Source organism: Mustela putorius, unplaced genomic scaffold, assembly GCF_011764305.1.
Source record: "Mustela putorius furo isolate JIRA1106 unplaced genomic scaffold, ASM1176430v1.1 tig00003845_pilon_pilon_pilon, whole genome shotgun sequence".
NCBI classification, from domain to species: domain Eukaryota; kingdom Metazoa; phylum Chordata; class Mammalia; order Carnivora; family Mustelidae; genus Mustela; species Mustela putorius.
In genome coordinates this window covers 29,243,656-29,387,834 of record NW_025421998.1, presented here as the reverse complement: position 1 = coordinate 29,387,834, position 144,179 = coordinate 29,243,656, and positions in this window count along the sequence as shown.

Sequence of the window (144,179 nt, the reverse complement as noted above, 5' to 3'; positions counted from 1 at the left end):
GTTTGTCTTAATAAGCTTTCTAGGAGATTTTGATGCACCCTCAAGAGTGAGAACTGTGCTCTCTGTTCCAACAAAACAAGGTTTATCTGTGTTTTCTCCCATTTTCTAAGACCCCTTTACTAGCCTTTATTCTACCTGTTCTTTAAACTAACACAATTTTAGCTTTCTTTCCTCTACTTAAATTGACTTTCATGGCTTTAAAATCCGTCAGGAAGTTGTGACTCCTAAATTCTTGACCCCAGTCTGGCTTCTTTCCACTGTGTTCCAGTCTCACTTTTACAAATGCCTTCAGCATCTCTTCTTGGATTTATAATGGGCATACCAAATTTACCATGGTTAAAATAGAAAGCTTGTTCACCCTTGGCCCCTTGGAAATTCTCCAGACAGTTCTATTTCTGAGAAAATAGTTCCTATCTCAGATGATCACACTACTATCCCATCAGTTATCCAGGTCACAATTCTTGGAGCTCTTGGTAAAACCACTAAATGTTAAATGTTGTTGGTTCTTCCTTTAAAATGGCTAATACAACCTCTATCCATCCCATTCTGTTCCAAGTACAGTTGAAAACACAATCATTTTATCTGGACCAGGTCAGCCATCTCATATTTGGGCCATGGGCCTCCATTCTTAATTCCCATTGAGCAAATTCTCCAGGCAACAGCCAAAGTGCTTATTTTAAAACAAAAATCTGACCATGATACACCCTTGAATACAAAACAAGCAAGGGTGTATCATGGGCAGATTTCTGCAACACCTCCAAAGGTTTTCTACCGTAATGAGAGTAAAAGTAAAATTCCTTATTGCAATACACAAAGACCTCTGTGGTCTTTCACAGGCTTGCCCTCTTATCTCCCTTACTTCTCTACTGCCCTTAGTCACGCATGTTAATTTATCAAAAGTAATTGATAGTCTTTCTAGTTCTCAAAAACAACTTGAGAGCAAAGATTTTTTTCTTATTTTTCAACTATCTCTAATTTAACTTCCTATGAATAAACATGAAATTCTCCTGACACATATTAGATTACTCAAAAAACACTGAATGACTCAATGTGTTCTAGTTGGACAATTTAGTGGAACACTTTTAGAAATGTATGCATAAGAGTGATGTCATGTGTTTACTGCATCAAGAAATAGAAAGTAATGGAGATTTCAGACAGCGCTTGTCCTGTCCACGTCCACACTCTTGGATAGGGGCCTTGCTTGACCAAGGTTCTCGCGGAGTGGCTTGCCATGGTATATGTCCCTATTGGTTGGATCAGTGGCAGACCCCTAATCCAAGAGAGCTCAATCCTAGGCATACCAAAAGCCTGGAATATAGGCAGACATAAGAGCATTTGTCTTTAATAGGAATGTGAAAGTAGTTCAGAAATTTACATAACCTTTTCTGGAAATTTAAACTAAAAATAGAGTAGAAGGTCAGCAATTGCTACCATGTAGAAAAAAAGAAGGCATTTATGCAGGGTATTATATTATTTGTTAAACATGAAACTGAAGATACATAAGCTATTGATCCTAAGAGCTCTAGTGCTCACTTATATCAAGAGCTACCCTTCAGCAATTCTCTGGAACAGATCAGGGTTAATGTAGTTGGTGTTCTTAAATTGTCAAGAGCAGTGTAAGGGAAATGAAAATTAAAACATGAGTGATCTGGCACCTAACAAACAACAAATTATGTAAGCTGCATAGATAGGGAATGAGAAAGAAGGTAGTAAGTAAAAGTGTTTTATTCAAGAAGAGCAGCCAGTACGAAAAACAGAAGCGTGTTTGCACGGAGCAATGCTACTATGATTTCATTGCTTTGGAATAAAATGCAAGGTGAGAGCAGATTTGAGAAAACTGGCTGACCTGTATTTCTAAACAGATGGGACACATAGGAAAGAAGAGGCTAAAAATGAGAGGACAGTTTAAAAAGTTCCTAAGCAGGAGATCCAATATTAGCTAACTGAATAAAAAAGCCATGAGAAAAAAATTCCAAGTCAAAGTTGTGGAAAATAAATAAAACTTGCTTTGAAATAACTAAAAGTCAAGTAAAAGTGAATGAAGATCATTTAGTAAAGTTGACAGGTTCCCCCTCATTTGTTTGCCAAAAAGAGGAACAATTTAGCCTACCAGAGAAAAATCTATCAACATTTTGTCTTTTAATATTTTTCAGTAATAAACTTTGTCTGTTAATAACATTTTGATAGACAGAGTCCAATCTGAACAAGCACTCACTTTTTTTTTTTTTTTTTGGTCTTGTACAAATCACCTAGACACACATATTCTGCAAAGCCCCTTAGAAATGAAAGAATATTCTCATTAGACTTAGGTCCTTCCTTTCTCAGCTATATTGACAATGCTGACTGAGTCTCTGCTACTCTCAAACAGCCACACAATGAAATTCACTTACTTCTGACTATAACATACATTACAAGTGCTTGTAAAGATGTAGACAAAAAGAAATAAACAAAGCTACTTTACATGCACCAATGTTTTTTTAAGAATATCAGCTCACGGGCTATTTCATAAACAAGAGTCACTGAATTTTGTTCAAACAAAGATGTGGCTCAATTCTTTCCACCCAAATTGGTTTACTAATTTCTAGCTGTCATGTGCCCTTGGTTACGGAGCTCCCCACAAACTGCAGCCTGCCTCCATGTGCTTTCAAGTACCATAGCTTTTGGACCTGATTCAAACTCATCTGTAGGTCTGTGGTTTTAAGAAACAGAGAAATAAATTCAAGAATGCTCATCATTATGTGACTTATAAATGAAATAGAAGACTGACTTTTCTCATAGTAATTTGAAGCAGACAAAGTAAATTTACAGAAAAAAATAAGCTCTTTTTCAAAGATATTCCCAAATAAAAATTAAGTTATTAAATTTGTATAACACATTAGTATTAGCACCCACAAACACACATATAAGCAAACATACCAGAATAGATACTTGTCACAAATTAATTTAATTGTAATGTATTTATTCAGTCAGCAAAAACTTACAAAGTAAATCTCTGTGCCAAGGACCATGCTATATATTAGTGACTTATTAAATAGTCTTGCTTACTCTCTCTGAAATCTTTACATAGTGCCCCCATAGACAGAACATGTAGCATAATTCTGATAAGAATAATAGGAGCCATAAATTGTGGTCCCCTTATTTCAAGGAACTTAGTCTAGTTGTACAGATAAAATACTTGCCAAAAAAATGGGTAAATCATAATAATGATATGTGCAACCATGTGATAAGGTGTAACTGAAGTATTACTGGCTGAATTACTCTTGAACATAGGGGAAGAGTGAAACTTCACTATAAATTTGTGTGTAATACAGGAAAGGCATCTGGAGGATTTATCTCCTAATAAATCTGGGTTGAGCTCAGAATGTGAAAGAAAAAAAATGATTAAAAAGAGCATTCTTGGCGCACCTGGATGGCCCAGTCGGTCGTCCCCAACTAAGGTCATGATCTGAGGGTTCTGGAATCCAGGCATGCTCTAGGCTTGACGCTCAGCCAGTAGTCTCCTTAAGATCCTTGTCCTCTCCTCTCCCTCTGCCTCTCCCCTACTCACACTGTGGCACCACTGAGAGAGTCTCACCTCTGGCATTCTAACAATAGACAGAGGGGAATATCTGGACCTGGAACTGGGAGAGATGGAATCCCAAGACTTTTTTTTTTTTTTTTAAGATTTTTATTTATTTATTTCACAGACAGAGATCACAAGTAGGCAGAGAGGCAGGCAGAGAGAGAGGGGGAAGCAGGCCCCCCGCTAAGCAGAGAGCCCAATGCGGGCTCGATTCCAGGATCCTGGGATCATGACCTGAGGCGAAGGCAGACGCTTTAACCCACTGAGCCACCCAGGCACCCCGGAATCCCAAGACTTTTAATGGGATATCTGAGGATCTCCGATGGCTGGGTTTTCTGAATCATATAGGGCCAAAGAAGGAGTCTACTTCTCTTTGTTTGAAAAAAGCTTCCCCTTATTTGAGGACTATTCAGATGTCTCCAGATGGCAAGAGCTTCACAAAACAATGCTTTCTTCGTAGATCTGTTCTTAGTTCCCTTTCTGAACATCACACCTATTCATAGAGTCAAATATCAGCATCATCCAATTGGAAAAGTGCTGTGTGTGCTACAGGCTGAGTGGGATTTACCTCAAAAGAGCTGCTGGATCTAGCTAACATGCATGAGTTGGAGTAAATAAGAGTGGATAATAGGGATGCTGGGTCAAGTGGAGGAGACTGTGAAACTAGATAAGGAACATTAACAATATGGAGCTACTCTCTCGTGACACAGGATTTAACAACCTGGCAGAGGTCCCTGGGAGAAAATTCTAACAGACTAATGGCTTAGCTCTCAGCAGCTAGAATAAAGTAGAAGCCAGATATTTCTGCTTCCACTTAAACTTCAGAAAGTTGGAGAGACTATCACTTCCATCACAGCAAGATATTTTTTGAAGCAATCAAATAGCTGTAGTCACAGTGTCACCAAGTTGGCTGAAATCAAAGGCTTCCTCACCACCCCCACCCCACTTGGGTAGGTAGGGAAGAATCTGATACAACGTTACTAAATTACTAAAGGAGAAGTGTGGCCCGAAAGACTATATATATATAATACCTGGGAGTTCCAGAGACAGGGCTAGTTTTAAATCACTGTCAGTAGCTCTACTGAACTGGAAAGAAAGATCTGGGCAGTCAGGTGTGAGAGCAGCTGACTAAAGTCACCAGACAAAAATGAAAGTAACAGTGAAATCTTGAATCACTTACATTGGTATGAGCAGGAATCTAAAACTCAGAAGTCTATATTCTTCCCTATTTATTCCCCCCCAACAAATAGATAGTAGACATGGGATCTCATCTCACTGTTATGAGAGACCTGAACAGAAGCCTCTGAAGATTGGGTCTGAGAAGAGGGAGAAAGACAAGGGCTAGGAATGGAAAAATACTAAGTCAGAGTGGAGAAAAATTATCTTGTGGTTCCTTGATAGAGAAACCTCCAAATGGAGACACCAGGGTCAGGAACGCAGATATTCATAAAAACATAGCCAATTATGGGGTCCTGGGTTCTTGACCACAACTCTCTTCAGAGACTGTAACGCACTGACTATACCCCAGGACTTGGGTGGAAAAGTCAGCTTTCCCTCCATGAGTCCTGCCAGGTAAAGCTTTTGTGACTGCCTGTGGACTTGAAAGATCGTACATAGTTTTTTTTTAGTACTGAACAATACTACTAATTGAGCTGACTTTTGTGAAATATTTCCCAACAACAACCAAACCTAACAACTCACATTTAATAGTTCACATTGAATATTTACCAAAATAGATCACATTATGGGCCTTAAAACAAACATAACACAAGAAGGAAAATCACACAAAATGTGCCCTCAACATACAGCAGAATCAAATCAGAAATCAATGAAATAAATAAATTGAGAAAGTCCCAAAATATTTGGAAATTAAGTAACAACCTCTTAAATAATTCATGGACAGATAGGAAATCATAAGGAAAATCAGAACACATTTTTAACTGACAAAATGAAACCACAACATTTCATAAGATGTGGAATTTAAACTGCTTATAGAGCCACTTAGAGTATTGCATACATATGTTAGAAAAAAAGAAAGACATTAAATAAATGACCTAATCTTCCAACTCAATAAATGGAAAGAGTGAATTAAATCCAAAGCAAGTGGAAGAGAAGAAAAACTTAAAATAAGGGAATAAATTAATAAAATTAAAATAATATTTTTAAAAGATTTATCAATTGATTTATTGATTGATAAATTTTTAATTTTTATTATATATTTTTTTATTTTAGAAAGAGAGAAAGCAGGAGGGTCAAGGTAAGGGTGAGAGATTTTCAAGCTGACTCCACACTGAGCATGGAGCTGGACGCAGGGCTTGATCTCACAGCCCTGAGATCAGGACCTGAGCCAAAACCAAGAGTCGGATGCTTAACCCACTGCACTACCAAAGTGCCCCAGAAGAGTGGTTTTAAATCAATAAAACCAAAGGTATTTCTTTGAAAATACCAACAAATTGATAAGACTCTAGCCAGACTAACAAAGCGAAAAAGAAACAAGACTTATATTATCAAAATCAGAGATGAAGAGTGTGACATCACTGCAGACTTTAATGGAATATGATGAACACCTTCATGCCCCCAAATTTGATCATTTAGATGAAATGGACAAATTCCTTGAAAGGCACAAACGACTATTGGCTATAGGAGAAGAAGAAAAAATAAACAGTAATATATCTATTAAAGCCTTTGATTACTTCACTGAAAATTTTTATCAAATATTTAGGGGAAAATAATAGAAGTGGAAAGAAGGAGGAAATATTTCTCAAGTCATTTAATGAGGTCTGCATAACAAATGCAGAAAAATTATAAGAAAATAAAATTACAAACCAATATCCATCATGCAAATAGACAAAATCATCATTCTAAAATAATTAGCCAATATAATGCAGATTTTTTAAAAGATGCTAACATCTAATGACCAAATTAGGGCTTTTCCAGGAATTCAAGGCTGGTTCAACATTTCAAAGTCAAACAATTCAATTCATCATGTCACCATACTAAATATGAAATATCATATGACCTTTGCAGAAAATGCAAAAAACATAATTGGAAAATTTCAATTCTCATTCATGATAAAAATTCTAAGCAATCTATGCATTAAGGGAATATATTCAGCCTGATAAAAGCATTCACCAAAGTTCTACACCCAGTATCATACTTGAGTAAAATATTGAATATTTCCTCTTACAATCAGGAACTGACAGGGATGTCCACTTTCAAGAACTTAATGTCAAGAATTTAACATCGTACTGAAGATTGTAGTCAGTTCTGTACAGGGAGAAAAAGGTATAAGATATGTACAGATGAGAAATAAATACATTTAAGGGCACCTGGATGGCTCAGTTGGTTAAACATTCAATTCTCCAATTTAGCTCAGGTCATAATTTCAGAGTCATGAGAATGAGCCCCTCATCAGATTCCACCCTGAGAAGATTTTGCCTAAGATTCTTTCCTTCTCCCTCTGCCCCTTCCCTGTCCCCTCTCAAGTAAATAAATAAATAAATAAATAAGAATAAGTACATTTAGAGCTCTATAATTTGCAAGCAATATTATTGTCAATGGAGAACATTTGAATGTTTGAAAAAGCTATGAAAATGAATAAGTGAGTTTAGAGTAGAGATAGGATGCAAGTTCAATGGAAGACAATGAAATGGATTTCTAATCATTATCACGAATGATTATAAATTAAAAACAAATTACTTTTTACCATGCATCAACTAAATACAAAATGGTTGCTCATCTAAAAAACTGCATGCCAGATCTGTGGCTAAAAGCTATAACACATAAATGAGGGTAAACAAAAACCTAAATAATGGAGAGACATAATGAGTTCATGTATTTTAAGATTCAGTACTGTTAAGACATCATTTATCAATTTGAACTACAGATTCAAAACAATCCCAATGAAAATGCCTAAAATCTCTTAGCTAGATTAGCCAATCCTATTTTCTTAAAAAATAACATATTGGGAGAACACACACTACCTGATTTAAGACTTCTTAGAAACATACAATAATAAATTCAGCATAGTAATGAGAAAGGAAAACATGCATAGATAAATGAAAGAGAATAGGATCCAGAAATATAACCACACAACTCATTCTGACAGACTGAAAAAGCAATCAATGGGAAAAGAATAGTATTATCAATAAGTAATGGAGCAATTTGATAGCCTTAAGTGACACACCTTTCACCACATAAAAATTAAGTGGAGTGAATCATTGATATAAATACAAAATATAAAACTATAAAATTTCTGTTAAAAATATTGAAGACAAGTTTTTCAGCCTTGAATTAGGAAAAGGTGTCTTTGATTGGAAATCCAAACCACAAGCCATAAAAGAAAATATATTAGACTTCACCAAATTAAAAACTTCTGCTCTTTGAAAAACATTAAGAGAAAGATAACTGCAAATTGAGGGAAAAAAACCTTCAAAATGTATTTCTGAGAAAAGACTGTTATCTCAAATATATCAAGAACATTTATGACCCATTAAATAAGAAAAGAAACATCCCAATTTTTTTTAAAAAATGGATAAAACATTTAATGAGATACTTTATCAAAGAAAATGCATGATAAATAACTTCATATAAAGATGTTCAACATCATTACACTTGATCTTAGCCAAAAGGCTGAGAAGCGATAAAGATGTTCAACATCATTAGACATTAAGGAAATGCAGGTGATATCCACTAGGAGTTACCACACACACCTATTAGAAGGATAATATCAACAACAAGATCTGACAATGCCAAGTGCTGGAAAAGATGTAAAACAACTAGAAATCTCATCCACTCTTGATGAAAGAAATATTTTCATTTTATGGTAGAACCATTTTGCATCTATGCTTAAAACTTGGGGCTTATTTTTTTTTTTTAAGTCATCTCTACACCCTGAACCTTGAACTCACCCTGCCTCTGAGATCAAGAGTTGCATGCTCCATTGACAGAGCCAGCCAGGGGCTCCCAGTTGGGCTATTTTTTATAACAATAAACATGTACTTACCATATGTCTCTGCAATCCTACTCTAAAGATTTACCCAAAATAAATAAAACCTGGACACAAATGTGTATGACCATTAGCTCACCAGAATGAGCAAAAATTTGCAAATATCCTTCAAATAGTGAATTAATTAAAAAATTGACATATCCATGCCATAGACCACTAGTCTTCAATATAAAGACAAACAAATGTAACAACATGCTTGAGTCTCAAAAGAATATGCAAAGTAGAAGCCAGACTAAAAAGGCAACATATTAAATGATTCTTGTACCTGAAATTTTGGCAAAAGAAAAACTATAGAAAAGATAATTGACCCACTGTGAGGAGTTGTATGAAAGTTATGAGGCAACTTTTTTGGGGTGATGACAATATTCTATGTCTTGATTATTATGATGCTATACAGCTATTATCATTACAATTTGTAGAAATAAATATTGTTAAGAGCTAGATTTTACCACATATAAATTATACCTCAATAAACCTGTGTTTGAAAAAATTGTGATGCACGACATTAAATGTCTGAGACATGGCCTGACATGGCAGACAGTAGAGGAAGAGAGCAAAAGGCTCACTTATAAGGTAATTATCCACAATAGGTCTGCTGCGAGAATGAAAAACCCAGCCGTTCCCAGGTTTTGTAAGAAGGCTAGGAGAACACTTGGTTTTCAAAGTCATACATAATGTTCAATGAAGGAGGATACAAACATCTTCATCATTGCTCAGTAAAGGAAATAATAAGATTCAAGAGTAGCCTTGGTTAGGTGGTAACCCTTAACCATCAGAAGCCAGTGAGCAGATCTGCTGATGAGAAGTTGGGTCAGAATAGCAGCCAGGAATAGGACCCTCAGAGATCTAAGGAGATGTCTAAAGGACTAGAGTTCTTTGTTGGTTTTATTTTTGTTGTTTGGCAGCAATGCATATGGTGACCCAAAATGTCTGTTCTCCGATAAGTACTCATCAGATTAAACTAATCTTAAATTCTCTTCAGGAAGGACCCTGCAACACTGGGTCAAATGATGTAATGGACATCATCTTGGTCTTCCACCAAAGGGACCTCAGGGAAATTTTATCAGATAATTTTACCCTGGGGAAAGAGGGATACCAGATCACCCAAGTGATGTTAGATTTAGAGTCTCAGTTAATGTTGATAACTGGAAATCTAGAGAAACCAGCATATGGGTGTCATACAATCATGAGTGGTGTCCTAGGCCCATCAACCTCATAGTGGGCCCACTAAATAAATTCGTGGACACTTCCACTATTAATTATCCCCATTGCTAAATATATAATTGAAACTAGCAGTTGGCAGAAACTTCACATTAATTCCTCAATCTCTGGGGAACAAACTAAAGTGTAAGGCAATAAACCTACCCTTGGCCCTCCTCTCCTGGGTAGGAAAATAAACCAAAATTGATATTGCATAGTATGGTGAATGACAGAGGTTAGGGCTACTGTCAAACACTGAAAGGATCCAGGAGCAGATAGAGCATAGGGAGAGATGACCTCCTTTCTGTTTCCATGCATTTCACCATGATCCCTGAAAAACTGAATGGAGAGTGGGGAATGGCAGTGGACTGCTAGGAGCTTATAGAAGTGATGAGAATACCAGCTGCTGGATTTACTAGAGAGGATTAGCCATGGATCCTGGGACATGATACACTGTCCCAGTTTTGGTACATGCCTTGTCTTCAAAAGCCCAATGGGAAGAAGGGTCAGAAGCAGTTTTCTTCTCCAGGAGGTGGAAATCTATATACATTTGATGTCTTGTCTTAGAGATATATTCATTCTGTTGCTATTTCTTACAACATAGATCAGGTGAAAATCCAGCAGAAAATAAAATTGATCCACTGTATTGATGATATTATGTAAATTCACACTGAACAGTAAGAAGTAGTAAGCACTCCTGCAAATCTTCAGTTAAAGTTATTGTCATATGATTTTTTTTCTGGTGTAGATGTGATTTTAACATGAATTATATTTTAATGGACACTTATATAGTAACACATGCATAGCAATAGTATTATAATTGTGTTCATCAAACTTACTGGACTGTCTTCTGAATGCTATAATGTTTCTATTCTTTGATTATTTCTTTTTTTCTATTCAAATCATGGCAACAGTAAGTATTGTCACTTTGCTTCATGCTTCCAATTTGGTATAATTTTTTTTTCTTATTTTGTTCCATAGACCAGAACTCCTAGCACAATGCCGAATAAAAAGTAGCAACAGTTAGAATCCTTCTCTCATCTCTGGTTCCAGAGAAAGTGCCTTTAACATTTACTCATTATGAATGATATTGTAATCTTAATCTTGATATCCTTTCTCAAGTTATGACAATTCTCTTCTTGTCTACATTGGCTGCTTGATGTACCATCTATTTCTCAATATAATGGATTTTTCAAATTGACTTTGCAGTTCTATCAATTTTGGATTTATGTACTTTAAAGCCATATGATTAAGGAATCCACTTATATTTATTAGATAACTGATACATTTGAATTTATTTTTTCCATTTAATGTTGCACATTTGTTGCAACTTCTTTTACTCTTATATTTCTTTTTTGCTTCTTAAAAATTAAAAAAATAACTGCTTTTTCCTCATGCTTTCATCTTTATTGATATTATTTTAATTCTTTGAATTGCTGTTCTTCAAAAGTCTAGCACATACACCTGAAGTTTAAACCTAAGCATTTGCTTGGTACTGATTTCTCTTCAAACTATGACTTCCTAGTTATTAGCTATTAGTATCATTCTGTGTTTCTAATCCCACAGAATAAATATTTTTGTTGGTTTATACAGTTCTATATGTTTAGATTTACCCACATGTTTATGCTTTGAAATTTTGCCGGCTCTTCCTGTTTGCTTCTCTGACCTACTTTCAGGATGTTTTTTCTACTTCCTAAGGTAACATTTTTGAGACTGTATTGATGAAAAATTCTACTTCTATTTATCTAAAGATATTTCAATTTTACTTTGAAACTTAAAGAACAGTTAATTGGATATTCAATTTTAGAACTAGTTATTTTCTACAATAACTGGTTTCTATTATGGGTCCTATGAATTCTATTGTGAATCTTGTACATATCCTTTGTAAATATTTTCAGGGTAAAATTTTAAATACTCACTTTGTCTTGGTATACTGCTATTTCATTAATGTCTTAAGAATCAATTTATTTTTATTTGTCATGACTGAGTTCCATGGTATTTCCTGAATCTGAAAACATATGCCTTTTTAACTCAGGAACAATTTTATATTCTCAAACATGATATTTCATAGTAGTGCCAACTTTCCTTCCCACATTCCTTCTTAATTATTGTCTGAGATCTGTTAAAATATACATTAGTCATTTTTAATCTATCTTCCATGATTTATTCTCACTCATATTTTTTTCCTTTCATGGTCTTTATCAGATTGTGATATATCTTCTTGTCATACGTAACTTTATATCTATATCTGAATCTCTATCTAGCTATCATCTCAAACATTTTGATCTGAAAAACTCTTTTCACACTTAAAAATTATCAAGAGTCCTTTTCTAAGAAAACACATCTGTGTTTCACTTTAACTCACACACTCAAAACAGTTATAACACCAGATGTGGAGGGTTTTTTCCCCCCACACCAAGCAATTCTCTGTGACACCAGCTAGAGGTCCAACAATTCAGTTCAATTTAATTGTAACACCAACCAGTCTTATGATACTGAGTCTTCATCCTAGGCAGGCTCCATTGGTTAAAAACTCAGTCCCATAAAACTGCCACCCCATGTTCACATGTAGGTGGTCCCTTGGTTACCCCCAACCTTTGTCTCATTTTGCTAAAAACCAGAGTTTTCCTATGATCTCACTGGATTGATCATTTGCCAAAACAGTTCACAGAACCCAGGAAAATCCTTACTATGTTTACCAGTTTATTATATAGAGAGCAAAGGATGTAATGAAGGATAGAGGTAAAGAGCCATATTAAAAGATAATTTGATTGAGATCGGCAAGTGTCCGCAGCACAGGGCCTTGTGGATTTGGGTACATGGATGTGTTCTCTCTGTATGTGGATGTGTTCAACAAGTTGGAAGATTCAGAATCCCATACGTTCAGGATTTTTATGAAGACTTTATCACATAGGCATGATTGATCATTAACTCCTCTCTAGCCCTCTCTCCTTCCTGGAGGATAGGGTGAGTGCGACTAAAAGTTCCAGGCTTCTAATTATGGCTTGGTCTTTCTGCTGACTAACCCCCATTCAAGAGTCCAAGAATCATGTCATCAGAACAAAAGATATTTCTATTGCCCCCAAATGCCAAGGGATTTAGGGGTTGCATGTTGGAGATTCCTATCACTCAGAAAATTATGATGTTCTTAGGAGGTCTTTATATCAGAAACCAGAGTCAAAGAGTACATGTTAAAATGAAATATTTTCCTAGCAGCCTTATTGACAAGGGTTTCAGAAGCTCTGTGTAAGAAATCAGAACCAGAGACCAGAATATATATTTCTTATTATTTCACCATCCCCAAAAGATTTTGTTCATCCATATAAATATCTATCAATATTGACTGATTAGAAACTGAAAAAATGTTAAGATACTTACCAACTTAAACATAATGAATTTTAAAATAACAATGATATATCTATTACCTGTTAGCATAAGGAAAAATATTGTTAGAGTCATTATACTTTATTAAATGATTATATTTTATGTAAATAACTGTATTTCCAAAAATTAAGAAATTCAGTAAGAAGTAGAATTTTTTGTACATCTCTTTAATATTTATCTTAATAGAAGACAGCTGTTTATCTTATGCAATCAAATTTTTGCAATATGATGTTTTGGTTGAATAGGAAGAAAACTCAAGCTTACATAAATCTATAACTGGAAAGGGGCAGATAATTTTAATAACCTTTTCAGAAACTAGGGATATTCTATTTTGTCACTACACTAAAGTTTGGCAAGTGGTAGTTTTGTATCGTAAAGTAGACTAGCAGTGAGAAATATGAAACCATGTCCATGAACATCCCATACTCTGTTACTTTAAAATCCAACAAATTATCTTGCATTTTAAGTATATCTTTAGCTAAGCATGATTTCATAACAGCATAAATTGATCACTTGGAAAATACTTGTTCATGGAGTTATGCAGATCTCCCAAATGTTGGCACATTTCATAACACAAACCAAACAATAACTTTTGTTATTAGCACCAAAGATCTTATCAGATACAATTTTTAGAAGTGGGAAACTGTCAAGTTTATGGTCGTGGAGACAAGTTACCCAAAATTCTAACTCTTGCTATAGGGTGCCAATATTATCTTGGCAATAATATCATCGGCTATTGATCATAGGACAGGCTCCCTTTGTTCATTTTCAGGAAGATACCTGCCAAGTACCAGAGTAAGAATAGACATGGTTTGTCTGTTAGTTATTACTTCAAGTAAAAATATTGTGTTTCATGAACAGGCCGCTGGTTCAACTAACAATTCAAATCATCGTGTAGGTTATTTTCCCTGAAACAGTGATCTGCATACCATATGCAGCATGAGGGCTTTGTATAGACTCATGCAATTGCATAAAACACTTTAAAAAGTGTACCCGAGCATACAGCTTACAAATAGTCATTTTTATGGATTCTTTCAGGACACTGTATACACTGAATTTTTTTTTCTACAGCAAATGCATGGTGATTAAAAAACAAAAACAAAAAACAAAACAAAACAAACAAACCAAAAACCTAGTATAGTTTGCTACCACTGCCTCAATCACTCAAAGCTTTCCAGCAGTTTTGTCCCATTTTTATTTTTGCAAATGTCAACATGGTAAAAAAAAAAAATAAAAAGAAGCTATTAACTGCCAATTATTGCTATGAAAATCGTTTTGACTTCATGAGCCCCTTGAAAAGCCTTAAGATTAACATCCACAGAATGTTTCAAGAATGGCACGAGATGGAGAGCAGACAGCTTTTTGCCAGTTTACATCAGTTGTGTACTTTCTGGTTTAATCCTTCAAATGAGTTTTTACTTGTGTATTATTTTTCAAAAAATCATCTTTTGTTGTTTTCACATTTTTCTTTTAATGATCTCATTTCTTATCTGCTCTCAATAGTACATTTTGTATCACATATTTCATCATTTTAATATCTGAATTATTTGTGGGTCTTCTTCTGTGGGTCTCATGCTGCTAGCACTCACTCATTTTTGCCATCTTTCTTTGTGTGTGTGTTTTGCTGTTCTACTCAGAGTTCCTGTGCATCTGAATTCCATAGGTGAGAATGCTGTTTAAGGCCCCTGTCCAAGGCAACCTCCTTCAGAGAGGATTTGCATTAGCTTTTGGGGAGTAATAGGAGCCTTTACAAACCCCAGTCAGCCCGCTTAGATCAGCTATAATTCTTTCATATAAATTTGCTTCATTAGAATGAATGAAACAAGATGGGATCGGGAGGGAGACAAACCATAAGTGACTCTTAATCTCACATAATAAACTGAGGGTTGCTGGGGGGAGGGGGTTTGGGAGAGGGGTGTGGAGTTATGGACATTGGGGAGGGTATGTGCTATGGTGAGTGCTGTGAAGTGTGTAAACCTGGCGATTCACACACCTGTACCCCTGGGGATAAAAATACATTATATGTTTATAAAAAATTTAAAAAATTTTTTTAAAAATTTGCTTCATTAGGGACATTTTGGGGATATGTGGATGATAATGGTATCGTGAATTCAGGCCACAGACCTTTCTGAGCTTCCCCACATGGTTACAAACATTCAAAAGAGAGATTTGGTTCTCTCCATTCAAAGCCAAATTTGAGGAAGGTGACAGTGCATCCTGTCTCCCTTTGCAGAGCGGGTTTTTCTGTGCTTTACCCTTTCATTGGAAGTACAGCTTTTTGAAACCCCAGCTTTATGGGAGTGTCTTTCTCTAGGCTCCTCATCATGGTTAGGACCTGGATTTTCATTTGTGCTCTTACTTGATCTGAGTGTTACCTGACTTTCTTAGCAGTTGGGCAATGCATATAAAGTGATATATTTTTTAATTTTGTATAGTCTTTTCAGCGTTTACAATGGAGGTTTATATGAGATATTTCAACACAGTCTCCGTTCAATCTTCAACTCACTTCAGACTGGCTTCTGCATCTAGTACCTGATTGTTCTTGTCAGTTTGCAAGTTATATATTCTTGTTTCCAGCTCCATTTTGAAAAGCTTCTTGACTGGAATTACACAGTTCCTGTTCCCTCTTTCTTAAACCATCTTCACCTTCTTGATCGTTCATTTACTTTCCATCACAACTGTCAATCTTTCTCAGAACACTTCATTAGTTTCATCTTCTACTTAATTTATGTGTGTGTATGTATATATAGATTCCAAAAAGATGTATGTGGACTTCTAACATTTTTTTTGGAGTTCCAAGACTTTAAATTCCAGATTTTTATTTACTTGACAGACGACTTTTCTTTGTTCCAATTAACATATCCAATTGTCTATTTGATTCAAATACTTGCATATTTTCCCAACTCCAATTTAATATCTGCCTCCAAAATTGACTTCCTCTATTCAAGTTTAAGCAACATTTATTATGTAGTATCTTAAATATGCAAAATAACATATGTAGTCTTTGAAACATACTAACAAAATAAATACCTATTAGCCGACCACCTAACAAAATTACTAGAATTTTACCAATAGCACTGAATCTCTACTTGTGTATTTCTCCTTAGCCTTATCTCCTCTTGGCTATTTTGATTTTGTTTTATTAATCATTCTCCTGTCTTCCTATAGTATTTGAATATATATGTGTGTCTCTAAACAATGTACATTTTGTGATTTATGAAAATATCACAATATGTATGTATACATGAGTTAAGCAGGGAGCCTGCTTCCCCCTCTCTCTCTGCCTGCCTCTGCCTAATTGTGATCTCTATCAGATAAATAAATAAAAACCTTTAAAAAAAAAGAAGTTATGGTCCATATAAACAATGGAGTATTATGCTTCCATTAGAAAGGATGAATACCCAATTTTTGTATCAACATGGACGGGACTGAAAGAGATTATGCTGAGTGAAATAAGTGAAGCAGAGAGAGTCAATTATCATATGGTTTCACTTACTATGGAGCATAAGGAATAACATGGAGGACATTGGGAGATGGAGAGGAGAAGTGAGTTGGGGGAAATTGGAGGGGAAGATGAACCATGAGAGACTATGGACTCTGAGAAACAAACCAAGGGTTTTGGAGGGGTGGGGGGGGGGTGAGCCTGGTGGTGCGTATTAAGAAGGGCACGTATTGCATGGAGTGTGGTACATAAAAAATGAATGCTGGAACACTGAAAAGAAAGAAAAGAAAAGAAAAAAGAAAAGAAAAGAAAAGGAAATGCCTGTTCACATTTTTTACTGTTATTTATTTTATGTTGCGTATCTTAATTTTTTTTTTCTACTGCATAGATACAACTTTTATTTTTAATTCGGTACCACTACTATTCTGGTTATTTTCATTTTTTAAAATATGTAACTTTTTTTTTATACTTTTTTAGTGCTTTATTTTTTATTTTTTTATTTTTTAAAATTTTTTATTTTTTATAAACATATATTTTTATCCCCAGGGGTACAGGTCTGTGAATCACCAGGTTTACACACTTCACAGCACTCACCAAAGCACATACCCTCCCCAATGTCCATAATCTTAATTTTTAAGCAAGTGATCCCAATGAGTATTTCATATATTCTGGATACTGATTATTTGGCATGATATGTATTGTAAATAGCTTCTAGCTTGACTTCTTATTTATATTTTTAAGCTATTTGCTGCTGACATAGGACAAAAAATTCTCTGGGGCCATATTAGTAAATGTTCTAATAATTTTTGCGATTCTTTTGGATGGTTTTTAATTGATTTATTAATTTTTTTCCATTTTTCCAATTAGACTCTAAGCTCATAGACTCTGAACACCATGTTTATGCTGTTCAATGTAGTATCTTAGGTTAATGTCAGAGGTCTCGAAGCAGTCAATAAGTAAGTGCTGATTGACTGGAATGAGTCTTAACATCTGTAGAAAACTAAGGGAAAATTAGCAATCATTGGCTTTTTCAGTCATCAAGTAAAAATGTTTTTGTGCATAGAGTACATACCAGGTGCTTCAGAAAAATAAGAGATACACAAGACGGGGCTTCTACCCTCCAGACATTTTTATAGCCACAGACTCCTTTTTTTTTTTCACAATTGGAACCATAATCCCTTTATTTAGTCTACTTTGAGCAATAGACTATTCTCTTTAGGTATTGTTTTTTAATACATACAGCTGTTTTTAAAACATTTTCAACATTTGTTTCACTGTGTGGTATTTACCATGTAAAACAACTTTAATGTAGCTTGTATCTCCAGGAAATTATTTGAAACACCTGCATTTAACTTTACTGAGCATTAGAAAAATTTGCCACATATTCAGATTTCATAAACCACATACGTTGAATATCTTAAAAAACACTAGTTGTACAAAAACAAAAAATATTACTTTTATTTATAATAACTAAGGTGTAGAAAGTATATCAGCACCATCTGAGTAGAAAATGAATTTTGTTCTTTTAAACACAGGAGGCACCCTCTTCTACCTGAATTTTTTTAAAACTCAATAAATTATTACATATTATATATTCCCAGGGAGAGCTGGGAATAATGCCAAACACTATGAGGTAGAAAGTTAAAGGACTTACAGCAGATGGAGGGTTTTTCCTTATAGGACTTTGAATATTGCCTGGGCAAGATAGACCAAAGCTCAGCAAATGTCGCTCAAAGAACAAAAATAACATACCAGGCATTCTACCCACCAGAATTATCTACTCTCTAGAACTCCTCCTGTACATCACAACTCATAATTATTTCTACCAAACTGAGTGATAGAGATGTATTTTAAGAATATTGTAAGATGCTAGACATTACAAGTGAATTTCTTTTATCATTATCTAAGCACAGGACTTATGGTAATTGTAGTAATCACAAGGCTGCATTTAGCCAGAAACACTCCATCATCTTGCAATGTAAGTTTACCATACCATACAATTTAAATCAGTATTGATATTTATATTTCAGTATTTTTTCATGCAGATGTCCACTACTCACATTTGGAGTTTTGATAAAACTGTTATACATTAAAAATAAGACAAATTTATTTAATTAAACACAGTTTTAATTGATTTGCTATAAAAGTATTATTTAAAGAGGGAATTAATAAAGAGGGTAACAGATGTTTAAAATAGGTTGTTTTTGATGAGTCTAGCGTTTATCAAATCTTTAAACGATTAACATCTTTGTAATTTTTAAGAGATAATGGCAAACACAGTCATTTGGGCAAAGACACAATAGGAGTGCTGATGAGATGAACGATGTTAGATTTATATATAATATTAATTACATGCATACTATATAAAATATATTGCATGCATATGCCTATATATATATATTTGCATGTGTGTATACAATTTCATATATATGTGTGTAAATTTGTATTTGTGTTTCTTTCCCTTCAATTTAAAAAAATTCTTTGCAGTTTTGGGGCACCAAGGTGGCTCAGTCATTTGGCTATCTGACTCTCAATTTTGGCTCTGGTCATGGTCTAGGGTTGTGGGGTCAAGCCCCATGTGGGGCTCTGTGCTCAGTGGGGAGTCTGCATCTCTCCCTCTCCACCCACCCCCATTCCTGCTCCCTCTCTCTAAAATAAATAAATAAATCTTCCTTAAAAATTATTTTCATTTTTTCTTTGTCTCTAACTGAATTCTTTGTTTCTAACTCCTTCCCCAAACCTACTTCTTGTCCCTCATTTTCTTGCCCTCTTTCCTTTCTTTGCCTCTGCAAAACAGAGACCGGACAATTCTGAAATAAAGAAGTGCAAAGATTATAACTCCTACAATAACATATTCTGTCAGGTTATAGTCACCATTATTCTTCCCTAAATTAGCACTTTTCAGGGTTGTTGGTGTTAAACAATCCCACACACACATCTCCACCAGGTGTTAGAGCTGACAATCGGTAGGCTTAGGGCTTGAATCGAAGCCTTCTGGATCAAAACTCCTGCATCTTTACCACTGCATTTTGATTGACATAAAAAGAACCAAGATATATATTTTTTTATGATATTCTATGACTGATAGCTTTTGGAAATCAGTTGAATGTGGAAGAGAAAGAAATGGGAGTAGGTAAAGGAAATGCCAAGAACCAAAGCAGTCAAAGGAAATTTTAACACATCATTATGGTCCTGACACACTGGTCAGGGAAGAGAAACCACAATTTATATTTGAAAACTGATGGAATTTAATATAGGCAATTAGTTACACTGATCTTCTAGGCTGGGAGAGTTTGAGGAAAGACTAAGACTATAATTGCAGGAAGCAGCTACAACCCTAGAGCTCAGGGAACAAAGGGAAGAAGTTGCTATTATCAGAATCTAGAAACTCAGTGGATTTAGGGCTCACATCCCTGAGGAGTGCAGACTGTGGTCAAGGACACAGAAGAGTTGGTTCTGTGTATGCAAAGAGAAGCTGGAGGCTGGAACCAAGTGCTGCTAGAAGATGCTGACAGGAATAGCAAACAAATGGCAACAAATTACATTCTCCCTTCCTCATGCTTGCCAATATCATTGCATCACTACCCATGGGTACTGAAAGAAGCCCAACTGGTAAAGGAGAAAAGCCATTTGCGAATTCTTTAAAGATTCTGGTCTAGTAGATTTCTGAGCTAGAAAATGTAAATAACCAGCACAATTATATTGAGACCACAGATATGGTGAGTAGCTTATAGGTGTTAGTGTTGATGTGCTAAATAATAAATTCAGGATTGAAATAGTTCATTTTGGGAGTGCCTGAGTGACTCAGTTGGTTAAGCATCTGACTCTTGGTTTCCACTCAGGTCATGATCTCAGGCCCTGACATGGAGCTTACCATTGGACTCTGTGCTCAGCGGGGAGCCTGCTTGAAGATTCTCTCCCTCTGCGCCTCGCCCAACTCATGTTCACTCTCTCTCTCCAATAAATAAACAAGTAAGTAAATATTTTTAAAAAAGAAAGTTAAATTGGAGATGTTTGTGAGACATGAAGAGTGAACCCACGTATTTGGATCTTCATGTATATCGATAGCATGGGGATATGTAATTACTGAAGACACAGATATCATTCATTCATTCATTCATTCATTCATTCCTTTGCTCAATATCCCATTGATAAATATGTATTAGTAGAACTGTGGGCTGATTCATAGCATGAAGATAAATAAATACTGAAGAAAGAAAAGAGGGAAGGATGTAAATCCCAGGATATCTATTTGTAAAAAGGCTCAGGATATTTATCAGTCATGAGATGTTTGTCTTTCACTACTTAGCCTCTTTGTACCTCAGTTTTCCTTTTTGTAGGATAAAGAAAATAATATTCACTTCATAAGGAAGTTGTGAGGATTAAGAGAATCAATGACAAATGCTTAGAAACCTGCCAAGGATATTGTAAGTATCCAAACAGTATTAGTTTTTACAATAATTACAGAAAAGCTTAAAAAAAATTCAGTGAGGAAATTATCACTATTATTGTTAAAGGAACAATTGGAATTATGATATATGTATTGAATCTTTACAACACAGATCTTTTTTTCCGTACTACTTTTTGCTCCTGTGTATTGCTGCCCAGATTATGCATTCCACAATCCTATGTAAGCTGTTCACATAATGGCATCATGCAATGAGACAGTCGAGGTAATTTTCTACTTAAGTAAAATATAAAGCTTGTTTTCTGCTTCAGTGCATCTAAATGTTATTCAAAGCTACTAGAATTACAGCAGCTGCTTTCTGATTTATAGGTGAGAGAATCGATTGCAGAATAAATGACAGCAGAAGAATGAGGGAAAATGTATGCATAAGATTTAAACTTAATTTGTAGAGGTTAAAATGGCTAAAGACATGATTTGGGTGTCATTTCAACTTTTTCAAATGAGGTTAAGTATCTTCTAGTTATGTGAACTTTTTTTTTTTTTTAGATATATTTATTTATTTATTTGACACGGAGAGACACAGAGAAGGAACACAGCAGGGGGAGAAGGGGTAGGGAAAGAGCAGGTTCCCTGAAGAGCAGGGAGCCCAGTGCAGAGTTTGATCCCAGAACCGTGGGATTATGACCTGAGCTGAGGCAGATGATTAATGACTGATACACCCAGGCGCCCCTAGTTATGTGAACATTTACGAAGAAAAATGCATATGGAAAAATGCATTATACAATGAGACAGTCACTGACAACCTAGTGAATGAACAGTACCGCAGGTGAAAAATTAGTAGTTGGAAAATGCAAGGTGGGATTACTGAGTTGATAGGGAGTTTCAAAACACCTGATAAGAATTGAGATGTTTTGTAACTTGGTCTATTTTAGACTCTGCATTTTTACAAAAGGAATAACTTGATGCATCTTCATAGTGAAATTCATCTTCTCTTATCTGATTACCAGAACAGAGAGCTACAGTTGTATTACTTAACTTTCAAGTCTTTCAGACTTCTCTACAGAGATATGTATAAAAAATCATCTAAAGAGAGATTGTGGTAATTCAGATATCTTGCACATTGGAGAACTCCGAATGCTTTTACTTATTAGCTTGTTCATTTATGTAGTACAGTCCATTCGCAAATAACTTTCTTCGATCCCCTCTCAAACTCAGATGACATGAATTCCTTCTATCCCAGATATTTGGGAGTGGGGTGTATTAAACTGTTCATATATGTCAACTTACCTAGCAATGTCTGAAAACATGATTTTTGGATGTTTATGTTTGAAAAATGTAAGCTACAACTAACTTTATCTGTGATGATTCTGTCTTTATTCAAATGAAATATAAAAACTGGGTCAGAACACATGAATAAAATTAATGGTTTAAGTTTTATCACTATTTGCCTCAAAAAAGAGAATTTTATAAACACCCGAGGAATAGAATAAGGGTTCAAAATGACAGATGATGCGATCCTCAAAAAGAAGAGAGCCAAGTCAAAGTGCAACTCCTTAAAAAAAAAAAAAAATTCCAGGGGTGGAGGTGGGGGGTGAGCCCACAGATTTCACTTCTTTGAGGCCTCATAGTTGAAGAGATTCTTTTAACAAATGTTTTAAAGCTTGAGCTGTTCTATCGTAATTTAAAAGTCTTAAAATTCATGTTATGCAGAACCTAGAGATAAGGTTAATTTGCCATCTACTATAAGAGGCAAATGGTTACCCGTGTTCTAGTTCACTTACAAGGTTGTATGTGTACACCTTATGACCAAAATCCAGAAACAAATATTCAGTACTACTTGCTGTCCTTATTCTGTCTTTATTTAATATAAACAAAATTCAACTTTGCTACATTTACTAGCAATTGGGATTTTTTTTAACCAAAAAAGCTATGACATATGTTTATGAGAATTTGTTTTAGAAATTAACATAAACACCCATACTTTTGGGTAGGGATAGCTATCTCATAATTTTATATACAGGTTAAGGGATAATTTTGGAGATTAGGGATAATTTTGGAGAAAAAATTATAAAAATGATCAATAAGGTTAGTCTGGGGAATGTCTTTAATGTGTTAACAATAGTCTTCTTTTAAACAATAGTCTGGAAAATATAATTATAATTTGAAACATTAGCTATTTTTTTTTCTATTTACTCACTTTAGATGCTCAGAAATTGACTATCTTTTAGTAAAAGCCAAATACTCAGAATAATAAATGCAGAGCAAACTGGATATGAGTGAGTGGATGAGAGACAAGTGTATTTTGAAATGAATTTTCTGCAAAAGTAATATGAAAATGGCACTAATGTATGTTCTAGTTCCATATCTCTTTTTATAAACATAAATATCAACATACAACATAGTTTTTCTTGCAATTAAGGAAATCCACGCTTTGTTTTTCACTGTATTTTCATAGATAAAGGAGCATTAATAACATTTCATCAACACTAGCTCTAATGTCCTGTGAGAAGAGAGTCTGTAAATGCCGGAAAAAAAGTTAAATAAAATTACTCAAAATTGATATTGTAAGGAAAAAAGGTCGGTTGGCTTTGATTCAACTTGACTCACATGAGGAGATTAAACAATAACACATTTTGAAGGTATAAGTGAAACTTGGTGAAATTCTTATTACAGAATGTCAACTTGATTGGTATAATCGTTATCTATGTATAAATACAGAGTTTCTGAGAGCTACAGGGCTTGGCTTCAGGATCTAAGAATTCAAATTAAAGAGCCTAGACTGCCTGGAGCCACAGGTTTAAATCCTGTCAACCAACCCCTTCCTCTTTTTGAAGCAGATAAACCAGGTTCCTCAAAGCCAGCTCAGCGTCTGGGGTGGGGTGGAGATCTCTCAGTGACACTTTCAAACCCTGGCCTGATTATACATTGGGGACAGGAAAGATTATTTTGTCTGTCTTCTGCAGTAGTACAACTTCATATTTGCCACATTTCTGGGAGCTAGACCAAAATACAAGGTGGGCCAACAGCCACCAGATCCCAATTGGTGGAATTTTAAAATGTTTTTATGTCTTTTATTGCCTTGGATGTATTTTCTAAGGCATTAAGGATAGAAGAAATCATTTTGTACAAACCCCAGGAAGAGGACCTCTGATGATCAGATATTTATAAGCTACTTTGATCATTCAGTTAAGGGTTGAGAAGGAAAAACAAAGCATGAAGCAGAAACCCACAATGGTAACTCCTGGGCCAGAAGGCAGATGCAACTCAAGGAAAAACAAAGGCAATGGAACCCAGGGGACTCAGCACTCAGTCATTTCTTCAGCAGCAAACGGGGCCAGGGACACACACCTCAGTCAAGGCAGTCTTCAGGTATGCAGTGGTCCAAAAATTGTAAGAATTTAACCAGTGGATCTTGATTTATTGTTTTTTTAATATTTTTGAAAATCAGAAGGTGAAAACATGAATGTCACAAAGTCTTTTTCCCAAAAAAGGTAAGAATACCATTAGAGTGAAAAAGTACGTGGTTTATTTCAAGAAGGTAAGTGAAGAGATTCAGAGCCTTTATTTAAAAAGGAATTTTGAGGGGTGCCTGGGTGGCTCAGTGGGTTAATGCCTCTGCCTTCAGCTCAGGTCATGATCTCAGGGTCCTGAGATCGAGCCCCACATCGGGCTTTCTGCTCAGCAGGGAGCCTGCTTCCCCCTCTCTCTCTCTCTCTGCCTGCCTCTCTGCTTCCTTGTGATTTGTCTGTCAAATAAATAAATAAAATCTTTAAAGAAAGAATATTGGCGACTGCATATTACAAGTAAAAGAAGCTCATTTGTTTAAAAAAAAAAAGGAATTTTGATTGTAGGGAAAATGAATAATGAATAAAGAGAACAAGACCAAACAATACACTTCTCAGATGATGTTGATGAAAAGAAATGAAAAATTCCTTGAAGAATTCAACCAATTAAAATAGCAAAGCAGAGAGATGAATGTGTTCTTTTTTGTCAAAATAGAGCATTAAATCGGGATCAAAATCTTTTTCTATATATACTTTTATTATTTATGTTAGCCAAAAAATTAGCAGTATTAAAATTAGTAAGTAAAAGAGATGCTGACTAAATACCAAAGGATTTAGAAGCTTCTCCATTGTCTTTTGATGTACTGAGTTGTATTGAAAACATGGGAATTACAGACCACGCAGAAGCTATTCACCTGCTTTGAAATAACTTACAGACCAATTAAGCAACACTGTATTGAACAAGTTCCATGGAAAATACGTTTTTGTGGACAATGTATCATGTTTAATTCATAGTCATGAAGAATAGCTTCACACCATTCTTAAACTGTGTTCATTAGAGGGTTCTTTGGCTAAGTACAAGCTGCCTCTGGAAAGTAAAAAATTGTGTCTGAACCGTCCTCAGCTATACCTGAGAACAGAACACAAGAACAAGGATACCTTTCAGGAGATTATCTACAAAGGAGGAGCTAATAAATCCTTTCTTGAAGCCTCGCATACCCATCTAATGCCAAAATATTTTTGAAAGAACATGTTTATTTCAGAAATCAATAGCTAGGATAGACAATTACTCTTCTTTTCTCCAGAAAAAGGTTCAAAACACATAGCAAGAACAGCTGCTCTCTCTCTTGAAGGCAGAAAAGTAGCCAGGAATTCAGGCTATAATTATGTATAATGGACATCAATTTGCCCGTCTAAATTTTTCAGTTTACAATATCCTAGGAATTTGCAGGTGTCACAACTTTGCCACATACAGCCCCTGAAAGCGGTATTAACTGTCAAGTCTACTGACTTATTATACAGAAAAGTTTGAATAGGCCTCTGAGGTATATCACTTAACAGATGACTTGTGTTCCCAAAAAGGCAGCCACCAGATCCCTTGGACAATCCTGAATGTCACAGCAACCATGACAGAACTTTCACCAAACAATATATTCCAACAACAGTGCTCAAAAAAATTCTAGTCTATAACAAAGATAATGAGAGGTCATCTGCTTTATCCTTGCTGCTCTAAAAAAACAATTTAGTTGAGAAAGCTATCTGGGATTTACTCCTTTATACAGCTTACCTCCTGTGTTAACTTGCATGGACCTCAAGGCGAACGGGTTAGTTTTTACACTGTGGAGACTATAATTATGAACCAAAAATTAAAATACATAGTCCTGATATAGAGACAAACTATTTTAATTTGGTATGTCTTAGAAAAGTTGGGATGCGTGGTGTCTGGTCTTATACATTTTAAAATTACTCACAAATCCTAGCACCATTATCTTCAATCATAGATGTTATTCAAAAAGCATTACTGGATGAGTAGTTCATTTACAAATTTAAATATATTTAAATTAAATATAAAAAATTAAATATATTTAAAAAGCATAGTGAATGAGTGCTCGAATTATTAAAGCTATAATTAATTTAATTTTAATTAATTTAATGGGAGTTAAAGCTTTCTTCCAGGTTCAGGGCTATATCTTGTGTATTAAATGCAGCAGGTTTTTTTTCTGGATATCTGAGTGTTAAATTAGTGTTGGTAGCATGAAACAGTTTAGTCAGCATTTTTGTGTCATCCTGTCAAAATAAATGAAACTACAAAGATGAAGATATAAATCTCTTTTAACTAAAATTTCAACAGCTGCATGTATATAAAATATTTAAATCACACAATCTCTTTGAAATATTATTATAAATAGCAAAAAGATCCATATTTCAACACAAAAGATAGAATTTTTTTATTTTGCTACAAATGTAGCTTGAATTAAAATCTATCAAGGTGGTTGAGCAAAGAGTGACACAGACTTTTCTAATTTTTGGTTAACTATGAACAGAACGACAGAACTACAGCTACATCTAATGATTGGAAAAAAGTAATTTACAGATATCATTTTTGGTGAAACAAAATAGTTAGTTAAATAGTTATATAAAATTGGAAAAAAAGTAATTTACAGATATCATTTCCTCTACTCAAAAGTAAGCATCATTTGTTTAGCAGTTTCTACTTTAACATTTCTCTTTTATTGATAATTATTTTCACTGAGTATTAGTTATACAATAGATTTTAAATATCAATAAACTTTGTTATGGCACATAGTTCCCAATAACTAATTAACTGAGTCACTTTCATTAATTAGTCAATCAATTTTAGTAGTGAAAAATAATTGGGTATATCAATTAACTAGTCAGTGTAGCTGGAACATTCCAAGTGCTGTACAACAAGGGTGTGTAAATTTTATTGCATTCATAGAGTCACCTCAATTATAAGTAGCTATTTTAGTGGGTTTCTATTACAATAGTTCTTTTCTTTTGACATGAGAAGAGTTCTGTGCTCTGCTTTTGTTTTCATTAAATTGACCATTTATTTTTAAAAGCATTTGCTTTACTGTGTATTTTACGTTTTGAATCTCAAAATAACTTACTGCCATAAAATTTGTAAACTCATGCCCATTAGTTGCGAATATTCCATGATGGAAAATAAAATTAGCAAGTTTGGGAAAACAGTTGTGTGCCCATCTGTATTTGCATGTATATATGTATGTGAGTTCAATGGGGTAAAAAAAAAATGACCTTTATGTAGGGCGTCAGTTTTCATTTAATAAAAAGAGTTGGTAGGTTTTAATTGTTGTTATTTAGCATCTAACTAATAAATAACTCCTTATTCACCATAATGACGAGGTAGTTAAACTTTTTCCTCTATGAGATAAATGTGCTATGATCTGAAAGCCATTTGTAGAAATACAAACCTCAGAAAAATGCTCCCTTTGTTTTTAGCAGTCAGCACAGTTTCTCCCTAGTTTTACTTTTGAATGTTCACTTGTACTCTAAGTCATTGTTCTGAATGACTTTCCATTGTGCTTATTATTAAGTGATTGTTTTTCAGCCTCAAACCCTTCCTTCTGCATTTTGCTCTGTGAAAGCAAGTCTGGGATTTGAGAACCACATTTCTTAATTACCCGCTGGCTCCCCATTAGGTTTACTAGACGGAGAGGGCAGTGTGGTAGACAGAAGAGACTTATTCCTCCCCTCTGCTTCCTAATCCTCCCGGTGGGCACTGCTCCAGTCCAGCCATGGTTCTCCAGAAGCTTCTTCAGCAGAGGCTGGTTTCATTTGTAGCTGCTCTTCCCTGCTCCCAGAATGCACCATATCACGTCCCCTCCGAAATACCCATCTCACATGAAAAGATGCTCATGGTCACTTACCATCAGGGAAATGCAAATCAATTCTTCAATGAGATATCACCTCACAGGTGTCAGAATGGCTAAAATCAACAACACAAGAAACACCAGGTGTTGGCGAGGATGTGGAGAACAACGAAACCGCGTGCACTGTTGGTGGGAATGTGAACTGGGGAAGCCACTGTGGAAAACAGTATGGAGGTTCCTCAGACTGCTAGAAAGAGAATTACGCTATGATCCAGCATTCCGCCACTGGATATTTACGCAAAGTATGCAAAAATAATAATTCAAAGGAATATATGCATGCTGATGTTTATAGCAATATTCTCTCCAATAGCCAAGCTATGGAACCAGTCCAGGTATCCATTGATAGATGAATGGATCAAGAAGATATGAGAGAGATAGATATCTATATTTATGCACACATACATAATGGATAGTATTCAACCATAAAGAAATGAAATCTTGCCATTTACAAGGATATGGATACAAGTAGAAAGTATAATGCAAAGGGAAACAAGTCAATCAGAAGGGACAAATACAGTAAGATTTCATTCATCTGTGGAATTTAAGAAACAAAACAAATGAGCAAAGGGGGGAAAGAGAGCGAGAAATAATCCAAGAAACAGACTCTTTAACTACAAAGAACAGACTGATGGTTACCAGAGTGGAGATGGGTGAAACTGGTGATGGGGATTAAGGGGAACACTTGTGATGAGCATTGGGTGTGGCATGGAAGTGTCGAATCACTAACTTGTACATCGGACACAAGTATTACACTGTATGTTCACTAACTGGAATTAAAATAAAAACTTAAAAAGAATAATAATAAAAACTTAAATAAATACACATCTCTACGGGCTGACATCTTTTCTGGAGAGTCTAAGCCTCAGACGGGCAGGGGCCCTCATCTTTTTTTTTTTTTTAATTTTTTATTTTTTTTATAAACATGTATTTTTATCCCCAGGGGTACAGGTGTGTGAATCGCCAGGTTTACACACTTCACAGCACTCACCAAAGCACATACCCTCCCCAATGTCCATAACCCCACCCCCCCTTCTCCCAACCCCCCTCCCCCCAGCAACCCTCAGTTTGTTTTGTAAGATTAAGAGTCACTTATGGTTTGTCTCCTTCCCAATCCCATCTTGTTTCATTGATTCTTCTACTACCCACTTAAGCCCCCATGTTGCATCACCACTTCCTCATATCAGGGAGATCATATGATAGTTGTCTTTCTCTGCTTGACTTATTTCGCTAAGCATGATACGCTCTAGTTCCATCCATGTTGTCGCAAATGGCAAGATTTCATTTCTTTTGATGGCTCATAGTATTCCATTGTGTATATATACCAAATAATCCAATCAAGAAAGGGGCCCTCCTCTTACTGCCTGCATACCAGCCCAGGTGAACAGTGTCCTCTCTTCAAAGATCTGGGGCCCATCCCTGAGTGCGGGATCCTTTTTTTCAAATTCCAGGCTGATATCTAGTCCTAAGCCCTTCCCTGTGTCTCCTGGCCCCAGCAGTGGTAAGTAAGTGCTTCCTTTGGTTCCTACCGCTGTGATAACTCAGTGTTCTGCAATTGCCTTTCCAGTTTTCCAATACTCACAAAGAATTTCTTAAATTACTTATTTTTTCTCCATTAAAATGACTGCTGTTTCTTTTCTAGGCCAGTCAGGACCCATGGTCATTTAGTTATCATTCTTAGTTGTAAGGCAATGTAAAGAGTAAAATCTAAAATAGACCCTACTTCAAACAGATTTAAACTCAATAATTTAATTTAAATTTTATATCCATGTTTTTTTCATTTGGGCTTTGGCTACATTATATCTGATTTTGAATCAAATAATTGTGTAAATGTAGAGCTGGAATATATTTTAAAGATCATCTGGCCCAGTACTAATATGGAAAAGCACCTGAAGTTAAAATGTTCTTTGGGGATTTTCATACCCATAACAAAAGACCATAAAACACTGACATATTTAATTCTCTCATATGAACTGGAAACACTTACCAGCAGAAATATGACTATATTATAATCATGAAAAATAAATTTTACCCTGAACTACAAAAACGATAAGATGGTGGTATAGTATGATTTACCATTTCTAAATACTTCCATTAGTATTACTTAAATACTGATTTGTATGTGATAATAGTTTGCTAATCTTTATTAGCTGGTAAGTTGTAGCAGAAGTCTAAGAACCACTGTTGAGGGAAAAATACTAAAATTAAGAAAACTATGTGCAAGATTTGACTGTTGTGATGGAATAACCCAATCTAGTCTCTGGAACTGAAGAGTATTTCAGATTTAGTCTACACCCTCAGTTGATAAATGACCTTTGTTTCAAATGATATATATTCTTTATGATATTCTCAAATGATATATGAGATTATAAAGTCAAAATCCACTGATAAAACAAGGTTATTTTTTCTTATGCTGCAAATATTTATTATTAATATGGAATGTGATTATATTATTTATTTTTTCTGATTTTAGATTAATTATAAAAGTAACTTATCAATTTAGAACTAAGTCTGGATAAAAATTGGTCAGTGTGCAGAAAATAGAGCTTTCAATTCATAAATGATTTTTTTAAAAATGTACCTGAATTAAAAGAGAAGTTGGTTTACTTGCAGAATTCTTTTCCAAACACTATCAAAAGCCATGATAAAGTAATGAGAATTTGTTTATAACAATTCATAAAATTTTAACACATAATTCCTGTAGAAATAGTTCTGATTTTCGAAAGACCATATTTAAGAGTTTACCCTTTATTGACTTACAAATAAAATTCAAATTTGCCATCCTAAATTTTGACAAGGGATCAATATAATTCCACATACATTATCTCATTTATCCCCTTGTCCAATCAAGGAAGAACAGGAAGTCACCTTTTCTTCTCATTATGTTTAAGGATCAGAGAGGTCAGCTACCTCCGGTCCTATAACAAGAGAGTCAAGACACTAGTTTGGACTTAAATCAGTCTTGCAGTCAAATTCTCCCTTTTCTTTATCCTGTGGCTTTATCCTTCAAGAAACTTCTAACATAGCATAATCTAAATCATACACAAATACATGATAAACTTCATGTATTTATCATATTGCCTTCTTTAAAAGAAAAAGTGTTATTTTTTCCTCAGGATCTCTTGTTCCTAGAAAACAGTATTGAAAAAGAGAAATATGTTAAGAATGTTACCATGATATATGAAATAAAATACCTTCTGAATGCTATACTCCTTTTAAATAAGTCTTGCCCATTTTGTTCATGAGGCATGACAAGCAATTACCTAATGTGTCATCATGACCAATATAGCCTAAAGTAAATTTTCTATTTTCCCCCTTTGCTCTGATAGAAGCAATATTGAACACAGGAATTAAGAAAGAAGAACCTGTCAATTGTAAGACTTCTATCTCCCTCAAATTTGACAGTTGATGCTTCCAAGGCTTGATTCACATTCTTCATAATCAGATATGCAAGACTGATGATTGCCCTAAAGGTGCATGACTCTCAAGAGATTAACCTAAAAAAAATAGCACTTTAGACTTTTTATTTATAAGTATAAAATAAACATTTACTAAAAGGAGTATCAGGCTTCAGTTACCAGGAAGAAGAGAAACGTAAGAATTGCTAGCGGCTCTGTGCTTCCAAGGCAGTGACCGGCAGGCAATGGCAAAAGGGGCTTTCCTTCTCTCTCCTAATTTGCTGACCATCAGATCCCTGCTCCTCCAAGGAGGTGGAATTCAGACACAGTGTTTTCTGATCTGGGAACTGATGAACAGGGAAATCAGGTATCTGCTCTGTCCAACCCTGAAACCATGGGTTTTTCCTCTCAGTGAAGACCTCCATCTTCAATAAGCCAACTTCTATCTCTGTCTCCCTCAAGTTCAGAGCACTGGTGTTAAATGTTAATCAACACAAATGAACAAAGAAGAAAAGACACACCAAAAACAGACTCTAGAAAAAACTGGTGTTTTCCAGAGGGGAGGTGGGTGCCGGGATGGAAGAAAGAGATGAAAGGGATTAAGAGATACAAACTTTCAGTTATAAAAACAAGTAAGTCAGGGAGATGAAAAGTAAAAAGAAACAAACAAATAAATAAATATAAAAAGGGAAAATATGCTAACACCATTTGTTACTTAAAACACATTTTTGACAACTCTTCATTACCCAGTGTACCAAACCATATTTTTATAACTCCATCTTAATTTTTTCAATCATTTGTTGCATCAGTAAAAGATAGCCTCTTTTTAAATAGGCAATAATGTGCTATTATCAATATCAGTATTTTTCATTTGCTTTTACAAATGTCACCAACCACTTTCAAATGTTTTTAAAAAGCACATTGGATCACTTAGTCAAGTTGATACTAGGTATGAGTGTGTTGTCTAGGTATTAGTACAGCATACTATCATGCTTAAAAAACAAAAGCCAGTTAGATTCATGTGTCCAATATAATAGCTGAACTTTATATTTTGAATAACCTCAGCACAGAATTCAGCACCAAGTATATAAATAAGATGTAACTTCTGTAAACAGAAATTACATCTTTTTAGTGACATCTCTCTGCTTTCATCGATTCCACACATAGTGACCTATAAAGAGTATTTCTCTACCAATATTAATAATGGAATTCAAACATATCAAAATGGAAAAGGCGTATTGGCATGTTGTGGCCTGAAGGAACCAACTAATCTTATCTAAAAGAAGGTGAAGAAAGAGGGAATATTTTCCAGGTACGTTGAGTGTGTGGCAGGTGTGTCAGAGCCTGTGTTTGTGGGTGTGAAAGACACAAAGATTGAGAGGAGAAGGAGATGAAAAATGTAAAAGCCTGTGACAAAATAATACATAGTTCAAAAAAAAAAATAAAGTTTTGTGATCCCCATGCAAAATATGAAGTCTTGCTGAATTAATTATAAAATTATGGATTTTTAATTTCCTTTCCTAGGCTTTCCCACGGGAAGCAATAGTGTGCAAGGGAAACTGGTTCAGTCCTCACTCGGCAACTCTGCCATCAATTCCTGGTCGTCTCTGGTTGCTTTCCAACCCAGATGGAGATGCTGCTGAAGTGCCTGACAAGGAGTCTGTGGTACACTTGTCACGTGGGATGATACCCCACCACGCAGCATGAGGAGCGTGGCAGGCGATAGACATGCTAAATTAAATCAAGATGTTTGTTTCCAGCAAGCACAAGTGCCCCTTGACAGGTTTCCAGATTCAGGTGCCTGTAAAAACAAGTATGAGGGGCAACACTAATTTTAAATCCTACCGAGCTACATACAGCAATTACAAATTATGGAAATATTTCAAACTTTATAGGATTACAAAATGGAAAATGATCAGCGTTCTGGGTGTGGGTCCTTTAGAAGTATTTTCCAAATAGTTCTGCATTGGAAAATAGGATCCATGTGCTCCTATTTACCTGAACACGTTCCAAACAAAATTTAAGTGTTTACATAAGAAAATTCAAAATACAGTGATTTAATGTCGAGCAGACACAAAGACCATCTGTAGTATGACTATCTCATGATATTTAATTTACATGAAATCATTAAAAATAACCTAGTAAAGTGGATTATTTTCACCACTTCATCATGTACCAATATATGGGAATATTTTGATTTTTATTAAAAGACCTAGGACATGTCACCGTTCAGAATCAAAAGTTTAATTCTGAAAACGGGTTTTGAAAAGGGATGGGGATGTAGAGGAAACTTGCAAATTCAAAAGGAGAAGGAAGCCGTTCCCAAATCTTGGCCCTGCAGTAAATCAATCTAGTCCTGGTGCAACATGGTGAATAAGCCAAAATTTTTTTCTTTGTAGAATTTACATTTTAATAGAAAGGAAGAAAGACTCTACGTGTAATAAATAAGTAAACAGACGTAAGTACAGAAATATAGCAGGGGATTGAAGTGGAGCATAATGAAGTGACAGGGCTGAGAACTATGCCCGAAAGAGTGACTAGCGAAAGCCCCTCTGAGGGTACACTTCTCTGGGGAGAAGAATGTTGAGAAGTCACCAGGCCTGAAACTTCGGAACCTGAGGAATCCAACCAGTGCAATGGCTGAGAGTGAAAATTGCAAATAACTATTTCACTACTATGCTGTATCAGGAGCCATCCTTTACTAGGATGATGGTATTGGTGTACCATGGAAGTTCTTTATTCTTAGCATAGAATTTCTCCATGAAATGTGGAGGTGTGAAATGTCATAAAGGTGTGAAAGTCATACAGCAATTCATTTTCAAATGGTTCAGCTTAAAAAATGCATATAAATAGGAAAAGAATATGGAAGAAAAAATACATCAGATGAAATGTTAAAATTGATTATCCTAGGGGTATCCTGGTGGCTCCGATGGTTAAGCCTCTGCCTTCAGCTCAGGTCATGATCTCCAAGTCCTGGGATCGAGCCCCTGCATTGAGCTCCCTGCTTAGCGGGGAGGGGAGTCTGCTTCTCCCTCTGCTTTTCCTCAACCTCCCGCTTGTCCTCTCTTCTCTCAAATGAATAAATAAAATATTTTTAAAAATTGATGATTTTAGGTGAAAGATAATGTTAATAATAATTAACATTATATGATTTTATTAATTTTCCCATCAATTGAAATTTTCTGGAAGAAGAAATTGGGGAAAAGAAACTTACTGAAAAAACAGGAATTAAATTCATCCACAAACTAATTGGCAATGATTATATCAAATTAAGGTGTTTTAGAGTAAGTTTTCTTTTATGCAATTCTCTGTGCTAGACTTCCATTTTATTTTTTTTATTATTTTTTAATTTTTTTATTTTTAAGATTTTTTTTTAATTTTTTTATTTTTTATAAACATATATCTTTATCCCCAGGGGTACAGGTCTGTGAATCACCAGGTTTACACACTTCACAGCACTCACCAAAGCACATACCCTCCCCAATGTCCATAATCCCACCCCCTTCTCCCAAACCCCCTCCCCCCAGCAACCCTCAGTTTGTTTTGTGAGATTAAGAGTCACTTATGGTTTGTCTCCCTCCCAATCCCATCTTGTTTCATTGATTCTTCTCCTACCCACTTAAGCCCCCATGTTGCATCACCACTTCCTCATATCAGGGAGATCATATGATAGTTGTCTTTCTCTGCTTGACTTATTTTGCTAAGCATGATACGCTCTAGTTCCATCCATGTTGTCGCAAATGGCAAGATTTCATTTCTTTTGATGGCTGCATAGTATTCCATTGTGTATATATACCACATCTTCTTGATCCATTCATCTGTTGATGGACATCTAGGTTCTTTCCATAGTTTGGCTATTGTGGACATTGCTGCTATAAACATTAGGGTGCACGTGCCCCTTTGGATCACTACGTTTGTATCTTTAGGGTAAATACCCAGTAGTGCAATTGCTGGGCCATAGGGCAGTTCTATTTTCAACATTTTGAGGAACCTCCATGCTGTTTTCCAGAGTGGCTGCACCAGCTTGCATTCCCACCAACAGTGTAGGAGGGTTCCCCTTTCTCCGCATCCTCGCCAGCATCTGTCATTTCCTGACTTGTTTATTTTAGCCATTCTGACTGGTGTGAGGTGATATCTCATTGTGGTTTTGATCTGTATTTCCCTGATGCCGAGTGATATGGAGCACTTTTTCATGTGTCTGTTGGCCATCTGGATGTCTTCTTTGCAGAAATGTCTGTTCATGTCCTCTGCCCATTTCTTGATTGGATTATTTATTCTTTGGGTGTTGAGTTTGCTAAGTTCTTTATAGATTCTGGACACTAGTCCTTTATCTGATATGTCGTTTGCAAATATCTTCTCCCATTCTGTCAGTTGTCTTTTGATTTTGTTAACTGTTTCCTTTGCTGTGCAAAAGCTTTTGATCTTGATGAAATCCCAATAGTTCATTTTTTCCTTTGCTTCCCTTGCCTTTTGCGTTGTTCCTAGGAAGATGTTGCTGCGGCAGAGGTCGAAGAGGTTGCTGCCCGTGTTCTCCTCAAGGATTTTGATGGATTCCTTTCGCACATTGAGGTCCTTCATCCATTTTGAGTCTATTTTCGTGTGTGGTGTAAGGAAATGGTCCAATTTCATTTTTCTGCATGTGGCTGTTCAATTTTCCCAGCACCATTTATTGAAGAGGCTGTCTTTTTTCCATTGGACATTCTTTCCTGCTTTGTCGAAGATTAGTTGACCATAGATTTGAGGGTCTATTTCTGGGCTCTCTATTCTGTTCCATTGATCTATGTGTCTGTTTTTGTGCCAGTACCATGCTGTCTTGATGATGACAGCTTTGTAATAGAGCTTGAAGTCCGGAATTGTGATGCCACCAACGTTGGCTTTCTTTTTCAATATCCCTTTGGCTATTCGAGGTCTTTTCTGGTTCCATATAAATTTTAGCATTATTTGTTCCATTTCTTTGAAAAAGATGGATGGTACTTTGATAGGAATTGCATTAAATGTGTAGATTGCTTTAGGTAGCATAGACATTTTCACAATATTTATTCTTCCAATCCAGGAGCATGGAACATTTTTCCATTTCTTTGTGTCTTCCTCAATTTCTTTCATGAGTACTTTATAGTTTTCTGAGTATAGATTCTGTGTCTCTTTGGTTAGGTTTATTCCTAGGTATCTTATGGTTTTGGATGCAATTGTAAATGGGATTGACTCCTTAATATCTCTTTCTTCTGTCTTGCTGTTGGTGTAGAGAAATGCAACTGATTTCTGTGCATTGATTTTATATCCTGACACTTTACTGAATTCCTGTATAAGTTCTAGCAGTTTTGGAGTGGAGTCTTTTGGGTTTTCCACATATAGTATCATATCATCTGTGAAGAGTGATAATTTGACTTCTTCTTTGCCGATTTGGATGCCTTTAATTTCATTTTGTTGTCTGATTGCTGAGGCTAGGACCTCTAGTACAATGTTGAATAGCAGTAGTGATAATGGACATCCCTGCCGTGTTCCTGACCTTAGCAGAAAAGCTTTCAGTTTTTCTCCATTGAGAATGATATTTGCGGTGGGTTTTTCATAGATGGCTTTGATGATATTGAGGTATGTGCCCTCTATCCCTACACTTTCAAGAGTTTTGATCAGGAAGGGATGCTGTACTTTGTCAAATGCTTTTTCAGCATCTATTGAGAGTATCATATGGTTCTTGTTCTTTCTTTTATTGATGTGTTGTATCACATTGACTGATTTGCGGATGTTGAACCAACCTTGCAGCCCTGGAATAAATCCCACTTGGTCATGGTGAATGATCTTTTTAATGTACTGTTGAATCCTATTGGCTAGTATTTTGTTGAGTATTTTCGCATCTGTGTTCATCAAGGATATCGGTCTATAGCTCTCTTTTTTGGTGGGATCCTTGTCTGGTTTTGGGATCAAGGTGATGCTGGCCTCATAAAATGAGTTTGGAAGTTTTCCTTCCATTTCTATTTTTTGGAACAGTTTCAGGAGAATAGGAATTAGTTCTTCTTTAAATGTTTGGTAGAATTCCCCCGGGAAGCCGTCTGGCCCTGGGCTTTTGTTTGTTTGGAGATTTTTAATGACTGTTTCAATCTCCTTACTGGTTATGGGTCTGTTCAGGCTTTCTATTTCTTCCCGGTTCAGATGTGGTAGTTTATATGTTTCTAGGAATGCATCCATTTCTTCCAGATTGTCAAATTTATTGCCGTAGAGTTGCTCATAGTATGTTCTTATAATAGTTTGTATTTCTTTGGTGTTAGTTGTGATCTCTCCTCTTTCATTCATGATTTTATTTATTTGGGTCCTTTCTCTTTTCTTTTTGCTAAGTCGGGCCAGGGGTTTATCAATTTTATTAATTCTTTCAAAGAACCAGCTCCTAGTTTCATTGATTTGTTCTATTGTTTTTTTGGTTTCTATTTCATTGATTTCTGCTCTGATCTTTATGATTTCTCTTCTCCTGCTGGGCTTAGGGTTTCTTTCTTGTTCTTTCTCCAGCTCCTTTAGGTGTAGGGTTAGATTGTGTACGTGAGACCTTTCTTGTTTCTTGAGAAAGGCTTGTACCGCTATATATTTTCCTCTCAGGACTGCCTTTGTTGTATCCCACAGATTTTGTACCGTTGTATTTTCATTATCATTTGTTTCCATGATTTTTTTCAATTCTTCTTTAATTTCCCGGTTGACCCATTCATTCTTTAGAAGGATACTATTTAGTCTCCATGTATTTGGGTTCTTTCCAAACTTCCTTTTGTGGTTGAGTTCTAGCTTTAGAGCATTGTGGTCTGAAAATATGCAGGGAATGATCCCAATCTTTTGATACCGGTTGAGTCCTGATTTAGGACCGAGGATGTGATCTATTCTGGAGAATGTTCCATGTGAACTAGAGAAGAAGGTGTATTCTGTTGCTTTGGGATGAAATATTCTGAATATATCCATGATGTCCATCTGGTCCAGTGTGTCGTTTAAGGCCTTTATTTCCTTGCTGATCTTTTGCTTGGATGACCGGTCCATTTCAGTGAGGGGAGTGTTAAAGTCCCCTACTATTATTGTATTATTGTTGATGTGTTTCTTTGATTTTGTTATTAATTGGTTTATATAGTTGGCTGCTCCCACGTTGGGGGCATAGATATTTAAAATTGTTAAATCTTCTTGTTGAACAGACCCTTTGAGTATGATATAGTGTCCTTCCTCATCTCTTATTATAGTCTTTGGCTTAAAATCTAATTGATCTGATATAAGGATTGCCACTCCTGCTTTCTTCTGATGTCCATTAGCATGGTAAATTCTTTTCCACCCCCTCACTTTAAATCTGGAGGTGTCTTTGGGCTTAAAATGAGTTTCTTGGAGGCAACATATAGATGGGTTTTGTTTTTTTATCCATTCTGATACCCTGTGTCTTTTGACAGGGGCATTTAGCCCATTCACATTCAGGGTAACTATTGAGAGATATGAATTTAGTGCCATTGTATTGCCTGTAAGGTGACTGTTACTGTATATGGTCTCTGTTCCTTTCTGATCTACCACTTGTAGGCTCTCTCTTTGCTTAGAGGACCCCTTTCAATATTTCCTGTAGAGCTGGTTTGGTATTTGCAAATTCTTTCAGTTTTTGTTTGTCCTGGAAGCTTTTAATCTCTCCTTCTATTTTCAATGATAGCCTAGCTGGATATAGTATTCTTGGCTGCATGTTTTTTCTCGTTTAGTGCTCTGAAAATATCATGCCAGCTCTTTCTGGCCTGCCAGGTCTCTGTGGATAAGTCAGCTGCCAATCTAATATTTTTTACCATTGTATGTTACACACACCTCTTTTCCCGGGCTGCTTTCAGGATTTTCTCTTTGTCACTGAGACTTGTAAATTTTACTATTAGGTGACGGGGTGTGGGCCTATTCTTATTGATTTTGAGGGGCGTTCTCTGTACCTCCTGAATTTTGATGCTCATTCCCTTTGCCATATTGGGGAAATTCTCCCCAATAATTCTCTCCAGTATACCTTCTGCTCCCCTCTCTCTTTCTTCTTCTTCTGGAATCCCAATTATTCTAATGTTGTTTCGTCTTATGGTGTCACTTATCTCTCGAATTCTCCCCTCGTGGTCCAGTAGCTGTTTGTCTCTCTTTTGCTCAGCTTCTTTATTCTCTGTCATTTGGTCTTCTATATCACTAATTCTTTCTTCTGCTTCATTTATCCTAGCAGTTAGAGCCTCCATTTTTGATTGCACCTCATTAATAGCTTTTTTGATTTCAACTTGGTTAGATTTTAGTTCTTTTATTTCTCCAGAAAGGGCTTTTATATCTCTCGAGAGGGTTTCTCTAATATCTTCCATGCCTTTTTCGAGCCCGGCTAGAACCTTGAGAATTGTCATTCTGAACTCTAGATCTGACATATTACCTGTGTCTGTATTGATTAGGTCCCTAGCCTTCGGTACTGCCTCTTGTTCTTTTTTTTGTGTTGAATTTTTACGTCTTGTCATTTTGTCCAGATAAGAGTAAATTAAGGGGCAAGTAAAATACTAAAAGGGTGGCAACAACCCCAGGAAAATATGCTTTAACCAAATTAGAAGAGATCCAAAATCGTGAGTGGGGTGAAAGGGGATAAAAAGAGGTTCAAAAAGGAAGAAAGAAAAAAAAAAGAAAAAAGAAAAAAAAAGAAAAGAAAAGAAAAGAATTTTTTAAAAAAGAAAACACCTAAGAAAAATGTAAAAAAGAAAAAATATATATATTAGATAAACTAGTAAAAAATCGTTAAAAAAGAAAAAGGTAACAGTTAAAAAAAATTTTACCCGAAGGCGAGAAGAAAAAAAAAATGAAAAAGAAAAAATTAAATTAATTGCAAGACTAAAAAAAATCACAGGAAAAAAGCCATGAGTTCCGTGCTTGGCTTTCTCCTCCTCTGGATTTCTGCTGCTCTCCTTGGTATTGAAACCGCACTCCTTGGTAGGTGAACTTGGTCTTGGCTGGATTTCTTGTTGATCTTCTGGGGGAGGGGCCTGTTGTAGTGATTCTCAAGTGTCTTTGCCCCAGGCGGAATTACACCGCCCTTACCCGGGGCCGGGGTGAGTAATCCGCTCGGGTTTGCTTTCAGGAGCTTTCGTTCCCTGAGCGCTTTCCGTAGAGTTCCGGAGGACGGGAATACAAATGGCGGCCTCCTGGTCTCGAGCCGGAGGAGCCGAGAGCCCAGGGCCCCACTCCTCAGTGCGCACTCAGAGAACCGCGCCCAGTTACTCCCGTCTGCCTGACCTCCGGCCGCGCTCCGAGCTCACCGAGCCTGCGACTGGTTCAAGGTAACACCGAGCTGTGAGCTTACTGTCGGCTCTGTCTCTGCAGCCGGCTTTCCCGTTCCAATACCCGCAAGCTCTGCAACACTCAGACACCCCCGATCCTTCTGTGACCCTGCAGGACCTGAGGCCACGCTGACCCCGCGTGGGCTTCGCCCCGGTTTAGCCTCTGGAGCGATGTCCCTCAGCGGAACAGTCTTTTAAAAGTCCTGATTTTGTGCGCGGTTGCTCCGCCGCTTGCCAGGAGCTGGCCCCTCCCCCCGGGGTCTATCTTCCCGTCGCTTTGGATTCACTTCTCCGCCGGTCCTACCTTTCAGAAAGTGGTTGATTTTCTGTTTCCAGAATTGCTGTTCTTCTTCTCTTCGATCTGCCGATGGATTTTCAGGTGTTTGCAATCTTTAGATAAGCTATCTAGCTGATCTCCGGCTAGCTGAAGCAGTCTCAGCTTGCTACTTCTCCGCCATCTTGACTCCTCCCCTATTTTTAAGATTTTTATTTGTTTATTTGACAGACAGAGATCACAAGTAGGCAGAGAGGCAGGCAGAGAGAGAGAGAGGGAAGCAGGCTCCCTGCTGAGCAGAGAGCCCGATGCGGGACTAGATCCCAGGACCCTGAGATCATGACCTGAGCCGAAGGCAGCGGCTTAACCCACTGAGCCACCCAGGCGCCCTAGACTTCCATTTTAGAACAAATGGGATACAGTCACATGCCCAACAAAATAACACATTTCACCATGTCCAGATAACTATAGAAAATGCTTGAAATAAAGACAGCCAGAATTATGAGTCTGCATGATATCTGAAGCTGAGTCTGTTCTGATCCTATCTATGCTTTAGTTTTTCTTTGGCTACTTTGGCTCTGTGTCTGGCCTATTCCACAATTCCACCCACTCCTCTCTCGCTCTATCTGTCCAGTCTCCCTAGTGCTTCAGTTATTATCCTGGCCTATAGGATGAATTACCTACTTCTCATTCCTTATCATACATAGCTTTGTTTCTTTTCTCTCAGTTTGACCTTTATTCCCTCCTCCCCCACCATTCTTCCCCAGACATACATGAGCCTGAAAAATCTGGTTGTGCTTTGCCAAACTCATTTTTTGCAGAAACTTTCATATTACTTTCTACACTAACCATGTTGAATCACTATGAAGTTCCTCTAAATGTCAAGATGTTTCACATTTGCATGACTTTGCTGAAACTGCTACTTACATTTCAAATGCTTTATTCTACAAATTGTGCACCCTCTCTACTCAACACATTATTCAAAATTTATTTTGCAAGTGAAGATTTTTTTCCAGCAATCTACCATCCCACTCCAGTACTACCTACCTATATTATAGCTCCAAAATATTCAATAACACTTTGCTAGAAACTCTTGTTATTTACATGGATCTCTCTTTTTTGGAATAATACTTTTTTAAAGCAGGGATCTTGCCTAATGCATCATAAATACAAAGCACGAAGCATTCTGTGTGTCACAGAGAGCCATTGAGCAAATTCTTGTTGAAATGATGAATGGATTCAATTGCAAGACTAAATTATCTAGTCATTGTCAATATAATTGCATTAAAGTAGATTTATGTTTACCCTGAAAAATACTTTAAATGTATTACATTTATTAAAATATATTTAATACCTTCTATATACAAGTCCAGGATTAATTGCTAAGTATAAAGAGGTAGAAAAAAATCCTTGTCATCAGTAAGATCAATATCAAGAAGAAGAGACAGACAAAAAGTTATGGGAGTAATAAATGCTTGATAAGCTCTATACAAGATGCCACAAGATCCCAGAAGAAGACACCTGACCTATGCTGGAATTAGGAGAAGAATTTGATAAAAGGATGTATGCTCTGAGACTTCTAATATACAGAAATAACCTAACTAGAAGAGTATTAGTAAGCTGACTTCAGTCGGACATGACCTTATAAATTTTCCATTACAAGAGTATCTCCCTGATAGCCAATCAGAAGCTAAAAAAAAAGACACCATCCGTGTATTGACCAAGAATAGCAAAAACACTTTTGAAGATTTAAATTAAGACAATATCAGTAGCTATGGAGAATGAGAACTAATTTATGACAAACTTAGAAAATAGAATAAGATGATTTGTGTATGGCCGTTAAAGTGTAAGAAACAAAAATTGGAAAGATTCTTTAGTTTCTCTCATGTACGGTTAAGTGTCTGTTTATTCTATTGAAGGCAAAGGTGGGTTTGTGGAGAGGAAGACAGGCACTTGGTTTGATTGTGAACATATTGAATTTTTAATGCTTGTGAACATTAAAAGGCCGTCTCCAAATCTCAAGACATGATTTATATATAAAATACACATTTATGGACCCTCAGTAAATGTGTTTGCTAACTCCGTCATTGTGGACGACTTCATCAAGGGAGACTACTTAAGTGATCAAAAAAGGGTCCCTGGAAAACTTCAACAGATAAGGAATAAATGTAAAAAAGTGATATTAAGACAGAGTGGCCACAGTTACAGATGTAATACATTCGTAAAGTGGGTCAATCTCTTAAGTCAAGGAGAAAAGATTTAAGGAGTTATGAATCATAGTTTCAAATGTCCTAGGGGAACTACTAACCCTAAAGCAAGCTTGCCAAAACACTATTTAGATAATACCTTTACTCATTTAAAAGTTACTTCCAATTATATACTCTTACTTAGGCAAACAGTAGGTTAAGTCAATAATGTAGTCTCTTTTTTTAAATTGATTTATTTGATAAAGATCACAAGTAGGCAGAGAGGCAGGCAGAGAGAGAGAGGAAGGGAAGCAGATTCCCTGCTGAGCAGAGAGCCTGATGTGGGGCTCTATCCAGGACCCTGGGATCATGACCTGAGCCGAAGGCAGAGGCTTTAACCCACTGAGCCACCCAGGCTCCCCAATAATGCAGTTTTTAAAGTATCTTATATTCAGAGTACTTTGGAAAAAGATCCATCAAATGGTTAGTGGTAAAGATTTTTAGTTTATTTGACTTTGTTTTCCTGATTTGTAGTATTGGGTTTTTTTTTTTTTTAATTTAAATTCAATTAGCCAACATACAGTACATCATTAGTTTCTGATGTAGTGCTCAAAATCAACCTTTTGAATTCCTTGAGTTTACTTGTTACGTAAACATACAAATTACAAAGAGAAACATGAAAGTTGAGAACAGTCTTTTATAAAAATGTATTAAGGGGCGCCTGAGTGGCTCAGTGGGTTAAGCCGCTGCCTTCGGCTCGGGTCATGATCTCAGAGTCCTGGGATGGAGTTCCGCATCGGGCTCTCTGCTCAGCAGAGAGCCTGCTTCCCTCTCTCTCTCTGCCTGCCTCTCCATCTACTTGTGATTTCTCTCTGTCAAATAAATAAATAAAATCTTTTAAAAAAATGTATTAAAACAGGAAACATAGCAAACAAAGGTGTTCTTTTATAACTGGAGCACAAATTCAAGATAAAAAATATCTTGTGGCTATTTTTCTTGGAGAAGATGTTGGATAGTTCAGTTTTACAAGCCAGGTAATCTGCATTCTGGATAGTATACTATTCTTTTTATTTTAACTGAGATCTAAGTAAACTACAATTAAAAGCATGGATCCTAATTGTTCAAAGAGTTTGATAAATGCCTACATCAATGAAACCAGTTCCAACAAAATTTAGAACATTACCAAGCTCCTAGAACATCCTTTATCAAAATTATTATCAAAATCACTCAAATCATAGGTTAGTTTGTTTCTCTATCTGAATTCAGATGAATGAAATCACTCTATTGCTTTGTGTCTGGTTTCATTTGCTTACATAATATTTTCCCTATTGTTTACTGGTCAGCAGCTCATTCTTTTTAAACTTCAGGGCATATGATATAGTACTAATATTATATTATGTTATATTATATCATCTCATATTATATAGTATGTTAATATATTATGGTTATCTTTAGATAATCTTTAAATAAAGATTTTTAGATCTAATCTTTAGATAAAGAAACAACAATTTGTTTATCTTTGGTTGAAGAATATTTAAATTTCCAACTTTTGGCTATTATGAATAAAGCTTTTATGAATAATTTTATTTTTTTAAGATTATTTATCTATTTGTAAGAGAGTATATGCATGTAAGCAAGGAATGAGGCAGAGAGAGAGAGAGGGTGAGAGAGAATCCTCAAGCAGACTCCCCACTAATTGTGGAGCCAATGCAGGGATTGATTCCAGGATCCTGAGATCATGACCTGAGCCAAAATCAAGAGTCATATGCCCAACTGACTGAGCCACTCAGGTGCCCCTGTTATGAATACTTTTCTATGAATTTTCCTGTGGATATGTTTTCATCCCTTTTGGTATATGCTGGGTCATATGGTAAAAGTATATCCAATTTTATAAGAAACTTGCAGGCAGTTCTCCAAAGTACTTGAGAAGTTTGCATTCTTTCCAGCAAAGTCTGAGTCACTCAATTTCTCACCAATACTGGCATCATCAGTCGTTTTTGTTTGTCATTCTACTGGGTCTGAAATGAATGTATCAGTCTGAATTCATATTGTAATTTTATTATGCATCTCTATCTCCCCGATAACTAATAATACTGAACACCTTCTCATTTCTTATTGTCCATTTGTATCTTCCATTTGTAAAGTATTTATTCAAGTCTTTACCCATTTTGGAGACTATTAATTTGTGGAAGTTTTTTTTTTTTTTAAAGATTTTATTTATTTATTTGACAGAGAGAGATCACAAGCAGACAGAGAGACAGGCAGAGAGGGAGACAGAGGGAAGCAGGCTCCCTGCTGAGCAGAGAGCCCGATGTGGGACTCGATCCCATCATGACCTGAGCCGAAGGCAGCGGCTTAACCCACTGAGCCACCCAGGCGCCCTTGTGGGAGTTTTTTAATATATTTTGGATACAAGTTATTTAACATATGTGACTGAATATGTTCTTCAAGACTGTCCAGTATTTACTTATTTTCTTAATGGCATCGCTTGATAATCAGAAAAATTTTAATTTTAAAATTATAGGGGCACCTGGGTGGCTCAGTGGGTTAAAGCCTCTGCCTTCAGCTCAGGTCATGACCTTGGAGTCCTGGCATCAAGCCCCGCATTGGGCTCTCTGTTCAGTGGGGAGGCTGCTTCCTCCTCTCTCTCTCTGCCTGCCTCTCTGCCTATTTGTGATCTCTGTCTGTCAAATAAATAAATAAAAATCTTTTTAAAAATTATAAAGAGATGTTGTTTTTCTTTAACTACTGAGATTATGAATGGCCTTTCTCTCGAATTCAATTGATGAGGGTTATTATTTTGATTTTTATTAAATATGGGAGAAAATCCCACTGGGCTATGATGATTATCCCATTTATATACTGCTTGATCTGATTAGTAATATTTTGTTAAGAATGGTTATATTTATATTTATGATGAAACATTAGCTTATTATTTTCTTTTCTCATAATATCAAGTTCTAATACCAGGTCTCTGTGAACTTTATAACATAAACTGGGAAGTGCATCCACTTATTTTTAAGTCAATAACCAAAGCAATGCTAGTTAATCAAATAACAAGCTGTTTATGAGAAGTATCTTTGTAAAAATTTCTATAATTCACAGCATTTCAGAACCACTGCAACAAGTTAGTGTAATTTTTCTTCAAAATCTAAGGTGGAAATGAAGTGATCCTACATTAACAAAACTTCAGTTGTAGAGGCTGCATCTTTACGTTACCCTCTGTGAGTATGTGGGTGGCTGCTGTCTTCACGGTGAAAATCTTATTAAGCAAAATAGAATATTCGGAATTTTAAAAACTCACTTGGAATTGCAGATCTGTCAGTGCTTCAAGCTGGTAGACACTAGTGGCACACATGCTCCCAAATAAGTAAACTGAGACCATATGAGCAACAAATGTAGTCCTCTAGAATTAATCTGAAAGGAGACCTCCCAAACCTTGCTACCCAAGAGATGAGAGGGAACTGACAGCTCTCTTCAACAGGAGTACGTTCATTTCAAAGAATTGTTCAAAGGTTTATCTGGAATGTGGACCTTTTTTTATCATCTACATACCAGAGATATGGTAACACAAGAGAAAACATTAAAACTGCTCTTCGAGTCAGAAACTACCCCATCCTCTGTGTTAATTCCTTAAAATAATAATGGAAGCACATTTGAGGCCCCCAAACAGGAAAATGTATTCAGGAGCATGGCCTGTTCTGTTTTATTTCTTTATAAAATGAAATGTATTAACAATGACAGATGAAGCAGAGCCTGGAGGAGATGTGCCAGAGGTGTGGTGACAGTCTGGTATTCACAATGGATGTATCGGTGTGCCTCAGGCATCTGTTTTATATACTTCACGTTTTGAAAGCTAGTAATATGGCATCGTTCCTTAAATTTTACTGGATGTTATAAGATAAATGTATTCCACCAGAAGTTTGAGGTGGAAGCGGCTAGATACAAAAGGAATGCCAGAATTTCAAGTCAAGGAAATTTTCAGCAAGGATTGAATCATTTCTAATAGCAGGAACAAATATGTTGTGGTTCTCCTTCCTCAATTCCTTAATACCACGTATATGACTAGAAATGTATATACCAACTTATTTTCCTGCTAAGAGAACTCAAACCTCTAGTTATCAGGGAAATGCAAGCACAAAAAGAGTTAAATCTAAAAGCTTTATAACACCAACTGTAGCTAAAAAATGTGGAACAACTAGAATTTTCTCATACTGTTGGTTGGAATATAAAATGTTATAACCACTTTGGCACATGGCAATATCTACTAAAGTTCACATATATATACCACATGATGTGCAATAAGCACCTATATAGCCTGGTGGTGGGTATTAAGGAGACATGTATTACATGGAGCACTGGGTTTGGTACATAAACAATGAATCTTGGAACACTGAAAAAATAAAATTAAATTAAAAAAATAAAATGTGAAGTGTTCTCCAAGCTGTAATTCATATTCTATTTTCTTAAGGAAGACTCTTTTGTTACTTCTCACAAAGTAGGATTCTTGGGTTCAGTCTCAGGGTAGAGCACATATACTACAAGCAAGAATCAAAAATGCATCACTTATAATGAAAATGAGGTTAGACCTTCCCTAATTAGTAATCTTTCAAAAGTAAAACAAACAAAACCAAAAACTACCTTAAGCCACGAGGAATGCACATTTCTAAAAGAAATGAGTTTTAGTTTTACAGTTTTTAGTCTGGGGTTAAGTTCCATCATAAATGTGCATAAAGTAAACAAACAAACAAAAGTCATGGAGGGTGGGGGAATAGGAAGGTAGGGTAAAAAACTGAAGGCAGGGAAAGTATGACTTCTAAAAAAAAGTGGGGGAATATCAAGATAGAAAAACAAAGCAAAACAAAATTGGACTCTCAAACTTTGTTCTCATTTCTGAATGATCCTGGAATTATGTATATGCAGGACAGACTCAAAGTATCTCAACAAGAAACAAGAAATGTGAATTAAGGTCAGAGGTCCTGCTCAGGGAACAGACTATGCAGTTCAAGTCTTACAAAGATATTTGCCAGATAAACAAAAGAAACAAAATTTATCTGAGAAAATATTCAGTTCACAAGTTTCACAAGTTAATATTCATTATGTCCAGGATATAGTCAAAATAAAATAAAAGGAACATATTTCCAGAAGATAAGAAAATAACACTGAAATAAACCTGATATGGATTCAAATATTGACTAGATTTATATATTAGACATAAAGTGATAGAATACTCACTGCCCATGAAACATGGAAAGTTAAACTTGTATACTGTAGTCCCTATGTAACAACCGCTAAAAATAACACAAAGAGGTATAGGAATAAGGACAGTAGAAAAATTAAAGTAGAATTCTAAAAAGTACTAAAATAAGCCCCCCAAAATGAGTCAATAAGAAGAGGGCAGGGGAAGCACAGAAGACATGAAGAAAACTCAATAAAATGGTAGATAAATTCAAAATTTATAGTAAATATTACAACAAATGTTAATGGATTAAATACTCCAATTGTCCGTCATGTATCTGACAGAGCTTACAGGCAGAATATGAAACAACTCTTATGACCTAGTATTAAGAAGATAATCGACTCACTGAAACAGGTGGACAAAAATGGCAAGCAATTTGAACAGACACTTCACACAAGAAGGTATACAGTGATCGATAAGTTCATGAAAATACTCAAACCTCCAGTTATCAGGGAAATGCAAGCACAAAAAGAGTTAAATCTAAAAGCTTTATGACACCAACTGTACCTAAAAAAGGTAGAACAACTGGAATTTTCTCATACTGTTGGTTGGAATATAAAATGTTATAATCACTTTGGCACATGGCAATATCTACTAAAGTTCACATATATATACCACATGATCCGCAATAACTCCTATTTATCCAACTAACTATAGCCAACCCTATCCAATTCAACTACTGTAAAAGAAAAAGAGTAGTGGTTGTCTGGGGCTAGGGGTTGGGAGACAGGATCAACTGTAAAGGAACACAAAGTAACTATTTCAGATGAAAGGACATTTTTCTCTCTTGATTGTAGGACAGGTTATATAGTCATATTATGCACATTATGCATTACATTTACCATTACAATTCAATCATACTACACACCTAAAATGGGTAGATTTATATTATGTAAACTAGTCCTCAATACATATGAGAAAAATAAATGATAACATTATTTGGGTGTAGATAAAATGTATAAAGAGGTGGGGGAAGAAACAAGACCATTTATGTATCGAACTAAAAAGATATTTAAACCTAATGTTTTACTGGGGGAAAAAATAGTTTGGGCTCATTCCACTTCAACTCTCTCTCTCTCCCTCTTTTTTGTTTTCTTTCTTTTTCACTTCCTTCCCCTTCATCTTATTCATTTTCTCTTGTCCTTTCCTCATGTCTAAACTAGAATTTTGCATAGATAAATGCCAAATAAAATAAACGATTACATTCAGCCATTAAAAATTTCATTCATCAGGGCACCTGGGTGGCTCAATCATTAAGCATCTGCCTTCGGCTCAGGTCATGATCCCAGGGTCCTGGGATGGGGACCTGCATCTGGCTCCCTGCTCTGTGGGAAGCCTGCTTCTCTCTCTCTCACTCCCACTGCTTGTGTTCCCTCTCTCACTGTGTCTCTATCATATAAATAAACAAAATCTTCAAATAAAATTCTCAGAGTCTACTGAGGGTTTTGGAAGAGAGGGGGGTAAAAGGTTGGGTGAGCCTGGTGGTGGGTATTAAGGAGGCATGTATTACATGGAGCACTGGGTTTGGTACATAAACAATGAATCTTGGAACACTGAAAAAATAAAATAAAATTTAAAAAATATAATGTGAAGTGTTCTCCAAGCTGTAATTCATATTCTATTTTCTTAAGGAAGACTCTTTCGGCTTTGTCAACCCACACTAATCTCTGCCTTTACTAAGCATAATTATTCTTATTTTTATCATTTTTGTGCTTGTTCTTGGATTGTTCAAATATTTAGTTTGCTCCTCAAGTCATTTCAGTGATGACAGGATGTGAATGTATGAATTAATAAAAGTGGTATATAAAAATATTTCATCCATAACCCCTTGATGGTATAAATAATTAGATCAAGAATAGGCTTTTAATTCACGTTTATTTCTACATGTGTAATTACTTTGCTCTTTGTTGTTCTTACTTTGTTTTGTTTACTGCTCATTTTCAGCATCTGTAAGTGCTGGGTACATAAAAGGCATTAGAAAAGTATTAGCTGGAAGCTGAGCTCCATTCTTTGCTTATAAAGGCTAGGAAACTGAATACGGAATCATCAATTGCAACATACTGGTCCTCCTTTAAAGGACTGCAAAACACACACACAAGCACACATTCTCACAAAAACAAAATACCACGTACTGATAGGAAAGATATGAAGAAAATATTTGAAAAAGAAGTGTGTTTCTGACTTCTCTGGGGGAAACAATCTTAAATAGGGTACTTAGAGGAGACCTCTACAAGAAAAGATTATATGGGTTTCTTTTGCCTTTTTTTTTTTTTAATTTTATTTCTTTATTTGACAGAGAGAGCATAAGCATGGGAAGTGACAGGCAGAGGAAGAAGTTTACATTATCTTTGATATTTAGTTTGGACATAACTATAACTGAGAACATAAACTATTCTTAAATGCTTACTCAACTATATGATGCAAAAAACTCCCCCAAATCTGACTAATATTTTGTCTGAATGAATGGCTTCATCTGATGTTTCCAAAATCATCTAAACACACATTCAATTGTCATATCACTGAAGTGATTAATTTGAGATATATTCAAAACACACTTTTAGTAAATGGCAAATGTTATCTCAAATAATTTCTGATATTTGATATGAAATGGAATAATACTAATATTCTACATAGCGTCAGAATAATTTAGTTGCATTATTTATAAGAATGGATTGTGAAGCATACTGTATCACAAATGTTAATATCAGTCAAATTCACTTTTCAAACAAGCAAAACATTTTATAAAGCTAAGAATGCATATCTTATCAGTGGGAATGACTTTCAGTTTCCTGCAGACCATCAGGAGTGTCAAAATCAGAGTTGTGAACTTGGAGGAGAGCAAACAGCTATATTTGTTTTTAATTTACTTTTAGATTTTATCTTGCTTTCTTAAATTTGGTATACATTTTCTCCCCCCAGGGTGGGGCTTGAACTCGCAACTCTGAGATCAAGAACTAAGCTGAGATCAAGAGTTGGATGCAGAACTGACTGAGCCATCCAAGCACTCCTTGGATAAATTCTGTTTCACAACCTTTTAGTATAAACTAGAATGGCACAAAAAAACACAGCACTAAAGCTACTGCTATGTAAGTATAAAAATCATACATTTAAGTTATATGCTGTTGGCAGAAAGAGAGAGAAAGAGAGAAACTCTTCCTGCCATTAAAACCCAACAGCAGAGTAACTTTAATGAGCATGTCAGGAAGTCTAAATCCACTCCAAGCCCATCTCAATATCCCATAATATTTTTGGTAAGAAAATATATATACTCTTATGTTTCATGGATCTTTGAAGAAATGTTTCAGAGGTTATTGCATGTAAACATTATTTTCATTTTTGTTAGACACTCTGAACACTAAGCACTTATAATACAAACTTTGTCAGTACTTTTTTTTTTTTAAAGATTTTTATTTATTTATTTGACAGAAAGAGATCACAAGTAGGCAGAGAGGCAGGCAGAGAGAGAGAGAGAGAGGAGGAAGCAGGCTCCCTGCTGAGCAGAGAGCCCGATGCGGGACTCGATCCCTGGACCCTGAGATCATGACCTGAGCTGAAGGCAGCGGCTTAACCCACTGAGCCACCCAGGCACCCATGTCAGTACTTTTGAAAAAACTATGAAATAGTATAAAATATTTGTAATAATATAATTAATTGTATTGTAATTATTATTACACTTAATGTACTCAGTATAAAAGCACAATATCATTGTTTAAGAGCGTTCAGCTTGAAAAAAAATTCAGCTTGAGTAATTTATGTTCTTTTCCTTTTTATCAATCCATGTTTTTAGCAATTAAATCAGGGGCATTATAAATTATAAGTCTGATTATTTGGAAAGATGTCTGCACTTAATGGACTTGTGAAAGAAATAAGCAAAAGGAATATTCTCGGTATACAGTGGAATATATCATATTTTTATATCCAAATGGAAATATAATTGTGCAAATTGAAACTTTTATTTTCCAAGTTGATTATAAACTATTGAGTTTTTTGACACTGCACAACATCTTTATCTGTTTAAAAAAGAAAATTAATATTTTATCCTCTAAATTCCCAAGTAAACTTTCCTTATGTTTGGCCATTGGCGGAACATACTTTTTGTGAGTATTTTATCATGGTCCATCCAAACCCACTCAGGAATCTAAAATGGAATTATTTTAGGAAGTAATTTGGGAAATAAAAAAACTTGCTGACCTAAAAAACCATCACCAAACAATTCAGACTTTTAAATGACAACCAATTAATTAAGGTTATGAATGTGAATGTTATGAAGAAGAGTTGCTGGTAAATAATATTATTTGCCCAAAAACTATTTTTAAAAAATAATGAAATAGGGGCGACTGGGTGGCTCAGTGGGTTGAAGCCTCTGCCTTCCGCTCAGGTCATGATCCCAGGGTTCTGAGATCGAGCCCCACATCAGGCTCTCTGCTCAGCGGGGCCTTCTTCCCCTCCTCTCTCTCTGCCTGCCTCTCTGCCTACCTGTGATCTCTGTCTGCCAAATAAATAAATAAAATCTTTAAAAAAAAATGAAATAAAACTGGCATCCTCTGATGCTTATCCTAGTTTCAATCTCACTGTGCATTTGAGAAGATAATCATTACATTACTATTACTATAAAACTTTATAGTTTGGTGTTATTATAGTGTTGGCAGCAAACTATGGTGTTATTTTTTAGTAAACTATAATATTATTTGTTTAGCAAACTATATCTCTACTAGAATTTTTAAAATATTTATGAGACTTTCTATCATTCTTTTTTTTTCCAAAATGACATTTAGTGGTTCAAATTCATGAGACCAGTTTTGCCCACAGTCATTACATAGAGGCCTATATTTAAGGAATGTCACCTTTGTTTTTCAGATATTAAATTAAATAAAATTAAAAAAAATAAAATTTTAAAAGAGAGAGTTTCTATTATATATCCATTGCTACCCTAAGCACCACTACAATATTTCTCACCTATTGCTGTGAGATAGGCATATTAACCTTCGATTACAATTCTCATAGAGTTAAGTCATTCGCTAAGCATCCAATATTAATAAATAGGGTAAACTCAACTCATTCCTCTTTTTTCACTTTGAATTCCCCAGGGCCTGCAGACATGTAACAGACTAAGCTACCCAGGTGCCCTGACAGGTGCTATTATACACATGAGAAAATTGAGACCTTAGATCTAACTGACCAAAAGACACAGTTCATACAAAACAGAGCACAAATTGAAGCACAGTTCATTCTGTTTCAAGGGCCGAATAGGAGTGCATACTCCTTACTAACAACGTCTGTGTTTTGCCTTTTGCTTGAGCATGCTGAGAACATTTTTCTGAACCTTAGGAGTCTGGCTTTAATGAGTGTCAAGCACATATAGTCATGAAAATGAAAAAAAATCTAGTGAATATATACTAATTCCTGAAGACTAAGAAAGGAAAAATAAAATAACATGCTCTTCCATTGAAAAACTTTAAGTTTTTTTTTTTTTTTTTTTTGTATTCAAGTTTTTTTTTTTTTTTTTAATTTTTTATTTTTTATAAACATATATTTTTATCCCCAGGGGTACAGGTCTGTGAATCACCAGGTTTACACACTTCACAGCACTCACCAAATCACATACCCTCCCCAATGTCCATAATCCCACCCCCTTCTCCCAAACCCCCTCCCCCCGGCAACCCTCAGTTTTTTGATTAATTACAACAAACAGAGACAATGTCACCTTTGAAAAGAAAGAAATAATTGGATGGGTCCATGCATGAACTTGTACTTTTTTCAATTTTTTTTTTTTTTTTTTTAAGATTTTACTCCTTCTTTGAGAGAGAGAGAGACAGAGAGCTTGAGCAGGGTGGAGGGGCAGAGGGAGAAGCAGATTGTGCTCTCCATCCCAAGACTCTGGGTTCGTGTGACTGAGCTGAAGGCAGATGCTTAATCCCCTGAGCCACTTTCACTTTTATATATCTAGATAATCAAATCAGTTAAAGCATTGATTGGGTTTTGTGGAATTCTTTTAAATTTCCTGCTGTTTTTCAATTTGATCTCTTTTAATTGTATCAGAGAGAGAAAACACAAAAGTGAGTAAGTATTAAGAATGAAGAAAAAATACCATGGACAAAAGCCCATGCTAGTAATAGATGTAGAGTAGTGGAAATATTGATTAGCTGTCAATGCCCATGTTGGAAATTTATAAAAATAAGAGTTGAGATTCTTGGTCTGCTAAATAAAGTTTAAAAATAGAGTTGGCTTTATTGTCACATTGAACACTATTAAAAGTTTAAAATTAAAATTATTGTTAGAAGAAACCATAAGCTTATATTTAGAATAATGACAGTGTTTATGTCATAGACATTTATAAAATGTTCATAAGCAAGTTACTAATTTAAGGCTTTATTATGTCCAATAGCAAAGTAAGTGTATTAGAAAAATTTCAGAGCTTGGTTTTTCAGGATTAACTAAAATTTTAGCAAACCTTATGCACTTTAAGTTTTATGTACTTTAGATACAAACTTTTTTTTATTTTTTATAAACATATGATATATTTTTATCCCTAGGGGTACAGGTCTGTGAATCACCAGGTTTACACACTTCACAGCACTCACCAAAGCACATACCCTCCCCACTGTCCATAACCCCACCCCCCTTCTCCTAACCCCCCTCCCCCCAGAAACCCTCAGTTTGTTTTGTGAGATTAAGAGTCACTTACAGTTTGTCTCCCTCCCAATCCCATCTTGTTTCATTTATTCTTCTCCTACCCCCTTAAGCCCCCATGTTGCATCACCACTTCCTCATATCAGGGAGATCATATGATAGTTGTCTTTCTCTGCTTGACTTATTTCGCTAAGCATGATACGTTCTAGTTCCATCCATGTTGTCGCAAATGGCAAGATTTCATTTCTTTTGATGGCTGCATAATATTCCATTGTGTATGGAATATTTACCTTCTTTATCCATTTATCTGTTGATGGACATCTAGGTTCTTTCCATAGTTTGGCTATTATGGACATTGCTGCTATAAACATTCAGGTGCACGTGCCCCTTTGGATCACTATGTTTGTATCTTTAGGGTAAATACCCAGTAGTGCAATTGCTGGGTCATAGGGAAGTTCTATTTTCAACATTTGAGGAACCTCCATGCTGTTTTCCAGAGTGGTTGAACCAACTTGCATTCCCACCAATAGTGTAGGAGGGTGGATACAAACTTCTTTAAAAAGGATTTTATTTATTTATTTGACAGAGAGATAGAGGAAGCCAGAGAGGTCAAGCAGGGAAAATGGCAGGGAGAAAAGCTGTGCAGGCTGCCTGCTGAGCAAAGAGCCCAATGTGGGTCTGGATCCCAGGACCCTGGGATCATGACTGGAGCCGAAGGCAGACACTTAACCTGCTGAGCCACCTAAGCACCCTAGATACAAACTTTTTAATTTCACAATTACTACTAATGTATATTACTCAAAAAAATAATAAAATAGCTCATGTTTATTAGGATTTCACTATGTGCTAAATCTGTTAATAACTTCACAACTTTTTCTTAATTTTCACCATAATTTTATGATATATACATTATCATCGTCAATAATGCTGTCCAATAGAATTATAATGTGAGTACCATTCTATCACTGTGCATTTATAATTATTGAATAATTATTTAAACTATAAGTAACTTACATAATTTAAATTTTTCTTGTACAATTTTAAAAAGTAAATAGAAACAGATAAAATTCATGCTAACAGGTGTTACCTAATGCATCCAAAATAAAATTTCAACAAATATTCAATATTTAACAATAATAGTCAGATAGTTTATATTCTTTTTTTATACTAAATCTCCCTAAAGTACATATTTTACACTTAAGACACATTCAAGTGCCTGATAGCCTCATGTTGCTAGGAGCTACTATAACAAATAATGCAGATCATAGAGATTAGAAAACTGGTGCATTTAAAACTTTAGAAATTTACGTATGATTACACAATAGAAAAATAGGTCCATACCAAAGCTATACGACTCTAAAGTAAAGAAAGGTTAACCACTAAGCACTGTGTCCTGCCTCCTCTTCGAGATGATGAAATTTTTTGCATGGTAAGGATGTCAGTGACTGTGTTTCAGCCATATCAGGTATATCTGACTGGTAGCATCAGAATGCTATTTGCACAACTGATTGAAGACTCTTCTAGAATAATTCAGCCAAACAGAAAATATTCAGTTATGGCAAGCTCCAAGGAATACCAAAACCCTAAAATTGGGGCAAAGAAGACGTTTATGTATAATTTGATATCTGTTTCTTCATTTTTCTTTGGATCCAAAACTCATGGACTCATGCCTGAGTTCTAAGTAGATAGGCTGCCAGAAGTCAAAGTTGTATCCGTTTCAGTAAAATCTTTGTGAAATCTAGAAGCACAAACAGCCCTGCTCTAATACACTGAAGAGGAGAAATATATTTTCCCAACAATAGCCTCGTTTTTGAGCCCATTTGACACCCAGTACACTGGAATATCTGAAAAGGAAGTAGGTCACAAGTAAGTAAAAGAACTGAATTTGGAAGAATAGGTGATAATGTTCAGGGGACTAAAAATACCAGGCATAAATACCAGTTCTGTTCAGCATAGCACCCTGTATAATACCCAAATGTCATGGCAAAGAAAGGCAAACACAGAAGACCAGAATATGCAAAAGAAAAGATACTACTTTTTAAATGACAGTATTTTTAAAATATACATAAGACATAAGCTTGTGCAATAACGGTCTGACTTTAACTAAAAAGGACTAAAAATTATAATTGAAGATACCTTAAAACAATGCGGAAAAAGCCAAGATGCTCTTCAACAGACAAATGGATAAAGAAGATATGGCCCATACATACAATAGAATATTACGCCTCCATCAGAAAGGATGAATACCCAACTTTTGTATCAACATGGAAGGGACTGGAGGAGATCATGCTGAGTGAAATAAGTCAAGCAGAGAGTCAAGTATCATATGGTTTCACTTACTTGTGGAGCATAAGGAATAACATGGAGGACATTAGGAGATGGAAAGGGTAAGTGAATTGTGGGAAACCGGAGTGGGAGATGAACCATGAGAGACTGTGGACTCTGAGAAACAAACTGAGGATTTTGGAAGGGGAGGAGGTGAGGGATGGGTGAGCCTGGTGGTGGGTATTAAGGAGGGCACGTATTGCATGGAGCACTGGGTGTGGTGCATAAACAGTGAATCTTGAAACACTGAAAAATAAAATAAAATTATTTAAAAAAAACAACAATGTGAAAATTTATGGAAGTAAAATAACCAGAGATAAGTTTAGCTTTAGGTTGTTTTGAATTAGAGGCTACTATAGTTCTGGGACTACAACTCCAGTTCCCTGTGGCTCTCTTGGCTCTGCCCTGTTCTCAGATCGGCTCTACTCATGGAAGAAGAAGTTGTATGTATTGTGATCCTCATCTGGGTGAGTGAGAACATCTCTTCTGCAGCTATTGAGTAAACACACTGAGATGTATTCTAATTGGACCTTCTTAGATAATCTACCCATTGCTTTGAGATGAGGGTAATAATACAGAACTTATCCTGGATCTATAGTTGAGGTCAAGCCAGCCCCATCAATGTCAGGAGCAACCATGTATCTATAAAAAATGGTACTGCCACAAACCATAGTTGGACCATAGTTTTTTGTTCTTTCTTTCTTTCTTTCTTTTTTAAGATTGGAGGCTTCACTAACATTTAGAAGCAAGAGCCAATGAAGCATAGTTGAGCTCAATTTATAACTGCCTCCTGATGTGCTATGGCAAAATATTTTACATTTATTTATATATTTTATATATATGTAATTACATTATATATACATATTTCCATTTATCTATAGTTTTATTGTAAACATTTAAACATACAGAAAAGTAGAAATATTTTTACACAGAAACCTATCTACATAGTATCTAGATTTTGTAACAAGCATTTTATTATACTTGGTTTATTATATATCTCTCCATCTAGCCATTATGTTATTAGCCCATTATTTTTGCTTTATTTCAAAGTTATAGGCATCTGTTTACTTCATCCCATATATATATGTGTGTGTGTGTGTGTGTGTGTGTGAACACATATATATGTATGTGGATAGCAGTGAATGTAATTTATTCAGGGTTGCCAACATTTGATGAGCTAAATAAATACTTCTTGGTTTGAGCCACTGAGTTTTGGCATAATTTGTTATACCAGTGGGCATATATACATATCTATATGTATATCAGAATGGTCCCTTGGATCAGTCTTCTCATTTCCAGGAAGATGATTAATTTTTAAATACTCCTGACCTATTTTCCTGCCCCTTATTTCTCCCCATGCACAGCTGATTAATGGCTCCATTTCTTCTAACATCTCTGTAGCTACACCCTCCCACACTGACTCTGGGCTTGACCACGTGACCTTTTGTGGCTAGCAGTGAATGTTATTTATTCAGGGTGTCAAAACACTTGCTTACTTCTGCTTCTCTCTTGAACAGTTTGGCGTGATTGTTCCTGCCCCTGTATCACATCATCAAGCTATGCTCAGGCTCATCTGCCTAAAAGATTTGAGAATCTCATAGAGATTGTGGAGATTCTTCTGGAGAGGAAATCTCATGGAGAGAGGAAAACCACGTGAATTGTCCCAGTCATGACAGCAGTCTTGGATAAAGATCATCCTTTATCAATCAATAGAAAATCAAATCCCAACTATGTAAGGCAATCTAGTTTTGATGAAAGGAATCCTCTAGTTGAGCTCCATGTATGTTGCCAACATTTGATGAGCTAAATAAATATTTCTTGGTTTGAGCCACTGAGTTTTGGCATAATTTGTTATACAGTTGTGTTGATATAGTTACATAACTGATAGGTTATAGCATGAAAACAGAAAAAAGTTATCTGGTTAGGGATGATTGCCATTAGTCATGTTTGTAGACTGAAGGAAGCTAATCAATAGACCATCTTCTCTTCAAAGATTTGCTGTTTCATTTTTTGGGTTTTTCTGTTTGTTCATTTGCTGGTTTTTTGTTGTTGTTTGTTTCATTTTGTTTTGCTTTTTGTTTATTCTGTTAAAACAGTAGAAGCCTGTGCTTTTGGGTTATCCCAAAGTCTAACCTGGAAGACAGGACTTAGAAAGCTTATTTTCATAACCATACTCAATTATATCTTTTAATTCAGCCTGTTTCAATATTAATGTTTTCTTTCTCCATCTGCTAACTCTTCTCCTCTATCTCATTTGGTCCAAACCTGAGGAAAGCAGAGTAGAGTGACTGAGTTGACTCTCTCATATCCCAATAACTAACACGAAGGCATCATTTGAATATAGAGCAAAAAATTAGGTCTTTAAAAATGTTAACATTATGGAAAAAAAACTAAGTAGAAGTATAAAACCAGAGTAATGTAGTGCTGTTTAAAAACTATTTATTTTGGCCTCAGTAGACCATAAAACAAAAGGGCAGGACTCTAGAGTCCAGTTTAGTGCTCAAATTTTACAAAAGAGAAAACTGAAACCAAATGAGCTCACATGACAAGTCCAATGTCACCTAGTGTGTTTAGGGTAAAAGTTGAGACCAGAGCTTATTTCATTAGTGTCTGTGTTTTAGAAAAGCAATGAAATACTACAGAAAGAAAACCAGGTCCAATAGCAAAACACCTGAATCTGAGTCTCAGCTTCTCCTCTCACTCAACATGCATTTGGAATCAGCCAACATTAACTCTCTTCACACCTCAGTTTTCTCTTACGTAAAATGTGAATAATAATACCAGTCATGACTATCCTAAATATTTTCAGGAGAACTATTTAAGTAATAATGCAAGCTCTGTGAATGGAATTTGGTTCATCCTCACAAACATTTACTATGACTTAATTATATGACAAGCATTATGCTAGTTGTTAAGGATACAAAAATGGTCTCAGGGAATGTAGGGTCTAAAGAGATAGAAAGATAAAAAAGTGATATCAAAATACAGTAGTAAGTGCTAAGATAGAGATGTGCAAGGGAAAGGGGTTCTAAAGAAGCATAAATACTCTTGAGAGAATAACACCATTCTAGTTAAACCAATTCATAAAGGATAAACTAAAATTGTTCAAGTGAAAAATCCATAGGCAGGTCACTCAAGCAGAGGATATGACTAAGGCAAGAAAGTCTGTCAGAATGTAGGTGTGGAACTCCATGGAGTAAAATATGTATTCCTAAATTTAAAAAGGAGTGGCAAAAACTGGAAGTACCATTCAGTAAGGGCCAAGTAATAGACTTAGACATTAGAGAGTCATCAAGAAACTTCAGCTGGGAGATTACGTAGTTTGATTTATCTCTCAGTGTGAATATTCTAGTAGGATGGGAGAAAGATCAACAATCTAGGGAAGAAAATATAATAATCTAAATTAGGGCAACATAGTAAGGATGGAAAGGAAGTGACTGATTACAGAAATTGTATATACAGTAAATGTTTATTTTATTATTATTTTATTATAGCAAATTGTTTCCTTGAGGTTTTTTTTTCCCCTATAAGATTTAGTAAGTTTAGTGGCTCCAAGAACATGCTTTTTCTCTCTTATTTGTTACTAGTCTTGCTGTAGTTATATGATCTGTTTATCATGATAAAATGGAATACTCCTTTTTTTTTTTTTGACTTGGCAAGAACCAAATGTAATTGCTTCACTCGTTTATACACAAAAAGGAATGTTGAAATCAGTAAACATTCTTTTTTTTTTCTAAAGAGCAAGCCAAAAATGCAATATGCCAATATATCCTGGGCAACACTATAATACCAGAATGGTTTCCAAAAGGATAATTGATTCAGCATACTGTTAAGGTTTATTCTTACAATAAAAGAGCATTTCTCTCATGATGGCTTTTATGCTTAAATTCCATTTTAAGTTCCTAGAGCAGCAAATGTCTGCAACTATGTAGCACTGACATTATGTGGTATCTTTAGGGACATGAGCAAACATGATTGTTCCTACACATGTAATGAACAATTCTCAGTGCAGAGAGCCAAGTAAGATTTCTCTTATTTTTTCTTACCCTATAAAGATTTCTCTGCACTAGTATAAGTGCCTGAGGATCCAATAATGGATCAAATGTGTGATCATAGATCATTTATTTCTTCAGGTAAGTTGCTCACAATTTTCTAGTAATAAAAAATAGTCTCAGAAGGCATAACCATAATAAAATTTTATAAGTGTTTTTAAAAGGCTATACTGGGAGCCTATTACTCTGTAACATTAAGTGAAGTTAATTCTTTCTTTGCGGGGGGGAAAAAGGAAATTTAAGTGTAGAAATCTTGACTTAATTCATGGTTTAAGAACTTGGTCCAAATTTCAAACTCTGAATATTCTTCCTAATACAGTTCTTCTTTTATGATATTGACTTGTCAACTCAACACTTTCATAAGGATTGTTTTATCCAATTCCAGAGAATAAGTGGATGCTATTCATGGATTTATTTAGGAACTGGAGACTTGTCTGGGCCCCTTAGTTTTCCTATGGCTTCTTTGCTTCCATTATCAACAGGTCAAAATGAAGCCAAACAGGCCTTTTGGAATAACTAACTTTCCTCACTGCTTTCTTGCATGCCTCATAGATTAGAAGGTTTCAAGATAGTCACATAACTTTCTTGGTGGTCCTCTGGGTTAGGACCACAAAATGTACTTAGATTTGTCCAATCTGGCTATAAGCCTAGTTTTCTGTCCACTACAATTTTTTTTTCAAATATTGTATTCATTTTTGTTCTTAGAAACAACTATAAAATTATCATAGATAAATTCATTTTAAGTATACATATCAAGTTTAAACTAATTCATAATTGTTAACAATTGGCATGATCACTATTTAAGTACCTGGGTAGAGATACAAAATATATAGCTTTTAAAGAGAAAGGAAGAGACACACATGTTTCAACCCTGGTTGCAAATTACTTGATTCAATTGCACAGCTCCTCCAAAGGCGCCAAGCCACAGCTGAATAAAAACCGTATGTTGAGATTCTATAATCCACTAACACTCTTAGACACATTATGAGTTGGAAAACAGTAAAAAAAATGATGTGGCTGGTATTTTTAAATGAGATGGCTGCATCATTTCTACATAGGATAACATTTTGTTTTGTTTTTCCTAGTATGTGAGTGGTTGATTAACCACATTTCATGAGCAATACAGTTTTATAAGTAGTAAATAAAACAGATACTTCAGAGAAATAATTCATGAAATGCAATACTGAATTCCCTTATGTTACTCTAAATTTATACAATTTTTTCTTGATTATATATAGAAAATTCATTTTACTAAAATTACATTGCATTATTAAATTATATCTATTAACCCTTGCTTTCTTCTAACAATAGATTTTGTAAAGATTCTTAAGAAAGTCATTACCTTTAAAAAGTGATAGTTATATATGGCATTAGAACAAAACTGATAACAACATAAAATTTAACTAATAGCTCACTCTGCTTTTCTGGACATAAGTGTGTCCAATATCAATTTTCCAAAGAACTAGCATCCCAGAAACAAGCAAGATTTTGCTTCAGTTTCTCAAACTGATGATCAAATTGCTGAACTATGGATATTTTGTACAGTTTCCAGGTCACGTCACAAAGCACTAAATCTATTTAAATGATTGTAAAGCTTTTAATTTATTTTCTCAACTCAACTCAAGTAAAAGAAAATGTGACTCATTAATAAAAGAGGTTGTGAGGGGCACAGGAGAACATTTATGTATTCACTGTAGTTTCTATTGCTTCTGTAATAAATTTCTATAAACTTAGTGGTTTAAAAATATATTAATTTATTATCTTATAGTCCTTCAGGTTAGCCACTGGACACGGGTCTCTCTGGACTAAAATGAAGATGCCATTAGACTTCTTTCCTTTCTGGAGGCTCTAGAGAAGAATCTGTCATCTTATCTTCTCCAACTACCAAGGGCTGCCCACATTTCTTGGGTCATGGCCCCATTCCTTCATCTTCAAAGCCAGCAAGAAACCATCCCATCCAGAATAGCCACATAAATGCTCTCCTCAGGGCTATGGTTCCCTCTTAATCCCCTGGATTCCCCTCAGCTCTGCTTCCTTTAGTTTTGTCAAGATGGATATAGCAGCAGCTCTGACCCACATCCTTTTTAACGCTATACTAAAGAATATGTCTATTCTTCTTAATCAAAATAAAAGACTCAATCTACTGTTTTGATTTTGAGTGGCTTCGCTTGAGGCTTGTTTCTATTATTGATCTAATCACTGTTCCAGAAGGTAATAAGGCCTAAGTCATGCCATCTTTGGGAGTAGGAATGCTGTCAGCAGAGACACCCATGCACTGAGACCAAACTGGGTATGGAACCTCAAGTGGAAACTGGCGGCTAATGTCAGAAGAAGAATTAATGGGCACTGGGGGACAAAAATAAAAAAAAAAGTAAAATAAAAAAGAATCAACTACTGCAACAGTCTACATTATACTCCCATTAGCCAAGCAGGAATAGTGACAGGTGTCTATTTGAAACAAGAAGTCAATGAAGCAAAAATGAAAAGCCAAACTCTATTGTCTCAGATGACAATCTGTGTGCTCATGTAATAATGAACCCAAGTATTTAAGAAAAAAAAGATCTTCCAGATAGATAGAAACATAACTTTTGTCTCTAGTCTCATTTTTTAGTGTTCCCCATCAGCACCCCTTGCTCCCGTCAACTTAGACCCCTTACCCTGCAGATGATGTGGACAGTTCGATAAGCTTTCCTTCCTGTTCTTGACTCTAGAGCTTCTGAACCTCTGTTGAGTCTGTTCCTACATGGAAATAATAAATCAGTCTTGAGAGAGAAATTGTTATCTTGGTGTTCTTTTTTGAAAGAAATGCATTTGATAGCAATTATCATTTTTGTGCTTAATTTTTCTAGTGCTCCCTTGGAAGTTATGGTGCTTTGTATTTTAGTTCTATTTTCAGTAACCCTTTCTGTTTATCAATGTTACCTACCAATGTAAAATTTAGGTTCATGTAGGGATGAATGTTTACAATCTGTGTGATTCCCATGATATTCAGTAGTGTAATTTGACTATCATGAGACCCTCTAGTGTGTTTGTATGTACGAATGTATATATCTGCTGAGAGTAGTTTGAAAGCTATTAAACATAATAACTATAAAAGACTCTTAAAGTGAGATGTCCAATTCACCATACTGTTTAAGAAATAATGCCCTAAACCACAAGGGCATATAAATTGTGGGGTTTTTTCCCCCCAAATGTTGTTTTAATTTCAAATATTTGAGATAATGACTATCCATTACCTTGAGACCAATGCCTGTCTACCGAGTATAGTAAGATAAACATGCATATGGAGTTGTCTTTACCTCTTTTCTTGCCACGGATTTAAGATATGTTGTACATTTAGCCTGAAGCATTTCATCAGAAAAAAAAAGGCAAGATTTAAGACATAATCAGTTTTAAATTTTGATTTGACTCTTATTGGTGACAACTAGCATATGACTGCATTTTTGCGATCAGTTAAAAGGAAATGATAATGCTACTTCATATGTCTCAGTACTTTTAACTTAAAGATTTTAAAAAGACATTTTGCAAATAAGAATTAATGAAACCCTCAAAGTGCCCCTATGAGTTAGGTAAATATTATTTCAGTCATTTAAACATCTGCAGGCCAATGGCTTTGACAGTTTAGTGACTTAACTCGAGACTACAGATTAAATGAAGGCAGGGCTCAATAGCTAGGCTGCCAGCTTTCCACTGTGTTGTTTGTTGTCAGTTACAAAGCAAGATCTGCATTTTAAAAATGGAAGAGACATGTAGTTTTAATTTAAATCAAATTTACCAGGAGCTGGACTGCCCAGCTTTTAACGTGCCCTTCCTTGCTCTGGATTTGTTCCACTGGTTCCTAAGATGCCAAGTTCCTCTACTCGTTGGCTGTCATTTGTCTTTCCTAATTTCCTGCTAACCTCTATGAATTCTTGAAAGCATGCCTATCTCTTCCCTTGTGTCCAATGCAGATTCCTCTAGCTGCAAAGGAATTTACATCAAATGGGGAGGAATTCTTTCTATTTTGGATGAGGGCTGTTGGGAGTTGAAAGTGAGGAGTTGGCAGAAAGTTCTCTACACTGTATACATCTTTCACCCTCTTACAGCCCATGCCAATAAATGTGTTTTTCTTTTATTTTGAATTTTCCTGCTGTGGTCTTCTGTTCATCATCTCTGGTCTCAGGATGAACTTTCCACTATTGACATGATATACAGAGGTGTGCAGTACAGATGGGCTTAAAGGAATCCAACAACTATGCATATTTTAAAGAACAAAATGAAAGCAGCACAGATATATGTATATACATTTGAAAGTAGCCAAGATTCTGACAGACAGCATTTAGAGGTTAACACAATGGAATCAAAGGGAGAAATACCTGTCTAATCAGAAGTACAAAACTCAGTGAAAGTTAAACATGCTTTTAAATCATAATAAGGAAAATGCTAGAAAATACACATCCATGCTGCTAGTGTAATTGAAATCATATAAGCTATATCCATCATTTTTTTTTTCCATTCAGAGGAATATGTTATTAGAAAACTCTTTGATGTTAACAACCAACTTAAAGTGGAAGCTTCATCAACCCCTTTTAAAGTACAGGATATTTTAATCCATTTAACAATATGCTTGAAGTAATTCCTTCTGGCTTTGCTGCTAAAAAGACAGGAATCTCATCAATGGCTACTGAGAAAGAGGAGGAAGTCAGAAATCAGAGGGCAGAGAATATGTCGTTTAAGGTGACACTGAAGGTGACCGTTATGAAAAATAGCAGACTATGAAGCCAGTCAGTCCTCAATGGGAGGTGGCATGTTTAAATTTATCCTAGTCAAGCCAGGACACTCACAGAGCATTATAACTTGGTGGATAGGAATTCTGTCATTTTTACCTTATATTAAGACTAACAGATATGTGACAATGTCTCTGATTAGGATAGTTAATTTTTCAGAGCAAAAGCCAAACATTAGTCAACACAGAAAGTGCAATTCTCTGTGTATTGGCTTTTTATTGCTGCAATTATTGATGTGTAATAAGTTACCACAAATTTAGCAGCTAAAAGCCACACCCATTTATTACCTTACAGTTCTATTGATCATAAGCACTGGTTTGGCATAGCTGGATTCTTGGCTTGGGGTCTCACAAGACTGAAGTCCAAGTATCAGCTGGGTTGTGCTCTTATTTTAGAGCTTAAGGTCCACTTCCAAGCACACTGAGGTTGTTGAGAAATGTTAGTTCTTTTGACTTTAGAAGTGAAGTCCCAGCTCTTAGAGGAGCGCCATCATTCCCTAACACATGGCAGTCTCAACAACAATGGCACCTTGCTTCTACAATGCTAGTACATGAGTGTTTCTGGCTTCAAAATGTTGTCTTTCCTTAAGGGCTCATGTGCTTAAGTCAGACCCATCCAGGATCTCCCTTTTCTAGAGAACTCAACGTCAGCTAATTAAGGACTTTAATTACATCTTGAAAATCACTTCTGCTGTATAACATAACATATACATGAGAGTTATATCCCATTAGTTTCACAGATGTGCTTATACTTAAGGGAATGAGATTATACAGGGCATGGAAACCAGGGAGGCAAAAATCTTAGGGACCATACTGGAATTCTGCCTACCTTATCACATTCTATTTTCAGTGACTCTAGAAATATATGGGTTGGCCATACGTAGGGAGGGCTGGAAAAATGTCAAGATTCCAATTTCAAAAGGATAACTAGGGTGCAATCACTCATCTAAATAGAAGCCAAGTTATATGAGCTCTGTGAAAGTAGCAGATATGAAAGTCCAAGTATACCTGAGTACTTAGGGTTCATCTCAACAAGATGAATACCAAGATTAGGGAAGAAAGAATTATACTAAACTTCATCAACTGTGGAAATGGGATGAACTGATAGATTGGAATAAACCCGGGCTTTGAAATTGGACTAGAATTAAAATGTTAGCTCTGTCCCTACCTGGCTCAAGACCCTGGGAAAACTCCTCAAATACAAGTTGAAAATCATAACATTTTAAGCATAGCACTGAAGATATTGAAGGTGGTATATTGGTTTCTTCCCTGTGTAGGCTCAAAAACACAGTGAGACTGATCCTTTGGTTGTATCTGCACTTAAGTGAAGATAAAGTAAAATGTGTCTGATGCTGATCAAATGAGATGCTTGTGGTGTTAATTGATGCTAACAATAAGTTATTAATTAAGTTGATTCAAAAGCAAAATCCTGACCATCTTAAGTTGATTTAAAAAGAAAACCCAGGAAGAGATCATTTTTTTAATAAAAATGAAATAATTTAATTTTTAAACACAATATGTTCACTAACACTAGGAATTATTTTTTAAAATACTGTTTAATGAAATTATAGACTATAAGGAAAATCTGAGTTGCCTTTGCTGACATGAAACAAAACTTGAAAAATAATTCTCTTCATCCTAGTACTTCACATTTTATTACTCTTTGTTACTTATTTTACTGTCACTTTTATGAGAAATAAAGGTATTAATATATATGCACCAAAAATATGTAGGTATAAAAAGTTCAAATAGTGCCATAACTTGAGCCTGCTCAGTATTTAATCAAAGATATTTTCATGAACATGCTTGAGGCTGGTGTCACTTCCTATGTTAAGAGTTTTCTTTTCTGTAAGGTACTTTTGAGGAACAGTTAGACAGACCCAGGTTTTCACTGGAGCCTCTTGTGACTCTGCATTCATCAAGGATAAAGAAGAATCATGGCAAATATTTTTGGTTAGATGGTGATGTAAACAATATAGGACTTCTCTTCAAACAAAAGTTAAATTTATTAGTGAAAAATAACAAACATAAATACTTAATGGTGTATCAAATACATTTACCTAACACTTGCATGTCCTTGAAACATTTTGATTAAATAATTAAAGTGTTTATTTTATATTATTTACCTCATATCATCCATAGGTTATTCTGCAGTAACTAAAAACCTTAAAATTCTAATGGCATACGACAAGCATCCTTCCCTACTCCAGAAAATATCCATCATGGGAGCTCTACTTCACACTTTCTCATTTGGTAATCAAGGCTAATTAAGCCTCTGCCATATGGAATATGATGAGTTCCTATGAAAGGAAGAAGATATATAGGTCTAAAGGAATTCCTGAAAGTCTCACATGACAATTCTGCTCACATGTCATTAGACAAACAAGACATGTGGTCATGCTTAATGTCAAATGAGTGAATAAGTACATTTCTACCATGTACGGAAAAGACATATGTAACATACTTAATGTCTATCTTAGTATCCCCTTCTGGTCCCCTTCTGGTCATAAAATAGGTTATCTCAATTCCCTTTCAGCATAAAATATAAATTTAGTCTTCTAAGGGAGGGAAACCCAAAACACCATAGAGTTAAGACACAGCTTGTAGTAAAGGAGGTATATGATGATGCATGGTAGTTTCTCTATTTTATCCAGATGTGGCTTCTTTAGATTTGAAGATGTAAAAGCATAAGAAATTATCTATCCCAAACACATCCATTTTGCAGGATGTGACCACAGGATCACAATAATGGCATAAATGTCCCCATTCAGAGAGTGGCAGAATGTGAGACAATTGGCAATCTCTGATCCACAGCAATTCTGAAATCTCTCTGAGTAAATATATTGAGGGCACTGTACTATCAGAGTCGGCAACAACCCTTGCCTTCTTTCTATTCCCTGGATGTACCTTCCTTTACTACAGGTTTCCACAGCTTCTGACTCAGCCTTTTTTGAGGTTTCTATATTGCTTGAACTGTCCTTAACAATATTTGAAATAGGGTTTGGGAAACTTGCCTAGGGTGGTAACAGAATGGTGCCCTCCCCCAACCTGTCCCCAACCACACACAAAAGATACATCTATGCCCTAACCCCTAGAACCTATGAATGCAACCTTATTTTTTAAAAGTGTTTCTGCAAATGGAAATAAATTAAGGATCTTAAGATGAGATCATCCTAGGTTATCCAGTTGGACCTACATCCAATGACAAGAAGAGACGACTCATGCAGAGGAGAGAGTCATGTAAAGACATGAGCATATTGAATATATATGGGGAGATATACAGATGTAGAGAAACAGATAAAGATATATAGATATTGTGGCTCTGCTGGATATAGCCACAAACTAAGAAATACCTGGAAGCACTAGAATCTGGAAGGGGCAAGAAGTTCCCCTCTTAGAGCCTTTCAAGGGAACATGGCCCTGTCCAAATTTTGATTTCAGACTTCTGGCCTTTCAAACTGTGAGAGGATAAATTTTTCTTTGCTGTTTTAAGTACACAAGTTTGTGGTAATTTTTTACAATAGCCCTAGAAAACAAACAAACAAACAAACAAAACAAACAAAAAAACAACATACCTTTCTTGGGGCCGTGTGACTTGTGTTGGCCAGTAAACTGTAACCATAAAGGATGATAGGCCCTTTCAGGTAAAAATATTAAATTGCCAATGCAAGGCTCTGTAGTACTTTTTTTTCCCTTGCCTTAGTGATTGTAGAACCAAGAATTATCATGATGCCTAACAACATTGATCTGTGTCTCTGGTTGACTTAATGAGCAGATTAGTCTGGCTGATTTGTTCTGAATGTGATTACAAATGAATAAACATTTGTGGTTTTAAGCCACTGAAACATTTAGCCCGTTAGTTATTATAACATACCTTAGCCCATAAGCATGATTAAAGCCAATAGATATTTGGGGATTAATAATTTCCTCTTGAAGTTCAAATGCAAAAGTTCTTTAATTGCCTTTTAAAACATTTGTTATAATTTCAAATATGGCTTAATAAGGGTCCAAGGAGGTATTAAGATGGGGAATCAAGCAACTTGGAATAAAAAAAATGGCTGTATTGAATTTAATTACTTCTGATTTCTTGGAGAACCCTGTGTCTTAATTCTTTCCTCTACACCATATAAACAATAATGCTGATTCTTTCCTCACTAGGTCTTGTGAAGCTCCAATAAGATAAGCACAGACTTTGTAAGTTTCAGAGAATTACATATATTTAATTGATTTCCATTCCACATCTTTGATTACAGGAAGTTATTTATATCATAATATTTGGGGCACACCTCTTATGAAGAGGTCCAAAATTTCCAGCCTTTCCAAAGTGAATAATATAGTTCTCTGATATTTCCATATAATCGTGAATTCCAGTGACCTATAGCAGAAAAAAGTCTAAACTGAGAAAATAGAAATACAATCAAGGGACAAATTCTCCTAGATGGATTGTTCGTAAAGATTCTTTATCTGTAAGATAATATATGGGATTTGTGGCTTAGAGAACCTGTATTTTCCTGAGATATGGATGAGGGATGCTTCAAAAATCAGGGACAAACAGGAATAACAAACAGATTTACTAGGGCTTTGATATTTGGAGGCACCTCAAAACCTACACGAGCCTCTAGGAATTCTGATTAGGGTTCTGAGAAATCTTTAAACAGTAAGTAATTTAGAAACTCAAACAGTGTATGATGAAAACAAGTAGTGATTCTCAGAGGCCATTCTCAAAGTTATTTTATGTCTTAATATAGCTGTTGGAACTTGAGCCATTACATCTGTATTCTGACAAAAGAAACAGGAAGTAGGAAGAAAGTCCACCATATTTTTAGGGAGACTTCCTGAAACTATCCCAGAGTACTTTTAATTACATATCATTGCATGGGACTGGTCACAAAGAAACCAACTCCTCACCACAAAGAGGCCAACAAATACCATCATTTACTTGGGAATGTTGCCATTTTAAGTACCTTTGTTACTCAGGGGTGGTGGGGAGAATGAACATTGTGGTAGGTAAAACAGAACGATTTGCTAAAGGAAATAAACACTGAAGTAGAAATGGATGGGAAGGATAATTAAAGAACAAGTAAAGAAATAATATCATTTATTTGATACCTCAATAAGTATACTTACTTAAAGATACATTTATTCAAGTGAGATCTCCTAAAAATAACCTCATGTGAGACACTGTATCATAAGGATTCCACAGTGAGTAGAACATAGTGTTGGGGGTACATACCAAGGTTTTGAGAAAGATAGAAATAATGGGGCTTCAAAATTAAATGATGTGTTGTGGTGGGAAAAAGAATTAAAAATGGTAAATCTAGGATTTCATGACTTCTGAGTAATTGAAAAAATACTATTATATATTAATAGGAACAAACAGATCAGGATGGGAACCAAGTTGGAGAAGTACTGAGATGATGCAGTTTGTGCCAATGACTGCTCTACTAGAAGAATTCTCTGATTCTGATTGACATTCTTTGTTTCCTGAGCATTATGACATGCCCCAATCAAATCATTTAGCACATGGTACTATAAATGATGTCTGCATAACCAATTGCATACCGCAACCAGCTTCTACCAGGTTGCAATAATGAAATACACACATTTCTTCCCAATATCTAGTTTAGTGACTTCAAGTTGGTAGCTGGAAATCAGTCACTGTGGGAGAATTTACATAATAAATATTGGCAAATGTTTGCCATCAGGCTCTCAGTTTCCCCTAGGAGCTGGCTGTTAAACATCTATCAGCATATCCCTATGTGTGAACCTCCTCTCAGACTACAAGATTTTTGAAGACACAGACTACCTGGTCCATATGTATATCCTTTTTGTGGTGGGAATGTGCATTTGGTGGTGGAAGTGGGTGGTGGTTTCATTGACATTCCATAAGAAATGTGTATTTAATTAACAGACAATCAGGAAAAAAAAATTCAGCCCACAGGTGAAAAGTGATTTGGAGTTCACAAAGATAGCGTGGCTCGATCTATGTGTGGGGTTGCTGATAGTTAAATTTAAAGAAAAAAATAACAATATGTGGAATGTGTTATAAAGTTAGTACAGCTGTTAAACTTAAACTTTTATTCTGGATAAAAATATAAGCTTTTTAACATGGAATTTATTTTATCTTATAATAATCTGGAAATGGAGTCTACAAATGCACAGTTGATGGATTCAGAGAGTATGAGATGTGGGCTTTACATTAGGTCCACTTTTTAAAAATGCCTTTATATCACATAGATAGGGATAACAGTAATGTAGATGAAGTTTGCTTCCTTCTTTGGGATTGCATTATCTTCTCAAGCTTCTATAACACATGATCTTATAAAATAATATAAGTCCTTTATACAGACATAGAATACACAGAGATTACTAAAAAGTAATTCCACTTAAGAGAAGAAGGCTTATGTTTACTTTGAATAAAAAAAAACATACACCTAAATGTGGAGTAATAACCTAACAAGATAGGCAAAAGGGCAAGGTCAGCATAGGTTTTTGGTTCATCCTAAAATCTGACTACATAGAAATAATCACATTTTGTATCATTTAATAAGGCCAGATATTTCCGGACATACTGAAAAATGAAAGATCCTTAAGGCATGTTTCCAAGTCATTTATCTCAAAAGAGTTTACTAATACAAAGAATAATTATATGGACCAAATATAAATTGAGCACATCCAATAGAGAAAAACACTTTGTTGTGTACTATGTATGCAAACAATGTATTCTAAAGACATAAAATTATAATCCTATTAATCATAAGTATAATTGGTCACCTTTATTAAAAAGCATCTAATTATATGATGTCCTGACTATCCCTGAAAATAAAGAACATCTGGTTATTATTAATATGGTTAAGTCTAAAGCTGTGCCTTATAGAAGAGCATGATAAAACAAATCAGGTTTCTCATCTTTCTAACACCATCTTTGGTTCTCAAATCTACGTAAGTGGATGCACAGTAGGGGACTACCGTCAGTATTTAAATGAGAATCTTTTCAAAAAATGGATTGATATATCTTTGTCAGAAATAAACTATAAATGCACAACTTACTCTGGCTGAATTGTGATGAAGCAGAAAATCTTAACACACTGATTACTAGTAAGGAAATTGAATCAATAATGAAAAATCTCCCTACAAACAAAAGTTCAGGACCAGACAGCTTCACTGGATGACTCTACAAATCCTTCTGCCAAACTTTCTCAAACTATTCCAAAGAATAAAAGAAAAGGGCATTTTCTAATTTAACTTTTTTTAAGATTTAAAGTTTTTATTCATTTATTTGAGAAAGAGAGGGAGAGAACATGAGTGGAGGTCAGGAAAAGAGGTGGAGGGAGAATCAGACTTGCTGCTGAGTTGGGAGCCCATCACAGGGCATGATCCTTGGACCCTGAAATCATGAACTGAACCAAAGGCTGACACTTAACTGACTGAGCCAGTCACCCCTCTAATTTCATTTTATGGGGTCAGCATTACCAATACCAAATTTAGACAAGGATGCTACAAGAAAACAAAATTACAGGCCAATATCTCTGATGAACATAGATACAAACTCCTCAACAAAATATTGGCAAATCATATTCAGCAGCACATTAAAAGGATCATACAGGAGCACCTGGGTGGCTCAATGGGTTAAAGCCTCTGCTTTCAGCTCGGGTCATGATCCCAGGGTCCTGGGATTGAGCCCCGCATTGGGCTTTCTGCTTGGCGGGGAGCCTGCTTTCCTTCCTCTCTCTGCCTGCCTCTCTGCCTCCTTGTGATCTATCTCTGTCTGTCAAATAAATAAATAAAATCTTAAAAAAAAAAAAAGGATCATACACCATGATCAAGTTTTATCTATGAATACAAGGATGGTTGTACATCTGTAAATCAGTCAATATCACATTAACAAAAAGGATAAAAATAATATAATCATCTCAATAGATTCAGAAGTACTTGACAAAATTTAACAGTAATTTATGATTAAAGAACTCTCAACAAAGTGGGTATAAAGAAAATATACTTCAAAATAATAAAGGCAATATGTGATAAACTCACAGCTACATTATACTCAAGGGTGGATGGCTAAAAGTCTTTCCTCCAAAATGAGGAACAAGACAAGGATGCCTACCCACACCTATTTTATTCAACAAAGAAGTCCTAGCCACGTCAATTAGGCAAAAGGAAATAAAATGTATCTAAATTGGAAATGAAGTAAACCTGAGACTATTTGCAGATAAAATTCAAATATATATATATATATATAATATATATATATACACACATATATATGTATATATACACACATATATGTGTGTATATACATTTGTGTGTGTGTGTGTATATATATATATATACATACATATTTGCACAAAATCTAGAATTACTTGTGTTCTAGTTCCTTGAAAAATGCCATTGGAATTCTGATAGGAATTGCACTGTATTTGTAGATTGCTTTGGGTAGTATGGACATTTTAACAATATTGATTCTTCTACTTCATGAGTGTGGAATACCATAAAAGCCCTGAATAGTCAAAGCAATAATGGAAAAAAAAACCCAAAAAAACAAAAAACAAAGCTGGAGGCATCGCACTTCCTGATTCCAAGTTATATTAGACAACTAAAGTAATTAAAAAGGTATGATGATGGTATAAAAACAAAAACAAAGATCAATGGAAGAGAATAGAGATTTCAGAAATAAACCCATGCACATATGACCAATTAATTAATTTATAACAAAGGAGCCAATAACACACAAGAGGGAAAGGACAGTCTCTTTAATAAATGGTAATGGGAAAACTGGATAGCCACATGCAAAAGAATGAAACTCAATCACTGTTTTATATCACATTCAAAAATTAACTCAAAATGGGTGAAAGACTTGAACATAAACCTCAAAACCATAAAACTCCTGGAAGAAAGCATAAGCTACAAGCTTCTTGACCTAGATACAGTCAATGAGTTTTTTATATCTGATACCAAGAGCGAAAGCAACAAAGGCAAAAATAAGTAAATGGGACTACCTAATAATAAAACATTTTCTCACTGCAAGAAACTAACAACAAATGAAGAGGCAATCTATTGAAGGGGAGAAATTATTTGTGAATTATATATCTGATATGGGGCTAATAGCTAAAATATCAAAAGAACTCCTATAACTCAGTAGAAAAAGGAAGGAAGGAAGGAAGGTGGAAGAAGAGAAAACCAATAATGTGAATTAAAAATGGGAAGATCTGAATAGACAATTTTCCTAAAGAGAACAGGCAGAAGGCCAATAGGTACATGAAAAAGTGTTCAACAACATTAAGCATCATAGAAATGCAAATGAAAACCCCTATCAGGTATACCTCATAGGTGTTAGCATGGATGTTATAAAAAACACAGTGAACAACATATGTCGGCAAGACCTAGAGTAAAGGGGATCCTTCTGCACTGCTGGTAGAAATGTAAACTGGTACAACCATTATGGAAAACGGGATGGAGTATCTTCAAAAAATTAAAAATAGGACTACCATATGACCCAGCAATTCTGTTTATGGATATTTATTTGAAGAAAATAAAAACACTAAATCAAAAAGGTATTTCTACCCTTCCATGTCTATCACAACATTATTTACAATAGCCAAGATATGAAAACAATCTAAGAACCTAAATGCTTATAAATGGATAAATGTAAAAGGAATTGGACTGTGTGTGTGTGGGTGTGTGTGTGTGTAACGGATATTATTCAACCATAAAAAAGAATGAAATTTTGCCATTTGTGACAACAAGAATAGAACTAAAGAGCATTATGCTAGGTGAAATAAATCAGACATATGATCACTCTTGTGTGTGGAATCTAAAAAGAGAAACATAGACAAGCTCACAGATGCAGAGAATAGACTGGTGCTTGCCGGAGGTGGAGGTGGGGAATGGGGGTGGGAGCAATATGCAAACAGCATCAAGAGAGAAAAAAAAAATTAAAAATATGACAAGCAATAAGTATTTCTGGAAGACAGAAAATGAAGAATGAAAAGAGAACGAAGGTTTGTTTACTTAATCAAATTCTACTGTAATCATTTGTTTATAAGTCTTTCCAATTAGACTTAAAAAAAAGTACAATTTACAATTACTTGAAAAATGACTTACTTAGGTGTAACTCTTAAAAAAAACACATACAGGACTTGCATGCTGAATTATGCATAATACTCATGAAAGAAATCAAGGAATATCTAAATAAATGGAGAGAATGAGTGTGTTCCTGGATGGAATATTCCACATAGTAATAATGCCAATTCTCCCCAGAGGAATATACAACTTTAATGTTATTCCAATCAAAATGTCGGCAAGGTTTTTTTATATAGACAAAATTACTGTAAAATTTACATCAAAATACAAAGAAAGTAGAATAATTAAAATAATTTTGAGAAAGAGGATAAAGGAATCAGTCTACCAGGTTTTAAGACTTATTAGGGGCGCCTGGGTGCCTCAGTGGGTTAAGCCGCTGCCTTCGGCTTGGGTCATGATCTCAGAGTCCTGGAATCGAGTCCCGCATCAGGTTCTCTGCTCAGCCTGCTTCCCTCTCTCTCTCTCTGCCTGCCTCTCCATCTACTTGTGACTTCTCTCTGTCAAATAAATAAATAAAATCTTTAAAAAAAAAAGACTTATTAGATAGCTACATTAATGAAGACTGTGTGATGTTGGTAGAGGGACAGACACAGATCAATGGAACAGAACAGGGGACCTAGAGATAGACCACATTAATGTGTTCTAATGATTTTGGACAATGGTACAAAAGTACTTCAATGTTGCTACAGCACTATACATACATAAATAAAAAATATAAAAATAAATTTAAAAAAGTATTTCAGTCTAAGTTCATACCTTACATAAAAGGTAACTCATAGATTTAACTATAAGTTGTACAACTATGAAAGTTCTAGAAAATGACATGGGAAGAAATTTTTGGGATACAGAGCTAGGCGAAGGATTCAAAGATTTGACATCAAACCCATGGATCTTAAAAGCAAGCATTGATAAAATTAAATTGAACTTCATCAAGATTAAAAATTTTTAGTCTTCTTTTCTTTCTTTCTTTTTTTTTTCTTTTTTTTTTTTAAGATGGTGGTGAAGGGCAGAGGGAAAGAGAAATTCTTTAACTGGCTCCACACTCAGCACAGAGCCCCACGCAGGGCTTGATCTCACAACCTTGAGAACATAACCTGAGCCAAAATTAAGAGTCAGATACTTAACTGACTGAACCTCCCAGGCATCCCTGCTCTTTTTTAAAAGATACTATTAAGAGGATAAAAGACAAACTACAGAGTAAAAGGAAATATTTGAAACCATGTATCTGATACCTTTGTACTGGTGTCTAATGTATGTAAAGAAATTTCAAACATCAACAATAAAAAAACAAAACACAACAAAAAAACCCCATCCAATTAGAAAATGAGCAAAGGACATTATCAAAGAGGATATACAAATGGGAATTAGCAGATCAAAAGATGCTTAAAATCATGGGCCTGGGTGGCTCAATCAAATGTCTGACTCTTGGTTTCTGCTCAGGTCCTGATCTCATCAGTGCTGAGATAGAGCCCCTTTGAGGGCTCAGAGGGGAGTCTGTTTAAGGATTCTCTCCTTGTGGCTCTCCCCTGATTCACTGGTGCATGCATGTACTCTCTCTCTCTCAAATAAATAAATAAATCTTTTAAAAATAAAGATGTTTAACATCATTAAGCATTTAGGAAATATGAACTAAAATCACAATGAGAGATCACTACTACCACAATGGCTAAAATAAAAAAAAAATAGTGAAAACACCAAATGCTGGTGAAGCTGTGGAGAAGCTAGAGGTCACTCGTGCACTGTATCCCAGAGAAATGAAGATGTTTCTTCACACAAAAACTTGTACATGCCTGATTATAGCAGCTTTATTTGTGATAGCCCCAAACTGGAAATAACCCGGGTATTCTTCAGTGGGTGAACAGTTGAATAAACTGTGGTAGACCCATACCATAAAATACTCCCCCAGAAATTAACAGGACCACTAAATACATTCTATAGTATGGATTAATCTTCAGAGAATTTTGCTGAGTGAAAAGAGCCAATCCCCAAAGGTTATACACTGTAAAAGTCCATTTATATAGCATTCTAGAAATGACAAACTTATGGAGATGCAAAACAGATTAGTGGTTACCAGGGGTTAAAGAGTGAGTAGGTTAAGAGAGGAGTGAGTGTCGCTTTCAAAGAGCAATAGAAGGGATCTCTGTGATGACAGACTGCTTTGTATCTAGCCTGCATCAGTGTTGACATTCTGGGGTAATACTGTACTAGAATTTTGCAAGATGCTACCACTGGGGGTAAATGGATGAAAGGTACGTGGGACCTCTCTGTTATTGTTTCTCATAATGCATGTGACCCTACAATGATCTCAAAATTAAAAGTGTGATTATAAAAAACAAAAAGCCCTGAGTCCCTCAAATATATCCTAAATATATTTTTTAACATTTTTCCTCCTGTTTTATTAATTAGATCTCTAGAGTCCATTTAGAAAAAATATCTCATATTTATATTAGATAACAGATAATTATCATAAACATGTTTTCAACATTTTTTGTTTTCCACATTTCCATCCATGGCTCCTGACCTTCTTTTGAAATGTCTGCATTTTCTTTTTAGTCTCACATTGGTTATAGGAACTATTAGATAATGACATATTTGAATTGTTCAATTTTGTGTTTTTAAGCAGCCATAGATCTTCATGTGTGTTTTCTCTACATACGGCCCTTTATAATTAAATGTAGAACTGTAATGAGATTTATGACCAAAAAATAAAATAGTTTGCAGTTTGGGGACTGATCAATGTCTACATAAACCGGTTTAAAGGACTGGTTTCTTCATTTAAAAGAGGCTTCATCCAATATTTAATAATATTCAGTGATCTATTTCTACATGGCTTATCACCTCTGTGTCCTTGAACTCATCTTTATGATGAGGATACTTCTAGTAAATGCCTCATAATACTGTTTCAAGAATCAAGAGATAATGTATGTAACCATGCTACATTACATTGTCCATATAAATAGCAGTTATTAGGCCAGATAATTTTAAATTTAAAGAATTTATAAATTAAAAATTATCTAAAATACTGATAGTAACCAAAGGCCACTGGAAATCACTTGATCATGTGTAATGTATGTATAAACAGCTGACGATATATTTCACTAGTATGGCTTGCTTTGTCAAAAAAAATTTTTTTGATTTAACCTAAAGTAAAAAAATATGTATAAAAACACAATGCTTCCTTGTATCTAAATGTTGATTAAAATTTGTTTTTCCAATGATTACTAGAAGAATTCATTCAAAATCCGAATCTCTGAAATAATCACATCCTTCCGAAAAATCAGCCATTTCGTTTTTCTTGTGGACGGATATATACAAAATTACCAGCAGGTGGCAGTATGTATATGAAAGTGTGTCCTAAATAATTCTGCAAACTAGAGGTTACTGGCTTTTGCTAACAAAGCCATCCATGCATCCACCAAAAGCTTCATTTACAGGGCAAAGTGATGAAATCCTAACTGTTTTAGGATGTAAACATTCTAGTGAGGAATTTTTCACTATTATGATGAGTAGAAGACTGTCATTTTTGAAATGCATGAAGTCTTTAATCTAGAATCCAAGTTTCCAGGGGGTGGGAGTTCTGGCTGACTTCTGCCTGATTCTTCTCTTCTCTCTCAATTATGATCATATAACCTGTTTAACTGTAAGATCCTCTAGTATACATTCTCACGGCTGATTATGTGTTGATGGTTTCTCCAGTTTGCACAAATATGTACAAACTACTTTATATCAAACTGTATATATGTATATATATGAATAAGGAAGGATAAAATAGAAGCAGAGATAGAAATGTAGTAATGTAAATTCTTTAGGATGACTAAACAATGAAATCATGTCTTTTTTTTAAAACTGGTAGGAGTTTAAGCCTGTTTTTAAGAACTGACTTGGATGTATATGTAATAATTAAAATTTTTTCGGCCCCTCTTATCCTTAAAACTAAGCATGAAGGTCAGAGGTGGCTGAACCTACTAGCATTCCCTCCTCACTGTCCCTGGTCATGAATGTGGCTTTTTGTATAACTTGTGTCACCAGAATAGCAGTATAGAAGTTTCCAGACCAGGCAGCCTCGCTGATTAGCAGTAACTTAAATACTAGGGCTGTGACAGTGGAAAAAAGCAACAAGCATTTAACTTGCATTAGATTCATGGAAGTTGTTTTTTTTTTTTTTTTTTAACTTTGTTTTTCTAAGTCAAAGTATTTATCTGCATGTCTCCATATTATGTAACACAAATCTTGTTTAAAAGTAAGAATATATACTATAAACACATAAGTAGGGAAGAAGAGAGTAAAAATGAATATGGCACTGAATTTATTCTTTTTCAATTAAAAGTAGTTTTTGCAGTTTAGAACCATGCAGATTTTGTCAATTCTTAATCTAGAGAAAACCTGATACATGAAGTATTTTAAAAAAACATGGAGTTGACCTCCTAGAGCCTTTGCTCAAGAAAGAAGTCCAAGCCTGCAGGCTCTGGGGAAGGAAAATGTGTTGCTGCTTATAGTGCTGTTCCTTCTCAATTCTATTAACAAAGGCAGTATTTCTAAGAATAGCCCCAAAGTTGCTCCTAGATTATTAAATGTACTTCAAAGTGGATCATATTAAATTCAGAAGCCTTCTCTGCCTCCATCCTACTAAAAGGGAGAGTTTGCAAACCACAGCTCTGTATAATCTCAGAAACTGCAGAAGTATCAACACTTCCATGCTGAGTTTTCCAGAATTCTCTTCCACAAGCATCTTTCCTACCTTCTAGCTTTGAGAGATTCATGGTTTTGTTTTTCCTTAGAAAATACTTGGAAATGTAAAAAATTCAAAATATTAAATCCACTAGACAATTGTTTATTAAAATATAAAAGCTTCCTACAGAACAAAGACCCAGAATGGAATTCCAATCCACGCTGAGCAAATAGGGAAGATATCTGTAGAGACAAATGAGTTTTCTCAATAGACACTGAAGTCACACCAGAAGTGATAAAATGCACTGCAGGATCAACCTAAATCAGATATAATGTGACTCACACCAAGATAAGCATTTTTGACATTTTCCATTCAACTGACTTAGAGAGATAGGCTACACGGATAAGTGGGAAAAAAAACAGGAGGCACTAATGCAACAGATTTTTTAAAAAGATATGTGTCAGCTAAATTTCAAATCCCATACTCAAAAGAGAACAGTGGACTTTTAAATGTTTCTGTAAGTTGTATTAAAGTATAACATGCATTTGGAAAAGTACACAGATCAAATGATATGAACTGGGGCACCTGGGTGGCTCAGTGGATTAAGCCGCTGCCTTCGGCTCAGGTCATGATCTCAGGGTCCTAGGATCGAGCCCCACATCTGCCTCAGCATCCCTGCTGAGCAGAGAGCCTGATTCCCCCTCTCTCTCTGCCTGACTCTCTGCCTACTTGTGATTTCTCTCTGTCAAATAAATAAATAAAATCTTAAAAAAAATGATATGAACTGATGATACTTCTTACAAAGTAAATACATTTAAGTAACCAGCAATAAGGTCCAGAAGTAGGAGATAACCAGAATGTCAGGGCTACCTGATGCTCACTTCCAACACTACTTCCACCCTGACTTCTGTAATACTAAAGATTACTGTTGCCTTTTCTGAACTTAATATAAATATAATTACATGGTATGTATGCTTCTGTGGTTTTTTTTTTTTTTTCACTCAATATTTACAAAGTTCGAGTCAGGCTCTAGCTCGTTCATTATCACTGCCACAGAGTTTATTGAATGAATATACTACAACTTTTTAGGTAATTTGGGGCTATTATGAATAGTGCTTCTATGAATATTATAATAGATATCTTTTGATGGATATGCATATGTGTGTGTGTGTGTGTGTGTGTGTGTATACACATACATTGATTTCTGTTGGACTTGCAAGGTACATCCATGAATAGCTACTGTCAAACCATTTTTGAAAGTGTTTGTACTATTTATCACTTTCCCTAGCAATAACAAAAATTTCAACCACTGTATATTTTTACCAGTACTTGGTATTATACATAATTTTCATTTTTAGCCTTCTCCCAATGTACTTCTTAACACTAAGAATATATATGTGTGTGTGTGTGTGTGTGTGTATATATAAATAAAATATGTATATATATATTATATATAAAATATCATGTATAAAACATGATACTAGAAAGAGCTTAACATTTGCTATATGTTATAGACTATCACAGCCTACAGTGAGAACAAACGGGCTGCTGGTTGGCCGGAATAAGCAGGATCCTTTGGTCCATGACACCTTTCCCCAGACTGAGTGATTTGAGCGGTGACAACAAAAGAAGATCATGAAGATGGCCCCATTTCTCAATCTGGGAGCCCTTTTAGCAAAACGAGACTTTATGATCCATGGAAGAAGCCCCACAGATTGACTTCGTGGCTCCCATGCCTGATGTATCACCAGGAACCTAGCTCTGATGCTTTGGGAGGGTGAGTCTGCTGGCTGAGATTTGTACAACACTGAAACAGGGAGGGCCCGAGACAGGCCAGTTTCACTGATGCTGTGCTATTCTAGGCATATGGGACCAGAAGTTGAAACAGAAGAACACACTGGAGACACAACCCAAGAATTTCAGCTGCTAGACCTTTTACACCTTCCTGAAAATGAGTCTTCATCCTTAAAAATAAAGACCCTTAAGTTTACTGACTTTCCAGATCGTTACCTTGAATATGAAATACCCTATGTGTCAGTTTAAGAAGACTGAAGAAGGGTCTTGGCCCATTTGGGCCTGGTGCTGCTGGGCCTAAATGTCATTTCACAGTTGGTGCCCTGTGTGTTTGTAAACTTCAGCCATTAAAGCTGGTTGGAAACAATTATACTTCCCTAACAATTTTGGCTGAATGAATCCAGGATGATAAGCCAGGAGAACCTGAGGGAGCGACATGGTGAAACAGAGAGACCTGACTTTGAACTTTTGAGTTGTCAAGTCACGGCTCAGAGCCTTGGCTACTTCCCTTGACCATGGGGAAAAGTACAGGCTGTTTCATGTGGGAACTGTGGTGATTAGATTAAATGTATAAAACTGTTGGTACCACCTGGCATACACTGGGCATGCAATACACGGTGAGTAACATTTCCAAAATTTTATTATTATTTAGGTTTTACATCTGAAATTTATACCAAGACCAAAGTGCTATTTGTTTTCCCCTATACTATACATTTGTATATAGCATGCAAAGTAATAATTGGTTTCATATTTTCAGGTATTTTTAAGCTGTTGTTTTGGAAAAAAATAATGGTTTTCTAACAGTCTTTTGATACTTTCATTACCACAACAAAAATCTGCATATGCACTTGCTAAAGCAAATGTCATTTATGCAGTTAATGCTATTTTTCCTATGATTGTGGGTATCATTTGACTGTATAGTTACCATGACCTAAGAGAACAGTATTCTAAATACCAATACCAAGTTTCCCCTTTAGAGTTAAGCTATATGCATGTGTGTTTCGCCTACACGTAATTCTACAGTTATAACCAAAACCACAGATTCAGCCTTGCTTGGATATGCTTATGCTTTGAGCTCTAATGTTTCAATTAAGTGCAACTTCCTTCAACAGTACATAACACAACAAGAATATGAGGGGAAAGAGGGTAGGCAAGGTTTGACCACTGAAGCAAAAGTGCTGAAGAGAAGACTCTGCTCTTTCTTACACAAATATTAAGATCACTTTTTACTAGTACAGTGTATATAATGTCATTCCCAGGAGCAGAGACTGAGGAAACATGGGTGAGCTGCTTTTAATAGAAAACTGCATTTAAAATACATCTTCAAAAAGCACATGTGGAAAATCTCAGTAATTAATTCATTAATCATTTTGTTTGGTATGACTGAACAATAATTGGCCCAAACGCCATGGTAGTTAATACTAGTGGGTCTTAAATTCAACACTATGATATAAAGTCGTTATTCACTAGGAAAGGCAGTAAGAAGATTATTTCAATCTCCAATAACCTAATGTACCTACAGTCTATGTAGTTACTATTTATGAGTTATCAACACTTGCATTGCCTTGTCAATTTTTGCAATGAGTCTGAATATTGAATGATTTATTTAAAATTAATTTCATTGTGTATATGGAATGTACTGGGGATTAAACAGACATAATAATGCTTTTAAAATTCAAGTACATGGACATGAAAGCAATTAATTACAAAGTAATAGAGTGACATGAGCAGGATAGCACATTAGGAGGTCCTAGCACTTTTTTCCCCACAAAAACAATTAGTTAACAACTATCCAGTGCAGAAATGTTTTGCAAAAACTCTGGAACAAAATAAAGAAGTTGCAGCAATGCACTGGAGAACAAAAACTGAAAATGACCACATCAAAGTCCTACCAAAATTCAAATGGCATTATTTACAGAAATAAAAAAAGAAAGAACTTAGGGGCACCTGGGTGGCTCAGTTGGTTAACCATCTGCCTTGAGTTGAGGTCATGATTCAGGGGTCCTAGAATAGAACCCCACCCTGCTCAGTGGGTGTCTACTTCTTTCCCTCACTCTCCCTCTGCCTCTCCCTTGGCCTCCACTGTTCCCTCTGCCTCTCCCACTGCCCCTGCTCTCTCTCTCTCTTTCTCTCTCTCTCTCCTGCACTCTCTCTCTCTCAAATAAATAAATAAAATCTTTAAAACATAATAATTTAAAAGTTCATATGGAATCACAAAAGGACATAAAGAGCCAAAAGGATCTTGAGTAAGAAGACCAAAGCTGTGAGTGCTACACTTTCTAATTTAAAAACAAACAAACAAACAGAACATTAGGAAGATACAGTAATTGAAGCAATATAGTACTATTTTAGTATAATTATCTCAATGAGCACTAAGAAATGTATAGAATTACTTAATCATTATATTGTACACTTGAAACTAATATAATACTGTATGTCAATTAAAAAAGATAATACAGTACTGGCATAAAAATAGATATATAGACCAATGGAACAGAACAGAGACCCTAGAAATAAATCTACAATCAAGTGATCTTCAACAAGGTGTCAAGAAACACAGTGGCAAACGAACAGTCTTTTCAATAAGTGGTACTTGGAAACTGTATATCCACATGTGAAAAGAATGAAAGTGAACCCCTATCTCACACCATACACAAAAAATCAACTCTAAATGGATTGAAGACTGAAAACATAAAAACCCATAGAGGAAAATATTGGGAAAATCTTCCTGACATTGGTCTTGGCAATGATATCTTAGTTATAGCATCAAAAGCATAGACAACAGAAGTAACAGACAAAGGAGTCTACCTCAAACCAAAAAGTTTCTTCAGACAAAGGAAACAACATAGTGAAAAGGCAATGCTTGGAATGGGAGAAAGTGTTTGCAAATTATTTATCTGATAAGAGTTAATACCTAAAATATATACAAAACTCATAGAAATCAAGCTAAAAAACAAATAATACTATTTTAGAATGGGTAAAGGATAGGAACAGACATCTCTCAAAATAAGACATACACATGGTCGGAAGACCTCTGAAAGCATACTTGACATCACTAATCATGAGGGAAATACAAATCAAAACCACAGTGATATATCACAATATACTTTTTAAAATGGCTATTGTTGAAACAGAAGAAGATAATGAATGTTGACAAGGATGTGGAGAAAATACAACCATGGGGGGGGTGAAGAAAAGAAAAGAAAACCATTGTACACTGTTGGTGGGAATGTAAATTGGTACAGCCATTATGGAAAACAGTATGGAGTTTCCTCAAAAATTAAACATAGAACTACCATATGATCAAGCAACTCCGCTTCTGGGTATATACTCAAAAGAGGTGAAATTGGAATCTCAGAGAGGTATCTGAACTTTCATGTTCATTGTAGCATTATTCACAATAGGCAAGATGCAAAAATCACTTTAGTGCTCACCAACAGATGAGTGGATTAAGATGTGAGATATATGTGTGTATACGTGTGTATATGTGTGTATGTGTGTGTGTATGCACACATACACACATATACAATGGAATATTATTCAGTGATGAGAAAGAAGGAAATCTGATTGCTCGTAGCAAATAGATCATAAGGGCATTATGTTAAGTAAAATAAGCCATAATAACCGACCTTATAACACAGGGTAATTATGCATAATCATTTACTTTTTTTCAAGATTTGTTCCTTCAACAAATATTTACTGATATTGAGACAAACACATACACAACAGTACTGTGGATAGTGTGCCTTCAAGGGGTTTCCTTTTGAAGGTTCTTTAAAAAAACAAATATAATAATTTTGAGATTTTAAATGAGATAAAAAAAAATGGACTCCAAATTACAAAGGAACAAGAGTAACACCAGAATAAGACAAAATTATCTACTTTATGTAAGATTCAGACAAGATAAAGCAGAAGGTTAAACTTCTCCAAAGAAGAAGACATACAAATAGCTAACAGACACAGGAAAAACTGTTCAACATAATTAGCTATCAGGAAAATTCAAACCAAAACCACCTTGAGATACCACTTTACACCAGTTAGAATGGCCAAAATTGAAAAGGCAAGAAACAACAAATGTTGGAGAGGATGTGGAGAAAGATGTTGGTGAGAATACAAGTTGGTACAACCACTTTGGAAAACAGTATGGGGGTTCCTCAAAAATTTAAAAATAGAGCTACTTTATCCAACAATTATACTACTGGGTATTTACCCCAAATATACAGATGTAGTGAAAAGAAGGGCTATATGCACCCCAATGTTCATAGCAGCAATGTCCACAATAGCCAAACTGTGGAAGAAACCAAGATGTCCTTCAACAGTTGAATGGATAAAGATGTGTCCATATACACAATGGAATATTACTCAGTTATCAGAAAGGATGAATACCCAGCATTTGCATCAATGCAGATAAAACTGGAGGAGATTATGCTAAATGAAATAAGTCAAGTAGAGAAAGTTAATTATCATATGGTCTCACTTACTTGTGGAACATAAGGAATAGCATGGAGGATATTAGGAGAAGGAAGGGAAAAATGAAGGGAGGAATCTGAGGGGGAGACAAACCGTGAAAGACTATGGAGTCTGGGAAACAAACTGAGGGTTTTAGAGGGGAAGGAGGATTGGGGGATATGTTAATGGGTGATATTAAGGAGGGCATGGATTGCATGGAGTACTGGGTGATATATGCAAACAATGAATCATGGAGCCCTACATCAGAAACTAATGATACACTGTATGGTGACTAACATAATAAAAAATATTTTAAAAAATAAAATAAACATCCTCAGTCATTTCAGGTACAAGGTATAAATGTAATCACATACAACTGATATTGAAGATTAGTAACCCCCCCAAAAAAATATCTTATTTAAACACACACACACACACACATAAAGTAGAAGGTCAACAATTAAATTACAGCACAATTTATATAGGCTTTACTTAGTAAAATCTAAATCTAAAATACATGTGTCTTTTATATTATGTTAGAATTATGCAAAAGAAAATCTTTGAGGTATTTGGTACACACAAAAAAAATGAAAATAAATTTTCATAGACTTTAAACGCTGTTAAGATAGTTGTAATTTTTCACTTTTTTTATTCTTTTCCATCATTATCACTATGCTTTACTGCACACATTTTAATGTAAAAGTGCCAAAAAAGGAAGCCCTAGAGCATACAATTTACATTCAATATTTAACACTTTACAATGTCATACAAGTAGCCACTTAAAGAATGGGAACAGTATATTTAAAGCATCCTAAAAATGTAGTCTAATTATACCACAAAGAATTTGCTGCAGTGAGCATTATTTCTAACATCCAAATGGCTATATTTTTTTTCCTGCTGGTTTACTTAAATTCAGTAAAAATTCTTCTTTAATAGAGAACTGAATCAGAAGAACAAGACCCCACACAAAGTCTATTATGATGGAAATGGGTGTTTGTTTTACCACTCATATACATGCATACATACAAATATATGTGTGTGTGCTTGTGTGTGCATGTGTAATTATAAGTATACATATATTTCTAAATTCCATCTGAGAGCAGTGTGTTAAAGGCTATCACATTTTCATTCTGGCCTAAGAGTAAAACTAAATCAGAGCAATAAAAAAATTCTGAAGCCAAGAGAGCATCCTGCCTTTACTGAAGGATGTTTCACTTTTGGCAGAGAAACAACATGAATTGTAGCTGCTACTGTAAGTGGAGGATTATGAGAAAAAAAATTATAAATTATGCATCTGAAATTTCCACCAGACAAGGCAGCAATGAGAAGAGTTTTAATAAAGTTGTACAATGAGATGACTTAAGCCATAAACTCATCACATAATAGTATCATCATGAGGTGATTTCCTCCCCCAAGGCAAAACACAGAATGCATATTAAAAAACTTGGGGATAATTAGCCAACAAAAAATTACTTACAAAGAAAATGTAGTAATGGAACAGTAACTTCCTATAAGGACGATGTAAATAGGTATTGTTCAAATAATGCTTCTGCTCTGTTTTAATCCTTTGCATTCTAACTGATCTTGTCACAATTTTGTCAAATAAATCAGAGTTGAAATAATGCTTCTCAATTTGAGTTATACTATCACACCAACTCTTATCCCAAAATTGTTACCTAGTTTTTCATGTCTTATATATCATGGGAATTAAAAATATAATCGTGAACAAGATAAACAGTAAACTTATGTTTGAATAAGGAAAAAAATAAACAAGAAATTAAAATTTGATTGTTGCTACAAAGAAAATAAAAAGTTTTAGTGTTCAGAAAAGATGACAATCTGAGATCTGAAATTAAAAGAGTTGGCCGTGAAATAAAAATCAAGCAAGAGAACAACACAGACAGAACCAAGAGCTTGTGTGAAGCCCCAAAGATCAAGCCCATTGCTTGAAGCACAGAAAGATCAGTCTTGTGACTGGAGCAGAGAACAAGAAGGAAAGTAAAAGGAAATCAAACTAAAGAGGTAGACAGGAGCCAGGTCCTACAAGGCCTGCGATTTTACTATAAGCTATTTGAGAGTTTTAAGATCCTCTAATAAGTGGTATAATTGTTTAATAAGTGATTTAATCAAATAAATGCTTTAAAGATTTTATCTATTTTTCAAAGAGAGAGCAAGAGAGTGCACAAGCAGGGTACACAGCAGGCAGAGGAAGAAGCAGGCTCCCCACTGAGCAGGAAGCCTGATGCTGAACTGGATCCCAAGACCCTGGGATCATGACCTGAGACAGGCAGATGCTTAACTAACTGACCCACCCAGGTATCCCCAAATTAACACTTTAAAAAATACCACTGAAGGTTGGGGAATAGATTCTAATAGTTCAAGAGCATAAATAACCATTCAGAAAAGAAAAACCTTTGTAATAGTCCAGATAATAAAAGATTGTGGCACCAACCAGAGATGATCATAGCAGAAATAGAAAGAAGTGGGTAGATCTTGGGTAGTTTTTGAACTTGCTGAGAGATTGGATATGGGTACTAAGAAACACAGAATAATCCAGGAAAACATCTAATTACTTATTTGATGCTATTAGTAAAGACAGTGACAAGTAGGTTCAGGTATTGTGCTAGAAGCTAAGGGTTCTATTTTTACCATTTCTTAAGTTTTTATCTATTAGAAATAATCATAGAAATATTAAGCTGTTAAATATAGAATATGAAGCTCAGAGAAGTGGTCAGGACTAAAGAAGTTAATTTAGGAATCAACATATTAAGATAATACTTAGAACAACATATATAGGATGAGTAGAAAGAACATCTGAAAAGAGAAAAATCTTTGAAGTAGAAAATCATAAAAATGTGAACAGCTGACAACACAGTTGTAAACTTCCATATTTAGAAATGCTATGAAGTTTCTGGATACTTATTTTTTTTTTCTTAAACACATTTCTGAAAAAAAAAATGTAGAGAATATTCAGTCCATATCGACCAAAGAGAAAAGAATAAAATATTTGAGGGACCATTATGACAATTTGCTATGAGAACCAGTGGACAAATGACATTTCTGAAAAATTTCTATGCATACTACAAAACTTTCTACAAAAAAGAGTTTGTTCTAAAATAACATACAAAGAAAAGAATCTTAATAATTCTCCCCATGCCACTGCTCTCCCCATTCTCTTAATGGCTTAGAGATTAGTAGATATTCTGATAATATTGAGAGTATTTTTATAAATGTATAATTATATGTCCTCCTGCCAAAAGATTAAAGGATGCTTCCAAGAAAAACTAAGATTTAATTATGCTTTCTTTCTCCATAAAATGAGAGCTAATGAACTATTTGTACAGTGTGGAAAAACAGAGTTTACCAAAACATAAAGACTGGTAATGATTTTATAGTTGTGGATACCGTGACCTCCATAAGCAGTAAAACAAAAAATATAAAATATTTTTATCTGGCAGGTTTGTACATTTTGAGGCAGTCTACCTTCCTAAAAAATATGTTAGGAGTAAAAAAAAAATGGATATTGAAAATGTGGTATTACTAAGAAGATATATACTAGTTTGCTACAAACTCCATTAAGAGAGACACCCTAGTCAAATTATAAATGTATCCTTTATAATTTCTAAGTTATTTTAGGATATTTATGTCAATGCTTATAGGGTACACTGAACTGAACTTTGTAAGTTGGATTTATTATTTAGCTATTCTAAAGATTGATGAAATATGTAATTAAATTAATTGAACCATATCTCCTCTGCCTACACAAGTTTCTCAAATATTTTTTTAGCTGCTCTCTCTACTTGGCTCTTCCTAAATATGGTGTAATCCACACTTTAGTTACTGGTATGATTAACAAGGACAGTCAGTCATACTCCCAAGGATTTTATATATACCATAATGAATTTATATATAAAAAACATGGATAAAGGGATACTGTGCTATTGTTCATAACAGCAGCAAAAAATACAGTTACACATATATTCTTTTATATAATATATTTTTAATATATATTATTTATATGTACTTTATTTTTTATTTTTATATTATGTATTTTATTTCATATTACCTATATTTTAGGTTAATTGTATATATATATATTTCTTTTTAAAATTTATTTTAATTTTTTATAAACATATATTTTTATCCCCAGGAGTACAGGTCTGTGAATCACCAGGTTTACACACTTCACAGCACTCACCAAAGCACATACCCTCCCCAATGTCCATAATCACACCTCCTTCTCCCAAAACCCCTCCCCCCAGCAACCCTCAGTTTGTTTTGTGAGATTAAGAGTCACTTATGGTTTGTCTCCCTCCCAATCCCATCTTGTTTCATTGATTCTTCTCCTACCCACTTAAGCCCCCATGTTGCATCACCACTTCCTCATATCAGGGAGATCATATGATAGTTGTCTTTCTCTGCTTGACTTATTTTGCTAAGCATGATACGCTCTAGTTCCATCCATGTTGTCGCAAATGGCAAGATTTCATTTCTTTTGATGGCTGCATAGTATTCCATTGTGTATATATACCACATCTTCTTGATCCATTCATCTGTTGATGGACATCTAGGTTCTTTCCATAGTTTGGCTATTGTGGACATTGCTGCTATAAACATTAGGGTGCACGTGCCCCTTTGGATCACTACGTTTGTATCTTTAGGGTAAATACCCAGTAGTGCAATTGCTGGGCCATAGGGCAGTTCTATTTTCAACATTTTGAGGAACCTCCATGCTGTTTTCCAGAGTGGCTGCACCAGCTTGCATTCCCACCAACAGTGTAGGAGGGTTCCCCTTTCTCCGCATCCTCGCCAGCATCTGTCATTTCCTGACTTGTTGATTTTAGCCATTCTGACTGGTGTGAGGTGATATCTCATTGTGGTTTTGATTTGTATTTCCCTGATGCCGAGTGATATGGAGCACTTTTTCATGTGTCTGTTGGCCATCTGGATGGCTTCTTTGCAGAAATGTCTGTTCATGTCCTCTGCCCATTTCTTGATTGGATTATTTATTCTTTGGGTGTTGAGTTTGCTAAGTTCTTTATAGATTCTGGACACTAGCCCTTTATCTGATATGTCGTTTGCAAATATCTTCTCCCATTCTGTCAGTTGTCTTTTGATTTTGTTAACTGTTTCCTTTGCTGTGCAAAAACTTTTGATCTTGATGAAATCCCAATAGTTCATTTTTGCCCTTGCTTCCCTTGCCTTTGGCGTTGTTCCTAGGAAGATGTTGCTGCGGCTGAGGTCGAAGAGGTTGCTGCCTGTGTTCTCCTCAAGGATTTTGATGGATTCCTTTCGCAAATTGAGGTCCTTCATCCATTTTGAGTCTATTTTTGTGTGGTGTAAGGAAATGGTCCAATTTCATTTTTCTGCATGTGGCTGTCCAATTTTCCCAGCACCATTTATTGAAGAGGCTGTCTTTTTTCCATTGGACATTCTTTCCTGCTTTGTCGAAGATTAGTTGACCATAGAGTTGAGGGTCTATTTCTGGGCTCTCTATTCTGTTCCATTGATCTATGTGTACTGTGCTAGTACCATGCTGTCTTGATGATGACAGCTTTGTAATAGAGCTTGAAGTCCGGAATTGTGATGCCACCAACGTTGGCTTTCTTTTTCAATATCCCTTTGGCTATTCGAGGTCTTTTCTGGTTCCATATAAATTTTAGCATTATTTGTTCCATTTCTTTGAAAAAGATGGATGGTACTTTGATAGGAATTGCATTAAATGTGTAGATTGCTTTAGGTAGCATAGACATTTTCACAATATTTATTCTTCCAATCCAGGAGCATGGAACATTTTTCCATTTCTTTGTGTCTTCCTCAATTTCTTTCATGAGTACTTTATAGTTTTCTGAGTATAGATTCTGTGCCTCTTTGGTTAGGTTTATTCCTAGGTATCTTATGGTTTTGGGTGCAATTGTAAATGGGATTGACTCCTTAATATCTCTTTCTTCTGTCTTGCTGTTGGTGTAGAGAAATGCAACTGATTTCTGTGCATTGATTTTATATCCTGACACTTTACTGAATTCCTGTATAAGTTCTAGCAGTTTTGGAGTGGAGTCTTTTGGGTTTTCCACATATAGTATCATATCATCTGCGAAGAGTGATAATTTGACTTCTTCTTTGCCAATTTGGATGCCTTTAATTTCATTTTGTTGTCTGATTGCTGAGGCTAGGACCTCTAGTACAATGTTGAATAGCAGTGGTGATAATGGACATCCCTGCCGTGTTCCTGATCTTAGCAGAAAAGCTTTCAGTTTTTCTCCATTGAGAATGATATTTGCAGTGGGTTTTTCATAGATGGCTTTGATGATATTGAGGTATGTGCCCTCTATCCCTACACTTTGAAGAGTTTTGATCAGGAAGGGATGCTATACTTTGTCAAATGCTTTTTCAGCATCTATTGAGAGTATCATATGGTTCTTGTTCTTTCTTTTATTGATGTGTTGTATCACATTGACTGATTTGCGGATGTTGAACCAACCTTGCAGCCCTGGAATAAATCCCACTTGGTCGTGGTGAATAATCCTTTTAATTTACTGTTGAATCCTATTGGCTAGTATTTTGTTGAGTATTTTCGCATCTGTGTTCATCAAGGATATTGGTCTATAGCTCTCTTTTTTTATGGGATCCTTGTCTGGTTTTGGGATCAAGGTGATGCTGGCCTCATAAAATGAGTTTGGAAGTTTTCCTTCCATTTCTATTTTTTGGAACAGTTTCAGGAGAATAGGAATTAGTTCTTCTTTAAATGTTTGGTAGAATTCCCCCGGGAAGCCGTCTGGCCCTGGGCTTTTGTTTGTTTGGAGATTTTTAATGACTGTTTCAATCTCCTTACTGGTTATGGGTCTGTTCAGGCTTTCTATTTCTTCCCGGTTCAGTTGTGGTAGTTTATATGTTTCTAGGAATGCATCCATTTCTTCCAGATTGTCAAATTTATTGGCATAGAGTTGCTCATAGTATGTTCTTATAATAGTTTGTATTTCTTTGGTGTTAGTTGTGATCTCTCCTCTTTCATTCATGATTTTATTTATTTGGGTCCTTTCTCTTTTCTTTTTGCTAAGTCGGGCCAGGGGTTTATCAATTTTATTAATTCTTTCAAAGAACCAGCTCCTAGTTTCGTTGATTTGTTCTATTGTTTTTTTGGTTTCATTTCATTGATTTCTGCTCTGATCTTTATGATTTCTCTTCTCCTGCTGGGCTTAGGGTTTCTTTCTTGTTCTTTCTCCAGCTCCTTTAGGTGTAGGGTTAGGTTGTGTACCTGAGACCTTTCTTGTTTCTTGAGAAAAGCTTGTACCGCTATATATTTTCCTCTCAGGACTGCCTTTGATGTGTCCCACAGATTTTGAACCATTGTATTTTCATTATCATTTGTTTCCATGATTTTTTTCAATTCTTCTTTAATTTCCCGGTTGACCCATTCATTCTTTAGAAGGATGCTGTTTAGTCTCCATGTATTTGGGTTCTTTTCAAACTTCCTTTTGTGGTTGAGTTCTAGCTTTAGAGCATTGTGGTCTGAAAATATGAGGGAATGATCCCAATCTTTTGATACCGGTTGAGTCCTGATTTTGGACCGAGGATGTGATCTATTCTGGAGAATGTTCCATGTGCACTAGAGAAGAATGTGTATTCTGTTGCTTTGGGATGAAATGTTCTGAATATATCTGTGATGTCCATCTGGTCCAGTGTGTTGTTTAAGGCCTTTATTTCCTTGCTGATCTTTTGCTTGGATGATCTGTCCATTTCAGTGAGGGGAGTGTTAAAGTCCCCTACTATTATTGTATTATTGTTGATGTGTTTCTTTGAGTTTGTTATTAATTGGTTTATATAGTTGGCTGCTCCCACGTTGGGGGCATAGATATTTAAAATTGTTAAATCTTCTTGTTGGACAGACCCTTTGAGTATGATATAGTGTCCTTCCTCATCTCTTATAGTCTTTGGCTTAAAATCTAATTGATCTGATGTAAGGATTGACACTCCTGCTTTCTTCTGATGTTCATTAGCATGGTAATTCTTTTCCACCCCCTCACTTTAAATCTGGAGGTGTCTTCAGGCTTAAAATGAGTTTCTTGGAGGCAACATAGAGATGGGTTTTGTTTTTTATCTATTCTGATACCCTGTGTCTTTTGACAGGGGCATTTAGCCCATTAACATTGAGGGTAACTATTGAGAGATATGAATTTAGTGCCATTGTATTGCCTGTAAGGTGACTGTTACTGTATATGGTCTCTGTTCCTTTCTGATGTACCACTTGTAGGTTCTCTCTTTGCTTAGAGGACTCCTTTCAATATTTCCTGTAGATCTGGTTTGGTGTTTGCAAATTCTTTCAGTTTTTGTTTGTCCTGGAAGCTTTTAATCTCTCCTATTTTCAATGATAGCCTAGCTGGATATAGTATTCTTGGCTGCATGTTTTTCTCATTTAGTGCTCTGAAAATATCATGCCAGCTCTTTCTGGCCTGCCAGGTCTCTGTGGATAAGTCAGCTGCCAATCTAATATTTTTACCATTGTATGTTACAGACTTCCTTTCCTGGGCTGCTTTCAGGATTTTCTCTTTGTCACTGAGACTTGTAAATTTTACTATTAGGTGACAGGGTGTGGGCCTATTCTTATTGATTTTGATGGGTGTTCTCTGAACCTCCTGAATTTTGATGCTCGTTCCCTTTGCCATATTGGGGAAATTCTCCCCAATAATTCTCTCCAGTATACCTTCTGCTCCCCTCTCTCTTTCTTCTTCTTCTGGAATCCCAATTATTCTAATGTTGTTTTGTCTTATGGTGTCACTTATCTCTCGAATTCTCCCCTTGTGGTCCAGTAGCTGTTTGTCCCTCTTTTGCTCAGCTTCTTTATTCTCTGTTATTTGGTCTTCTATATCACTAATTCTTTCTTCTGCCTCATTTATCCTAGCAGTGAGAGCCTCCATTTTTTATTGCACCTCATTAATAGCTTTTTTGATTTCAACTTGGTTAGATTTTAGTTCTTTTATATCTCCAGAAAGGGCTTTTATATCTCTCGAGAGGGTTTCTCTAATATCTTCCATGCCTTTTTTGAGCCCGGCTAGAACCTTGAGAATTGTCATTCTGAACTCTAGATCTGACATATTACCAATGTCTGTATTGATTAGGTCCCTAGCCTTCGGTACTGCCTCTTGTTCTTTTTTTTGTGTTGAATTTTTCCGTCTTGTCATTTTGTCCAGATAAGAGTATATGAAGGAGCAAGTAAAATACTAAAAGGGTGGCAACAACCCCAGGAAAATATGCTTTAACCAAATTAGAAGAGATCCCAAATCGTGAGGGGGGAGAAAGGGGATAGAATGACATTCAAAAAGGAAGAAAGAAAAAAAAAAGAAAAAAGAAAAGAAAAGAATTTAAAAAAAAGAAAACACATAAGAAAAATATAAAAAAGAAAAAAATATATATTGGATAAACTAGTTAAAAAACGTTAAAAAAGAAAAGGTAAAAGTTAAAAAAAAAATTTACCAGAAGGTGAGAAAAAAAACAAAAAATGAAAAAGAAAAAAAATTAAATTAACTGCAAGACTAAAAAAAATCACAGGGAAAAACCATGAGTTTTGTGCTTTGCTTTCTCCTCCTCTGGAATTCTGCTGCTCTCCTTGATATTGAAACCGCACTCCTTGGTAGGTGAACTTGGTATCGGCTGGATTTCTTGTTGATCTTCTGGGGGTGGGGCCTGTTGTAGTGATTCTCAAGTGTCTTTGCCCCAGGCGGAATTGCATCGCCCTTACCAGGGGCCGGGGTGAGTTATCCGCTCGGGTTTGCTTTCAGAGGCTTTTGTTCCCTGAGCACTTTCCGTAGAGTTCCGGAGGACGGGAATACAAATGGCGGCCTCCTGGTCTCCAGCCTGGAGGAGCCGAGAGCCCAGGGCCCCACTCCTCAGTGCGCCCTCAGAGAACAGCGCCCAGTTACTCCCGTCTGCCTCACCTCCGGCCACGCTCCGAGCTCACCGAGCCTGCGACCGGTTCAAGGTAACACCGAGCTGTGAGCTTACTGTCGGCTCTGTCTCTGTAGCCGACTTTCCCATTCCAATACCCGCAAGCTCTGCGACACTCAGATACCCCCGATCCTTCTGTGACCCTGCGGGACCTGAGGCCACGCTGACCCCGCATGGGCTTTGCCCCGGTTTAGCCTCTGGAGCAATGTCCCTCAGCGGAACAGACTTTTAAAAGTCCTGATTTTGTGCTCCGTTGCTCCGCCGCTTGCCGGGAGCCGGCCCCTACCCCCGGGGTCTATCTTCCCGTCGCTTTGGATTCACTTCTCTGCCGGTCCTACCTTTCAGAAAGTGGTTGTTTTTCTGTTTCCAGAATTGCTGTTGTTCTTCTCTTCAATCTGCCGATGGATTTTCAGGTGTTTGCAATCTTTAGATAAGCTATCTAGCTGATCTCCGGCTAGCTGAAGTAGTCTCAGCCTGCTACTTCTCCGCCATCTTGACTCCTCCTCTATATATATATTTCTATTCAAACAAAATCTGTAGCCTACTCAAAAATTATAATTTATCTATTTTTACTCTGTTTTTGTTCTGTAAAAAGTCACTAAATATCCAAAACAATCTGTAGATTTAATGCAATCCTTATCAAAATACCAACAGAGTTTTTCACAGAACTAAAACAAACAATCCTAAAATGTGTTTGGAACCATACAAAATCCAGAATAGTCAAAGCGACCTTGGGGGGAAAAAATAAAAGTGAAGTTAGAGGTATCACAATTCTAGACTTTAAGTTGTATTAAAAACTGTAGTGACCAAGACAATATGGTAATGGCATAAAAATAGACAAAGAGAACAATAAACCTATAATTATACTAGACAGCAACAAAAGAATTAGGCAGGACCACTTTCTTACACAATATACAAAAATAAATTCAAAATGGATTGAGGACCTAATAACGAGACCTGAAACCAGAAAAATTCTAGAAGAGAACACAGGCAGTAATGGTCAACATCCTTCTAAATATGTCTCTTGAGGTATGAAATAAAATAAAAAATAAATTATTAGGACTAAATCAAAATAAAAAAACCTTTAGCTCAGCAAAGGAAACAATCAACAAAACTAAAAGAACCTAAAGAATGGGAGGAGATACTTGCAAATTACATGTCTGATTAAGGGTTAGTATCCAAAATACATAGAGAACTTATACAGCTCAACACTCAAAAAACCAAATAATACAATTTAAAAATGGGCTGAAGACACGAACGGACACTTTCCAAAGAAGCATGCAGACGTACAACAGACACATGAAAAGATGTTTAATATCACTTGTCATCAAGGGGATGCAAATCAAAATTACAATGAAATGTTAGCTCACACTTCTCAGAATGGATAAAGACCAAAACAACCAACAAGGGTTAGCAAGGATGTGGAGAAAAAGGAACTCTCTTGAACTGTGGTGGGAATGCAAACTGGTATAGCCACTATGGAAAAGAGTATGGAGGGTCCTCAAAAGTTAAAATAGAACTACCTTATGATCCAGTAATTGTAGTACTAGGTATTTATCCAAAGAATACTAAAACACTAATTTAAAAAGATATATCCATCCTTATGTTTATTGCAGGATTATTTACAATAATCAAACAATGGAAGCAGCCCAACTGTCCATCAGCAGATGAGGGATAAAGAATAAAAGGTGTATATACACACAAAATGGAATATTATTCATCCACAGAAAAGGATAAAATCCTACATCTATAGCAACATGGATGGATTTAGAGAGTATAACACTAAGCAGAATAAGTCAGTCAGAGAAAGACAAATAACCTTATGATTTCACTCAGATGTGTAATTTAAGAAACAAATGAACAAATGAAGAAAAAAAAACCATAAACCAAGAAACAGACTTTTAACTAGAGAGAACAAAGAGATAGATGGTTACTAGAGAGGAAATGAGAGAAATGCGCAAAATATGGAGGGGCAAAAAATGGAGGGGTGTAAGAGTACATTTATCTGGGCCTGATTGAGAAGATTATGGTAGATAAGGAGGCTCATTTTATCTCACAAATGCAACTAGATAACCATCAAATCATCCTAAATACCTCAGAAATTAACCTGAAGTCTAACAGAACAAACGCCACAACTAAAGGTGAAGAAGAGCCCACACAGAAGAAGGTAAGACAGGTGGAGTAATGGTTTAAGGAAGAAACAGATCACTGGCAGGGGAGGTGAAAATTCACAGCTATCTGAAGAATTCCTAGGGTACACAGGAGGAAATTATTCCCTCTTTTCAGGGTATTTCTGTGAGGCAGCTTTCACAGAGACACTTATGCAGGAACAAAAGATCTGGTTGGTGCCATTTATCTCCCCTGCCTTTCAGCACAAATACAGAGCCACCTCTGTGGGGAAGCACAGCTCCAAAACTGGATGCCTAACTCACTTACATGAAGCCCCACACCCCTGGTGCTCTGGCAGAACTGCCCTTCCCAGTCAAGCTTACCTCACAGTCCCAGCACAGCAGGCCCCTCTCCCAGGAGACCAAGGACAAGCCACTGCCCCCACCATGTGTCCTGACCAAATAGTTCTGCAGGAACTCAGTTCTCATAGAAGTGCTATCAGGTCTCATTTCACAGGAAGATCAGGCACACCTACTTAAAACTCACCACATGCAGGCCAAGGACCAAACACTGTCCATAGTAGGTAGAAAGAGGCTCTGCTGATGTCTGGCCTGAAGGAGAAAACAGCCAAAACACAAGGGCAGAGTGCATACAGCACACACCAGAGACAATCCCTGAAGCGGCAAGTCCTGTACACTACCTGATCTCTTCTTCATAAAGTGGTTATTATCAGGAGCAGGAAACACAACTAGCTTTTCTAAAACAGAGACCACAGCAGAGACTTAAACAGAATGCAAAGACAGAAGATTTTATCCCAAATGAAAGAACAAGATAAGGCCACAGCCAGAGATCTAAGCAAAACAGATAGAAGGAACATGCCTGATGGTGAATTTAAAATGTAAGGATCTCACTGGGCTCAAGAAAAGGAAAGAAGATATCAGGGAGACTTTCCACAGAGAAGAAAGAGTTAAAAAGAAAAGTCAATGAGAGATGAGGAATGCAATAAACAAGATTTGAAACAAGCTTGATGCAATCAATGACAGAATGGGAGAATCAGAGGAATGAATTAGTGACCTAGAAAACAAAATAATTGAAAATAATGAGGCTGAACAAAAGAGAGAATTAGAATTATTCAAAGAATTATCAACACAAGATCAGACTTAGGGAACTCAGTGTCTCCATCAAAAATAATAACACTTGTATTATAGGAGTTTCAGAGGAAGAAGAGAGAAAAGGGAGCAAAAATTATTTTGGAGAATATAGCAGGAAACTTTCCTAATCTGGGGAAAGAAACAAACATCCAGATCCAAGAGGCACAGAGAACTCCCATCAAAATCAACAAAAGCATGCCAACACCAAGACATATTGGACTTAAATTTGCAAAATAAAGAGAAAGAAAAAGTCCTGAAAGCAACAAAACAAAAGAAGTCTTTAACTTGCAAGGGAAGACCCATACAGCTAGCTGGAGATTTCTCAACAGAAACTTGGCAAGCCAGAAGGGAGTGGCATTATATACTCAAAGTGCTGAATTGAAAAAAATCTGCAGCCAAGAATATTCTAGCCAGTGAGGATGTCAGTCAGAATAGAAGGAGAGATAAAGAGTTTCCCAGACAAACAAAAACTAAAGGAGTTTGTGACCACTACATCAGCCCTGCAAGAAACATTAAAGGGGACTCTTTGAATGGGTAAGAAAAACCAAAAGTGACAAAGACAAGAAAGCATCAGAGAAAATTTCCAGAAACAATGAGTAAACAAATAAAATGGCAATAAATACATGTCTATCAATAATCACTTTCAATGTAAATGGATAAACACCTTAATCAAAAGACAAAGGTTGTCAGATTGGGTTAAGAAAACAAAAAAAGACCAATCTGTATGCTGTCTACAAGACGCTCATTTTAGACATAAAGACACCTACAGATTGAAAGTGAGAGAAAGGAGAACCATTGATCACACAAATGGATGTTGAAAGAAAACAGGAATTGTAATACTTACTTCAGAAAAACTAGACTTTGAAGACTGCAACAAGAGACAAAAAAAGGCACAATATCATAATAAAGGTGATAATCCAAGAAGAAGATATAGCCATTGTAAATATTTATGCTCCAGTTTTGGGAGCACCTAAATATATAAAACAATTAACAGCAAACATAGAGGAACTCACTGATAAAAATACAATAATAACAAATTTATAAGTAACAAAATTAACACACTTAAAACAATCAACAAGGAAAGACTTTGAATGACACACTGTACCAGATGGATCATCTAAGCAAACAATCAACAAGGAAAGACTTTCAACTAAGCAAACAATCAACATCTAAGCAAACAATCAACAAGGAAAGACTTTGAATGACACACTGTACCAGACGGATTCAACAGATAGATTCAGAACATTTCATCCTAAAGCAGCAGAATACACATTCTTTTCTAGTGAACATGGGGCATTCTCCAGAAGAGATCATACACTAGGTCACAAATCCAGTTGGCAAAAGACTGAAATCATACCATGAACATTTTCTGACACAATGCTAGAACACTAGAAGTCAACCACAGAAAAAATTTGGAAAAACCACAAATACTTAGAGACTAAGCAAAATACTATTAAACAATGAATGTATCTTCCAAGTACTCAAGAAATTAAAAAAAATAGATGGAAACAAATGAAAATGAAAACATAATGGTCTAAAAGTTTTCAGAAGCAGCAAAAGTGGTCCTAAGAAGGAAGAATAGAACAATACAGGCCTATCTTAAGAAGCAAGAAAAACCTCAACTAAACAACCTAAGTTTATACCTAAAGCAGCTAAAAAATGAATAAAAAATGAAGCCTAAAGCCAATAGAAGGAAGGAAATAATAAGGATTAGAACACAAATAAATAATGTAGAAACAAGAAAAAAATAGAACAGATCAATGAAACCAGGATCTGATTCTTTGAAAAAATTAATAAAATTTATAAAACTCTAGCCAGATTATCAAAAAGAGAAAGGACCCAAATAAGTAAAATCACAAATGACAGAGGAGAAATAGCAACCAACACTATAGAAATACAAATTATTGTAAGAATATTATGAAATACTATATGCCAACAAACTGGACAACACTGAAGAAATAGATAAATTCCTAGAAACATAAACTACCAATACATAGAGAAGAAGAAATAAAAACTTGAACAGACCAATAACCAGCAAAGAAACTGAATCAATAATCAGAAAAATCCCAACAAGCTATAGTCCATTCCCTTCACAGGCAAATTCTACCTAACATTAAGAGTTAATACCTATTCTTTTCAAACTATTCAGAAAAATAGAAGAGGAAGGAAAACTTCCAAACTCATTCTATGAGGCTAGCATCATCCTAATGCCAAAACCAGAAAAATACTCCACTAAAAAGGCAAATATAAAAAATAAATAAATAAATAAAAAGGCAAATATAGACCAAAACCCCTAGATGTAAAAATTCTCAATAAAATACTAGCATACTGAATCCAACAATACATTGATTCACCACAATCAAGTGGGATTTATTCCTGGGTTGCAAAGGTGGTTCAATATTTGCAAATCAATCAACATGATATTCCACATTAATAAAAGAAATGATAAGAACCGTATAAGCATTTAAATAGAAAAAGAGCATTTGACAAAGTACAACATCTATTCATAACAAAAACCGTCAATGAAGTTGTGTTAGAGGGACCATATGTCAACATAATAAAGGCCATACACAAAAACCCCACAGCTAATATCATCCTCAATGGGGAAAAATTGAGAGTTCTCCTCTATGGTCAGGAACACGACAGGGATGTCCACTCACACCACTGTTATTTAACAGAGTACAGGAAGTCCCAGGCTCAACAGTCAGACAATAAAATAAATAAAAGGCAGGGAGTCTGGGTGGCTCAGTCTATTAAGCATCAGCCTTTGGCTCGGGTCATGATCTCAGGTTCCTGGGATTGAGGCCCAGAGCTGGCTCCCCACTCAGCAAGGAGTCTGCTTCTCCCTCTCCCCTGACCCTTACCCCACTCATACTTGCTCTCTCTCTAATAAATAAATAAATAAAATCTTTAAAAAAAAAAAAAAAGAAATAAAAAGCATCCAAATTGGCCAGCAAGAAGTCAAACTTTCACTCTTTGCAGATGACATAATACTCTATGTTGAAAATTAAAAAAAACTCTACCCAAAAATTCCTAGAACTGATAAATGAATTCAGTAAAGTAGCAGGCTACAAAATCAACATCGTGAAATCTGTTGCATTTCAATACACTAATAATGAAGCAGCAGAAAGTGAAATTAAAGATATAATGTAATCCCATTTATAATTGCATCAAAACCAATAAATACCTAGGAATAAACCTAACCAAAGAGGTAAAAGACCTGTACTCTGAAAACACTGATGAAAGAAATTAAAGAGGACACAAAGAAAAAGAAATACACTCCATCCTTGTGGATGGGAAGAAGAAATATTGTTAAAATGTCTACACTACTTGAAATAAGCTACACATTCAGTTGGCATAAAGTCAATTATCATATGGTTTCACTTATTTGTGGATCATAAGGAATAACACGGAGGACATTAAGAGAAGGAAGGGAAAAATGAAGAGGGGGAAATTAGAGGGGGAGACGAGCCATGAGAGACTATGGTCTCCGGGAAACACACGGAGGGTTGGAGAGGGGAGAGAGGTGGAGGGATGGGTGAGCCTGGTGAGGTGTATTAAGCAGACACGTATTGCATGGAGCACTGGGTATTAGACACAAACAATGAATCATAGAACACTATGTTAAAAACTAATGATGTACTGTATGTTGACTAACATAACATAATAAAAAACAATCAATCCACACATGAGTGAAATTATTAAATAAAAAAAAGTCTACACATCCAATAAAATCCCTATCAGAATATCAACAGCATTTGTCCCAGCACTAGAACAAACAATCCTAAAATCTCTATGGAACCACAAAAGAGCCCTAATAGTCAAAGCAGCACTGAAAAGGAAAAGCAAAACTGGAAGCATCGCAATGCCAGACTTCAAGATTCACAAAGCTGTAGTGACCAAAACATTATGGTGCTGGCACAGAAAATCGACCCACAGATCAACAGAACAAATTAGAAAACTTAGTAATTATTACAACAGTATTACAACTATATGGTCAATTAATTTTGAACAAAGCAGAAAAGAATATCCAATGGGAAAAAGTCTCTTCAACAACTGGTGCTGGGGAAAATTGAGAGCAACATGCAAAAGAATGAAACTGGACCACTTCCTTCTATCACACACAAAAATAAACTCAAAATGGATGAAAGACTTAAATATGATACAATAAACCATAGAAATCCTAGAGAAGAACACAGGCAGTAACCTCTTTGACATTAGCCATAGATACTACTTTCTCGGTATGTCTCCTGAGGCAAGGGAAACAAAAGCAAAAATAAACTATTGAGACTTCATCAAAATAAAAACTTCTGCACAGCAAAGGAAACGATCAATAAACTGAAAGGCAGTCTACTAAATGGGAGAAGATAATTACAAATGACATATGTGATAAATGGTTAGTAACCAAAATATGCAAATGATTTATAAAACAACACCCAAAAAATAATCCAATTTAAAAATAGGCAGACATGAATAGACAGTTTTCCAAAGATGACATACAGATGAACAATTGATACATGAAAAGATGCTCATTGATCATCAAGGAAATACAAATCAAAACTACAATGAGATATCACCTCCCACCTAACAGAATGACTAAATCAGCAACACAAGAAACTACAGGTCTTGGTGAGAATATGGAGAAAGGGGAATCCTCTTGCACTGTTGGTGGGAATACAAATTGGTGAAGTCACTCTGGGAAACAATATGAGTTTCCTCAAGAAGTTAAAAATAGAATCACCTACAATCTAGCAATTGCACTACAAGATATTCACCCTAAGAATACAAGAATATTAATTTAAAGAGATACATACACCCCAATGTGTATGGCCGCATCATCTACAATAGCCAAATTATGGGAAAAGTTCAAGTGTCCATCCACTGATGAATGGATAAAGAAGCAGCAGTACACACACACACACACACACACACACACACAAGAATGAAATCTTGGGGTAGCTATGTGGCTCAGTCGATTAAGTGGAGCTCCCGATTTTGGCTCGTCATGATCTCAGCGTTCTAAGACTGACCAGGTGTTGCATGAACTGTTAAGTCACGAAATTATACCTGAAACTATTACATTGTATGTTAACCAATTGGAGCCTAAACAAAAATTTTTTAAAAATGCATTATATCTCACTAGAACTCTTTTTAAAAGGGAAAAAAATAGTATATTTAATCTCACTTAGCACTGAGTAATATATGAAACTGCTGAATCACTCTAAGATACACATGAAACTAATACAATATTGTATGTTAACTACAAAATAAAAAGAAAAAAGAAAAAAACATTAAAATCATATACCACATGATTTATTCATGGATCAAAATTCTATTGAAAAAGCAGAGTTTTCAGCTCCAGTTTGACTACTTTATGGACTACAGCAAAAGATCCTAACCCAAACTCTATGATATCCATATGCAGGCACGACTTATTTCAGGGATTCATAATGACATCAAACTCCATTTCTCTAAGATCTTCTCATCGCTACCTTCTTCTACCTGTTAATTAATGCTGCTTTTCTATATTGTACCAAAAATGGAGTCAGCCATTTCCAAATATCATTCTCACAAGAGAGCTATCATTTCCATCAAAAGTCTTGACATTCACTTTGATTGCACTGACTGAAAGCACATGCCTTCCCTGATATTAATCACTCTCTCTAGAGCATTGAATTTGCCGATAACCATGATCCAGGTAAAATACTTTGACCAAAACTTCATGGACCCATAAATGAAGACTGGTGCATTTTGGGAAAGAAGAGAAAAAAACATTTATATACAGGAACAGATGACAAAAATGTACTACAGTTATTAGTTTTTTATTCAATTCAAAGCCATAGGAATTAAGATGTTGTGATGAGAGAAGCATTGATGGGCTAGATTTCTTCTTCACTAAATTCTTCTAATGTGACATTTTACCTATGCCATATTTAGAAGTTCTAGAGCAACCAAAGAATTTGATCCACATACTGAGGAGAAAATATTTCCAAGCTTTATAGCAGTATGTAACATGTTTCCAAAGAATTCTCCTTATGTTCCTGATTTGTACCTGTGCAAAAAATTGCGTAAGTGATTGTACTCACAACTAGGTCTCTATCACATGCAGAAGGTCATTTAGATGTATATAGGTGTTTCCATGTTTCCAAAGCAATGTAGTCTCCAGAAATTTATTTAAAATGTCTGAGATTTTCTACCATCAAGCATCTCATGAATATTAATCATTCAGTGTCTCAGAATCTAAATTTTGTACATTAACTTTAATAAATACTTAAATTTAATAGGTAGCAATTTTTTCTATTAAAAAAAAACTTTTGTTTGCAAATGATGGTGTTTTAGATTACATCAAACACTACCTGTTAGAACAAACAGACCAAAAATGAATTTTTGTAGCTTTCACTCTTCACCCTCAGGAATAACATTCTTTTGTTTGTTTATTTTTGTTTTTCATTAGTTTGTTTTTTGGGATTTTTCCCCCAGAATTGAGGGGGGGGGGCTACTGATTAGTTGGAGTGTCATCCCACAGAGGAAGTTGGTTCAACTAATCCTCACGGAGCCCCATTTAGACTCCAAAACTTGGAATTACTTGTATACAGTAAACTGATGGTGTATATATACTCTGGGGATCGCTGTAGAGTCACCCAGCAGAGGAAAAAAGAGAGAAAGGTGAAGGGAAGGAGGGGAGAGAGGATGGAGAGGGAAGGAAGAGTGGGAAGGGGAGAACGAGAAGGGAGAGAGAGAGAGAGACAGGAAGAGGAGAGGAGGGGAGGGAGAGGGAAAATTCTAATTCCCAAGGATGCAAGCTTTCATTATTCACCTCAGAGGATCTAAGTGACATTAGACTGCTCCAGGGGAGCAAAGGCAAGCCTTTGGAATTTCGAAATAGCTTCAGACCATGATGCTTCAGGGATGACTAGAACGCAGGCTATACAACCTAGTGACTTTAAACATCTGAGTGTTTGCCAGGAAGCAGAGCTGTTGCCAGGGTAGGGAGAGTTTGAAATGCGGTTGAGCCACACTAAGGAAATACCACAGAAATGAAATGGCTTGGAAACTGAGAAATAAATGAAAGATTGTCATGGAAAGCTTAAAGAAAACTTGCCTTGAAGTGGTACATGGGTTAAAAGATAGAAATACCTCAGCCTTGGTATAACTGTCTATAGGCCCTTAAGTCTTCCACATCGTAAAAAGTGCCAAAGAAAACCAAGTAAAGCTCCTAAGCTCCTAACAGAGGAGGATAAAAAGGCCTTTATTCTGTTGCAATTAGACAAATATCTGTTCAATGTTATTGTCATATGTATACTTAGGCAGATTCGGGAGAAATGCTACCAAATGTTGGCAAGAGACATTTATTTATCTGTATGTTGATAGCAAACCTCTTCAAGAGCTCTTCCATCTCTGTGATATGTCACATTGCCTATTGGAGTTTTTACTATTAATTCAGTTAGCCAGGTAGAAGAGGGAAAATGAAAAATAAAAATCCTAAAAAGCAAAATATATAATAAAACTACATTTATTTATTTATTTATTTTTAAAATTTTACTTATTTGACAGACAGAGATCACAGGCAGGCAGAGAGGCAGGCAGAGAGAGAGGAGGAAGCAGGATCCCTGGCGAGCAGAGATCCCAATGCGGGGCTCAAACCCAGGACCCTGGGATCATGACCTGAGCTGAAGGCAGAGGCTTTAGCCCACTGAGCCACCCAAGCACCCCAAATAAAACTGCATTTAAAACACAGCCAGGCTGTACATTAGTTTTACATTGTAAGAAATTATGGCAAACTTTTCACCTTGACAGAATGCTAACTCCTCGCTCACAGTTCTGCCAGTGAGAAGTCTGGGCACAGTGTGACTAGGGTTCCTGCTCAGAGTCTCACACAGGCTGAAGGTGAAGGAGCAGGCTGCCATCTGAAGTTCTCATCTGAAGCTTGAAGGCCACGTGTAGTCTTGGAGTTGTTAGACTCAGGTCCCTGTTTCCTTGTGGCTCTCAGATGGAGGCCACTTTTATCTCTTAGATGTCATGTGACCCCCTCTGCTTCAAAACCAGCAACAGAGATGCTCTTGCACATGGAATTCCTCTCTTGGAGAAAATCTGTCACTCAGTAAAGCCCCGTCTTTTTAGGAGCTCACATGTCGATCAGTCTCAGACAGGGTGTCCCCCTTTTTAAAGCCAACTAATTTGGGACCTTAGTTAAACCTAAAATGCCTTTTTACAGAAGCACCCAGATTAGAGTTTAATTGACTAGGAGAAGGTGTATATCCACCAAGGGCTGGGAATCTTAAGAGCCATCAGAATTCTGCCTACCATAAACACTTATAGTGATATTTAGGCATATGGAAATGTCATAGATTACCTTAAAAAGGATGCAGTTTGGGAAATTCTAAGATCTCTCACTTGAATTAAGAAATGTCTCAGTAGAACTGACATATCTTCCAATGACATTGCCTCACATTTTTGAGTTAGGCTTTGATGAACCTTGTATCTTTCCCAACTGTAGTGCATATCTAGTAAGTACACCTTGTTAATGTGTACCACCACACGGAGAAAGAGACAAGTAATAAAAAATGGGACATACCAGTAAGACCTGGACTGGCTGAGAACATCAGTGATCTCATCCATGTCCACAGAATTGCTATAATCATAGTTAATTAAGTTTCTGATATATGTCTTAAGACTCAATGTGCACAGTCAACTAGTAATTATGCAACCAAGAGAGAATTCTCCCATTTGCCTCTCCTTTCAGTCCTGGAGAGGGCCTACACTGAGCTTCTAGAATTTTAACTTCAGAGATGTCCTATCACGTATTAACAGACACATTATGGGAGTATGGCAATTATTGGTATAAGTGGTATTTTCTCTAATTAAAAAAGTAATACTAGACTGAATTAATTCCTGACATTTCAGAGACTGTTCAAGAAGGATGGTATGTCTGAGATCAGTGTCATAAGTCCTGGAGTAAGTGGCTTTCTATTATTACCTCATTTAAACCTCGGAAATTTCGTAGTTTTAAATCAGTATTTGACAAATGAGAAAACTAAGTTGCATAGCTTCCAGCAATTTAGACAACATTTTTAACTCTTAGTCTTCACCATATTAAATTATTATAATAGTAATAGATACAACAAATAGTGTATTTTTTGATTCACATTTGTTTCCTCCACTAGGCTGGGAGGTAGGTTGAAGCTGCTGAATATACGGCTGTTGAATTAAGGAATCAATGAGTTCATAAGAAACACAGGGGAAAAGGAATAATTAGTAACCATTTACTAAACTGGTGCTCACCTAATGGACAAACTTGTCAAGTGAAAAGATTGTGTTCTCAATGCTGAGATTTCCTTGAATAATTTCCTTACCAGATCTATGCATCGTTAACCCTTTGGAATGTATCCAGTGTTCTTCTCTTGCCTCTTGTCTATCGACATATATTCAGAATGTAGGTTCTGCCATTTGCCTCTCGGTATGAAGGAAAGTCAGTATGCATGTACAGATTTGTTTATTTACCAGTAATTTCACTTTATGTTGCAACTTATATTCACATAATGAAATACTGTTTTTAAAAATTAATTTAGAAGAACATTAACATGAAAATCATTTAAAATGACTTTGAATCGTTATCTCTAACACTTAATGGAACTCTTATTCTAAAGCACAAAGTTAAAACACTTTAGGTGATAGTTTCTTTAATCCTTACAACCTATTAAGGATTAATAAGGAAGTTGAAGCATTAGAAAATATTTTTAAGTAACCTGATCAATGTATTACAGTCAATTAGCTGAGAATGTGAACCTGGAGAATTTGGTTTTATTGAGCATTATAATATACTGCCTTCCACAAAGAGCAGAGTTCAGCAAGTACAAACATAAATATGGTTAACAAGAAAACTTCCCTCAGATCTTGAAGTGGGTGTTTCCATTTGCTGAATGCTACAATTGCCATCAGCTGGTTGGATCCTTCCAGAGATAGCCTATCCACACAAACGTACAAAACCAATATGGTTGTACATGAGACACTTAGCCCAGTTTGGAACCATTAACATGCATCTTCCTATATCTTGCCAAAAGAAGGAGAAGGAGGAAGAGGAAGAGTGGGAAGAGGAAGAGGAAGAGTAGGAAGAGGAGGAGGGGAAGGAGGGGGAGGAGAAAGAGGGGGAGGAGGAGGAAGGGGAGGAGAAGAAGAAAAAGTAGTAGTTCCTGTCATCGTCATCATCCTGGGGATGTAAATATACTAATATACTAATTTGGGACTCATGGTAGTATATAACATGTATACTAAGCTGTGAAACTAAAGAAATATTTAGCTCCTCTGCTTTATGATTTCTTTTCAAGAACTGACAGGTCTGAGATTTTACCATACTTTCAAACTAGCTAGTTGGTCAGTTTTATGTGTGTTGGCAGAAAACATGAGACTTCAAGATTAGAGGCAAAGGACTCCATTATCCATGGCTTCATTCCCCTGTCAGTTCCCCTTGTCCCCAGCTTCTAAGGGGCCAAAGTCAAAGAGCCCACATGGATACAGGAACACTGTATGTTTGCATCACAGCTAAGAAATATCAAACTAAGGGAACCCAAAGATTTTATGATGGGCTGTAAGCAAACTGACCTTTGCTCTGGAAGAGACACTCTCTCAATCTTACAAGGTTATTCTATTTACAAAACTGTTCTTGAAATGATAGTCCAGAGCCAAAGAGCAGTTAGTGCCTTAGCTTACAAGATAAACACTTCACGAAGAACTATCACCCGGACTAAAAGTTGTGGAACTCTGGCCTATCTCTTAAGCTTTCTGAGCCTGCTTCCTTAATCTGAAAAATAATAGCATTGGTCATTTATTTGTCTAAGGATGGGATATAATAATATACTTTATATCACATTGTGAACTTCAAAGTACTCTAAACAAATACTACAGTTGTTATTCCTATCATCCCTGAGATCACACAGATAAGCACTTTCCTATGGTTAGCAAGTACATGGCCAGTTGGACAGATATTAACTTTGGCTGTACACTTGGACTTGTTCACCTGGGGCATAGAACAATTTAAGTCTGAGTGATAGATTTAGGATTGTGTGGGGTCCAGCCCAGGGACAGTTATAATAAAATCCAATGAATGACAAGGGAAGATGTTAATTCATGATTAGAAAAATAAATCTAACTCCTAAAAGGAGAACAGGACATATTTTTCTCCCTGATAAATGCCTGTGTATTTTCAGTATTTGGTTATGTGGTTCATATCAGTTATAATGATATGAAAAACAGCTTAACTAACAGATGGAGCCATAAAGATGACTTATATAAATAAAAACACTCAGTTGATCTTACCCCTACATAAAAGAAAGTTCTTACTAATAACTTTAAAAATCTGATCCTGTGAAAGAAACACTGCTTAAGTATTATAATTTATTAATTATACTTCATTTTTTATGTAATATATTGTTGCATGTATTTGTTTAATTTTTCTTCTTATACCTTCATTTAGCAGATGTTGTTATTTTAGAACCCACCTTTAAAAATTTTAAATTCTTTCTTGGGGCACCTGGGTGGCTCAGAGGGTTGGGCCTCTGCCTTCAGCTCGGGTCATGGTCTCAGGGTCCTGGGATCGAGCCCTGCATCGGGCTCTCTGCTCAGCGGGGAGCTTGCTTCCCTTCCTCTCTCTCTGCTTGCCTCTCTGCCTACTTGTGATCTCTGTCACGTGAATAAATAAAATCATAAAAATAAAATCCTTTCTTAAACCTATTAATAAAATAAGATTTTATTAAATTATATCTTCAAGTTACATGGCTCTCTGGACTTATTTGCCTATGAAAGAAATAAAAATAAATTAATTTGATTTATTCACTTCCCAAATGAACAAGGTATATGGGCACTCTGCTCTATCCATACATAGAACAGTTACATTTTTTCCTCTATTGCTGGCTACTTTATCTTTTGAAGATAGAGTAAAATTTTTTCTTTAATTGTAATAAATTCCAGATTTTATAAAATTCCCACAAGCGTTTTAAAAATGAATACTGACTTTGAAAGTTTTATGTTGTCCTCTCCTCCCACACCCCAGTGGAAGCTCTAACAATATTCAAATGCATTAATCATATTTAGAACAAAGAAATAGGATTAAAATGTAGCCATGTTGAAAAAAAGCTATTGTATATAGAAAAAAACACATAACTCTTTTTATTCAGTTTATAAGGTCATCAGATACAATGTTAAGCTGTGAAGAATATGAGGCAAAAAAGCAAAAGGGAGTTGCATGAGTGTGTGTGTGTGTGTGTGTGTGTGTTCCATGTCAGAGAGAAAAGACTAGAGTAACTGATTAAAGTAAAATAAAATGAAGTGCTACCATTTTTTTTCTATTTCATGTCATTTTATTGGGAAATGCAACTCATGGAAAAAATGCTATATGTAATTATAATTACAGTTTAAGCAATAACAAATAACCACCTGCATAACTCTTATTTGGTCTAAAAAATGGAATTTTGCCAGTAGCAAACATGCCCGGATGGCCCTCTGTAATCAGATTTAATCACTTTCTAAGAGGTAAGCTCTACTCTTGAATATTTTGTTAATCATTTCCTTGCTTTTCTGTAATGTTATTACGTATCCTTAAAAATTATTAAATATATTATTATGTAGTCCTTAAAAATCTATAATTTGCCTCTATTTTTATTTTTTACTTTTAATGAATGAGACTATTTGGCACATATTCTTTTGTGACTTATTTCATTCTATAGTATGTTTTTTGAAATTTATCCATGTTGACACATTTAGTTTTTGTTTTGTTTCTTTTTATTTATTTATTTATTTGAGAGAGAGAAAGATCACAAGTAGGCAGAGAGGCAGGCAGAGAGAGAGGGGGAAGCAGAATCCCCACTGAGCAGAGAGCCCGACATGGAGTTCGATCCCAGGACCCAGAGATCATGACCAGAGCCAGAGACAGAGGCCCAACCCACTGAGACACCCAGGCACCCCCACATTTAGTTTTTAATGATTATTTTACATTGAATGCTAATCCAATGTGTGATTATAAAGTAATTTATTTATGAGTACAGTTGGCTAAGTCTCGGACTCTTGGTTTTGGCTCAGGTCTCATCTCAGCATTGTGAGACTGAGCCCTGTGTGGGGCTCCATGCTGAGCCTGGAGTCCACTTGGGTTTCTCTCTCTCTCTCTCTCTCCACCCTGACTCTCTCTCTCTCTCTTAAATAAATAAATACATCTTTATAAATAAATAAATAAAGTAATTCATTTACATATTGTATTGATGATGTGCGTTTAGGTTGTTGTTTCTTTTGGGAATGTTGTCAGTCTTTCTTATGAATAACATTGCTGCAGCTCTTATATATGACTTAGGGAGCACATATGCAGTAATCCAGGCTTACCCTTTAACATGTGTATATCTGAGAGTGGAACTGTTGGTCTATAATGTATGCAAATGTTCATCTTTAAATGGTAATACCAGTTGTCCAAAAAGCTCGTACTCAATTTTAACTACCACAAGCAGTGGATACCATTTTCTTTTCTTGATATCCTTGGCCTCTTGACATTTTTTCGCCAGTCTATGTGTGTGCATGTGAATGTGTGTACATGCACTCAACATTATAACTTCTGTTTTTAAAAATATTTTATGTTATTTAATGTATTTATTTGAGTGAGAGAACAAGAGAACAGAAGCAGGCAGAGTAGCAGAGGGAGAGGGAGAAGCAGGCTTCCCACTGAGCCTGATGCTGGGTTTGATCCCAGGACCCTGGGATCATGACCTGAGCCGAAGGCAGAGACTTTACTGACTGTGCCACTCAGGCTCCCCTCTATATTATAACTTGTAATTGAAATATTTATTTTTCTGATTATTAATGAGAGATAATGCCATTTGATGGTTATGGACCCTGAATATTTCCTATCATATACATTTAAATTAATTTTACCAATTTTCCCATTTTGTTGCTTGAATTTTTCATATTGATTCAAATGTATTCTTTCTTTATTCTAGATACTAATGCTTTACTGATTATATATGTTGTAATTCTCTCTTCCCACACAACAGCTTGTTTTCCCATGCTCAATTTTTATAAACAGAAATAATTCTTTTAATTTAGCAAGATTTGTCAGTCCATTTCATTATTGTCTTCATTTGTTGTGACTTAGGAAATTCTCCTCTATTTCCAAAATAGATCAATAAAATACGTTGCTTTCTAAGTTTCCATTTTCGCTTTTCACACTTAAATCTTTAACCACCCTCTATAGTATTATGGTTTATATGTGAAACAAGAATCCAATCTTTTCACCCATTTCCTTCATTTCCTTGTTTTTCCCTTAGGGCTAACCTATTGTCTCTGTATCACTAATAGAAAACTCCATTATTTCAGCTACTAACCTATACTGCCATTACGATCATAAATTCAATATTGAAAAACGTTGGTTTCTGGAATCTGCTTTTTTCATTGGTCTTTGCCTATCCCACAGTGCCTAGTCTAAAATCTGAGCACTCCCCTAAAGGTGAGACCCAAAGTTTGACCAATGGTAAGATGCACTATATCCAAAATAACAAGTTGAGTTTTTTAACTGAAACAGACAAATATCTGAAAAACATTTATGGATATTGATACAAAGATCATGGGATATGACAGAAGGAATAAAGTTAGATCAAGCCACAAGAACTACATTTACCTAGGAAAACAAACCAAAATTTTTAGAGGGGTTGTAGATATTAGTGTCACCATCAAGGACATGAATGTTGTAGGAGTGATGATTCCCATCACCTTCCCATTCAAATCACCTATCCAGTCTGTTCAGAAGACAGATGGATCCTGGAGAATGACAGTGGGCTATTGTCAACTTCACTACATGGTGACTCTTATTGTAGCTACTGTACTAAATGTGGTTTCAATAATGGAGCAAATTAACATGTCCTCTAATATCTGGCATGCAGCTATTGATCATAGGAGTTGATACAGAGAAATTATTTGACAAAATTCAACAAACAACCATTTATGATAATTTTGTAAACAAATTCCAGCAAATTAAGAGAAGGGAACTTCCTCAATCTGGTAAAAAGAATCTATAAAATAATTGCATATAACATCATATGGTAGTGATGAAAGACAATGTTTCCCCTAAAATTTAGAAAACAAACGAACAGAACAGTGATGCCTTGGACTATTAAAATAAATTGAAACTTGTAGCCAGAATAATAAGGTAAGGAGAATAAATAAAAGACATGTGAACAGCAAAGGGGGAAATACAACTGTTCCTTTTCTTTTATTGCTGATGACATGATTGATTGTCAGTATAGAAAATCACAAGGAATAAACAAACAAACAGACAACAACAAAAACACTTCCAGAACCAATAAGTGAGTACAGCAAGGTACAGGATAAAGGCTTCACACACACACACACACACACACACACACACACATTCTAGTATACCAGCAACACACATGTGGAAACCAAAATTAAACCCACAAAACCATTTATAATCTCTCCAAAAGAGTAAAATACTAACTTACAAATCTAATAAAACACAGAAGGGAACCATATACTATAAATCACAAAACACTGATGAAAGAAATAAAAAAAGATCAAAATAAATGGGGACCCAATAAATGGGGACTCAATACAGTGAAGATGTCAATCTTCTTCATCATGGGCATATAAGTTTAATACAAGGCCTATAAAAATCCCTCCAAGATTTCTTCTATGGACAAGCAAGCGTATTCTACAAATCATACAGAAAGTTAAAGAAACAGAATAGCTGAAACAAATTTTAGAAAGAAGACTAAATGGGGGAAATGATTCTACCTAACGTTAAAACTTACTATATAACTACAGCAATCAAGATAGTGTGGAGCTGGCAGAGGAATAGACATACAGATCAATGGAAGAGAAAAGGGAACCTGATTCAGAATATTTTTTATTTAAATATTAAAACATAAAACTATAAAATTTTTAGAAAAAATCATAGAAGAATCCTTTGGAACCCACGGCTAGGTGAAGAGTTCCTAGACATGATACCAAAAGCATAATCAATAGAAGACAAAAAATTAGCAAATGAGACTTCATCATAACTAAAAACTTGGGTACCATAAAAGACCTCATGTAACAGGGATTTAAATCAAACCAGAAAGTAGGTAAAAAGTATGCAAACTACACATCTAACATAGAAGTCTTATATCTAGAGTATATAGAGATCTCTTTAAACTCAAAGAACAACAAGCTATGCAACTAGAAAGCAAATAAAAAAATAATAACATGGGCGCCTGGGTGGCTCAGTGGGTTGAGACCTCTGCCTTCAGCTTGGGTTGTGGTCCCGGGGTCCTGGGATTGAGCCCCGCATCGGGCTCTCTGCTTGGAGAGCCTGCTTCCCTTCCTCTCTCTCTGCCTGCCACTCTGCCTAATTGTGATCTCTGTCTGTCAAATAAATAAATAAAATCTTAAAAAAAATACTAACACAATAGGAATACAAAATAAGTACACAAAAAGATCTTCAACACCATTAACCATTAGAGAAATGCGAATATAGTCACATCCATTAGAAAAGACAAAATTTTAAGAAGTGATGATATTAAATGGAGGTAGAGATGCAGAGATACTTGAGCTTTCTTTTTCTTTTTTTTTTTAACAGTTTTTTAAAATATTTTATTTTATTTCTTTTCAGTGTTCCAGAATTCATTGTTTACACACCACACCCAGCGCCCCATGCAATATACCTTCCTTACATTGCTGGTGGGAAGGTAAGATGTACAGTCCCTCAAAAAAATGGGGGGTTGTTTTTGGCAGTTTCTTACATGCGTTTACTCTATGAATCAACAACCATATTATTGGGCATTTACTACAGAGAAATGAAAACTTGTATTCACACAATACATACATATATATCTAGACCTAAATATTCACAGTAGTTTTACTTATAATGGAAAAATTCTAAAAACAACCCCAATATACTACTTTTGATGAACCTATGAGCAAACTAATACATCCATTTAATGGAGCACCACTCACCAATAAAAAGGACAAAGTAGCGAATACATCTTACAATATGAATGGACCTTGAGGACATTATTCTTAACGTAAATTCTCAGTGTTAAAATGTTCACGCTGTATTGCTCTGCTCATCTGACACTCTTGAAATGAGAAAAATATGATGATGGAGAACTTACCAGTTGTTGCCAGAAACGGTAGTGTGTGTGTGGTGGGGTGGAGGATACGAATACAAAGACATGCTAAGCTGAAATTGGTTTTGGTGATGGGACCGTTCTGTATCTTGACTTTGGTGGCAGTTACACAAATCCATACACTTGATAAAATTGCACAGCTCTTTATATTTCTACAAATAAACACAGATTTTAAAATAGGGGAAAGACTATGGTCTAATTAGTAGAAACATGTCATTTCCTGGTTTTAAAATTATACTACAGCTGTGTAAGAGGCCACCCTTGGGAAAAAGTGGGTGAAGAGGGTACAGGACTCTCTACTGTTTTGCAACTTCCTTTGAGTCTGTATTTCAAAATAAAAGTTTTCTCTTTTTTCCTAGGCTGATCATTGTTACATAAAAAGAATAAGAAATATTTATTCTGGAATGATTTCTAATTACCAATGTGTGGGTATTTGTGTGCGTATGTGTTTGTGTACCTCAGGGAAATTGATTGACATGTAATATTGTCCAATTTTGTTATCCCTTTAGCTTGTAGAGATTGTTCTTAGTGTGTATGTGTACACCCCAGTGTATGTACACACATGGGTGTGTTCTTGTGTATGCATCATTTATAGATACTTGTAATCCAACATATGGTCTCTAGCAGAACTATATGGAAACTAGCATCCATTTATTTATGTTTGGAAATTACGTTAGCCCCATTGATCTAAATTATGCCTCTGTCACTGAACTTAATGCTCTATATAACCTCCAACTCATAAAATGAAATACTGCGATTAAAAAAAACAACAACAACAAAACCTAAATCCCTTAAGTACCTCTGTAGGTGATATGACTACAGCAAGGTATTCTGTACCACTCACAAAATCCTGTCCTCCCTTGTATTTAGATTTTTACAGTATAGTTGGAAAAAAACAAAGCTGTTCATGCACTTAGGGTATCTGAATAGGGATAGAATTTGAGGAGAAAATCCCTACTCACACACTCCAACATACACAAATGGCTGATATGAACTTTTTGCCAAGAACGGATATCTGAGTGAGAGGAACCAGAAAATTATAGCCAGGAGGCTCCAGAAGGAGGAAAGAAGAGAGAAGGGCTGAAGACAGAGGATGCTGAAGTGATAAAGCTCTTCACAATGGAAAGCAGACGGTTGCTTCCACCCCATTTTTGGCTGGGGACAATGTACAGCTCTGTGGGTCTTGACTTGGCTTAAGTTCAGGCCACTTAGAATCAAAACCCAAAACCCCAAAAGGGGCTAAAAGATCACTGAAACATAAATACAGACAGATGATGCTTACTAGCTCCTTTTCTATCAAGTCAGGGGACTTCTTTGATAATGTATTTATAAAAACTGGTAAGTCCTCATGTATTGGGAGAACAATATCACACTGCCTACTTGGGAAATAGACACTATTCACTGCAGGGTATGGCTTTACCAGGTAGAATATGGGACTGGGGCAAACTGAGCAAATCAGAAGAGACAGGCAATCCAGCCCCCTAATGAACCACCCTCTCTCCTTTTCTGCTGCAAAGAAGTCAACCTCCTTCTCCATGAATACAGAAGAAATAGGGAAAGCATGTTGATTTGACACAGTGTCAATTTATTAGCTTGCCTGGGGCATGTATCTGGCCCGGAAGATACATGTTCTAAATCTGGGTGCAAACACACCCACAAACAAACAAATACACAGACAGTAGCTTTTCCAACTGAAGAAAATACTGCCACAACTGCAAAACCTCTATTGAAAATGAAGGTTTGGGATTACACCCCCTCACCCTTAGGAGGCTTCTCTACTTCAGGTCTAGATGGGCTGCCAAGCACTGGTACAGAAATATGCTGCAGGTATATATAAATCATTTCTATCAGTTTAGAATTTAGTAGTCTTCTTTATCACACTGGAAACATGCCACATGGCAAACAGACCCAGTGCTTATACAACAGAATTCTTTCCGACCTTCCTTCTTCCCTTAGTGTAAGATTACATTCATTTATTTGCTTTTAAAAATCCATGTAATTCTGTTCACTGGGAGTTGGCAAGACATTCCAGCCATGCAGAACATAGATAAGTAAAAGTTTCAGGCCAGCTTTTGATGGCTAAATCTATTTTTTTGTTAGGGAAAAGGGAGTCCATTTTTTCTCTTTTCACAGAAAACTATAGATAATTATGTATGACAATAATACAGCCCTTTATTGAAGACTGTTGCAAATAAGGCTCAAGAAATATTTTTATATTTCAGCACCTGGGACTTTAATGTTTTCCTTGGTTACTATTTATCCTTGAGATATTATGTGCATATATGCATAACTATTTATATTAATATATTATATATATAAAGATAAATATACATAAAAATCAGAATCAAGCTCAAGGGAAAGAAAGGACATAATTTATGTAATTGTGAAGTAAACAGAGGTTGAGAATAAAATGTGTTTCCTATTTTTCTGCTAGCTTGAAAATACTCTTAAAAATGAACTTACTTGTTTTCTTTTGGTAGTTAAAGTTTCAGTTACTACTTCAAAACATCTCTAAGAGCATAGATAGATATTACTAGCCAGTCAGATGTTTATCCATTCATTCCACAAATATTTATTGCTCACATATTGAGTGCTTTCCGAAACCCTGGGTAGAAACACAAACTCTTCATGTAATACATGATCTAGTAAATAAGAAAAGCAATAGAGAAACACAAAAGTCTATGTGATTATGATATAATAACTGTAGTGTGATACTGCTTGTGAAAAAGCGGAAGCAATTTGGTTGAACTTTGTAACAGTTACCCTTCTCTTATTTCAAACTCTCCACATTCCCTTACAATTAGAATTTGGCTTTTTGGGTAGACCTGTCTATAGGGAAATAACATGTTTCCTTATAAATGGAAAACCCAGCCCTTTGATAGTTTTATTACAGATTATAAAGTCATAAATTAATGTTTTGTGTTATGAAAAAAGCAGGAATTCTTACTCTAACATGTATAATTGTAAGTGGGAAAGATCTTTATGCTCTGATGGGATTGATTTTCATTTCTCTCTACTGCTCTTTCTACTAGCGTGGTCTAGTACAAGACAGTAATGAAGAACCAAATGAGCTTGCCTGTAAATTCTGCAAGTAGATAGATTTAAAAACAACTAGGATGGGATTGGGAGGGAGACAAACCATAAGTGACTCTTAATCTCACAAAACAAACTGAGGGTTGCTGGGGGGAGGGGGTTTGGGAGAAGGGGGTGGGATTATGGACATTGGGGAGGGTATGTGCTTTGGTGAGTGCTGTGAAGTGTGTAAACCTGGTGATTCACAGACCTGTACCCCTGGGGATAAAAATATATGTTTATAAAAAATAAAAAATTAAAATGGTAAAAAAAAAAAAAAAGAACTAGGATGCCATTAACATAGGATACTACTTACTCGTCTTTGGTATATAAAGCCAGTAACAGGACATACAAATATTTGAGCTTCAAAATATATAGTCAATACATGGTCAATATATCAATATGTAGTCAGTATATAGTCAATCCATTGCAAGCCACAGTTTCATTAATGGTCCACAAATGTATTTTTTCTGCCAAGTACATTAATCTACTAAAATCATATGAAGTATATATTGCCTGTAGATATTAAATGGTAGCTCCGAAAAGTTGTTTGGGTTTATTCATATTTTGCTGGCATACGTAATAAAATAATTAAAATAATTAAATCTTTATGTCTAAGGCATGTTATTTTGGCATACTATTTTGGCAAATTTAACTTATTGTGTAGCATCATTTTAGAAATCATTTTCCAATAATGATGCCAAAATTGTAGTACTAGTGTTCTTAGGTGCATGCCATTCTGAATTCCTTTAGCATATACTGCCACAAAATTTTGATTAAATCTAACCTACTGTATCTACCTAAGTAGAGCCCTGTGACTATATTTCCATTAAATAAATGTATTTGAAAAGTATAAATCTGACCCAGTTGAAAATGTACTTCCCTTTTCAACAATATGAAGAATTACTTGATAGTTGCTTTTAATGTCTTAGATGTGTTTTTGTTATATATTTTACCTATAGCTGAATGATGTATGAAGAAATTGAGATCTGGACATAATTACAGCCTGACCTACATCTATTTAGTAGCTGACCAGTACTAACATTGGGATATGATCAAATGCTCCTGAATTCTAGCTCACTCTAGTTCTCTAAACCCCGGTGCAAAACATTAGATATAATCACGCTTAAGAATTAAACCTTTTGTGATCCACTATACTTCCCTTTATTCATATATTTGTTCAGATATCACATACACAACACAAGAATATGGCAAATTACTCTGATTTTAAGATACTTTTCTGTTTTCTTAAAACGATGCAGTTTTGTTTCTTTCTTAAAATAAATTATTTTATTTGTAGATTCTTCCAGAAGGAAATGGATGCAATTGTTTTATTGCTGCCAGAGTGGCCCATCAAAACATTTCTGTTCTAAGTAGAACATATTATATATTCAAAAATTCAAGTTAAAGTCTCAAATAAAGGTTAATTATTTTTATGCCATCCCTTGTGCAAGAAGGGATTATTTTGTTTAGAACACATATTTAATTTTCTATGAATTATTTAGATATGTAAGTCTTGTAGAATTGGAAAGCTATCTTATTTGTTCGTTATTAAAGTAAAAATATTCTAAGTGTTCCCCTTAAAATTAGAATCCATTTTGTTCTTTTTAGTAATTGAGTTTGAGATTTAGAGTCTATATTTATTTTACTTTCTAAAAGGAAGTATGTTCATTATTGATTTAGTATGGAGTTGGGTTTTTGTTGTTATTTTTACATTATGAACCTATGTAAGTTTACATTTTTAAAATTCAATTTGATTAATAGTAAACTCTTAAAATGTCTATGCATGATAAATCATTTTTTTAAAACATTTCAAAAAAAGTAAAGGAAAAAAATCTTTACAGGAAACTGGCCTCAGATACACTGTGGATCTTCTGTTTAACAAAGAAAGAAGTCATAAAAAAAAATACAGCAAAAAGACATCAGAAAGAAAAAGTAAATATTTTCTGTGTAAAACCTGAAAGAAAATTTATTATCCCAAGATACTTTAGTTGCTTTTCCAAGGCCAGAAGTATGATTACAAGAGTATTCATGTATTCACTAAAAATTCAGATTTTTAGTGTTAGATTATTCTTAATTTTTTGGTTGATTGTTATTTTTTTAAACTACCTTTGAAAAATAATTTTACCACCTATTTTTTATTAAATTATGTATTAATAAATTTATTAATTATATATTATATACTTATTACATTTATTACTTTTCTCAGCCAATTGAATATAAATTACTTTTGTATAGTATTTGTCTTATTTATTTAGAGGCTTTCAGTGCTTATGAAAATAACAATCAACTAAATGTTTGGGTTTTCTTTTATCTTTCTTTAAAATTTAATTCAATTTTTTCCGTGTTCTTTTGAATAATGTTTTTAGAGAACTTTTAGGTTTCCAAAATTGAGAGGAAGATGTAGAGGTTTCCAGGATACTCCCTGCCACCACACATGCACAGCCTCCCCTCCTATCAACATCGCTCACCAGAAAGGCACATTTTTTTTTTACCAAGATGAAACCTATATGGATACCTCATAATCACCCCAAGTCAACAGTTTACTCACAGTTTTTAGTATTGTACATTCTATGGGTTTGGACAAATGCAAAAATGACATGTATCTATTGTTATATCACATAGTTTCAATGTTCTAAAGATTTTACAATTTTACAATTGGATATTTAGTTGTTTTAGCACTGTTTATTGAAGAGATTATCTTTACTCGATTGTATTTCCTTTCCTCCTTTGTCAAAGAAGAGTTGATTATATTTATGGGAATCTATTTCTGAGCTCTTTATTCTGTACCATTGGTCAACTTATCTATTCTCTTAACCAAACCACACTCTCTTCAATACTGTGTACCTTTATTGTCAAGCAGTGTCAGTCCTCCAACTCTGTTCTTCTCTTCGATATTATGTTGGTTATGCTAAACCTTTTACCTCTCCACATAAAGTTTAGAATAAGTTTCCCAATATCAATAAAATAACTTGGTATTTAGATTGGAATGGCATTGAATCTATAGATCAAACTGGTGAGAACTGAAATTTTGACAATATTGAGTCTTTCTATCCTAGAATATGGAACATCGCTCTGTTCTATGAATTTGAACATTTGGGCATTTCTTCCTTGATTTTTGTTCATCAGTTTCATAGTATTCCTAATATAAATCTTACACAAATTTTTTAGATTTATACCTAAATTTTACAGTTTTGATGCTATTGCAAATGGTATTATGTTTTTAATTTTAATGTCTACTTGCTCACTGTCAATATATAGGAAAACAAGTGACTTTTGTATATTAACCTTGTGTCCCGCAATCTTGCTATAATAGTTTATTAGTACCAAGAGGTTTTTTGAAGATTCTTTTGGATTTTCTAGACAATCATGTCATATGTAAACAGTTTTATGTTTTCTTCCCCTAATCTGTATACGTTTTCTTTTCTTTTCTTGCTTTATTCTTTTAGCAAAGACCCAGTATTATATTGAAAAGGAGCAGTAAAAGGGGATATCCTTGCCTTATATCTTAACTTAGTGGAAAGTTTTTCTCACCATTAAATATAATATTAGAAGCAGATAGTTTGTAGATGGCCTTTATCTTGTTGAAAGTATCCCTTTGTTTCTACTTTACTGAGAGTTTTATCATGAATAGGTGTTGGATTTTGTCAAATCCTCTTTCTGCATCTGTTGATATTTTCATGTGATTTCTTTGGTAGTCTCTTGATAAAATGAATTACATGAATTGATTTTTGAATGTTGAACACATGAAGGTATTTGTCTCTAGAGCATGAACATTTCACCAAACCTTTGAGTATGCCAGAACAAGTAGATTAATATAAAGTTCTTATCTAGACAGAACCAATATTCTACAGGTATTTTTCAGGGTGTCTTTGTAATGATACAAGGTACAAGATTATATAGGGGTTACTGTAGAAGATTCAGAACAGGACCATACAAAACTGTTTATACTGAAAACCAAAAAAATTCATAATATTTGAAATCAATTCCATAGGAGGCCCAAAGCATTAAACTTATATATCTTGAAAGTTCAGGATTTGAAATGAAAGAAAATGGAATGTGAAGGCACAGCCTATACCATACTGCAAGTATATACTTTTTTTGAACAAATAAAAGCAAATAGTAAATTGTAGGGAAATTTACATTAAAAAGGGGAAAATGCTCAAAAACTTTTGCCAAAGAGCACCTATTGCCATATTAGATTGCTTAAAATTCAGGAAGAGACTGGTTTAGGCACAGAATGAGAAGAGGGTATAGATGAGTCACAGTAGAAAGCTGACAGGGTCTTTTTGATGCAGAGATGGGAATAGAGATGCCAAGAGAATTGCAGAATATACCCAGAGCCTTCTTCAGATAAAAGACCTACCCTTTAAAGGAAAGGATTTTGTTAAAGTATAATTCTGAATTCTTATTCCAGGAAGAGAAAGGTAATTCCTCCCCACTTCAGTCCCCTCTATTCCTGTGTTTCACTTAGGTGAAAGAAACAAATACATATTAAACAAATATCAGAGTTTAAGGAAATAGATGTGCAGTCTGCTGCACCAGGGAAGTGATAGGAAGCAAGGAAGAAAAATGCTGTCACAGTCTTTAGATAGAGGCATTAAAAGACTGAGGTTTAATCATAAGGGTATGGAACAATCACCTTCTCCCACATTATCATCAGGACTCCAGTACAGTAACTTAGCTTGTAGGTAAAGAGTTATAAGACACAGACTCTGAATGAGGAAAAGTACATAGGGAAGATTTAGGTCAGGAGAGAAGACAAAAATAAGGTCACTAGTAGAATTTGAGGCCTATGGTAGGTACCTCCAGCTACATGAAACATTAAACATGGATATCCGAGCTGGTAGTCAGATTAAATCGTCTGACTATATCATCATGATATAAATCATCACATTATAAGCCTATTTACCTCAATCTCTATTACATGACAAATCATACCTAGGTTTAAACAAATATAAATAAAACGTGCGAAAAGCTAATAAAGTGTAAGAGAAAAAGAAATAAATCATCAGAACCAGTCTCAAATGTGACACAGATGTTGAATTTATCAGACAGGAATTTAGACTAACTGTAATTAACATATTGTGGATTCTAATGGAATAATTAGATACAATGAGAGTACATATGGGTCACGTAAGCTGAGAGATGGAAAGTATAAAAGAATCAAAAGGAACTTCCAGAAATAAAAAAGGCAAAAACAGAAATGAAGAATGCTTTTGATGGGCTCATCAGTAAATGTGACACAGTGGAGTTCAATGAACTTGAAGAAAGGTCAGCTGAAACTTTCCAAACTGAAATGCAAGGAGAAAAAAGTATGAAAAAAAATAAACCCAGAGATCTTGTTGAAGATCTGTGGGAAAATTTTAAAAGGTATAATATGTATGTAATTAGAATACCAGAAGAAAGAAAAAAGAGAAGAGAGCAAAGGAAATATTAAAAAGAAGTAATGGCCAAGAATTTTACAAAATAATAATAAGTACCAAACCACAGATCCACAAACCAGCTTGGAGAACAAGAAAGAAGATAAATACAAAAACTCCACAACTTCTCCATCTTATATTTAAGATGAAGAAAGAAATGACAAAAAAGAAATCTTGAAGGAAATCCAAGGAATCAAAAAATTTTATCTAGGGGGCACCTGGGTGGCTCAGTGGGCTAAGCCGCTGCCTTTGGCTCAGGTCATGATCTCAGGGTCCTGGGATCGAGTCCCGCATCCGGCTCTCTGCTCAGCAGGGAGTCTGCTTTCCTTCCTCTCTCTCTGCCTGCCTCTCTGCTTACTTGTGATCTCTCTCTGTCAAATGAATAAATAAAATCTTTTTAAAAAATTTTATCTATAGAGGAACTATGATATGAATTACATTGGAATCTTATCAGAAACCATGCAATCAAGAAGAAAGTGAAGTAAAATATTTAAAGTTTTGAGAGAATGTTACCTAGAATTCTATTGTCAGATAGATGATCCTTCAAGATTGAAAGAGAAATAAAGAAATTAAAACTGAAAGAATTTATTTCTAGAGACTCAAACCTCCAAGAAATGTTAAATTTCTCAGGCAGAAGAACAATATAGGTTAGAAATTTGGATTTCTGCCAAAGGAAAGAATGCTAGAGAAGGAATAAAGGAAGACAAAATAATTTTTTAAAAATGTTACTCTTCTTAATTGATCTAAAAATAACTGTTCACACACACATGGGTGGGTCAGTTAATTAAGTGGTTCACTCTTGATTTTGGCTCAGGTCATGATCTTGGGGTGATGAAATAGAGCCCTGCTCAGGTTCTGTGCTCGGTGGAGAGTCTTATTGAGAGTCTCTTCCTCTCCCTCTCCCTCTGTCCCTTCCCAACTCATGTCATGTGTGTGCAAGCACTCACTCTCTAAAATAAATAAGTCAATGTTTAAATAAGTAAATAAATAATAAAAATTTTTAAAAATAACTGTTCAAAGCAGTACTAATAATAAATGTACTGGCTGGCTGATATAGCCTATCCATAAGTGAAATGAATGACAGCAGTGTCGCAGGAGAAGAGAGGAAGGAATTAAGAATCCTTTGTTGTATGGTATGTGTACTGCATATGAAATGGTATGTTACTTGAAGTTGAACCTAGATCCATGTAGAATGTATATGACAAAGCCTGGAGCAACTACTAGAAAAAATTTCAGTAACTGAGATGTTAAAAGTGGAGACAAAATGGAATCATATAAAATGCTCAAATAAAGCAGAAAGAAAGGGAAAAACAGAGGAAATACAATGAACAAAAACATTTACAAACATAGTACATATTAATCCAACTATGTCAATAATTAGTTTAAATGTGAATGATCTAAATAACACCAATTAAAACTAAAGATTTCCAGATTTAAAAACAAACAAACAAAAAAAACCAGGATCCAACCCTATTGTCGACAAGAAATGTATTTTAAATATAAAGACAAAGACAGGTTAAAAGCTAAGACGGGGAAAGGTACCCAATGCTGACACAAATCAAAACAAAACTAGAATATCTATATTAAATTCAGAAAAAATATAATTCAGAATAAGACATAATTAAGCATGAAAAGCAGTAGTACATAATGATAAAGTGGAAAATTCTTCAAGAAGACATAACAGATCTAAACATGTACACACCTAAATAAGAGTGTCAAAATAGATGATTCAGAAATGAATAAACCTACATTACCCTACAGCCTAAAAGCCCAGACCACTAAAAGACACAGAAAGATGAATAATATTCTGAGAAATAGTTGACTTGAAGGACTAAAATATTTAGGCTATATGTTTTATTCAAAACATGGATACAGTGGAAATTTAATATACGTTTTAAGGAAAAGATAATCTGGCACATATGTATAAAAGCTGTTCTCTTAAAACATTATCTAACTTTGCTGCCCTCAGCCTGGGAATCACCACAATTAAGTAGATCTAAAAAAACCAAAAATAGTAACAAAGAATTGTTAATTTTCCCACTTTATCATAGATAATTGCATAAAGCAAAGTAAACATCATTTGTTCTGAATAATTTTAGAGACAACATTAAGTAACTAACAAAACCACCCAAGTTGGATTTTAAAAAATAATTTAAATGCCTATTGTTTTTAACAATATGGTAATTTTGTTATATTTAGATTAACATCTGGCCAATTTGTTAGAGATAGTCACATGTAATTTCAAAATGATGTAAGTAAATATTCTCTTCATCCTGTACTAAATATTATGTCTATCTGTAACCAAGGTAAAAGGATAAAGTAATTTTTCAATAATTATAAGAATAAAACACACACAAACACACACAAATTATCATGAGCATATTTTGAGCTAAAACCTAAGCAGGGAAACTAAGCAATGAACGAAAATGAAAGTTTAGCTAATTTGACGACATACGCCAGTATCACTAAAATATCTGAATAAGGTTAAGCTTTGAATAAGCTGCAATATATGTTAGCTGAATTTGAAAATTTCTTTATGTTTAAAGGAAGACAGTATCTCTGATATGCTTAAAGAAACTAAATGCACATTAAAATAAAAAATAAATAATGAGATACTATAAAAATAACCAGATAAGGAGGGGGAAAGGGTTAAAAAAAAATCTAGCTTCTAGAAAAAAAAAAAGACATTTTTGAGATTTAAAACTCAATAGAACAACAGAACCAATCCAAAGAAAACAATATATTTGAACTGTAGCATAGATGTTAAGATCTAACTCCAAATGATGCATAGAGAAAAAAACAGGTGAAGGATGATAAAAGATATAGAGGACAGAAGGAGCATTTCCAAAACACAACTAAACAAGAAGAGACTAGAACAAAATGAAGGTGAAAAAGTGTTTCCCTTTTTGAGAAAAAGTGACTGCAATTAAGTGGATAAAAAGCTCCACAAATAAATAGATAAAGTATAACATATACCAACTGGTATGAATAAAAAGATATCCACGCAAGGGGTAGTTAAGCAGGAAGTAACCACAGATATTGGGAGGACCTTAATAATATGGACATAAAAAGAGATCTCCTATAAAGAAACAATGAAAGACTAATAACAACTTCTCAAAACAAAAATAGAAATGAAAAAAAGGTTTCAGAAAAATAAAGAATGATCAAACTGGAATTGTATGCCCAAGTGAACTAAAAGAATGAGGGAGAAATACAGTTTAAGAAGGAAAAGTTTACCACTAACTGTCTGTCATAAAACATATTGTCAGAAAATAAATTTCCAAAAGATACACTGCAGGAAGAGGAAAAATAACTACACCATAATGAAAGTAAACACTGCAAAATGAAACAATGAGTAAAGAATTGTTGAACAAGTACACAAATCCTAAAACTACTCTCTGTATAAAATATTGTTATTTAAAACATAAATAATAATTTGTAATGATGTTTTAATTTGGATTCAATTTTTTAAAAAGTATTACCCATGGAAGAGTCTGTATTGTGTGGATGAAGGTCTTGGTTCTTGGATTCCCCACCAAAGGAACCCACCAAACAATTTAGGTGAGGATATGCACTGGAATAAAGAGAGCTAGAAGGAAAGTAGCAAACATAAAGCAGTTTTGTCGTTGTTGTTGTTTTAAGATTTTATTTATTTATTTGACAGAGAGATATCACAAATAGGCAGAGAAGCAGGCAGAGAGAGAGGTGGGGGGAAGCAGATTTCCTGCTGAGCAGACAGCTGGATGTGGGATTCGATCCCCAGACCCTGAGATCATGACATGAGCCGAAGACTGAGGCTTTAACCCACTGAGCCAGCCAGGTGCCCCATAAAGCAGTTTATTAAGGACAGTATACTCTCAAGGTGGGAGAGTAGGCAGGCCCAAAGGGGCATAAGGCCACAGGGTCCTTTCCTTTTGTGTTTGCAGGGTCTTGTGTCATGGACAAGGAGGTCTCTAATGGAGGCTGCCTCCAATCCTTTGGGGGACTACTTCCTCAGTCTGGGAGGGGGAGTTTTTGACAGTACAAGGTTTGTACCAGAACTGTCATGGCAACCTTTAGCCATGGAGGGGAGTGGGGGCTATAACCACAATATGAATGCATTATGAGAGTCTAGAGGTTACTGTGGGGCAGAGGTGGACTAGGTGAGCACATGTCTACAACTGTGGCTCTTGGTCTTTTAGTCCCAGGGTCTTGGAAGTCACAAGGTCAGGATGTTGTGCTCTCAGGCTTCACTTCCCCCTCAGGGAATTGGGACTCTGCCTATGGGTACTCCTTTCACTGTTCATATCTAGCTTCTGCTTAACAAAAGAACAAAGCTAAAGCACAACAATATTAACAGTAAAGGGATCAAAGTGTAAGGTCCAATGTGTATTAGCTAAATTTGAAACTTTTTTCCTAGTATTTTCCAGTGAGAATGAAATTAATACTTTACTAATCACCAATTAATTTAATAAGCATGCTAAATGTTCAAAAATAAACTTTAAACACTGAAATTATGTTTGTAATTCTCAAATTAAAATGAATAAAGCTTAAAGCTAATAATGACAAAAATTAACTCAAAACTTAAGAAGATAATGAAATAACAAAAATACGGAAGATCTAGAAATCACAATAACTACAAATGTAAAAAAAGTGTCATGTAATGACAGAGATTATCAGATTATAAAAGGAATAAAGAAAACAAAGAAAAAATAAGCATTTAACTACAGTTTCTTCTAAGAGATATATCCATGAATAGTTAGGAGAAGTTATGAGTAATAAATTTGGGGAGGGGGAACCCACCAGAAAATAGTAGCCAAAAGAAACTATAGTAGCTATATATTACCCTCAGACAAAACAGACTTTAGAACACAAAACAGCTTTATCAGAAATAGCTCCATATAATAATTTTTAATGTTGAATTCACCAGAGATACATGATAGGTCTTAACTTGTATTCACCTAATAAAATATTTAAAGCAAAATTTATAAGACTTCAGGGAAAACAGAAAAATCTGCTATTATAATGGGGTATTTCAACATACTTCCATTATTAATAGGAGAAATAAAGATAGAGACTAGTAAATACGTGGAAGATTTGAACAGAATCCTGTCTTGTCTCCCATTTTCCTTCAGGATGAAAACAAATTTTTGCCATGGCGCACAACTTTTTGGACTCACCCCTCTACTACCTTTCTGACTTCATTTTATGAGACTTCCTCCCTCATTCAGATTGTTCCAACTCCTGGCCTCCTCACTCTGCAAATATGAGGAATGCTTCCATGCTGGTGGTCCCTCTGTGAAGAACAATGTTCTCCAAGTTTATGTCCTTCCTTTGCTCAGACATCACCTTCTCAGTGACCAAACTATTTACTATGCAAGGAACAACTTTCCTAGCTCTCTTTACTGCAGATATCCCTTACTCCAGCTTTTTCTTCTCTTTAGCACTTACCTCATTCTAGAATACTATTTAATGCTCCTTTTTTTTTTTTCTTTCCTGTTTAGTGTTAATGGTATTCTTCCCCATTTCCAGTTTGAATGTCAATTGTATAAGGAAAGCAATCAGTCTTTGAGTCAGGCATATGTAGGAAGCACTTAGAACAGTGTGTGGCACATAAAATGTATTCAGTAAATATTTGTTGATTAAATGAAAGGACCAGAAATAGGGCTGTGATGGCAAGGTTAAGGCCAGTAAAAACGATGGAAAGATCAAGTAAAAAATTTTTCCCATAGGAATTCAGTTTTGAGAAATGAGAAGCAGGAAGAAATGCTGGAGATTGGTTAGTAAAGCTAAAAGCATGCCAGTGTGAGACATGTGTGTCTTCTGCTGATCAGTTGTTGGACTATCCTTTAATGCTTCTTAATTAGGAATAATACTGAAAGAATCTAGTATACCTGTGTACTTCTAGGTATAGCTAACACTGGCCCTTACAGAGAGGGACACATCACAATGCCTCATCTCTAGGAACGTGCAACATACTGTGAGAGATATCTTCATCAGAAAAAAAAAAAAAGTAACTCAAAATAAGTAGTGATTTATCAAAGTATTTTGAAGAGTATTTTTTTAATAAAAGCAAAAATTTATACTGGAAAACAAGTCATATCAAATGTTGTCAAATAGCAGATATGTATCTACCTCAAATTTTAAAAAACTGTTACTCACATTTGAGTACAAAGGATTCAAATATTTCTATTGAGAGAAATTAGTCTGCTAAACATGGGATTATAAGCTAGAATTTACCAATTATTTTGCAATGCTGATAATTCCTTGATATGAGGCTCTCATTTTTATTGATACAATGAAGTATCTATAAGCTTCTTTAGTCAATCTTTATTCTACATTTCTTTTCTTTTCTAGATTCATCCATTCTTCCAAAAGTATATCAATAGTTCAAACTCCCCCTCCATCACATAGCTGGGAAATATAAATAAATAACTTAACTGCTTAGGGTCTAAAGCCTCCAGCACTAACATCTTTCTAGTGTTAAAACTGTGATGAGAAGACCAAGTGAAGAAAATCTGAATAAAGAATGTTTTGACTGCTTTTGGCCACCATACAAGACTTAATATGAAAGAGTCTCCAGGGATCCCAGGATGGTTGTCTTCATAGAAGATTTCATAATTCTGGTAATTTTTTCAAGTTCATTTGACAGGCTTGGCTTTAAAACATATTTGTGGAATTAGACAGTAATCACAATTGGCAAAATGCCTAGTTTCAAAAGCACATTCCTTTTATCTATCTTTTTAAAGCCTTCTTTTTGTCATTAATTTTTACAGCTGAAAATTTCTATATCAGGAAAAATGGTGATATTTATGCCTCATTTTAGAAACCACATGAATATGATCTTTTTCTTGGGTTTTTACCCCTAATATATTGAGTTTATAGCACGGATCTAGTTTCTGTCATTCTGAAGATACTATTTTACTACTTAGTGTTTATTGTTCTGTTTCCACACAAAGAGTCATGTTCATGATGGCAAATAGAAAAACAATCCAGATTAATTTTTTCATTTGCATTTTTGTTACGTAATGCATTTTAAAAAGTTGCAGTAAGATAAATGAAATGTGTACATAGTAACTTTGGATCATCATTATTAATGTATATATTTTTTAAGTCTAAAAGAACACAGAAGGGTATATTTTCTACAACAGTTTGCAATTCCCTCATTAGTGGAATATAAGGAAAAGACATTATTTCATAAAATCAAAGACATTAACATAAATTATAGTTGCTATTATTGTATGTGCCACCAAGATATCAAAAAATGCCACCAATTATTATAAAATAGCATGAACTATTAGACAAAAAACAAATTTTAATGTTAAAATATAAAAATATAATCTATCCTTAAAGTGGTCTCAAATATATGTTATTATACATATTTGATATGTATATTTTAGATTTTTGTGCTAAAATGGTCAGGTCTGCCCTGTTTTGGTGGTTACATGAAATTTAACAAATATTAATAGGATCTCCATATTGTAAGATACAGACATTTTAATAGTAATTATAGTGAATAAAACATACTTCCTCTTCATAGAATTGGGCAGTTGAAGATATTTTGAAGAGAACTATTCTTAAAAGAGATACATACATGTCATGAATTTAATAAAACAACTCTTCTCTGCTAGAGATTAATTTATCAGAAAGTTAGATATGAAAATTTGTGGAGGACATCCTGCTTCCAAGCAGTGATAGAGTAGCTTCCATCCGAACTTTTCTCAAACAGACAATAATTATTGTCTTCAGGGGATATAGAAATACAGTGAGTAATTATCTGGAAGCATTGGAGGTTAACCAAAAGCAAGTTGCAGATACTGCGTCATCACCAAAGCAGGAAGATGGTTATGTCACTGGAAGATCCTCCCTCCATTTTTGTTTTTTTTTAATATACTTTAACCTGAAAGTAGAACACAGTCTGTAACATGGGAAGTGCCAAGAACTCATGAAAACTCAGAGCCTTGAGGAACCATAGGAACATTTTTGGGGGGGGTATCACAGCAAGTGGAAATAAAAGAGGAAAAAAGACAAAAAAAAAGGAGAGATTTGGTTTCAAAAGCCTCAAATTCTGTCTGAATCTCTGGCTAACACCTGAATGATGGGTGTACATGGCAGACACCAAGCAGCCCGTCAAGGCTGAAAGAATTAAACGTTCAGATTTCCAAGTCTGCCCACCCCAGGAAAGGGAGTTTTGAATTTGAATTCAGCCTAGTTATTGGAGTGTTAACACAAAGAAAAAGCAATCATCTTTTTTCAAGACTATCACCCAAAGCGGAATCTCTACAGTTTTCTCCTTTGGAATGCCCAAGACACAATCAAAACTTTGACCCATAGCCAAGAAATGGCAACCAATCTGAGAAGATCCAGATGCAGAAATTAGTAGACAACAATTGTAAACCAGCTGTTAAAATTATGGTCATGGACACAAAGGAAAATATGCTTGTAATTAAAAAAGAAAGAAAGAAAGAAAGAAAGAAAGAAACCTCAAAAGAGAAATGAAAACAATCAGAAAGAACCAAATGGAAATTTTAAAAATAAAAAATACAAAATGAAAGAATAGGCCAGGCAATTCACTCTTTTGAGTCTTTTTAACACCTGAAGTGGGCAACTTTCCTTTTACTGTGATATGTAAATTAAACATTTACTCTTTGACACCTTATACTAAAATGTACCCTAACAGTAAGTAGAGAGCACGTGTGATATCATTTTTAGCTTGCTATTCAGTTATCAAAGAGTCATAGAATTTGATAGATGATTGTCAGGCCATGCTCCCATAAAAGAAAACCAACTTCCATCCTGCTGAGCACATACATCTTTTAAGTTTTAATTTGCCTCAGCCACATCAGAGAGATACAATGGCTGTAATTAAAATCTATAATCTGCAGGAGGAAGGGGGCATGGATTTTGGTAGAATAGCCTTCTACCAATTACTTCATAGAAACAATTCAGTATGCAGGTTAACAAAATCTCATGTTAGAAAACATCTCAAAATATGTTATTACATTGAGTATATACATTTTTTACTTTTGTGAATATCTCTAATGATCATAATTTCAACCTTTATAATATAAAACATTTTAATAAAAAGTTGGATAAATGAACTCAGGCTTTACCCATCAGGATTGTGAAAAGTGTCTACACACTGAAAGATAAAAATAAAACATGAATTGTGCAATTTTTTCATTTGACTTATTCTAGGTATATTTTTAAAGATTATTTATTTATTTATTTGAAAGAGAGAGAGAGAGAGAGCAAGAGAGGGAACACAACCAGGCGGAGTGGGAGAGGAAGAAGCAGGGTTCCCGCCAAACAGGGAGCTCAATGTGGGACTTGATCCCAGGACCTCAGGATCATGACTGGAGCTGAAGGCAGACACCCAATGACTAAGCCACCTAGGCATCCCTCTAGGTATTTTTAAACTTATACTATTTCCAACTTTCTTGCTATATAGGCCCATGGGGATGAATTTCCTTCCCATTACTGCCAAATACTGACGTTTGCAGAATTGAATCTGATAAAAGATTTAGAACAAAAAATTTAAATATAGTATTTACTTTATATATAAAGCATTAACTCAGTTTGATATTGCTAGTGAAAAAACATATAGATAAAAATAGCTAAGAGTAGAAAATTACTTATTATGTCCATAAACATTTTTACATCCATGAACATTTGTTCAAGGAAAAATATCCATTTATACCTGGAAATAATATAACCTTTTCTCCGTTAAAACTTGAATGGACATTTCCAAGACAGAACCAAACCTAATCACCTTTTCTTTGTCAAAACTATCAGTGGAGGGGCACCTGGGTGGCTAGTCAGTTAAACATCTGCCATCAGCTCAGGTCCTGATACCAGGATCCTGAGTTGGAATGCCACGTTGGGCTCCCTGTTCAGCAGGGAGTCTGCCTCTCCCTCTGCCTCTCCTCCTGGCTTGTGCTCTCTCTCTCTCTCTCAAATAAATAAATAAATAAATAAATAAAATCATTTAAAAATAAATAAATCTCAAATAAATAAATAAATAAATAAATTCATTAAAAAAGCCCTGCCAATGGATTTAGCATATAGATTCCAAATATACCAGCTAAATAATGATTTCCTACTTAAAATACTTAATAAATAATTAAAAAGAAAATAAGTTTAGTTTCTGGAAGATCATACTCTTTTGGTTTTATACATAATTAACAATTTTTGAACTCTTAATCCCTATTTCTTTTTAAAATAGAATATATAGCTAATTTTTAGCAACATGGATGGGACTGGAAAAGATTATGCTGAGTGAAATAAGTCAAGCAGAGAGAGTCAATTATCATATGGTTTCACTTACTTGTGGAGCATAACAAATATCATGGAGGACATGGGGAGTTGGAGAGGAGAAGGGATTTGGGGGAAATTGGAAGGGGAGGTGAACCATGAGAGACTATGGACTCTGAAAAACAATCTGAGGGGAATGAAGTGGTGGGGGAGTGGGAGGTTGGGGTACCAGGTGGTGGGTATTATAGAGGGCACAGATTGCATGGAGCACTGGGTGTGGTGCAAAAATACTGAATACTGTTATGCTGAAAATAAATAAATTTAATTAAAAAAAAACCTGAAATGAAAAAAAAAGAATTTATAGCTAATTTTTAAACATAACATTTTAAATTTAATATCTTAAGAAAAGATACAAAATATTCATTTTGATTGAAATTGTTTCAGTAAGTTATGAACTTTTTCTGTTACATGTTTAACCCATTATATATACTTTTGTACATAAACATTTGAGGTTTCTTCAAAAACTTTATTACCTTTTTCCTCTATAAGTTTTGGAAATTTCATAAAACATGAACACTATATTGTATAGACAGAATATCCACCGAAGGTCAATTTCCAATTTAAATGCTTGAACTGAATTAATAAAAATTTAATTTAAAGCAAGTTGTTGACGTTTGGGGGACCATAGTCTTTTATAGACTTAAACACCATTTATAAGAAAATTCAAAGGAAGGAAAATAGTTTAATGACAAATCATAGAAATGTTACTGGAGTATTTGATGTTCCTATTCAGTGTTTTCCTTGGCTGAATATGGAAACCCAAAGATCTAAAGGTGTTTTCTTTTCTTTTTAAACAACTTTAGAGAGTGTATCCCCAATGGGAAAATTGGGAAAAGAGGAGGATAAAAGTGAGTCCAGTAAAAAGAAACCATTATATTTTTAAAAACTTTGATCTTTGCATGAGGAACTAGTTACAGCATGGAATTATATAATGCTATGTGTACACAAAATACTTGGAGATACTTAATTATAGATATTACTCAAGGAATGTATAGAGAAACGATGTTCTACAGCTACTCTGAAGTCTTCAAACACTCCGTGTTAATGGAGGCTTTTTCTGCTACTTCAGTTTCTTTGATGTAATCCCTGAGAAGTTCTTCTTCAGACACTATACCTTACAAAACTCTTGCCAAGTTAGGATGGTTTCAAAACAATCTCATTTGTAAGGATTACAGAGACAGAAAGCTCTTGGTAAAATCTAATCCCTCAAAATAAACCTTAAAACTAAGGTAGTGGCAAGAGTTTTATGTCTTTTTTCTTTTTTAATGCAGTTAGTAGTGGCCTTAAAGTTTTAAAATTCCAGTTTTTCTTATATATTCACAATCATAGGTAATCCAAAAAGGTAAAGGTGATCAAGCAGAAAGTGGAATTTGAATGTCACATCATATTGTTTATCTATTATTTTCTGGGTAGTGGTGGCATGCTCAAAAAATAATTATTACTAGTAGGAGTATTATTACCTGTTTTTTTCTTTTTTTCTTACAACAATGGAAAAGAAATTAAATATTAAGATTGAAAAATAAAATAATGTACTGGGGTATACAATATTTAAGTTGAAATGGAATTCTTAAATTAAGGAAAAGTTTTCAAAAGCTCAAAAATATTTTTTAAAAAATAATTTTGGAGTTTTAAACCTGCAGAAACCATACCTTAATTCCAGTGGCTTGCAAAACTACTAAGGTATTGGCACTGCAGGTGACAAAATTTGGTAGAATTAGTTTTATTTGGTAAAGTATAATTAAACAGTCAAAAGGTACCTCTTTCTGCAGTTCATCCAATTATTGTTGTCTACCAAGACTATGATAAATGAAACAAAACATTAAGTATATTATTAGGGCCAAAATGATAACATGACTATATGGCTATTTGTATATGCAGACATAGAAACTACGTTTCACAATTCATTTAAAAATTTTAAAAAGAGAAAAGAAGAAAAAGCAAAGAGGAAAAAAAAAAACAAAGCTAAGTAGACCGAAGAAAAAAAGAAAAGTACAAATAAATACCTAGCAACATGAAACTCAGTCTCCACATTCCAAATGAAATAAATCTAATCTGACATATTAAAATAAATTTATACAGTAGCATATTGAGTTCAAGAATCAAAAGTATGACTCAAATAGTATAAAACTTAACTATTATTATAAACATGTAACACAGGCCAAATTGTTTTGTATGCCAAACTGAAAAAGATGATTTTCCACAGAAGGGCAATTACTGCCAAAGTATGATTTTATTTCTCATGAATACAGACTCCTAAATAATTCTCTTTTTCTCATATCCACTTGCTAAATAGTTCTTGGATATTTTTGGTAAATATATTAGCCCACTGATTCCTAAGTGAGCCTTGACCACAAATTCATCAATATAATGGATATTATAAACTGATAATTCTAGAACCAGACTTACTAGTAATGACTTCCTACTCTGCTCAACCAAACTTAGTTCTTTGAGGGAAAGAACATGATTTCATTCACTTTTGCATTACACTGTAATTACTACCTTGTTGAGCATTAAAATCTCCTATTATTGGCTGAGTAAAGAAGGAAAGAATAAGCAAATATGGACAATATGACAATCTGCACCAGCCACTGCACACCCAAGCATTTTCAGCTAGAATTCATGAATGAAATAAAATCAATATGAAGTCACTGGAAAATGTAGCACAAAGCTAATCATATTATACTATATATACTATAGCATTGTTAAGAAAATAAAGACAGCTTGTCATTTAGCAATTACCTCCAACTGAATGATTTCCAATTTTCTCTCACATTCCTGCTCTCTATTTTCAATTATCCATTAGTTAAACTACCTGGAGAAATACCTGGAAATTCAAACTCTACAGGGCAAAAGCCAAAGCCATTCATATATCCTCAATCTATGAAAAACAATGGGATTATACTAGGCCAAAGTCAAAATGAAAGTTTTGGGTGCCTTCTGTCAAATACCTCTCATAATCAGCTAATCATGTAATTCCTACTTTGCCAACTCTTCCTTTCTGGTCCCCTTTCCTACTTTAAACTATATCCTTTTTTTATCTCTGATTTCTGTAGTCGTTCTGACACGATTTTATTCTAATGAAGAATTCAGATTAGTTTTCCTAAATCATGCTTAGATTATATTATTACACTTAAATAAAAAGGCTACCACATTAAATACAGTTTGCTCAAATTAGCTAACACCCAAGATTAAAGCCACCCAATTCTCAGCCTTTAACTCTAGTAATTCCCTACTTGCCTCCAACTGGATCATTTCTCTTCCTAAAACAAGTGCTCATGATGTCCCTTCTCCCTAAAAAGTTAAAGATGCAGTCCTCTTTTCCTCTAAGTCCCCCAAACACTCTTTTAAGATGTTAATTATAATCTGTCTAGTGATGTAGCTAATTTTGTATTTTCTTACACTCATCTGATATAAACTATCTCATTGTGGGAACTCTTCTTTATTCTACTTTCTTTATATTATAGAACATAGCTCTGAGTCTTGCACAGAGTAGTCAAAATAGTCACTGAATGAAATTTAAAAGTCAGCAAGCTAAATAAAACGTGGCCACTTAAATCTGTATCTAGGAGCCTTTAGTGTCTATAGAAAACCGAGATACCTACTTAGGGAATCCCTTACCTCAGTTTGTGGTAGTTGGTCTGTGACTCAGAGTAAACATGTGGATGTCTTGACTGGAATCATCTTTGTGGTTTGTTGTTCTTTGAAATGGAATATATTTGAAGGAATGTTATCAGTAAAAACACACTTTTCATTCTTTTTCCATACAGGTATTGACCACAGAGAGGACTCCCATATGACTAACACAATGGAAACACCAACTCTTGTCAAGCTATTTTTTGTCTAGAAGATTGGTGACTATCCTGTCACTCATGCTGGCTGTTGAATCAGGGAAAGGAAATGAAAGGGAACCACTGGTACAGTTGAGCGAGTGGCCTGGATACATGCCTACACTTACTGCCAACTCTAAGAAGAAGATGAAGAAGACATGACTTAAGTCACCAAAGTAGTTATTTTCATGGTAAATATAAACTTAGTACTTAGCAGATGGCACATAAAATGGCAATAAGTAATAAACAGATTAGTAAATTACTTATTGCCATTTTATGACAATACTTATTTTTAAATAATATTGCATATATGAAGAGAAAATCATATGGAAAACCACAGTTAGCTTATTATAAAGTGTATCAAGAATTCTATCGAACTTTCTTAAGTCAAACAAACATTTATTATATTTAATGGCACTAAAAAGAACACAAACATTTGGTAGAAATTACAAGTTGTAAATTTGTAACACACAATTAATGATTTCATAGCCTAATTATATCTACTAATTTATTGTTTTATATTTATATATAAGGCATAATATTTTATTTCATTTTAAGTGATGACAAATAAGGCAGTTGTTAACTATATTCTTGCAAACAAACAAACAAAAAAACCCCAAAACACACAGATATATGGCAAGGACCATCTTTCTTGAGACAACATAGAAAGTAAAGTGTGAACTCTGATTTCGGAGTCTCTTGTTATTCATTACTGGTTTCCTAGACTGAGCACAGTGCCTAGAAACTAGAGACAATTAATAAACAAAAACTGAGTCAAATTCCATCTACCAGATTTGATTGTGTAACAATTCTGATGGATTTCTTATTTGGCTATAATTATTAGTCCTATAAGATTTTCTTCAGTTTGTATTATAAATTACAAATTAAAAACCTAAAATTGGGGCGCCTGGGTGGCTCAGTGGGTTAAGCCGCTGCCTTCGGCTCAGGTCATGATCTCAGGGTCCTGGGATCGAGTCCCGCATCGGGCTCTCTGCTCAGCAGGGAGCCTGTTTCCTCCTCTCTCTCTGCCTGCCTCTCTGCCTACTTGTGATCTCTCTCTGTCAAATAAATAAATAAAGTCTTTAAAAAAAAAAAATCTAAAATTGTTTGGCATATGCATTATTTTGATAGGAATGATGATTATGCCTTAGTGAGAATAAATAATACATTTTTTCCCAAAGAATGAAAATCAGCATTTATTATCTACCACAGACAGGATTCAAGATTGATATTTAAGTCAGTCTAGCACTTGGATTTTAGAAGCTCTGATAACCACATTTTGTGGACTTGGAGGAACAGACTGAACCATTATAGTTCCTGGCAACACAAAGGATTACTGATGAATATATATATATATATATATATATATATAGAGAGAGAGAGAGAGAGAAAGAGAATTTCAATTATATGTATAATTTTCATGGTATTGGAGATTTTTTGTTTTATTCTGTATTTTGTAAAGCTGTGTAGGATTAAAATAAATGCACACCCAATAAACATACATATTTTTGAATATATATACACCCAGATATATTGTCTTACACCACCTTAAGATTTTGTGTGTCTCAACCACTATACTGTGATTTCCTTAAGACTGGACAATGTATAGGCCACCTGGGTGGCTCAGTGGGTTAAAGCCTCTGCCTTCAGCTCAGGTCATGATCCCAGGGTCCTGGGTTCTCTGCTCAGCAGGGAGCCTGCTTCCTGCCACCCACCCACCCCACCCCACCCCCACCTGCCTCTCTGTCTACTTGTGATCTGTCAAATAAATAAATAAAATATATTTTTTAAAAAAATTAAAAAAAAACAAAGACTGGGCATGAATTCTTTGTTAATAAAATTTAGACTCCTTACTGAGCAGGGGGACTTAGAGGAAAAAGGACTGCATCTTTAACTTTTTAGGGAGAAGGGACATCATGAGCACTTGTTTTAGGAAGAGAAATGATCCAGTTGGATGCAAGTAGGGAATTACTAGGGTTAAAGGCTGAGAATTGGGTGGCTTTAATCTTGGGTGTTAGCTAATTTGAGCAAACTGTATTTAATGTGGTAGCCTTTTATTTAAGTGTAATAATATAATCTAAGCTTGATTTAGGAAAACTAATATTTCCATTCATCTTTTTCTTATGTTCATGAGGAAAACTAGTAAGAGATACACTCTATGTGCTTAAAACACAATTCTCCTTATAAAATAAATATACGCATAAGGAAACAGATTTAAACAATCTCTTTAGAGCATGTTTACCTGGTTTAAGCACTTTTGACTAACATCATACAAGGGAAAAAAGTAAAATCAGCATTTTTTTAAAAAAGGTTTTAACCTAGTAAAAAGAGTAAAGAACAATTTCACATCCAAGAAATATAACTTTAGAACTATCTCTACATAAGACATAACAGATTCTACATTTTCTTCGAATACTAGCCAGCAGAACATTATAGCTTACCATAAAAGAAAAAGAATAAATCTTTTCTATGATATATATCCAATATATTCTGAAGTCAGCTGACCCTTATAATGAGGAAGTTAAAAGCACCGATGCCCCTGCATAGTTGAACATCCACATTTAAGTTTTGACTCCCAGAAACTTAAATATTAAAAGCCTACTGTGGGCTGGAAAATAATAGAAGAGTAATATAAGAAGTCATTTATCACATATTTTATATATGTATTATATACTGAATTCTTAAATGAAGAAGGAGAAAATGAAATTTTATTAAGAAAATCCTAAAGGGGCGCCTGGGTAGCTCAGTGAGTAGAGCATCTGCCTTTGGCTCAGGTCATGATCATGGGGTCCCAGGATAGAGCCCCATGTTGGGCTCTCTGCTCAGTAAGGAGTCTGCTTCCCTCTTTGTCTCTGCCCTCACTCACACTCTCTCTTTCATTCTCTCTGTCCCTCTTTCAATTAAATAAATAAATAATCTTTAAATAAAAAATCATAAGGAAGAAAAAATACATTTATTGTACTGTACTGTTTTATCAAAAACAAAAACAAATAATTTATGTATAAGTGGACATGTGCAGAAGCTAGTGTTCTCCAAGGGTTAATTGTATATTCATTGTTTCTCAATTATCAATTATTTGTTTCTATTTATATAGCTTTATGTGTGTTCCTGAAATAGGCTTGCATGATGAAGAGGATTTTTTTTTTAAGATTTTATTTATTTATTTGAGAGAAAGTGTGCCCATGAGCAGGGAGAAGGGCAGAGGGAACAAATCTCCAGCAGTCTGCCCAGAGCCTGATGTGGGGCTTGATCTGAGGACCCTGAGATCATGACCTGAGCAGAAACGAAGAGTAGGATGCTTAACCCATTGAGACACCTAGGTATCCCTGGAAGTTGAGGACTTCTTCATTTAAATAGTAAGTTGGTATTAAACAGGTCCGTTTCTAATAATAAAATCTCATCACCAAGATGAAGGAAACTTCAAGGAGTTCTTAGAGTAATAATGAGGAGTCTTAAAATCCATTATGGATATTTTTGTAGATTGAATAAACAGGATCTCTCATATTGACACTTATATTTTTCAATGCCTGTAGATATAATTTTCAAATTATAAATTTATTTTATAATATCACTGGCCACATGATAGTGTTTGATTGTTACACATTATCCCAATCAGAAGTCATTGAAAGCATTACTACTACCTAGTGGATACCTATAAAATATGCTCACATTAAAAACCAGATCTTCAGACTTGAAAAAGTGTAAGTACTAATTTATTCTTCCTTAATGAAGTAACTGTCCTTTAACTGATGCAATCTAATCTTCTGCCCTTTTGTCTGTAGTTAGTGGAGATTGAAAACATCTGGATTTGATCAAATATTCACAATCCTCTCATTTAAGCTACATGATTCAGACTATTTTTTTTACA